Raw genomic sequence first — 144179 nt, forward strand, 5'->3', positions numbered from 1 at the left:
TTGTATTCGGCGCGTGTGATAAATACCAATGTGATTTCTTTGGTTTACAGTTCTTCCTTTTTTTAGAGTGCAAAATTCCAACCTTGCGCACTGTAATCTTTGTTATGATGTTAAAAACAAGCGCTTGTGTCATACAGTTCTGTTAAATCGCAATGTTTTCAATATCATAACAATCCTGTGTATTTTGTGCTGAAAACTCATATGAACTGGGTTGAACATGGATACCACATATTGCACCACAAAATAGTTTTTTTTTTTTTAAAGTAAAGTTGTATTTATTTCATGCTCCATCTCTCTCAGCCTGAGAATAACAACCAGCAGCGCCAGGTTCAGGAGGAGGCAGAGGAGGTGAAGGTCATCATGATGGACAACATGGAGAAGACTGAAGAACGCAAGGAGGAAGTGCAGGACCTTGATGAAAGGGCTGGGGAACTGAAGGTGAGACTGGGATTGCACATTTGTTTTAGGCATACGCTTCCAATTCAGATAAATGTTTTAGGGTGAACGTTTTCACACAAAAGCTGTTCAGACCTCACTCTGGCCTGCATGCCGCTAACCTGAGGTCCTTTTTTGCTGTTCAAGATAGACAGTGGTGTTAGATTGCATTGTAATGTACATTACATTGTACATTACATTATATTACATACATTACATTGTCATAACAGTGTATTTTGACTCTGGTACTTGATTGGGTGGTTTGTTTGTTTGTTTAGAGCAAGTCCTTCCACAAGACCGCAATGAAGGTGCAGAAGCAGATGAAATGTGACAGCGTCAAGGCCTCCTGGAAGCTCATTGCTGTTGTTGGAGCCATGGGCGCGATTATCATTATAGTTGCCATCATTATGTGGGTCAACAAAAAATCGAGCCCTGAAATCACACATGAAAGAGTCATTACCCCAATGCCCGAAAATGGCATTACACCAACAACCAATGGGCCTGGGATGTAGGCTAAACCAGGACCAATATGGCTGAAGAGGAAACAAATAGTGGACACTAATCGAAAGATACTACTATCGGTCAAAAGTCCCCCCCCCACCCCCAAGAACATTCTGGAGTCGATGCTTTACTTGGCCTCATACACCTATAGGATACTCCTACTTATGCATCAGGGAAGCGATAATGTGCTAGGTGCAAAACTCAAATAATCCCATTATTCAGAATATTTTTGTATTACTAATTTATTATGTATTACTGGACTTCTCGGGATACATTCTATTTCTTTTTCTTTTTTCTTTATTCAACAAGGCAAGTCAGTTAAAAAAAATAATCTTATTTTCAATGACGGCCTAGGAACAGTGGGTTAACTGCCTTGTTCAGGGGCAGAACGACCAATTTTGACCTTGTCAGCTCGGGGATTTGATCTAGCAGCCTTTCGGTTACTAGTCCAACTCGCTAACCGCTAGGCTACCTGCCACCCCACAATTAAGGTTAACCTGAATAACCTCACATATTCAATGGTACAATTCATTTACCAAACAGTTATGTCCAGACATAAATGTGTTTTAAGATATTGGCTATTATTTTTACTGGAGGTACACACCATTTTCTCTCGGTCATTCTTGAAGATTCCTTATCGGCTAGTTGATAGATGTCGCGTCTTGACAAAACAAACAATAATTGCCATATATTAACATGCAAAACAATTCTCTTAAAAAGAGACTAAAGTCCTCATAATAATGCATTTTTAAAAATGTTACATTTGATTTATAGTCACATTAAATAATTGACAACAGCAATAATACTTTTTTTTGCTGAAAGCTACGGAGTTGTCACCCTTTTGTCACTTTTAAAACAGTCGACAGGAACTCCCCAATAGACAGCTGTCTTGTTCTTTGAACAGATTAATGGAGTATAATAAAACACTTATTGATTTCACCTTGCATTTTAATCAAGTAAATTAAAGCTGATCAAAAAAATGTACATGAACCCTGATTGCTCAAGATTTCAGTGGAAATATGTTATTTTGACATTTTTACAAAATAATTAAAAATGAAAAGCTGAAATGTCTTGAGTCAATAAGTATTCAACACCTAATTATTTGTATTTATTATAGATCCCCATTAGTTCCTGCCAAGGCAGCAGCTACTCTTCCTGGGGTCCAGCAAAATGAAGGCAGTTCTACAATTTTAAAAACATTACAATACATTCATTACAGAATTCATAACACACTGTGTGTGCCGTCAGACCCATACTCCACCAACACATATCTACAACACAAAATGCATGTGTACGTGTGTGTATATTGTGTATGTTGTCATATGTGTGTATGCATGTGTCTGTGCCTATGTTTGTGTTGCTTCACAGTCCCCGCTGTTCCATAAGGTGTATTTTCTATCTGTTTTTTAAATCTGATTCTACTGCTTGCATCAGTTACCTGATGTGGTCATGGCTCTATGTAGTACTATAGTCTGTTCTGGACATGGGGACTGTGCATAGACCTCTGGTGGCATGTCTTGTGGGGTATGTATGGCTGTCTGAGCTGTGTGCAAGTTGTTTATACAGACAGCTCGGTGCTTTCAACACATCAATACCTCTCACAAATGCAAGTAGTGATGAAGTCAATCTCTCCTCTACTTTAATGCTCTCTGTGTACATCCAAGGGCCAGCCATGCTGCCCTGTTCTGAGCCAATTGCAATTTGGCAAAGTCCCTCTTTGTCCCTCCCAAAGTCCCTCTTTGTGGCACCTGACCACACAACTGAACAGTGGTCCAGGTGCAACAAAACTAGAGCCTGTAGGACCTGACTTGTTGACAGTGTTGTTAAGATGGTAGATCAGCGCTTTATTCATGACAGACGTTTCCCATCTTAGCTACTGTTGTATCAATATGACAGTTTACAATCCAGGGTTACTCCAAGCAGTGTAGTCTCCTCAACTTGCTCAATTACCACAATATTTATTACAAGATTCAGTTGAGGTTTAGAGTTTAGTGAAGGATTTGTCCCAAATACAATGCTTTTAGTTTTTGAAATATTTAGGATAAATTTATTCCTTGCCACCCATTCTGAAACTAACTGCAGCTCTTTGTTAAGTGTTGCAGTCATTTCAGTTGCTGTGGTAGCTGACGTGTATAGTGTTGAGCCATCCGCATACATAGACACACTGGTGTGAAGAGGGCACGCCAAAACCTATTCCCCTCAGGAGACTGAAAAGATTTGGCACGGGTCCTCAAATCCTCAAAAGGTTCTACAGCTGCACCATCGAGAGCAGTTCAGACCGCTCTAATGATATGCTTACTTGTTGTCCCACTGAGTTTGGAGATTCCTGGGTATTTCGACTAGTAATCCACACATAGTACCTATTCTGTGTCGCTGTAATGGAGGAGGTCCACTCCAACTTTGGCCCAGCTCTCTTTGGGACTGGACACTGAGACATGAGCGACTCTCGTTGGTTGTTGTTTTTGTGTTTGTTTTGGCCACAACAGAACATCGCTTGCTCGCTCCTTACATTCATTTTACAATTCCCATGTGTGCTTCGTGGATTTTTTCCATAATTTCTTCCCAAATTTTCTGAGGAGTGACAAGTTTGGAACTTTTGAACAGCAGTCTATAAGAGCATGTTAAGTTCTCTCTGAAGGTCCAGTAGTGCTGTATTATCTTTGCAACTTTCCCACTCTTGTCTGGCCATCCTTTTTTAACTGTTACTGTGACCAGTCTTAACATCTTCTGCTGTTGAAGTTTTGAATTGCTGCACTTTCTCTTCTGAAACAGGAAGTTGATGAGCGATGTAGTTTACATCCAGCACACCATCCAGCAATTTCACTCTCTGTTCCTTCAGGTATGCCCAGCTCAGCTCAGTGCAGCGATGTGTTTCTCGTTTCCTGGTTTGTATGTCACATGTAGACTATCTCTGTAGTCTCATCACCATTCTCTGCAGTCTGGCTGATGCTTTCGGGAGCAACTTCTTGAAGATCGTTTCCAAGGGCTTGTGGTCTGACGCCACCCGGATCTGTTTTCCATACAGGTATTAATGAAACTTCTCGCAGCCGTACTCTATCGCCAGTAGCTGTTTTTCAATTTGTTTTTCAAATCTCTTTTGACAGCCTGTGAGGGATCTTGGCCCGCATGCGAATGGCTGACCATCGTGCAGGATCACAGCTCCCAAGCCTTCGGAACTTGTGTCCCCAGATAGTGTCACAGTTTTCCCCCACGTCATAGTACTTTTAGCACATTGCTGACAAGTGCTTTCAAGCGTTTGAAGCTCTGTTCCTGTGAAGACTCCTAGTGCCACTGAATGACTCCTTCCAGCAGTTGTCTCAGTGGTGCGCTGATATCTGAGAGATTTGCGATGAACTTTGCGAGATACTGCAACATTTCCCATGAACCTCTGAAGCGCTGCTTTGTCCTCTGCCTTTGGCATTTATTGTATTGCTCAGACAAGAATGTCGTCCATGGTGTTGACGACACCTTCCAGACCATCCAGATGCTTGGCGAGGCACCTCCGGAATACCTCCCAAATGGCGTATTGAGCGTGCCGAGTTGGGAGCTCTCTTCATGTAGTTGGATGTGCCAGAATCCTTGGTTTGCATCAACTACTGAAAACACCTTGGCGTTGGGCATTTCAGCAACTACCTCTTCAAATGGTACATAAAGGATAATGTTCTCTCTTGATGGCTTTGTTCAGATCCTGTGGGTCCATGCATACCCATATTTTTTTGGGGCATCACTATTGTCACAAAGCTGTTTACCCATTCAGTAGGCTCGGTTTGCCTGACGATGACATCCATGGTTTCCATGCGGATCAGTTCCTTTTGAAGTTTTTCTTTTAGTGCTACAGGCACTTCTCTGGGTGAGTAAACCCCTGGTGTGACTTCTGGGTCTATTTATGCATGATGAACTCCTGGAACACATCCAAGACACTCAAAAGATCAATCTCTGTCCTTTGTTCTAGCTTGAATATTCTCTATACTAAGCCCATTTGTAGGCAAGCTGATCTTCCAAGTATTGCAGGTGCATGTTGTTCTATCACCTGAAATTCCAGTTCAAACACTCTTTGCATCAACAGTTGAGCGTTTTCTTGCTTTCTGGCTCCATCTGGTGGCCAGAATACGTCATTAGCGTGCAGTTGCATGGAATCGCCCTTCCCTTTCACTTTCAGCGTTTTCAAGTCTCTCACCGACAAGACGTTACACCCAGCTCCTGTATCCAACTTAACAGTAATTTTGGGCTGTTTATTTTCAGTGTTTCTGTCCACTGCTCTTTCTCAGCATTTTTCTCATTGACATTCACTAGCTAAACTACACATTGTCCTTCACTCTGTTTCACTTCAGTTGACATACAGCAAGTAGCTGATACGCACTAGCTCAGCACCGGGATTAAAAACTCTAGTTTAGTTTCATGGCAAGTCAAAAAGCAGTAAACTAGCCATAAACCTACTGCCATCTTTGACCTGCTGCTATGTTTTGAGAGAAAAGTTGCGCTGTTCAGTGCAGCTGCATGGATGTGCTCTCAGCCGTACCTCAGTGCCCTCAGCCAGTAGGGCAAATAGCCTTCACACCATATCTGAGCTACCTGCATGGTCCTAAAACCAGCCTGATAATCCACTAAACTGCATGAATTAATACTTTTTAGTAGCCTATTTTAGTGTTGGTGTTGAGCTAGGGTATGGTGACTGCATTTAGAGAGTTGGGCCAATGAACTAACATGACAATTCAACATTCTATGGCAGCCATGTTAGCTCTTCATTAACATTACATGGGGAATATTAAAACAGATGATATAAAACTGAATATGATATAAAATGATAAAAAATGATATAAAAATGATATAAAACTGAATGATCATTATGTTGCATTTACATGACACTAAAACATTATTTGGCAGTCTTGAGGTATTGCTCACCTGAGGTAGAGTACCTTATGATAAGCTGTAGACCACACTATCTACCAAGAGAGTTCTCATCTATATTATTCGCAACCATCTATTTACCACCACAGACCAATGCTGGCACTAAGACCGCACTCAACCAACTCTATAAGGCCATAAGCAAACAAGAAAATGCTCATCCAGAAGTGGTGCTCCTAGTGGCCGGGGACTTTAATGCAGGCAAACTTAAATCCGTTTTACCTCATTTTTACCAGCAAGCCACATGTGCAAACAGAGGGAAAAAACTCGAGACCACCTTTACTCCACACACAGAGATGCATATAAAGTTCTCCCCCACCCTCCATTGGGCAAATCTGACCATAATTCTATCTTCCTGATTCCTACTTACAAGCAAAAACTAAAGCAGGAAGTACCAGTAACTCACTCAATATGGAAGTGGTCAGATGATCCGGATGCTACGCTGCAGGACTGTTTTGCTAGCACAGACTATGTTTATAAGAAATCTTATAAGAAATCTATGACCTCAGACGAAACAATAAACAAGCAAAGCGTCAGTACAGGATTAAAATTGAATCCTACTACACCGGCTCTGACGCTCGTCAGATGTGGCATGGCTTGAAAACTATTACGGACTATAAAGGGAAATCCAGACACGAGCTGCCCATTGATGCGAGCCTACTGCTTCAAGGCAAGCAACACTGAAGCATGCACAAGAACACCAGCTGTTCTGGATGATTGTGTGATAACGCTTTCGTTAGCCGATGTGAGTAAGACCTTTAAACAGGTCAACATTCACAAAGCCACGGGGCCAGATGAATTACCAGGACGTGTACTCAAAGCATGCGCTGACCAACTGGCAAGTGTCTTCACTGACATGTTCAACCTCTCCCTGACCCAAGTATGTATTACCTACATGTTTCAAGCAGACCACCATAGTCCAAGAAAGCCAAGGGAACCTGCCTAAATGATTACCGCCCTGTAGCACTCACATCGGTAGCCATGAAGTGCTTTGAAAGGCTGGACATGGCTCACATCAACAGCATCCTCCCGGATACCCTAGACCCACTTCAATTTACATACCGCCCCAACAGATCCACAAATGACGCAATCACACTCCACACTGCCCTTTCCCACCTGGACAAAGGGAACACTGGTCTCTCTTGGAAAAGAGAAAAAACCTGTATAAATAAAGGTAAAATAAAATAAAAAAATAAAAATGTGAGCATGCTGTTCATTGACTACAGCTCAGCGTTCAACACCATAGTGCCCACAAAGCTCATTACTAAGCTAAGGACCCTGGGACTAAACACCTCCCTCTCAACACAGGGGCCCCTCAGGGGTGTGTACTTAGTCCACTCCTGTACTCCCTGTTCACCCACGACTGCGTGGCCCAACACAACTCCAACACCATCATTAAGTTTGCTGACGACGCAACAGTGGTAGGCCTGATCGCCGACAACAAGGAGACAGCCTATAGGGAGGAGGTCAGAGAACTGGCAGACAACAACCTCTCCCTCAATGTGAGCAAGACAAAGGAGCTGATCAAGGACTACAGGAAAAGGCGGGCCGAAGAGGCCCCCATTAACATCGACGGGGCTGTAGTGAAGCAGGTCGAGTTTCAAGTTCCTTGGTGTCCACATCACCAACGAACTATCATGGTACAAACACACCAAGACAGTTGTGAAGAGGGCACGACAAAACCTTTTCCCCTCAGGAGACTGAAAAGATTTGGCATGGGTCCACAGATCCTCAAAAAGTTCTACAGCTGCACCATCGAGAGCATCCTGACTGGCGGTGTCAGAGGAAAGCCTATAAAATTGTCAGAGACTCCAGTCACCCAAGTCATAGACTGTTTTCTCTGCTACCGCACGGCAAGCGATGCTGGAGCGCCAAGTCTAGGACCAAAAGGCTCCTCAACAGCTTCTACCCGAAAGCCATAAGACTGCGGAACCTTTAATCAAATGGCCACCGGACTATTTACATTGCCCCTTCTCCTCAATTTGTTTTGTACACTGCTGCTTCTCGATGTTTATTATCTATGCATAGTCACTTCACCCCTACTTCAATTACCTCAACTAACCTGTCTTTCCGCACACTGACCGGTACCCCCTGTATATAGCCTCATTATTGTTATTTTATTGTGTTGCTTTTTATAATTTTTTACTTTAGTTTATTTGCTAAATATTTTCTAAACTCTTCTTGAACTGCACTGTTGGTTCAGGGCTTGTAAGTAAGAATTTCACGGTAAGATCTACGCTTGTTGTATTTGGTGCATGTGACAAATCAAGTTTGATTTAATTTGGCAGCATTGTTAGCTATTCATTAACATTGCAGTTAGAATTAAAACATGTTTCAAGTTCTAAAAGTTGGCCTAACTCTAAGTATATGGCTCTGGAACACGGTAGCTACTTTGGTGGGCAAAAAGCGCTTTCGCAATCAAATCTGAGGTTATACTTTACACTACAGTGCCCCTCAAGCAGTGGAGGCTGGTGGGAGGAGCTATAGGAGGACAGTCTCATTGTAATGGCTGGAAGTGAATCATTGGAAGGGAGTCAAAAGTGGTTTCCATATGTTTGAGCCATTTGATACCGTTCCATTCCAGTGAGCCTATCATACTGTAGCAGCTCCCACCAGCCTCCAATGTACTCCAAGTATTGTAATTTCTGATTGTTACGCTATACTTACCATGTACTTTAGATTAGAGTCAGCGCTCCCTCAGCGGGTTCGGTAACAAGGTTTGGTAACAACCGGATGGATCCGGTTTTCAGGGGAAATGGAAAGAGAGCCTGTGACGCGACTTCCACTTCAGGACGTTATCAAGGCGACACTCAACCTTAACTCCTCCTCCACATTTACTGGATTGGTTGAACAGTGCAGAAGAGAACCTCCCGACAGTTCTTTTTTCTCTCACCAGGACCAGAAATAAATAAACGGGGCTCAGGCGTTCCGTGATTGGTCATAATATTTCACCATCTATCATTACATAATTTGTTTTTAAAACGGTCTTTAATTCATCATTTGCAACATACATTACATGTAAACATAATGGTACTTATAGAACCACGGGTGACAGTCCACTGGAATCTACGCACATGGCTGGACATTGCTACAGTCTCTCCCTGGCAGGTTGGTTTAGGACAGGATTCCTCAAATCAGTCCTGGGACCCATTACAAACAGGTCCTCATATTAATCAGCTACTCCCATTAACAAGACTCAGTAGAATGGTGACAAGGTAGGTATTTGAAATGTTCTCACTCTTTAGGATGTGTCATGTGTCAAGTGTTATTTTTTGAATATACAGTGCATTCATAAAATATTCAGACCCCTTGACTTTTTCCACATTTTGTTATGTTATAGTCTTATTCTGAAATGGATATAATTGTCCCTCCCCCCTCATCAATGTACATACAATACCCCATAATAACAAAGCAAAAAATCTGAAATATCTCACTTAAGTAAGTATTTAGACCCTTTACTGAGTACTTTGCTGAAGCACCCTTGTCTAGCAAGTTCAGTCTCAAGTCTTCTTGGGTATGACACTACAAGCTTAGCACACCTGTATTTGGGGAGTTTCTCCCATTCTCTGCAGATCCTATCAAGCTCGGTCAGGTAGGATGGGGAGCATTGCTGCACAGGTATTTTCAGGTCTCCAGAGATGTTCGATTGGAGAGAGTTTGTGCTCTGGCTGGGCCAATGAAGGACATTCATAGACTCCTGCGTTGTCTTGGCTGTGTGCTTAGGGTCGTTGTCCTGTTGGAAGGTGAACCTTCGCCCCAGTCTGAGTGCTCTGGAGCAGGTTCTCTCTCTGTACCTCACTCCGTTTATCTTTCCCTCGATCCTAACTAGTCTCCCAGTCCCTGCCGCTGAAAAACATCCCCACGCGTGGTGGTGCCACCACCATGCTTCACCGTAGGAATGGTATTGGCCAGGTGATGAATGGTGCCTGGTTTCCTCCAGACGTGACGCTTGGCATTCAGGCCAAAGAGTTTAATCTTGGTTTCATCAGACCAGAGACTCTTGTTTCTCATGGTCTGAGAGTCTTTAGGTGCCTTTTAGCAAACTCCAAGCGGGCTGTGGTGTGCATTTTGCTGAGGAGTGGCTTCGTTTGGCCAGTCGACCATAAAGGCCTGATTGGTGGAGTGCTGCAGAGATAGTTGTCCTTCTGGAAGGTTCTCCCATCTCCAGAGAGGAACTCTGGAGCTCTGTCAGAGTGACCATCGGGTTCTTGGTGACCTTGGTTTTTGCTCTGACATCCACTGTCAACAAAATAAAGTATTTCTGTTTTTTATTTTTAATAAATGTGCAAACATTTCTGAAAACCTGTTTGTGCTTTGTCAGTGTGGGGTATTGTGTGTAGATTGATGGGAGACAAATGTAATGTAATAATTCTAGAATAAGGCTGTAACGTAACAAAATGTGAAAAATACAAAAGGATCTGAATATTTTCCAAATGCACTGTAGGTGTTTTTCAATGCCTTTGAGTTAGCAGATATAGGCTCCACTCATGTGTCCCCAGGGTCAATATCAAGAAACTGGTTTATCAGACACTGCTGGATCTTAGTGGCCAAACATCCCATCAAAGTCTCCCAGCTACTTGATCTGCTCTGTCTGCATGGAGTGTCTCCTCAGCAGCATCCTCCTGGTCCTCAGGTCTCTGGGGAGGCCGGAGGGAGCTGAGGGGAGGAGGGGCCTCAGGCCTGCTACCTCCCGGCAGACAGCCCTACTGCTGGGACTGCTGCCCAGGACACAGGGGCTGGGGTTGGCGACTCCAACGATGTGAGGGATGGGGGTGTGGTGGTGAGAGTTCAGGGGAGGCAGGCACCCTGGGCGGGTCTGGGAGATGTGGCCCAGGAGGAGGGCCCCTGAGCCCTGACGCTCCAGCCCAGAGAGGGCTCTCTTGGTCAGGTTTGGGGCCACCAGTGATTCCCTGGAGGTCAGAAGGGTGGAGGAGCGGGAAGTGGCCTGTCTCCTGCTATCCAGCGGGGTTCGGCCCTCCTCGGGGAAGCCCCCGGTAGGCACAGCCAGCTGGGGGTCAGAGTTGTAGTGGTCGGCACCCAGGTGGCGTCTCTGGATGATGCTGCGCAGGCTGGACATAGGAAGGGGGAGGGGGCAGCCGCGGAGTCTGGTACCAGTGGAGAAAGATGGGTTTGGGGGACCTTGGCCTGTGCCGATGCTGTATGAGTGGAGGTTTGGGTTGGAGGCAGAGTGTGGCGAAGAGAGGCCGGCAAAGGACAACTTACGCACCAACAGCCCCTCTTCCTCCTCCCTCTGATCCCTTTTCCCTACCTCTTCCTCATTCAACCTCCCCTCAGACTTGCTAAAGCTAATGACATTAGAAGTGTTGTTATCCAGGTCAGTACTGCAGTTGTACCAGATAGGGGCGCTGTTGTCGTAGTTGTTCCAGCCCAACCTGCTGGTCATGAGGGAGAGTTCCTCCTCTGGGCTGATGTCTGGGAGGTCATCTGAGGACGAGGGAGCAGCGTCAGGATGCAGGGCCAGTAGAGAGGCAGGAATCCTCAGCCAGGGCTCTGAGTTCAGCCTCTGGAGGGGCTGCATCAGCCTTTCCACCCTGCTCTGCTCCAGAACGGGAGCATGTGACTGGGGGTCAGGCTGGGAGCTGACTGTCTCACACCCAGAACACTGGTCTTCCTTAAAGTTAAAGACTTGGTGAGGAGGATGAGAGGAGGTGCACTGAGGGGAGGTGAGGAGCTGGATCTCAGAGGGTGAGGCGCAAGGAGGAGCAGCCGTCAGGTGCAGCCCTCCCCCCTGGTCGAGGGGGGTGAGAGGGGGCACGTTGAGGTACTGTTTGGTCCTGGACGTCCCACAGGGGAGTGTGTTGGTGGTAATGATGATCACTTCCTTCCCTCGGGCCTTGCAGGTGTCCAGCAGCACCTTCAGAGCCTCCTTGTCGCCGGCCGTGACCGAGTGGACCAGCGCTGAGCTCCCAGAATGGTCCTCCAGGCCCGGGTCCGCTCCACTGGCCAGGAGCAGGGACACCACCCCGGCCCCAGCCTTCTCCAGGCAGGCATGCATCAGGGCTGATCGGCCCGCCTTGTCCTGGATGTTGGGGTCGGCTCCGCTCTCCAGCAGGTACTGGACCATGCGGGTGCGGCTGGCGCTCTGCCGGTCGGCGTGCCGCGTCTTACAGGCCACCATCAGGGCCGTCTGGCCACGCCCGTCGCTCTCGTTGATGTAGGCTCCACCCTCCAAAAGGAGACGTGTAAGGCGCAGGCGGCAGAGGTACACAGCCTGGAGAAGGGGGTTTCCCGGCTCGGGAGGGTCCCCTGTCACACCTTCCTCCCCCTCCATGATCTCTCGCTCTCTGGATTGGGGAGTCAACCTGCACAGGTAGGTCTGGATCTCAGACACTCAGACAGAGCAGTGGTCTGTGGAGATGAGAGAGAAGGAATGGTGTGTTTGGTTTCATTAGAGTTTACATCACCAACCCTTGTTCTGTGTGCAACATGATTCAACTGATTTAGGTCTTTCGGTTGATTGGTCATTAAGTGAGGTGGGAGAAAAGGGAAGAAGACAGGCATCAGATCATGTAAACAACAACAGCGCTGGAAAACATACTTACCAAACAAAAAAGTAGACAGCGTTATGAGTGCAACATGTAATCGGTGGTCTCCCACTGGGCAAAGACTGGCTGAATCAACATTGTTTCCACGTCATCTCAACAAACTAATGAAACGTGATGATGTTGAATCAACATTGAAAACCGATTGGATTTGTCAAAAGTCATAGTCTTTTTTTTTTACCCAACTTTTAACTTAAATACACAGACATTTGTTGTTGATCTCAAATTGAATTCACATTAGTTGACATCTCAACCAAAACGAATGAAAACTAGACGAAATTACATCTGTGCCCATTGCTTGTCTGGTTATGTATCCAAATCATTCAAGTCTTTAACCACAATCCAAAACCTCCCAATGTATTAGCTGCTCATGTCAGAACAGTTTACTGTTTAAAACCCCAGATGGATAAGATGCGGAGGCCTTGGGCTAATTGTCTTCCAACCTGGACAGAAAGGATCCTTTGAAGCGACAGCTTCTTTTCATGGGGAGCCTATTCAGCTCTGCGCCCGTCCTCTCCAGCCTCAGCCAGAGGCAGCTGGTTTCTATAGGCCATTGTGCTACTAGTCCTTGCCTTTCCTGAGGGTCTGAAGGATGGCAGTGAGACATGTTTTTAGAGGGAGAAAACTGTGCTTTGTGGGAGAACCTTCATTTGAACTGAAAATAAATAAGTAGATGATTCTGTTTGTTTGTTTTTTAAGTAAAAAAATACCAATTAAGTTCGGCAAGAATGAGAGGTTGATGAGGGGATAGATCTGGATAATTTAGTTATTGTTTTATGATATTGACATTCCAAAATATGTGTGTGTCTCTTGTCATTACTTCTCTCTCGCTCTCTCTGGCCATGAGTCTGTGCAGGCCATAGAGAAGTGGTAATCACTATTTCCTATGCAGAATGGATGACAAACAGCATGGAGGAGACTCAGGCACAGTGTTGTGTGTGGGCGTCAGGAGAGGGGAGGAGGGGAAGGCACCTTTGTCTCATTTCTGGGCACACAGAGATGTGATTCACACGGTGTACAAAACATTAGGAACACCTGCTCTTTCCGTTTAGATGAAGGGGAGGAGACAGACTTGAGACATGGATTGTTTATGTGTGCCATTCAGAGGGTGAATGGGCAAGACAAAATATTTAAATGCCTTTGAACGGGGTATGGTAGGTGCCAGGCGCAAGGTCTGAGTGTGTGAAGACCTGCAACACTACTGGGGTTTTCAAGCTTAACAGTTTCACATGTGTATCAAGAATGGTCCATCACCCAAAGCACATCCAGCCAACTTGACAACTGTGGGAAGCATTGGAGTCAACGTGGGCCAGACTCCCTGTGGAACGCTTTCTGCACCTTGTAGTCCGTTTACCAACAAATGTAGGCTGTTCTGAGGGCAAAAAGGGGTGCCCTCACCCCTTTTAGGATGCTGTTCCTCATGTTTTTGACACTCTGTGTACAGTGGCTGCGGAAAGTATTCAAACCCCTTGACTTTTTCCACATTTTGTTTTGTTACAGCCTTATTCTAAAATTGAGGAAATATTTTTTTCCTCAACAATCTATACACAATACCCCATCACGACAAAGCGAAATAAACAGGTTTAGGAATTGGTACCCTTCCCCAGAAATACAGAAACAGAAATACCTTATTTACGGACATTTTCAGACCCTTTGCTATTGGGTATCGAAATTGAGCTCCCGTGCATCCTGATTCCATTGACCATCCTGGAGATGTTTCTATAACTTGGAGTCCACCTGTGGTAAATTTAATTGATTGGAAAGGCACACACCTGTCTATATAAGGTCCCACAATTGACAGTGCATATCAGAGCAAAAACCAAGCCATGAGGTCGAATTGTCCGTAGAGCTCCGAGACAGGATAGTGTCGAGGCACAGATCTGGGGAAGGGTACCAAAAAATGTCTGCAGCATTGAAGGTCAAGAAGAATTTTGGAACCACCAAGACTCTTCCTAGAGCTGGCCGCCCGGCCAAACTGAGTAATCGGGGGAGAAGGTTTGAACTCTTTGGCCAGAATGCCAAGCATCATGTCTGCAGGAAAACTGGCACCATCACTAAGGTGAAGCATGGTGGTGGCAGCATCATTCTGTGGGGATGTTTTTCAGCGGCAGGAACTGGGAGACTAGTCAGGATTGAGGGAAAGATGAACGGAGCAAAGTACAGAAAGATCCTTGATGAAAACCTGCTCCAGAGACGTCAGGACCTCAGACTGGGACAAAGGTTCACCTTCCAACAGGACAACGACCCTAAGCACACAGCCAAGACAACACAGGAGTGGTTTTGGGAAAATTCTCTGAATGTCCTCGAGTGGCTCAGCCAGAGCCCGAACCTGATTGAACATCTCTGGGAGACTCCCCAAATACAGGTGTGCCAAACTTGTAGCGTTATACCCTTTAAATCAAACTTTGTCACTTTGTATTATATAGGTCCTGGATGGCAGGAAGCTTGGCCCCAGTGATGTACTGGGCAGTACGCACTACCCTCAGTTGCCATACCAGGCGGTGATGCAACCGGTCAGGATGCTCTCGATGGTGCAGCTGTAGAACTTTTTGAGGATCGGGGGACCCATGCCAAATCTTTTCAGTCTCCTGAGGGGAAAAGGTTGTGTTGTGCCCTCTTCACAACTGTCTTGTTGTGTTTGGACCATGATAGTTCATTGGTGATGTGGACACCAAGGAACTTGAAACTCTCAACCCGTTCCACTACAGATCCCCGTCGATGTTAATGGGGGCCTGTTCGGCCCGCCTTTTCCTGTAGTCCACGATCAGCTCCTTTGTCTTTCTCACGTTGAGGGAGAGGTTGTTGTTCTGGCACCACACTGACAGTTCTCTGACCTCCTCCCTATAGGTCTCATTGTTGTCGGCGATCAGGCCTTGATGCCGTAATCGCTGCCAAAGGTGCTTCAACAAAGAACTGAGTAAAGAGTCTGAATAGTTATGTAAATGTGTTATTTAATTTTTTAGATTTTTATAAATTAGCAACAATTTCTAAAAAGTTGTTTCTGATTTGTCATTTAGGGTATTGTGTGTAGATTGTAATTGAATCAGTTTTAGAAGAAGGCTGTAACGTAACAAAATGTGGAAAAAGTGAAGGGGTCAGAATACTTCCCGAAGGCCCTGCATGCAAAGCTATCCAGCAGAACTGATGTCTCATGGCCTAGAGCAACATTCAACCAAAACAACATATCGAACTTCCCCTGTTTTATTATGTAATGCTTCCTCCTGAAAACAGTCAATTCATTTATGTCATTATATTCTTGAACATTAAACAGGGAAAACACACAAAAAAATGATCATTTTACAAAGACGTAAAGGCTACTGTTACTATTTTCCAAAGGCAAGTTGAAGTCGTTGCCGAAATATATTTAGTTAAGTATTGACATAATGAGGTTCTATTTCTCCTCTGAGAAGGGTGATGGCTGCTGATGACTTTCATCTGTTGTTCTTGATATTAGCAAATAGTGTGTGTGGGTGTTCAAATCAGACACAGCGTTGCTGTGCCACATTGTTCAGCACACTCGGTTCTTACTGGAGTTGAATAGCAATATGTTTCATTAGTACATGCTGTTCAGCACACTCGGTTCTTACTGGAGTTGAATAGCAATATGTTTCATTAGAACATGCTCTTCAGCACACTGTATGTGTTTTTATAACACGTGTTGCGATTAGCAGTGCTCCGGTTTCCATGGAGTCATGCAGCTACGTGACTGTTCTGGGGAGTCCTTGGCCTGCAGGGTTGGGGTCAGTTTGATTTGAAGGCAGTCAATTCAGGAAGTGATTTTTAGTAAATATTCTAAAATGTTGAGACTTTTGAAATACATTTCTTCTACTCCACAGTTTATTGAGAAGTCATTGAAAATAGATGCTGTTTTTTATTTATTTTGAACGGTTATTTAAGTTGACTTCCAAAATTGGACTGCCTTCAATTCAAATTGACCCCAGCCCTGTTGGTGTGTGTGTGTGTGTGGGGGGGGGGGTGTTTGCAAGCCTATGAGTGTCTTCCACTCATCCGTGTGTATGTGTTTGTGTGTGACTACCTGCCCTGTCAGCAGAGTAATGTCACGCTCCACCCCTCCGTAGGGGATTCAGTGGGAAGATCCACTCTAGAGTGAAGAGGCCAGCTCTAATGTTAGAAGAACGCACCAAACAGTTTGTGTGTGTGTGTGTGTGTGTGTGGTAAAGAGGGCCCTAGAGCCCACTCATGCTGTTCTCCCTAACCAAACTCAAAAGGCATAGCATTCAGAGCCACTGAGAGAATCGCTCACTAGCCTGGTTGCTAGTCTTTTCTGCTATAGCCTACTGCTTTGTAGTTGTCATGATTGGCGCAACACAACAATTACATTGGCAACAACATGCAGATCAGCACCCAGGCTAGGGTTCCACTACATTCTCCACCAGTGGATGGTGGTCACCACCATACAGCGGTAGTTGTTTTACACGTTATGCAGTTGCCGTTTACAGCTGTAAACATATACATGTAATTGTACCGTGGTTATCCAAGGACAAAACGAGGGCAACTCAATGGGAAGCTTTGCTGGATATTTTCATCTCAAGTCGTCATCGAGATTCTAATTATTGTGTTTGACTCAAAAACAATTGCCTGAATTATTCGGAACAGTAACATTGTGCTCGTGACATGTTAAGGTTACTTACCAGTCTACCGGCAGCAGCGCTCCTTGACACTTCGTGCACACTGTAGAAATCTTGCAGGAACTATCCAGTTTGTGAGAGGAGGACAGTGCTGTGTGTATGACTGTGTACCTGGAAATGCGTGAGAAGATAGTTAGGAGGATGTGTGTGTGTGCCTCTTTCTTTCTTTGTGCGAGTGTGTGTAAGTGATTGAGTGAGTGATTGAGTGAGTGATTGAGTGAGTGTGTGCGAGAGAGAAACAGCTGTGACGTTAGTCAGGTCTGGGAAGCAATCAATCGCTTGCCTGCGAGCTGCTCAGGAGAACAGAGAGAAGGGGAGAGAGAGGGTGAAAGAGAGAGAGAAAGAGAGATTGACGTGATGAGGTAAGGGAGGAGATGAGATGATGCAGAGGAAGAATGCAGAGGAAAAAAAGAAACTGTTGCTCTGTGGCTATGGGGGATAATAACTGTGGCAACTACGTGACAGAGGTGGCTATGATGCAGAGGAAACTGTTGCTCTGTGGCTATGATGCAGAGAAACTATGATGCAGAGGAAACTGTTGCTCTGTGGCTATGATGCAGCTACTGTTGCTCTGTGGCTATGATGCAGAGGAAACTGTTGCTCTGTGGCTATGATGCGAAACTGTTGCTCTGTGGATCAATTCAGACTCTATGATATAAAATGTATTCAGAGGAAACTGTTGCTCCACACTCTATTGCACCACCAACATTACAGCGTTATCCCGGCTTGTCCTTTGGAGGTCTGCATTAAACAGCTGCGCTCACCAGGAGAGAGACCTACAGAGGGGCACTTCACTTCTGCCCTGTAAGTCCATCTCATTAAACGTGTCTGTTATGGATGGATGTCAGTGGAGGCTGCTGACTGTTGCTCTGTGGCTATGATGAGGGAAACTGGCTCTGTGGCTATGATGCAGAGGAAACTGTTGTCTGTGGGACAGAGGAAACTGTTGCTCTGTGGCTATGATGCAGAGGAAACTGTTGCTCTGTGGCTATGATGCAGAGGACTGTTGCTCTGTGGCTATGGCACCAAACACCTATGATGCAGAGGAAACCATGGAAACCATGTGCTATGATGCAGAGGAAACGGTGTGCTGATGCAGAGGAAATCTGATACCATTGATCAGAGGAAACCTATGATGCAGAGGAAACGCTCCAGCCAGTACCACAGAGGAAACCCGTCCTCCCCAATGATAAGATGCCACCAACCTCCTGTGATGATGAAACTGTTGCTCTGTGCAGAGGAAACTGTTGCTCTGTGGCTATGATGCAGAGGAAACTGTTGCCTGAGCAGAGCATCATCATGTTTTTTGATGAAATTGGAATGATGCAGAGGAAACTGTTGCTCTGTGGCTATGATGCAAACTATGATGCAGAGGAAACTGTTGCTCTGTGGCTATGATGCAGAGGAAACTGTTGCTTCTATTTACAGCTAGAATTAAGGAAACTGTTGCTCTGTGTTGCTATGATGCAGAGGAAACTGTTGCTCTGTGGCTATGATGCAGAGAAACTGTTGCTCCCTGATGCAGAGAAACTGTTGCTCCGTGGCTATGATGCAGAGGAAATGGCAGATGCAGAGAAACTGTTGCTCTGTGGGATGAAACTGTTGCTCTGTGGCTATGATGCAGAGGAAACAGGCTGCAGAGGAAAATGATGCAGAGGAAACTGTTGCTTGTTTGATGCAGAGGAAATTTCTATGATCAGAGGAAATGTTTCCTATGATGAAACAACAGAGGAAAGTCTATGATGCAAGGAAAGATGATGAAACTGTTGTTGGCTATGATGCAGAGGAAACTGTTGTCTGTGGTTCACTGATGCAGAGGAAACTGTTGCTCTGTGGCTATGATGAAACTGTGGCTATGATGCAGAGGAAACTGTTGCTCTGTGGCTATGATGCAGAGAAACTGTTGCTCTGTGGCTATGACAGAGGAAACTCTATGATGCAGAGGAAACTGTTGCTCCTATGATGCAGAGGAAACTGTTGCTCTGTGCTATGATGCAGAGGAAACTTTGCTCTGTGGCTATGATGCAGAGGAAACTGTTGCTCTGTGGCTATGATGCAGAGGAAACTGTTGGTTACCTTTGGTATGATGCAGAGAAACTGTTCTCTGTGGCTATGAGGAAACTTTGCTCTGGACAGAGGAAACTGTTGTGTGGGTAGGTCAGAGGAAATCTGTGGCTAATGCAGAGGAAAATGATGCAGAGGGTTTTCTATGATGCAGAGAAATCTGTGGCTATGATGCAATATCTATGATGCAGAGGAAACTGTTCACTGGCTATGATAGTGCTGATATGGATGAACAGACAGAGGAAACTGTTGCTCTGTGGCTATGATGCAGAGGAAACTGTTGCTCTGTGGCTATGATGCAGAGGAAACTGTTGCTCTGTGGCTATGATGCAGAGGAAACTGTTGCTCTGTGGCTATGATGCAGAGGAAACTGTTGCTCTGTGGCTATGATGCAGAGGAAACTGTTGCTCTGTGGCTATGATGCAGAGGAAACTGTTGCTCTGTGGCTATGATGCAGAGGAAACTGTTGCTCTGTGGCTATGATGCAGAGGAAACTGTTGCTCTGTGGCTATGATGCAGAGGAAACTGTTGCTCTGTGGCTATGATGCAGAGGAAACTGTTGCTGCAGAGGAAACTGTTGCTCCTGTGGCTATGATGCAGAGGAAACTGTTGCTCTGTGGCTATGATGCAGAGGAAACTGTTGCTCTGTGGCTATGATGCAGAGGAAACTGTTGCTCTGTGGCTATGATGCAGAGGAAACTGTTGCTCTGTGGCTATGATGCAGAGGAAACTGTTGCTCTGTGGCTATGATGCAGAGGAAACTGTTGCTCTGTGGCTATGATGCAGAGGAAACTGTTGCTCTGTGGCTATGATGCAGAGGAAACTGTTGCTCTGTGGCTATGATACAGAGGAAACTGTTGCTCTGTGGCTATGATGCAGAGGTGCTCTGTGGCTATGATGCAGAGGAAACTGTTGCTCTGTGGCTATGATGCAGAGGAAACTGTTGCTCTGTGGCTATGATGCAGAGGAAACTGTTGCTCCGTGGCTATGATGCAGAGGAAACTGTTGCTCTGTGGCTATGATGCAGAGGAAACTGTTGCTGTGGCTATGATGCAGAGGAAACTGTTGCTCTGTGGCTATGATGCAGAGGAAACTGTTGCTCTGTGGCTATGATGCAGAGGAAACTGTTGCTCCGTGGCTATGATGCAGAGGAAACTGTTGCTCTGTGGCTATGATGCAGAGGAAACTGTTGCTCTGTGGCTATGATGCAGAGGAAACTGTTGCTCTGTGGCTATGATGCAGAGGAAACTGTAGCTCTGTGGCTATGATGCAGAGGAAACTGTTTGATGCAGAGGAAACTGTTGCTCTGTGGCTATGATGCAGAGGAAACTGTTGCTCTGTGGCTATGATGCAGAGGAAACTGTTGCTCTGTGGCTATGATGCAGAGGAAACTGTTGCTCTGTGGCTATGATGCAGAGGAAACTGTTGCTCTGTGGCTATGATGCAGAGGAAACTGTTGCTCTGTGGCTATGATGCAGAGGAAACTGTTGCTCTGTGGCTATGATGCAGAGGAAACTGTTGCTCTGCTCTTGGCTATGATGCAGAGGAAACTGTTGCTCTGTGGCTATGATGCAGAGGAAACTGTTGCTCTGTGGCTATGATGCAGAGGAAACTGTTGCTCTGTGGCTATGATGCAGAGGAAACTGTTGCTCCACCACTGAAAGACCCTGACAGGCACAACACCTTCTTTTCACTAACTCTGAAAAGACAGCCAGCCAGCCACATAAAGCCACATGTAAATCACACATGAATGAGTAATCTGTATTATTAACAATAGCGAGTCTGAATGAAAATCACCCACCTGGCTGCCTCAGCAGATAAAGTGGAATTAGCATATTTTGGGGCTTTGGTTGATAAAAATCTGATTTAATCACAGCAGTATTAGAACAATAATCAAACCACAGAAATTTGGCCAAATAGAGAGATTTAATTCGAGGCCAAATATATGCTACACTAAAAAGTAATAATTCTGGGATTGGGGTAGATTTCATGACACACACACACACACACAGCAGTTTGCGGTACATAGCTGTGTACATCACAGGAGGCTGCAGAGGGGAGGACAGCTCATAATAATGGCTGAAGTGAATGGAATAGTATCAACCACATGGAAACCCTGTGTTTGATGAGTTGGATGATCATTCCATGTATCCCATTACGATGAGACCGTTCTCCCCAATTAAGGTGCCATCAACCTCCTGGTGTGTGTGTGTGTATGTATATATATCATTGACACACCCACTTCTTCACTGGGCTCTCCCTGTAGGAGATGCTTGAGTAGGTCTGGTCTTTGGAGGACTTGGCATTGGAGGACAGGTTATAGTACCCTCCGGTAAGAAGCCTCACACTTCTTCTGGATATGACAGAGAGAAAGAGAAAGATAGATTGATTTGAACAACCTAAACTGACCTTACGCCAGTGTTTGTCAGGGGAAACGTAATCTTCCTTAGCACACAAAACTGGACAATAGTGCCACCTGGTGGCAATATTGGGTCCTACAGCAAATGTTTCCCAATTTATCTTCTGATTCATTGATTGTTCATTGTGAAAACTTTTCTTGCGTCTTGCGAGTTTAAATAAGCACATAAGTACAAAATGATGTGTTGTAAAATAAACAAATACTGATTAAAATTGGGCATTTTGGGTCACAGCCTTGGATGTTATGGGGCTATTTTACTTATACTAGTCCTGGGGCCCTTGTTAATGTTAACTGCATTTAAAAAACTGTGGTTCGAGCCCTGAATGCTGATTAGCTGACAGCCGTATGCCATGAGTATGACAAAACATTGTTACTGCTCTAACTACGTTGGTAACTAGTTTATAATAGCAATAAGGCACCTCGGGGGTTAGTGGTAACTGGCCAATATACCACGGCTAAGAGCTGTTCTTATGTACAACACAACGCGGTGTGCCTGGATACAGCCCTTGGCCATATACCACACCCCCTCGGGCCTTATTGCTTAAATGAATTTTACCCAGTACCAGGATATTTTTTGCCAAAAACCAGGTTGCCTCTGCCAAGAAGCTGAAACTGAGCCACAAGAGGATTTTCCAGCAAGGCAATAACCCAGAGCACACATTAAATACACAAAGAAAAGGCTAATTGGCCACAAAATCTAATTTTGCAATGGCCACCTCAGTCTCTGGACTTGAAACCCATTGAAAACCAGTGGTTTGAATTGAAGAGGACTGTCCAAGGTGCAGACGAAGGATGTCAAGGACCTGGAAGGATTCTGCATGGAGGAATGTTCTGAGAGCCCTCCCTCTACATTCTCCAACCCATAAGACATTTTAGAAAAATAAACAATTATCCTCGTGAAGTATTGAAAACAGGGGTGTCAAAACATTTTGACAATACCCTTTGAGACAGTTTTTTAAAAATGAATTGTTAATTCCCACGGCTATGTATTTTGGACGGACGTGTGCAGGTAGCCTACAGGGGACTTTTGAAGGAACCTAATCTGATTTAAAGATTGTGACCGGTTGTGTTTATGTCATATATAAAAAGCTAATACGTTTTCAAAGTTAACTGACAAATATTTACGCTATATTGAATTGTTAGATTCTAGGTGCGTGAGGAATAGCCACTCGTTTTGGAGAGGAGGCAGAGCATGTGTTACTAAGCTTTCCTGAATAACTGGGCCTGCAGGGAGCATATACAGGCACATTATATAGAATGACTTGGGAGAATGAGGAGCCACAACAGGCAGTGCATCTCAGTATCAGAAGTTAAAATACAGCCAGACTTGCCTGCCTTTCTAGACCGTATAAACTACCGAGGGTAGGTCTAGACCCACAACTCAAATGGAATGAAACATTCAATTCACTGGGCTTTGGCGACGTTATTTCAATAACATTTTCACTGAAGACTATTTTCACGAGTGTGTCAAGAGATATAGGATTAAAAACCTTGAGTGTCTCCTTTGATCCTAGGTCCTGGCAGTGTTGCGCAGACTCATGACAACGGAGCTTTGTTACTGAGGAGTGGCTTCCGTCTGGTCACTCTACCATAAAGGCCTGATTGGTGGAGCGCTGCAGAGATGGTGGTCTTTCTGGAAGGTTCTCCCCATCTTCACAGAGGAACTCTGGAGCTCTGTCAGAGTGACCATCGGGTTCTTGGTCATCTCCCTGAGGCCCTTCTCCCACGATTGCTCAGTTTGGCCGGGCGGCCAAAGAGTTTTGTTGGTTCCAAACTTAAATTTAAGAATGATGGAGGCCTCTGTGTTCTTGGGGACCTTCAATGCTGTAGAAATGTTTTGGTACCCTTCCCCAGAACTGTGCCTCGATACAATCCTGTCTCAAAGCTCTACGGATTCCTTCAACCTCATTGCTTGGTTTTTGCTCTGACATGCACTGTCAACTGTGGGACCTTATATAGACAGGTATGTGCCTTTCCAAATCATGTCATTTGAATCATTTGAATTTACCACAGGTGGATTCCAATCAAGTTGTAGACACATCTCAAGGATGATCAATGGAAACAGGATGCACCTGAGCTCAATTTCGAGTTTCAGAGCAAAGGGTCTGAATAATTATGTAAATAAGGTATTTCTGTTTTCGCTTTGTCATTATGATGCATTGTGTGTAGATTGATGAGGGGAAAAATGATTTAATCCATTTTAGAAGAAGGCTGTAATGTAACAAAATGTGGAAAAAGTTCTGAACACTTCCCGAATGCACTGCATACATTGGTAAATGTGCAATTTCAATGGTCAGTCAGATTTGAACCTCTTTTTGAAAGAGTTTAAATTGGGATTTTTTTTCAAAATGTTTCCCCCATGGTAAGTTGAATCAATGTCCATGCAAGAAGTGAAATAGATTCGACATTTCACTGACTGTGTTGTCCCACATCCAAAGGTGCCATATCTCGATCACTTCTGCCCTCCTGTTTTCACCACCACGATTTAAAAGTAGCTAAATGTTTTAATAGTACATCTCTACAGGTCTGAAATGAGAAACAACCTGAGTTCAGCTAGCTAAAAGATATCGTTGACTGTCACAATCCTGTGTCTAGGTCTGAGGCAGAGAATGGAGGAGAGGACAGGCCCAGGACGCTTGCCAGTTGGAGGTCTGTTTGGGGGCACTTAGCTGTCATTGGCTCCTGAGTCAGACCTTTTAGAGAGCAGGAAGAAACCGCCGCTCATGAGGTGAGACTCATATGTCATTCCATATTATGTGTAATTATGTGAATATGTCTGCTTTAGCAAACTGGATGCACATTTTTGTTTTAGCCCAGCACTGACATACTTGATTAAACTAATCTCCAAGCCCCTGCAAGTGTCAGGAGATTAGTTTAATCAAGTGTTTAAGTCCTGGTCTAGAATAAAAATGGGCACACGCCAGGGATGTCGAAACATTGCTTTAGCCCAGGGGTGTCAAGCTCATTCCACAGAGGGCAGAAACACTGCTGTGCTTTTCTGTTTTCCTTTCAATTAAGACCTGGGGGAGTTAGTGACCTTGATTGATTGATTAATTAAGTGGAGCGAAAACGCGCAGACACTCGGCCCTCCATGGAATGACTTTGACACGTGCTTTAGTCAATGACTTTCTCATTTGTTGTAATACCATAAATGTGTGAGTTGTTTTTACTAATAAGAAACACACATTCTTTTTTATGTCCTTTTTTTGTGACCTGTTCGCAACCCTGCAGAAGCTTGGCCCGGTGTTGTGTCGACGAGCCTTGACGTTGCTCTAAAAACAACACAGTTTACCCAACCACGCTGCAGGGCACGTAACCGGCTGTCCCCATGAGAGCTGCTTGTTCCCTTTGACTTCAGTAGACCTAGTGGAAACAATATTTTACTTAAATGTCATTCAAAGTGGATGCGTCATTGAGAGTAAGGCCAAGTCAACTTGTTTTGAGCTATTCTACTGAAGTTGTCTGTCTACATCTTTGTTTTTGTACCAAGCACTTGATGTATGGTTTGCCACTGTGCTTATGTGTGTAAATCTTGTCCCCCTTTTCAGATCTAAAGCTGTGGAACAGCTTTCCCCAATGCAAACTCTAAGTGACAGTGAAACTAAGTTTGAAGGAAGGAATAAACCCCAGCCCAACCAGGTGTGTTTATACTGTACTGTATATCGGGCCATCCACACATTTTCAATTGGTCTCCACAATGTTAATATGTTTGTTCAGAATTAGCATGGTAGCTTAGTAGCGACTTGCAAAACTAGCATTGTGTTTTCAACCCTATCTCAGGTTGAGGTACTGATTACAAATTTGAGCTCACAATAGTCTTTTTGTACATAAAGGCATCCTGACCAGGTTTAACTGACAACCCTAATGATCTTTGGGTGGATGCATATATTTGACATGACCTAGTTGCACATGCACCTCAATGTCGATAGGTTTGGTCATTTGCAAAGTTAGGTTTCAGGGTGTAAAGAAAGTCATATACATTTTGATTTAAAAAAAAAAGTCATTTGTCAACATTTTCATGTATTGTCTTCTTGTAGATATTCAAGACAAATTCCCAGTACAGTGACATATTCAAATACATCAGTAAGGATACTCAGACAAAGTAAGTGGAGTAGTCCATTAAATTACAATAAAACGTTAATCAATTAATAAATCATGCCGTTTCACACACAAAAGACATAGGGTGACTATTTTCTCCAGTTTCATCTTTAAAAGAAACTGTTTTCTTATTTCACTTGATTAGCCACACGGTGTTGTTGTGTCTGCAGAATAAATTTTGCTTGACATCCTCTGCTCTGTCTCTTCTCAGGTTACACCTGTGCACCGCAGATCGACATGCTGTATCAGGGCTAAATGTTTCCCTGATAACTGTTTTTAATCCAAGGTCTTCGGCAGAGATACTAAAGGTACGGTATAACAATGGAATACTATACAGTCAATTAGGGATGTCAATCGGTTAGCCGACGAAAATACATGTGACCAGTCATGCTTATCGGTCTATAGGTTAGTTTGCATATTTTTGTGGAATCAAATTGCCGCGTGTGTATTTTCGTTAGTTCGCCCATGTCTTATCACACCATACAGAGCCTTTCAGCAGAATAATATCGCCCGTCGGACAGCGATAGATGCGCAGCAGTAGTGCAGCAGTCTGTATTGTGGTGCTAGAGGCGTCACTACAGACCCTGGTTAGTTCCCAGGCTGTGTCACAGCCGTCTGTGATCGGTAGTCCCAGTGGCTGTGGGGTAGGCCGTCATTGTAAATAAGATATTGTTCTTAACTGACTTGCCTAGTTAAATAGTTAAATAAATAATAAAAAAATTTAAGTCTAAAACTGCTATTTTGGTGCCAAATGCACTTGTTATCACAACCACAAATGAGCGGTGAGACCAGTTTTATTTGTAGATATTCAATCATCAAGTTTGCTCTTAATTAGTAACAATATTATTATTTCATTGTAATTTGTCATGTGACATCTGTCACATCAAATCAAACTTCATTGTCACATGCGCCAAATACAAGTGTAGGCCTTACTGTGAAATGCTTAGTTACAAGCCCTTAACCAACAGGGCAGTTCAAGAAGAGTTAAGAAAATATTTACCAATAAACTAAAGTAAAAAAATAACATAACAACATAACAATAACGAGGCCATATACAATAACAATATATACAGGGGGTACCGATACTGAGTCAGTGTGGAGGCTTTATACAGGGGGTACCGATTCTGAGTCAGTGTGGAGGCTTTATACAGGGGGTACCGGTACTGAGTCAGTGTGGACTACAGGGGAGTCAGTGTGGAGGCTATATACAGGGGTACCGATACTGAGTCAGTGTGGAGGCTTTATACAGGGGGTACCGACTGAGTCAGTGTGGAGGAGTCAGTGTGGAGGCTTATATGAGTCAGTGTGGGGCTTTATACAGGGGGTACCGATACTGAGTCAGTGTGGAGGCTTTATACAGGGGGTACCGATACTGAGTCAGTGTGGAGGCTTTATACAGGGGGTACCGATACTGAGTCAGTGTGGAGGCTTTATACAGGGGTACCGATACTGAGTCAGTGTGGAGGCTTTATACAGGGGGTACCGATACTGAGTCAGTGTGGAGGCTTTATACAGTCAGGGGGTACCGATACTGAGTCAGTGTGTGGACTGAGTCAGTGTGGAGGCTTTATACAGGGGGGGTACCGATACTGAGTCAGTGTGGAGGCTATATACAGGGGGATACTGAGTCCGATACTGAGTCAGTGTGGAGGCTATATACAGGGGGTACCGATACTGATGGAGGCTTTATACAGGGGTACCGATACTGAGTCAGTGTGGAGGCTATATACAGGGGGTACCGATACTGAGTCAGTGTGGAGGCGATACTGAGTCAGTGTGGAGGCTTTATACAGGGGGTACCGATACTGAGTCAGTGTGGAGGCTTTATACAGGGGGTACCGATACTGAGTCAGTGTGGAGGCTTTATACAGGGGGTACCGATACTGAGTCAGTGTGGAGGCTATATACAGGGGGGAGTCAGTGGAGGCTTTATACAGGGGTACCGATACTGAGTCAGTGTGGAGGCTATATACAGGGGGTACGATACTGAGTCAGTGTGGAGGATACTGAGTCAGTGTGGAGGCTATATACAGGGGTAATACTGAGTCACTGGAGGCTATATACAGGGGTGATACTGAGTCAGTGTGGAGGCTTTATACAGGGGGTACCGATACTGAGTCAGTGTGGAGGCTATATACAGGGGGAACCGATACTGAGTCAGTGTGGAGGAGTCACCGATACTGAGTCAGTGTGGAGGCTTTATACAGGGGGTAGTGTGGAGGCTTTATACCGATACTGAGTCAGTGTGGAGGCTTTATTCGATACTGAGTCAGTGTGGAGGGGGGTACCGATACTGAGTCAGTGTGGAGGCTTTATACAGGGGGTACCGATACTGAGTCAGTGTGGAGGCTATATACAGGGGGTACCGATACTGAGTCAGTGTGGAGGCTTTATACAGGGGGTACCGATACTGAGTCAGTGTGGGAGGCTATATAGTCAGTGTGGGGAATCGATACTGAGTCAGTGTGGAGGCTATATACTGAGTCAGTGTGGGGCTTTATACAGGGGATACTGAGTCAGTGTGGAGGCTATATACAGGGGGGGATACTGAGTCAGTGTGGAGGCTATATACAGGGGGTACCGATACTGAGTCAGTGTGGAGGCTTTATTATACTGAGTCAGTGTGGAGGCTTTATACAGGGGGTACCGATACTGAGTCAGTATACAGGGGGTACCGATACTGAGTCAGTGTGGAGGCTTTATACAGGGGGTGACCGATACTGAGTCAGTGTGGAGGCTTTATACAGGGGGTACCGATACTGAGTCAGTGTGGAGGCTTTATACAGGGGTACCGATACTGAGTCAGTGTGGAGGCTACAGGGGTTATGAGTCAGTGTGGAGGCTTTATACAGGGGTACCGATACTGAGTCAGTGTGGAGGCTTTATACAGGGGGTACCGATAGAGGGGTAGGGGGTACCGATACTGAGTCAGTGTGGAGGCTTTATACAGGGGGTACCGATACTGAGTCAGTGTGTGGAGGCTATATACAGGGGTACTGAGTCAGTGTGGAGGCTATATACAGGGGGTAATCGATACTACCGATACAGAGTCAGTGTCAGTGTGGAGGGAGGTCTTTATACAGGGTACTGAGTCAGTGTGGAGGCTATATACAGGGGTACCAGATACAGAGTCGATGTACAGAGTCAGTGTGGAGGCTATATACTACAGAGTCAGTGTGGAGGCTATATACAGGGGTTACTGGTACAGAGTCAATGTGGAGGCTATATACAGGGGTTACTGGTACAGAGTCAATGTGGAGGCTATATACAGGGGTTACTGGTACAGAGTCAATGTGGAGGCTATATACAGGGGGTACCGGTACAGAGTCAATGTGGAGGCTATATACAGGGTGTACTGGTACAGAGTCAATGTGGAGGCTATATACAGGGTGTACCGGTACAGAGTCAATGTGGAGGCTATATACAGGGGGTACCGGTACAGAGTCAATGTGGAGGCTATATACAGGGGGTACCGGTACAGAGTCAGTGTGCGGAGATACAGGTTAGAGTTCATTTGTAGGTAGGGGTGAAGTGACTGCATAGATAATAAACACACGTGTGGTAGCAGAGAGAACAGTCTATGACTTGGGTGACTGGAGTCTCTGACAATTTTATGGGCTTTCATCAGTGTGTAGTTGCCTACCCTTACCACCTGGGGGCGGCATGTCAGGAAGTCCAGGATCCAGTTGCAGAGGGATGTTTTTAGTCCCAGGGTCCTTAGCTTAGTGATGAGCTTCGTGGGCACTATGGTGCTGAACGCTGAGCTGTAGTCAATGAACAGCATTCTCACGTAGGTGTTCCTTTGTCCAGGTGGGAAAGGGCAGTGTGGAGTGCGATTGAGATCTGTTGGGGCGGTATGCGAATTGGAGTGGGTCTAGGATATCCGGGACGATGCTGTTGATGTGAGCCATGACCAACCTTTCAAAGCACTTCATGGCTACCAATGTGAGTGCTACGGGGCGGTAATCATTTAGGCAGGTTCCCTTCGCTTCCTTGAGCACAAGGACTATGGTGGTCTGCTTGAAACATGTAGGTAATACATACTTGGTCAGGGAGAGGGAGAGGTTGAACATGTCAGTGAAGACACTTGCTAGTTGGTCAGCGCATGCTTTGAGTACACATCCTGGTAATCCATCTGGCCCCGCGGCTTTGTGAATGTTGACCTGTTTTAAGGTCTTGCTCACATCGGCTACCGAGATCGTTATCACACAGTCATCCAGAACAGCTGGTGCTCTCGTGCATGCTTCAGATGCATTCATCTGGATGTAAGTTCTTCCTCCCTTTTTTAAAATTATTTCACAGTCTTTCTGTCACAGACAACAGCATTGTGAGGCTTAACATATTCTTAAACTATAGCGTTAGTATTGTGCAGTTGGCCTTTTCAAGTCTAACTCATTGGACACCATTGTAGGGGGACAATACAGGGAGCAGCCCCATAACTTCCTCTGCTGAGAACAGCTTCAGAGCCGATTGTCCCTCATCACTTCCTCTGGTCAGTACTGAGACTGTTGCCTTTCTCCCAAATCTTCCTCATATATGACCAACAGAACCTTGGCGTGATCCTGGACAACACCCTGTCGTTCTCAACCAACATCATGGCGGTGGCCCGTTCCTGTAGGTTCATGCTCTACAACATCCGCAGAGTACGACCCTGCCTCACACAGGAAGCGGCGCAGGTCCTAATCCAGGCACTTGTCATCTCCCGTCTGGATTAAACTCGCTGTTGGCTGGGCTCCCTGCCTGTGCCATTAAACCCCTACAACTCATCCAGAACGCCGCAGCCCGTCTGGTGTTCAACCTTCCCAAGTTCTTTTCCTCCTCTCCACTGGCTTCCAGTTGAAGCTCGCATCCGCTACAAGACCATGAAGATATAAAAGTATTTTCCAGGCTCTGAATACACCCAAACAAGGGCAGTTCATGGGACACAGCCCATCTGGCCCCCCAATGTGGAAAAACTCCCTGGAAGCGGAGTCAATCACATTTGAAACCCCACCTCTTCAAGGAATACCTAGGATATTTAAATCCTTCTCACCCCCCCTTAAATGATTTAACTAAATCTGGATGTCAAAAATTGAAAAATCGCTCTGGATAAGAGCGTCTGCTAAATGACTTAAATGTAATGTAAATGTAATTGTTCGCTACTATGGCCTATTTATTGCCTACCTCCTCATGCCTTTTGCACACACTGTATATTGACTTTTTTCCCCTAATGTGTCATTGACTTGTTTATTGTGTTATTGACTTGTTTATTGTTTATTCCATGTTATTCCATGTGTACCTCTGTGTTGTTATGTGTCACACTTCTATGCTTTATCTTGGCCAGGTCGCAGTTGTAAATGAGAACTAGCCTACCTGGTTAAATAAAGGTGGAATAAAAAAAATTTTAAAAGAAAAAAAAGAAGCTAAGTTGGAATCACAAGTAGTATTGAGTCATGTGTTGGACTGCCAGGTGCAATCAGACACTTTCAGTTACTTACACTTCTTTGCCCAAACACAGTTGTAGCCAAATTTTACTGTTTCAGGCTCACTTTTTCTTGTAACCTGTAGACCTAAGAGTTCAACTGTATTTAAACAGACAACATATATTTGCAAAGATAAAGTATTGATTGGTTGTAGGCGGATTGTTCTCGTACAACTATCAAGACCTGTACGTAATTTCACCTGTTCACTGCATGTGCTTATTGGAGGGCTGAGTATAACACAAAGGTGGTTAAGTTGAGCTACATTGCACGGGAAGTGTAATCTGGCCTGAGACCTAAAGACTCCCGTTTGCCCCCCAAGAGAATGCCTAGGCTTTAGCTCAGTGGGCTAACACGGTCTCAGTGCGCACAAGCGAGCCGGATCAGATACCCATTAACAAGGCTACATCTGATAATGTTAGTAGTTCGGCCTATTGAATCGAAAGGAGATGAGAAGCGACGTTAATAATGTTTACATGCTTAGCGGCCTGTAGTGTTCACAGAGAGCATTCTGTGTTTGTTTGTGCAGAGTATCCCAGCATCCCAGGCACGCTCCTGGGCTCGGTGAAGAACAGAGAGATGGTGGTGCATGCGGACATCCACCTCTAGACCCTGTACCAAAAGCACCGAGCAGCTCACCAGAATTGCATGGTGCCCCTACGCATGAGCTCGACACAATGGAAACTATCATTTTCCAGAGGGAATGGAAGCCGAAGAGTGGAACATAATGTAAATAAACATTCATAGAAAGGTTACGATCGTAAAGATGCAGTTCTGCAAGTGTCGATAAAGATTTGTTTAGCTTTTTCTATTTGAGATTTTAATCCATTCTGGAGAAGAAGAAAAAAGAAACCTTTCACAGGTGCAAATGCTTAGTAAATCTGTGTCGCTGACCTGTGCACTAATCCTGTCTCATCTGTATGGCTGTCCAAGCCTGCCCAGGGGGGTTGAATTCAAAGTGAAATCGCCACAGCCGACATCATTGAACACCCGTGAGTAACCTCTCATTGTGGGTGATAAGGTGGTGTCGAAGTCACCTGACAAGTAATTTCCCTAATCATTTCACTTGTCGCTGGGAATGTCGCAACAAGGCGAGTGACCTGGCAGTGTTGTCCCAGCCTGGGTGTTAACTTGGTTGTGTGTTTGTGTGTTTGTGTCATGTGGGAGATGATTCAACAATGGGAGTTGAATTGTAAAGACTTGTTACTTATTGAAAGCCAATGGGTTCCTGGGGATTCCAGCCCTCATGTGGGTGTGTGACGTTTTTGTGTTGTCTTTGCAGAGAAAGTGTCCTTGTCTTGTCCTCGTGTTACATGGACTTCAGGATTGTGGTTCTTGAGAAGCAGTTGAACTGGGTTCCGTAGGGGACTATGCACGCACCGAGTAAGAGCTGACCCTAGAGCTTTGTCTGAGATAACAGTACAGCAATGGGAATTAGTTAACATATTAACAACTGCAATCCAATAAGAATCCAGCCATATTAGCCCTGTTATACAGTAGATGGCGTTGTAATGCAGGGTAAATCTGGAATGTATCTTAACAAACAGTTGGAAAACCCAAAGAATGACTTGGTCAGTCAAGAATCTCTGTCATTCTATATCATGTTATGAATATGTGTAATACGTGGGTTTTGATGTCATTTTCTCAAACATTTCCCATAGAAAATTGTAAAAATCCACTTGTGTTAAAAACCCATACTATTTAAATGTTAATTGCTTTCGGTTTTAAATTTAAGCACTATTTTACAATACTTAATACGTAAATGTATCCTAATGACGGGATAAAGTAAAATGGACCTTTGCGTTTGTCGTCTTTCATTTGCATCATGCCATGGGAATGAGCTGAAACTGAATTCACCTGGATTCAGACATGAAGGCTAATTCGGAGCATATTTTGTGTCAGACACGTTGTGCAACACAGATCACAGGCCGACTTCAATGCAGAAATCTATGGGGAGTTGTCGACAAACCTTTTCAAGCTAGAAAAGGTTAGTCGCCTTGCCAACAAAAGACTGTCAACATCTCCTCACTGTTTGCTACTCCTAAAAGTAGTTTCATCCACTTCATTAAAGGTTACTCTTTGGGAGTAGCTAATAGTTACTAATCTAGCTTGTCCTGGTTTACCCAGCTCCTGTGCCATGTTTGGGTGGGTGTGTACAGCACCTTGTCTTATTCCACATTTTGTTGTGTTACAACCTAAATTTAAAATGGATTTAAAAAAATTCAATCTACAGACAATACCCCCATAATGACAAATTGAAAACATTTTTTTATACATTTTTTGCAACAAACAAACAAAAAGCAATTTCTTTGAAAATGATATACAGAAATATCATTTATATAAGTATTCACACCCCTGAGCCAATACATGTTAGAATCCCCTTTGGTAGTGAATACACCTGTGAGTGTTTCTGGGTAAGTCTGCAAGAGCTTTGCACACCTGGATTGTACAACATTATTCTATGAAAATTCGTCAAGCTCTGTCAAGTTGTTTGTTGATCATTGCTAGACAGCCATTTTTAAGTCTTGACATAGATTTTCAAGACGATTTAAGTCAAAACTTTAACTAGACCACTCAGGAACATTCAATGTCATCTTGGTAAGCAACTCCAGTGTATATTTGGCCTTGTGCTTTAGGCTATTGTCTTGCAGAAAGGTGAATTTGTCTCCCAGTGTCTGTTGGAAAGCAGACTGAACCAGGTTTTCCTATAGGATTTTGCCTGTGCTTAGCTCTATTCCATTTATTTCTATACTTATAAAACTCCCTAGTCCTTGCCGATGACAAGCATACCCATAACATGAAGCAGCCACCACTATGCTTAAAAATATGAAGTGGTACTCAGTGATGTGTTTTGTTGGATTTGCCCCAAAGTTAACACTTGTATTCAGGACATAAAGTTTTACTTCAGGGCCTTATTGCAAACAGGATGCATGTTTTGGAATAGGCTTCCTTCCTTTTCATTCTGTTATTTAGGTTAGTATTGTGGAGTAACTACAATGTTGATCCATCCTCTGTTTTCTCCTGTTAGGTTCTTATTTTCAGAGTAGATAACTCACCGACACTAGAGAAGCTTAACCAAGTTTAATTCTTCCCAAATGGTCGATACAGCTGTAATACAGACATGGCTTCCCCCATAATAGTATTCATACCCCACTTTGGGTGGAGTCTCCTCCTTTTCTCTAAACATTGCATCATTATTGCTGAGCAGGGAGCTAAGTCACATGAGCATTCAACAATTTCTTCCCTTATCAGTACTGCCACATGCAATCGTGTTCCCTGCACTCAGCCCCTCCCAAGCTTCTTTATGGCACCCCTCATGTCTCTTTTGTAACTAATGTTCCTATACTTCTCAGTATAACAATGTTCAAAGTTTCACCCAAAATCCAACACTCCTATCACAGGCATTAAATGCTAACTCTTTTTAAAGTCGCCATTGTCCTCATGGTGAAATCCCTGAGTGGTTTCCTTCCTCTCTGGCAACTGAGTTAGGAAGGATGCTTACCTTTGTAGTGACTGGGTGTATTGATACAACATACAATGTGCACTTAACAACACCATGCCGCATTTACCCATCTACCAATAGGTGCCCTTCTTTGTGAGGCATTGGAAAACCTCCCTGGTCTTTGTGGTTGAATCTGTATGAAATTCACTGCTCGACTTACGGACCTAACAGATAATTGTATGTGTGGGGTACAGAGATGATGTAGTCATAAAAAACATTATGTTAAACACTATTATTGCACACAGTGAGTCCATGCAACTTATTATGTGACTTGTTAAGCACATTTTTACTCCTGAACTGGCTTGCCATAATGAAGGCATTGAATACTTGACACAAGACATTTCAAATTTTCATTTTTAACAAATTTGTAAAAAATTAAATAAAAAAAATCCACTTTTACATGATGTGTGTAGGTCAGTGACACAATCTCAAATAAATAGATTTTAAATTCAGGCTGTAACACCAACTACTTTGCAGACAGAGTGCAGTGTGTCAAATCGGAGGGCATGCTGTCCGGTCCTCTGGCAGTCTCTATGGGAGTGCCACAGGGTTCAATTCTCGGGCCGACTCTTTTCTCTGTATATATCAATGATGTTGCTCTTGCTGCAGGCGATTCCCTGATCCACCTCTACGCAGACGACACCATTCTATAAAGTTCCGGCCCGTCCTTGGACACTATGCTATCTAACCTCCAAACAAGCTTCAATGCCATACAATACTCCTTCCGTGGCCTCCAACTGCTCTTAAACGCTAGTAAAACCAAATGCATGCTTTTCAACCATTCGCTGCCTGCACCCGCACGCCTGACTAGTATCACCACCCTGGATGGTTCCGACCTTGAATATGTGGACATCTATAAGTACCTAGGTGTCTGGCTAGACTGCAAACTCTCCTTCCAGACTCATATCAAACATCTCCAATCAAAAATCAAATCTAGAGTCGGCTTTCTATTCCGCAACAAAGCCTCCTTCACTCACGCCTCCAAACTTACCCTAGTAAAACTGACTATCCTACCGATCCTCGACGTCATCTACAAAATAGCTTCCAACACTCTACTCAGCAAACTGGATGCAGTTTATCACAGTGCCATCCGTTTTGTCACTAAAGCACCTTATACCACCCACCACTGCGACTTGTATGCTCTAGTCGGCTGGCCCTCGAGACATATTCGTCCACGCTAGGTAAAGCTCCGCCTTATCTCAGTTCACTGGTCACGATGGCAACACCCACCCGTAGCACGCGCTCCAGCAGGTGTATCTCACTGATCATCCCTAAAGCCAACACCTCATTTGGCCGCCTTTAAAAGTCTCCAACTTCAGCGATTTTTGCAATTCGTTCCAGTCACAGGTAGCAGAGAACTGGAACGAATTGCAAAAATCGCTGAAGTTGGAGACTTTTATCTCCCTCACCAACTTTAACCTCTTGAAACTCCCCATCCCGGATCCGGGATTGTGACTAAGCCTCAGGCTCATTAGCATAACGCAACGTTAACGATTTCTGAAAATCGCAAATAAAATTAAAATAATGCGTTTGCTCTCAAGCTTAGCCTTTTCTTAACAACACTGTCATCTCAGATTTTCAAAATATGCTTTTGAACCATAGAAATTGACTAATTTGTGTAAGAGTATGCAAAGCTAGCATAGCATTTTGCGTAGCATGTAGCACGCAACATTTTCACAAAAGCCAGATAACCAAATAAATAAAATCATTTACCTTTGAAGAGCTTCTGATGTTTTCAATGAGGAGACTCCCAGCCACATACCAAATGCGCAGTGTTTCCTGAAAGCGTCTGTGTGTAGGAGAAATCGTTCCGTTTTCTACATTGCACCTGGCTACCGAAACGAACCGAAAATGCAGTCACCTACAACGTGAAACTTTTCCGGATTAACTACATAATATCGACCGAAACATGGCAAACGTTGTTTGGAATCAATCCTCAAGGTGTTTTTTCACATATCTCTTCATTGACATGCAGTTCGTGGAAGCTTGCTTTCTCTCTGTGCCCCATGGAAAAATACTGGCAGGTGACTTTTGCGCACCAATTTCGGCGCAGGACACCGGGCGGACACGTGGTAAATGTGGTCTCTTATGGTCAATCTTCCAACGATCTGCCTACAAATACGTCACAATGCTGCAGACACCTTGGGGAAACGACAGAAAGGGCAGACTCATTCCTCTTGCGTTCACAGCCATATAAGGAGATCATGAAAGACAGAGCCTCAAAAATCCTTGTCATTTCCTGGATGCCAAGTCATCTTGGTTTTGCCTGAAGCTCACGTTAAAGGGCACGCACAGAGAAGATATTTGTATTTCTGGACACGTCAGTGTTTTCTTTCGAACAGTAGCAATTATATGCATAGTCGAGCATCTTTTTGTGACAAAATATCTTGTTTAAAACGGGAACGTTTTTCTTCCAAAAATGAAATAGCGCCACCATAAGTGTAAGAGGTTAAACATCTGCTATCTGAGCAGCCAACCGATTGCTGCAGCTGTACATAGTCTTATCGGTAAATAGCCCACCCAATTATACCTACCTCATCCCCATACTGTTTTTATTTATTTACTTTTCTGCTCTTTTGCACACCAATATCTCTACCTGTACATGACCATCTGATCAGTTATCACTCCAGTGTTAATCTGCAAAATTGTAATTATTTGCCTACCTCCTCATGCCTTTTGCACACAACGTATATAGACTATTTATTTTTTCTACTGTGTTATTGACTTGTTTATTGTTTACTCCATGTGTAACTCTGTTGTCTGTTCACACTGCTATGCTTTATCTTGGCCAGGTCGCAGTTGCAAATGAGAACTTGTTCTCAACTAGCCTACCTGGTTAAATAAAGGTGAAATAAAAAATGTGGGAAGTCAAGTTGTGTGAACACTATCTGAAGGCACTGTAAATATAGTCATTGTCACCTTGCCACTCTCCATGAAACTGCTCAAACATGCCACGCAGTCAGCTCTGTCACTGAGCTAACAACTTTTAATTAAGTGGGACAATAGCTCTGCTTTCACAATAGCATATTTTTTGTGTGACCATTCTCCATTTGGTTACATAATGGGTGAATAGTATAATGATCTTGTTGGGGATTGTCAAGAGTCCATTGTGGGAGTGTTCTTCGCTCATCAGCCTCTAATGCATTCTATTGTTATCAAATTATATGCATTTAACCTGTCTATAATCCAACCAAACCAGATTCAGTGAAATCTCAGGAAGCTACTTGAAGAGACCTGACTGATCGCGTCGCTGGACCGAAGCAGTTCCTTCTTAAAACTCTGGTGTAAACACTGCAGATTTGATCTGCAATCTGTTGCCAAATAACAGTCGGACACTTTGGAAAAGAGAGCATTTCTTAATTGTGCAATAGCAGTATCTTCCTTCTCTCTCTACTCAGGACCCATTATTTTGTATCTGATTGCGTGCCAGAGTAATCGAGACATTTCAGCAAATGTAGCTAATTTGGTCCGAATCTGAACTTCAAACTCATGCAGCTAATAACTCAGAATTTCGCTTAAATCATGACTGGAGGTCAATGGGAGATTGTCATTTAAATTAGCGATTAGTGTGCAGATTTGAAGTCAAGATGCAACCCTTAGTAAAGACAAGCCATAAGCTTTAGCCTATGTGTAGTACTGCATCTGAACATTTTCTATATTAATGGGATTTTTTTCAGGTATGAGTAGGTCCCAAGGACCCATCTATTTCAATGTTTTTCTAAAGACAAAATGTAAATGCCTGCTGTTCATGTTCCCTTTTGTTACAGATGCATTGCCAATACAATATTTATAGTTCTTGCTTCATTTTTCATCTCAAACGGTCATTCAACATGCCTAAATGCTGCTAATAACTCGGTGAATAGCTTGCATTTTCAATAAGCACTTAAGGATTTAACATAGTAGTGCAATGCCATGTGTCGAGGCGTAGCACCTCCAAACCAGCAGATGTAGCTAATTCTCATTTATTAATGTTTTTTGTTTTCTTTCTCTCATTACTCCTTTCCTAATTTCCTTTTTAAATCTTTGTCAGAGTGAAAGCCCAGATAGGGACCTCTGTCCTGTCAGTGACCCTACTACTCCCCTTTCTACTGGAGTGGCACAGATGCATAGGAGGATGGGGTGCATCTCATTAGTGATAGGTGGCTCCCTCACCAACAATGGTCCCCTACTTTGAGTAGCATTTGCATTCAGGCAAAGCATGGAAAGGGGGATACCTAGTCATTTGTACAACTGAATGCATTCAACTGAAATGTTTTCCGCATTTAACCCAACTCCTCTGAATCAGAGAGGTGCGGAGAGTGCTTTAATCGGCATCCACGTCATCGGCGCCCGGGGAACAGTGGGCTAACTGCTAATTAACCTTGAGTGCGGCCATTCAACCTTCCCACAGAGCAAACTATAGACTTGCTTCATATTGACTTAGTACTTTTTGACAGTGTCAAGTGAATGAAATATTTGCATCCTCTGTCAGTGTCCATATCTTTGAATACACAGAGCACTGTTGACTTACCAGGGAAATGCCTCACACAACCTTGATACAGGACACGTTTCACTTCTGAAGATAGTCCCGTTGATCTATTACTTTGAATGTTTTTCGTTTACCAGTTGTGGTAGCAGTTGCTAGGCCTACAATTTATAGCTACCTCAAATGCTGACTTGAGGAACTGTAGCTCATGAGGTATGCTTATATAGTAACTATACTGGAATTTGGTAGAAATAATAGTCAAGAGTTATAAAATGTATAACATATATAATTATGCAAATCTATATCTCTATATTTTTTTTGTATGAATGTATTTTAATTTTAGTCTAATATGAAACTTTTAGAAAATGAATACGGTTAGGAAAGCACCCCCCCCTATACAGGCTCGCGTTTGGTCTGGCTGTCAAGTCAATCCTAGTGATTTATATGTAGCCTACACTTCATTGGTCAACCCATGTTCAGGCTGCACATGACGTAACACCCACACAGCACAGTGCAATGGCGAAGTTGAACGATAACAGCCCTAGCTAGCTTTTCCGTACCATATGTATTATGTCGTTAACGTTAAAGAAAACGGAATCATTCTTCTGCAGAGTCACATGCAACATTTGTACATTTAACGCCCGCGGGGCTGGGACGAGAAGGAGCATTCTACTACCCCTGCAAGCGATGAGGGTTTAAAACGCTGGTAAATGTCATGTAATTGCCCTTCGTCCATTTTCAATAGGAAACCTTTTCGACATCAAACTGGTTTATGCACCTGCTTTTTAAAGGGGCGTGGCGGTTAGACGTGTAGGGTACCGCTTCCAGCTAAAGATGCTGATAGCTATAGCAACGACAACAGGGGAAAGCGGAGGGCGACAACAATGGATTTACGATTTGTAAGCATCATTCGATTGTCTGACTACGCCGAGCATTTTGTTTGTGCGTGACATGAAGATCAACTGTTCCCGACACGAATGTAGCTCGAGCGACATGGCGCTATGACTGATGACGCGAAATGTAAACAAAGGGAGACGGGCCTTATGCCATCTCTCTCTATAGGCCTGGCTAGCTGCATTGAAGTTGTCGTTGATAGTGTCAGTGACTGTCTTAATGCACGGTGCATGTACTAGTACACGCATACCATGTGATGGATCGTGTGTCAGTTGTACCGTAATGTTTCAATTGGGTGTTAAAATGACTTTTTTCTATATTTTCTAGTACAACAATGACAAGCTTTTTGGAATGTCAAAGGATTAGGCTAGATGCCATACCTTGCAGTTATTTGGCTATAATGCCACCATTTAAACAAGCCATATTGGCTCGCGTTTGTAACCTATCAGATCTGCCCAATTGTCTCTCTCTGACATAACTGAAGTAGTATTATATTAGTGGGTCTTTCCACGAAAAGAGTGCATTTTGCTTCCCTTTGATATTTTAAGTAGAACTTGTGCACAATTCTTGAATTTTAAAAGCATGTTATATTAAATGAAGTGCCATTTCATATCGACCTCATGAAGAATTCAATCTCAACATTTTGACATGTCTCTCCACACACCCTCTGCACCTTCTAGGAAGATTTGAATCCCATCATCTTAAAGCCCTGATTATTTTGTTGCTTTGAGTCATTTCTGAAGAGTATTATTTATCATGTGATTAATTTACTCCCGTCTAATTTTAAGGTCAACCCAGTTACGCGAACTGCTCATTATAATATGTTACAACTATTCCTTTTTAAATTGTTTTTTCAAAAAAACATTGAACATCTAATAGTCAAATCATAGTGTAAAAGCAGATTAGATGGTTCTACTCATATTGGCCATTTTCTAGTATTTTGTGGTGTTACGTTCCCCAGCAAGAAAATGAAAAATTGTCACTCAAACAGAAGGAGGAACTATCAACAGAGTCACTGACAACAACCAACACAGAAAAGGTAGGGTTTTAGGAGGAGTTCTAATAGACTCATGTGGGTATCCACTGAAGTTGACTAACAACAACATCTGGGACCTAAAAGACCTACCATGAGCACCCACAACATTTTCCCAAGAACAGGCAAACAAAATAATTACCCACACCTTAAAGACAGGAAGCAAACCAAAAAGTGGTGCAAAACAGGGACGATCAGATAAAGGATTGTTTTTCGAGAAATCAAATAGGGCACTCCAACTAAAGCTGTTAACCCTCCACATCTCTCAAGAGCACTGAGCCAGCACAGGTGGAACACCTTCCAACTAACGAGATGACAGGCGTCACCTCGTTAGTCAGTGTGCTAGCTTATCAGTGCAGCTAAAGAGCTAACGTCCAACCTCGAAATATACATGGAAAACACAATGCCTGTAGCAGTGGAAAGCTGAGCGGGTCGAGCATAACATCAACCCTGTTACCTATAGATAGGCTATAAATGTTTTAACAATCTTTTGTGAAGCTTGCATTCTATTGCCCCTCCCTGTTGCACACAACATGCTTCCGTTCCCTCTGTCACAAGGGGATTTATGTCTTATTTAGATTAATTTGTCAAACCTGTTACAGTCAACCCTGTTATTTTTTTCGGCACATAATTGTCACTTACTATAGTTTTTTTTTCTTTAACCCCTTGATGGGAAATGTTATTTTTTTACAAAACAAATGGACAAAGTTACGCTTCTGAAAAGGCACTGAATTTGTGGAATGACCCTAGTGTCATATCAAGAAAAATCAGTATGTAGTGTACCTTCTGCACCTTTATTAACCAGTATTATAGTTTGATTTCGAAAAGAGACTCAGAAGTAGATGGCAAATGGAGACCTGCGCACCCTGATCATTCTAGCTTTATCATGTCATCAACACATAGAAAAACCTGCCTTGTCATGTCAATACCTCATAGCAGTGTTTTCATATTTATTTGGACTCTGTGACATTGTTGTTGCCAGGTCTGAGGCGTACTGAGTGAAACATGGCCACGCAAGAACCATCCCCTCCATCGTCCATGGAGAGCAACAAACCCGGCTTCCCCAAGAAGATCCTGGCCAATAAGCTGGAGGATAAGCACCTGTGTAACTGCTGTCACAACCTGCTGCGGAGGCCCTTCCAAGCCCAGTGTGGACACCGCTTCTGTTCCTACTGCTTCAATATGACTATCAGGTAGGAGTTCAAAGAGTGTATCTCAATTGTATACAATCGTCTTTATTGTCTCCTTTCCCTGTAATGTGTATGTGCTGGTCTGGTAAAACTTTAGACTATTGAAATGCCCCCCAACATATGATGCTTGATGAATACACTGATTGTACAAAACATTAAGGACACCTGCTCTTTCCATGACATAGACTGACCAGGTGAATCCAGGTGAAACCTATGATGCCTTATTGATGTCACTTGTTAAATCCACTTTAATCAGTGTAGATGAAGGGGAGGAGATGGGTTAAATAAGGATTTTTAGGCCTTGAGACATGGATTGTGTATGTGTGGCATTCAGAGGATGAATGGGCAAGACAATATATTTAAGGGCCTTTGAACGGGGTATGGTAGTAGGTGCCAGGTGCACCGGTTTGTGTCAAGAACTGCAACGCTGCTGAGTTTTTCACTCATTAAAGTTTCCTGTATCAATAAGGGTCCACTACCCAAAGGATATCCAGCCAGTGGTGTAAAGTAGTTAAGTAAAAATACTTTGAAGTACTACTTAAGTATTTTTAAGGGTATCTGTACTTTACTTTACTATTTATATTTTTACTTTTACTTCACTACATTCCTAAAGACGATTATGTACTTTTTACTCCATACATGTTCCCTGACACCCAAAAGTACTAGTTACATTTTGAATGCTTAGCAGGACAGGAAAATGGTCCAATTCACACACTTCTCAAGAGAACATCTCATATCATCCCTACTGCCTCTGATCTGGCAGACTCACGAAACACAAATGCTTCGTTTGTAAATGATGTTGGAGTGTGCCCCTGGCTATCCGTACATTTAAAAAAAAATGTAATGGTGACATCTGCTTAATATAAGGAATTTTAAATTATTTTTACTTACTTTTAATGCTTAAGTATATTTTAGCAATTCAATTTACTTTTGATACTTAAGTATATGTAAAACCAAATACTTTTAGACTTTTACTCAAGTAGTATTTTACTGGGTGAGTCATTTTCTATTAAGGTATCTTTACTTTTACTCAAGTATGACAATTGGGTACTTTTTCCACCACTGCATCCAGCCAACTTGACACAATTGTGGGAAGCATTGGAGTCAACATGGGGCCAGCATCCCTGTGGAATGCTTTCGACACCTTGTAGAGTCCACGCCCCGACGAATTGATGATGTTCTGAGGGCAGAAGGGGGGGGCGGGTTGCAACTCAATGTAAGGAGTGTTTTGTACACTCAGTGTATATTACACATTTGACAATATGACACACTGTACTGTTCTTTTGTACTGTTTGTTGACAACATATTCCCATTGCAGAGATGGACCTCAGAAATGCAATGCTTGTATCAAAGAGGACATTTTTGAAGAGCCCACGTCAATTCTAAAACAAGGCTGCGTAAGTGTCTACAATGTTGGTCTTTGTGAACGTATAGGCACACTTGATCTTGAATACATACAGTGCATTAGGAAAGTATTCAGGCCCCTTGGCTTTTTCCACATTTTGTTACGTTACAACCGTATTCTACAATGGATGTTAAAAAAAAAAAAAAAAATCCTAATCAATCCACACACAACACCCAATAATTGAAAAGTGAAAGCAGGTTTTTAGAATTGTTTACCAATATATTAAAAATAAAAAACAGAAATACATTATTTTCATAAGTATTCAGACCCTTTGCTATGAGACTTGAAATTGAGCTCTGGTGCATCCTGTTTCCATTGATCATCCTTGAGATGTTTCTACAACTTGATTGGAGTCCACCTGTGGTAAATTCAATTGATTGGACATGATGTGGAAAGGCACACACACGTCTATATAAGGTCCCACAGTTGACAGTACATGTCAGAGCAAAAACCAACCCATGAGGTCGAACAAATTGTCTGTAGAGCTCAGACAGGATTGTGTCGAGGCACAGATCTGGGGAAGGGTACTAAAAAATGTCTGCAGCATTGAAGGTCCACAAGACCACAGTGGCCTCCATCATTCTTAAATGGAATAAGTTTGGAACCACCAAGACTCTTCCTAGAGCTGGCCACCCAGCCAAACTAAGCAATCGGGGGAGAAGGGCCTCAGGGAGGTGACCAAGAACCCGATGGTCACTCTGACAGAGCTCCAGAGCTCCTCTGTAGAGAAGGGGTGACCTTCCAGAAGGACAACCACCGATCAGGCCTTTGTGATAGAGTGGCCAGACAAAAGCCACTCCTCAGTAAAAGGCACATGACAACCTGCTTGGAGTTTGCCCAAAGGCACCTAAAGACTCAGACCATGAGATACAAGATTGTCTGGTCTGATGAAACAGATTGAACTCTTTGGCCTGAATGCCAAGCATCATGTCTGGAGGAAACTTGGCACCATCCCTACGGTGAAGCATAGTGGTGGCAGCATCATGTTGTGGGGATTTCTTTCAGCGGCAGGAACTGAGAGACTAAACGGGATTGAGGGAAAGATGAACGGAGCAAAGTACCAAAAGATCCTTGATGAAAACCTGCTCCAGAGAGCTCAGGACCTCAGACTGGGACAAAGGTTCACCTTCCAACAGGACAATGACCCTAAACACACAGCCAAGACAACGCAGGAGTGGCTTTGGGATAAGTCTCAGCATGTCCTTTAGTGGCCCAGCCAGAGCCCGGACTTGAACCTGATCAGACATCTATGAAGAGACCTTAAAATAGCTGTGCAGCAACACTCCCCACCCTACCTGACAGAGCTTGAGAGAATCTGCAGAGAAGAATGGGAGAACTCCCCAAATACAGGTGTGCCAAGCTTGGAGCGTCATACTCAAGAAGACTAGAGGTTGTAATCGCTGCCAAACGGTACATTACTTCAACAAAGTACTGAGTAAGGGTCTGAATACTTGTGTAAATGTGATATTTCAGTAAAAACATTTTTTTGAAATGTGCAAAAATATCTTAGTTTTTGCTTTGTCATTATGTGGTATTGTTTGTTGATCGATGAGGGGGAAAAAACAATTTAATACATTTTAGAATACGGCTATAACGTAACAAAATGTGGGAAAAAATCAAGGGGTTTTCAAATGCACTGTATTTAAAAGATGTTAATCTCGAGGAGCCTCTTCTTCAGTCTTTTATTCCAGTGACAGTTAAATACCGGTGATGTCATTCAACTTTTGAATCGGACCTTGTTTCCACTGGTTTTATAAAAGCCCTGTCATTCAGAAGTAAAGTCTAGTTGGTGATATCCATGTGTACAGTAGCTTCTCCTTGTGTTGTATAATGCAAAGGTAGTGCCAGTGCGTCCACGCTATTTGGAGCGTGTGCACTTATCTCTATCTCTCACACACACACACACACACACACACACACACACACACACACACACACACACACACACACACACACACACACACACACACCTCACAATCATAAATGATGCGTTTGGAAAACAGGACAGATTAACTGTAACAGCAAAAGCCTCCATTTTTGTTTGCTCTCACTTCTGCAGGCTTTTCCTGACAACGCAGCTCGAAGAGAGGTCGAAAACCTCTCTGCTGTCTGCATCAACGAAGGTTGCACTTGGAAAGGCAATATTAAAGAATACGAGGTTAGTGGCCTGTTTTTTTAGACTGATTATCAACCTTTTCATTTTAATCGTTCAGACGATGCATTTAGACAGACATGCATTATTGAAAAGAAGGAGCACCACCAATGTGCCAGAAATGCTTGTAAGCAATGCATCTCAGTACTGTACTACTTGCTTAGATCCTTGGTCACAGTGTTATGAACGTATACTAAAGCCAAGTGAATCCTAACTTTATTTTCGGTCTCTTACAGTTGAGCCACGAAGAGAAGTGTGAGTTCATGATCATTCCCTGCCCTTCCTGTAAAGAGCGGATCCGCTTCAACGAACAGGAACGCCACAACGAGCGAGAGTGCCCTGAGAGAACCCTCAACTGCAAGTACTGCAAGGAACCATTTCATTTCAAAAACATCAAGGTGAGAAATGATGCAGACTCTGAGAGAACACCCATCCATCCGCCTGTTGGTTGTTAAATCTCTCAAATGGCTGGTTTATGATCGCGTCAAGGAGTATTAGCATCAATTTGTGTAAGAAGCTATACAAAAACATGTCCTTTTTAGGCCCACGACGAGATCTGCCCCAAGTACCCCATGATCTGTGAAGGCTGCGCCAAGAAGAAAATCCCCAGGGAGAAGGTGAGCTCTTAAATCTTCAACACGCACAATATAGCCGATTTTATATTGTCATTGGGAACTTGTGACTGAATGCATTTGGAAAATGCATGACAGAAAAGGAAGCACAGTATTGAGAGAAAAAGAATCCACACTATTTTAAGAAGGATGATGTTTGAAATGGCTGTAAGAACTTGTCAAATCATTGTCTTTTTTTCTTCTTTGGCTTTTTCCCCAAGTATGTGGACCACATTAAGTTCTGCAGCAAGTTCAGAACGCCGTGCAGATTCCATGTTGTTGGGTGTGATATGTCAGTAAGTAGCTTTTTGATCTTTCCAGAGCTCTGGTTTTAACCAATCCTAATGAAACAAACAAGGGTGTTACTGTATAATTATCATTTGACCATGTTATTTCTTAGTTAATACCTGGTTAAGGTGCTACTGTTAAAACAGCTGTCCTCTCCCCCGCTCTCTGTGCAGGTGGAGAAGGAGAGGATCCACGACCACGAGAGGGCCTGCGCTTACGAGCACCTCAACCTGCTGCTACACTACATTATGGGCATGAAGGTGAGGGTGAGCATGGATGTAGTGGAGCGGAAATGCTGTTTGTACACCTTTTTGTTTGGTGAATAGCAGTGTACACACCTATTACGATAAATTATGGTTGGTGGCATTAGCATTTACTTAGCAGTTACGTTAGCGTTTAGCTTTAGCATTTACTTAGCTTTAGCATTTACTTGCCTCGTCAAATCAAAGTTTATTGGTCGCGTGCACAGTTTAGCAGATGTTATAGCGGGTGCAGCAGAATGTTTGTTACTAGCACCTAACAATGCAGTAAAATGTCGATGAAGTAGACAAATAATTAAAATAAAATATTGTAAATCAAGAAACATCGGAAAACAAATTGAATTAACATGAAATAGCACAGTAACAGTAATCCAGTAATCCAATCTATATGTATGTACACCGGATGTGTTCCCCCAAGACATACTAAAAATGGTATGTACGCAGTAGATATATTTGAGTGAACTATGTCGAGAATACAGTATATAAATAAATATCTGGTGTGTATAAACAGTGTAACTAAAATGCAATGTACAGTAGTAGAAGTATTAGAATGAGCTTTGTCGAGAATACAGTATTTAAATACACAGTATCTTCTGTCTCCTAGTCTACGATCAGCTCCTTTTTATTTTGTTGAGGGAGTGGTTATTTTCTCAGTGTTTACTTATGTATCCCTGAAGGTGAGCATGGAGGGCCTGCAGCCGCAGGGACTGGAGCTCGCCGGACACAAGCTCCTGGACCTCCACCGTTCCCTCAGGGAGCTGGAGGTCCGTGTCTCCCAGATCAGCACCACCTCGATCGGGCCTCCCGTGCAGGGGGTCACCTCCTCTTCCTCTTTAGGTCTCCCGGGGCCTCCTACCCCGGCTCTTCCTCTGCCTCCACCTCCCGCCCCGGTCCCAACCCTGACCGTGTCCACCTCCTTCACCCCCCTGCCTAGCTCGGTGGGGGCGGCCCTGGAGCTGCAGCTCCACAGTGAGAAGACCAAGGTGGCGGAGCTGGGACGCAGGTGCACTGACCTGGAGGTGAAGGTGGGGACGTTTGAGAATGTGGTGTGTGTGTTGAACCGAGAGGTAGAACGCTTCACCACCACCATGGAGGCAGGTAACAGACAGCATCGACTGGACCAGGATAAGATTGAGGCCCTGAGCAACAAGGTAGGAATGAGGACCCTGAAGCAGAGATTAAATTGTCATTTGCTTTATAGAGTCCCTTTCCAACATTTAAAGATGTCCTCCAGCGATTTGTTTTACTTTTATTGTTGAAAAGCGATTTCCCAAGTATAAATACAGTAAAGTACACACACTAGGGTAAAAAGTTTTTTTGAGAAAAATAGGTATTTTGTTTTTTACACAACTGCAAACCTCAAACAGTAGGGCATTCAAGGAGTTGGTCTGGTTGGAATCTGTGATGTCATCAGCCTTCTCCTTACTTGATGAACCAAAGAGGAGAAATAAAGAGCAATAGATGCCCCACCCCCTAACCTATGTCATGACTTACATGTACAGTTGAAGTCAGAAGTTTACGTACACCTTAGCCAAATACATTTAAACTCAGTTTTTCACAATTTCTGATATTTAATCCTAGTAAAAATTCCCTGTTTTAGGTCAGTTAGGATAACCACTTTATTTTAAGAATGTGAATTGTCAGAATAATAGTAGAGAGAATGTTTTATTTCTTTCAGCACATTCCCAGTGGGTCAGAAGTTTATATACACTCAATTAGTATTTGGTAGCACTGCCTTTAAATTGGGTCAAACGTTTCAGGTAGCATTCCACAAGCTTCCCACAATAAATTGGGCGAATTTTGGCCCATTCCTCCTGACAGAGCTGGTGGAACTGAGTCGGGTTTGTAGGCCTCCTTGCTCTCACACGCTTTTTCAGTTTTGCCCACAAATTTTCTATGGGATTGAGGTCAGGGCTTTGTGATGGCTATGCCAATACCTTGACTTTGTTGTCCTTAAGCCATTTTGCCACAACTTCGGAAGTATGCTTGGGGTCATTGTCCATTTGGAAGACCCATTTGGAATCAAGCTTTAACTTCCTGAACCGATGTCTTGAGATGTTACTTCATATATCCACATCATTTTCCTTCCTCATAATGCCATGTATTTTGTGAAGTGCACCAGTCCCTCCTGCAGCAAAGCACCCCCACAACATGATGCTGCCACCCCTGTGCTTCACGGTTGGGATAGTGTTCTTCGGCTTGCAAGGCTCCCCCTTTTTCCTCCAAACATAACGATGGTCATTATTGGCAAACAGTTCTATTTTTGCTTCATCAGACCAGAGGACATTTCTCCAAAAAGTATGATCAGGTGCAAACCGTAGTCTGGCTTTTTTATGGCGGTTTTGGAGCAGTGGCTTCTTCCTTGCTGAGCGGCCTTTCAGGTTATGTCGATATAGGACTCGTTTTACTGTGGCTATAGATACTTTTGTACCCGTTTCCTCCAGCATCTTCACAAGGTCCTTTGTTGTTGTTCTGGGATTGATTTGCACTTTTCGCACCAAAGTATGTTAATCTCTAGGAGACAGAACGCGTCTCCTTCCTGAGCGGTATGACGGCTGCGTGGTCCCATGGTGTTTATTCTTGCGTACTATATAAGCCGAGGGGCGTACAAACAACAGCCATGATAAAAATGTCATAACACATGGCCTTGAGTATATTATTGATTTTATACAATGGGTTACCAGCATTAAAAATCTAGATTATTTCCCAAACCATACATTTTTCAACAATACGTGATGCTATATTCACTAACACTGGTTGTCAAGTGACATTTTAGGCGTTCTCTGGTTGTTTGTTCTATTCGTATTGACTGCCATGTAAAGCAAAACTACCCAGGCACTGGTTGATAGTTCCAGAACTTTGGTTTCTACGGACGCCGTCCATGGTTCTGAAAACAGTGCACGTCTGGTCTATCCATAGGGAAATTGAATGCCAGTTTGAAACATTTTATGGGGGCGCTGTCCATGGATCTGAATACAGAGCCGAAACATTGAGGCAAAGACATTGATGAGGCAGATCAGAAAAGAAACCACAATGACATCGTTTTTCAGATGATCACAGCATCGACAGCTTTATTTCTGATGCTGAATTGCACATTTCTACGGGGGACAGAGCTCATTCCCCTAGTTTCTCATACATGCAGGCACAACGATTCTCTCTCTCTTTCCATTGGATTTTTGTGGTTCTTGGATTTTTGTGGTTCCTGGTTTCTTCATTTTTGTCTTCTTTTATTACGAATGAGTCTGGCTTCAGTTTGCGATTTCCTTCATTGCCTTTTCGGCCAAAGTGCAACTGCAAATCAAACCACACCTTATTCAGTAGGTGGCGTAGAAACTCTGGAGAATATTACCCATCTCGTGTTTTGAAACGGTTGCCAGATCGATGTTTATTCCCTTGTCTGATAGCCATTCCAGAAAGCACTACACTGCCCAGTTGTTCTGTCTTGATGTAGCTAGCTTCTTAATTTTCTCTCTTTTTCAGCTAATGTTACTGATTTCTGCATGTCTAATGTTAACGCTAGGCTCAGGTTGCTGGTCCACTTGCTCTTCTTCTTGTTTAATTTCTTTTAAAATCCTCCTCTTCTTGTTGGCACCATTCATTAACCATTAGTAGATAAAACAAATCAAAAGTAACTTTAAAATCATCCATGACGAATTACAGGTGCTAAGACTATATGTTGTCTCATATATCATGGGTGGGAGAGGCTCTAACAATGGGAATTCCAAACCACGCGTTGTATAATGGGGTATAAAGCTGGAGATTCAGTTTTTTTTTAATTCATAGAAGCTAGCACACTATTATGTGTGTGTGCGCGCGTGCGTGTGTCTCAGGTGCGGCAGCTGGAGAGGACGGTGGGACTGAAGGACCTGACGGTAGCGGAGATGGAGGGCAGGCTGAGAGAGATGTCGGCCACCACATTCGACGGCGTCTTCGTCTGGAGGATCTCTGACTTCACCAAGAAGAGACAGGACGCCATCGCTGGCCGAGCCCCCGCCATGTTCTCACCAGGTATCTCCCAGAACCAGTGCTATAGACCAGCTTAAGTGAGACCAGAGCTATTCCAGTCCGAGTCAAGACTGGAGCCAGAACAAACTGAGTCTAATTCGAGACTACATTGTTCCGTAGTAGTGCAAGTCATGAGGACAGCACACAACGTAGTCTATTGTGTTTCCGATCCCAATGTTCCTCTTTCAGCCTTCCACACCAATAAATATGGCTATAAAACATGTCTTTTTCCCCAACAGCATTCTACACCAGTAAATACGGCTATAAGATGTGTCTGCGGATCTACCTGAATGGGGACGGCACAGGGCGTGGCAGTCACCTTTCCCTTTTCTTTGTGGTGATGAGAGGACTGAGTGATGCTCTGCTAAAATGGCCCTTTAACCAGAAGGCAAGGACCGGTGAACTCATTTATAAAATGCACAGATTTTATCAGATTTTTTTACACACTGAAATTCACGGCAATCTTGTAATTTATAAATCTAAATGTATAATAAATGTAGATTTTGCATGAAGATTTCTGATAAATAAATCAGACATGCTCATGTGGAATTCACACTTTCTGTCTCTCTCTCTCTCTCTCTCTCTCTCTCTCTCTTTCTTTCTCTCCCTCTCACCAGGTGACTCTGATGCTGCTGGACCAGAGTAGCAGGGAGCACATCATCGACGCCTTCCGGCCTGACATCACTTCCTCCTCCTTCCAGAGGCCTGTGAGCGAGATGAACATCGCCAGCGGCTGCCCGCTGTTCTGCCCGCTCTCAAAGCTTGACGCCAAGAACTCCTACATCCGCGACGACATAATCTTCATCAAGGCCATTGTGGATCTCACAGGCCTTTAGATGCAACCTTTGAAGAGGAAGTGCAAGGCAACTAAGCAGCATTGTGGCAATTCAGGCAGGCTCCATTTTGGCTGCTGTTGGTCACCATTTTGGCTCCATTTGGGATCCATTTGGGATCCATTCTGGCCTATTTCAGTCCCCTCCTGTTGTAGGGAGACTGACATGCTTGCTACTGTGTGCTGCATGCGGCTCCAGTTTGCCCAGCTCCGGAGGCCCTTGCACTGTTGTACAAGGCGGTCCTTTGCAGAGCAATTCTGTTGTAGCTCTACATATTGGTTCCTCATGGTGCTTGAACCCCACTTTAGCTCTATATTATTTGAATCCATGGTAAAGGCAACTGAACAAACAAGTAACTCCAGAATATAGTCGTAATGTTGAGTAGGACAGAACCTGTGGATATGTTGCGGTTGGAGGGCATCTTTAATCTCTCTTTGTTTTTCATAAGACCTTGGGAGTGAGTGACTTGTAGCCTTTAGAGGATAGTAAAAAAGAGGGATATGAACCCTGTTTTCCCTGTCAGTGTATAAAACTGACCCACTGCTTATCGTAGAAGTCGAGCTTGGTCTTGGCGTAGCAGGCTATTAACATTTTTTTTCTTGCTTCCGATCTCAACGCGAGTGATTTTTGATTGTGGATATCGTGAGCTTCTCAATGCCATTGTTGAGTACATTTGCATAGACAAACGTGGAGTTATGTTATGAATAAGAATATGGGCATTTGTTTGCCTTTTTGCGCAAATTGCATGCCTGCTACCTTTTATTGGCCTGTTCGTGTTGAAGTCTCTCCCTTCATTGAGTTGCTGGAGGGCTCCTCCTTGTTAGTTGTTACACTTGTTCGTGAGTTAAACCACCTGTGATGGTGGACATTGCCTGCATGTCTTGTATCCAGGCATATATTTTTTACATATACTTAGTGTTGCGTTTCTTGTTTCTCTTTAGGGGTCGAGGGTTACGGGATTGGTGGTTCGGTACATCTGTGGAAGATACAGTGGAGTTATCAGGGTGTTATAAGGCAGCTTGCCAATCAAAGCCTGAGGCATACGACAAGTGTATTTCTGTCACTGGTAAATACACCAACCTGGAAGAGCTTTCCCCCCCAGGATATGCTCAGTACAGTAGCTCACATCTCAACACATAGTACTGTGCCCCACCACAGATGGAGGTTAATACAGGTTCAATGAACTGAAGGAATGGTGTGTTCCTTGTTTTCTGTCCATATTACAGTACGGTACATTTGTATGTAGTTTTGCTGCTCTCTCAGCTTTGTTTTCCGGTGTAAAACAAATGTGTGGCGATCAATGCGAATTTTAGCATAGACAGTTGAGCGTTAGTTGAAGAGGTTAAAGTGGAAGGATAATGAGGGATGTAGCCTCGAAGTGAAAACAAGTGAATGTGATGGTATAATTTTCCATTGGACCATAGTGGTTGAAAATCATTAATTGATGTTTTATGTAACTCTACATAAATCCCAGTAACCTGTGGGTGACAGTGAATCCTCTTAGCTTAGGTGGTGTTATTATTCATGAAGCCCCACAAATGACGCTGACCAAAATGCTAAATCAGAGGAAATCCTTTAGATCTGAATATAGGTAGGTTCTATGCATGTCCACCAGGGGGTGCTGATTTACCCCAATAGTCTTCCCCCTCTGGACTTGAGCCAGGGTTTTCACAGACCTGTTTTGAAACCAGTCTTGACCTGTGTTGAAACCTCTCTGTGCATGGGAGGGTTCAATTCATATTCAGTATCGCAGTTCGTTATTGTCTTACCTTGTAGACCAATGGCGAACGCATTGATTTGCATTCGTTTGGAGGAGTATAAATAAAGATAGCTTATAATTATGTCATATCTCTCACTGCTTCTGTATAACACAAGCAGATGCCTATATATATTCATAAGAATTTATGCATATAATATCATAATGTTGAGCAATTCAATATATTGATGTTACTATACAAAATATATTGTTATTAATAAACATAGTATTGTTGAATATATTATTAATGATATCTATATACCTACTTTTTGTTTTTATGAGATGGTTAAAGACAGGTCTGGAAACCCCCTTAAAGTTGAATTGCCATATTATGGTGCAACAACAAAAGCTCTGCCACATAATACCAACCATGGCACCCTATTCTTCTGGGTTAACTGGGTGGGGAAAAAACACTATTTACATTCATCAAAATGACCCTTTAAAGGTTCCTGCAGTAATTCTGTGTAATTTAACTCTGTTTCTCAACCTTTTATATGCCACTGGGACCAGAAAACAATGGACCCTCTTGTACCAAGAACTGACAAGCTGCTATGGTCCTTGAAGGCACTTCTGGCTCCGTTGTTGTGAGCTAACAACCTGAGGGACCAGTCAGCAGCATCCCAGAGACCAGTGCCGGTCCTCGGACCAGAGGTTGAGGACCACTGATATAATTTTCCTCTGAGAAAGGGTGCTTTGGTTGTTAAATTGGTAGTATTTGGCCTCAGTCAGTGAATACGTTGTTGTTTGGTCCTCTGATGGTTATAGACAGGGTTTGGTTCTGTAGATTCTGACCATGTTCATTATAGGAAGAATCGTTACTGCAGCTTTTTAGCATGAAACGAGGAGTTGATCAGTAGGTATAGTGCACATAGCGATCAGTCCTTTGCATAAATACTTATTCTTGTGTTGTGCCAAAATGCTATATTACCTCCATATTATTACAAACAATGTATTGTAAGTTGTACTTGTATTCTATGCTCAAATATGGTGCCAAATATGTTTGGAGAATAATGTGTATTTAAGGTTTATGGTTTGTATTCTTGTGTCATTCCAGTATAATGCATGGGTCACTTTTGGAACCAGCTAGATTGATGAAGACGTCAACTTAGTATGCTAAGTAAAATATCTCCTTACAGTACAATCATATATCTTTAGGTGTCTGAATGTAAAGCCTTAATGCAGTGGTCCTCTCCACTGTTTCTGTGAGAGGAAAACAGGTCGGCAGATCCATTTTAACAGTTGTTGATGCAGCTGAATTGAATTAACTTTAATTGTGCACTTTGTATAATTTAAAGGTATCCACAGGGTACAACTTTGTTCTGTGATTGGTAAACTGTGAAGTCAGATCTATATACATTCTAATGTGTTCATTGACGTTCTCTATATACGCTATAACGGCTCTTACAGAACATGCAGTATGCAATAAATTTGTCTTTGGATTTCTGGGTTTTGTTTGTCTTTTACCAACCGTCTGCCTGTGTCCCAAATGGAACCTATAGTGCACTACTTTTGATCTGACCCCTATCTGCCCTGGCGAATAGGGTGCTATTTACAGTAGGACAGCCTCTGAGTTCCATCTCTTCCTCCATGTTAGAGGGAGGTAGTTGTCATTGATTTTGCTGTTCCTGTATTCAACCAGAAGGGGGTGCTGCTCACCATTATTTGTCACTGGTCACCATCACGACAGGTATCATGCATGATCTTCAAACAGGAATTATTTCATTCCTTTTGATGAGATTTGGTCATCTGCCAGAGATTCTGAGAATCTCGGATTCACTCTGAGGCAAATATCCCCTTGACCGTATTCTGTACCTTCTAAAGGAACTAGGTGCTATGTTCAATCTGTAAAACTGAGTGAGGTGTTACAGATTATGCAATAGAAATGTAAAGGTAATTTCCGATTGAGCTGATTGATATATGCAGCATTTACCAGGAATGCAATCTCTGCAAAAGCGGGAACGTTGCTGTTAAATTACCATATTAAAGCGGAACTTCCAAGATGTGGGTTGAATAGAGCCCTTTGTCTACACGCAGCCCCTTGTGGAAGCTAGGCAAGTTGCAACAATACCTACCTGAATTCAAACAACTCTTCCACCCTCCTGGATTTACTCCCCATCCCCTCCCACACTTTTCAGTCTTACTGTCGGTTATTGAAAATATATTTCACAGCGATTTAGATGGTACAATGATTCTCTACACATTGCTTGTTTTTTCACATACACTGAAATTAGGTGAACAATATAGAATTATATAGCAGTTAGGTGAACAATATAGAATTCCTTACAATAGCGCCTCTTCAACATCAGGAGGCTGAAATAATTAGGCTTGTCACCAAAAACCCTCACAAACTTTTACAGATGCACAATCGAGAGCATCCTGTTGAGCTGTATCACTGCCTGGTATGGCAACCACTCCGCCCACAACCGCAAGGCTCTCCAGAGGGTAGTGAGGTCTGCACAACGCATCACCGGGGGCAAACTACCTGCCCTCCAGGACATCTACACCACCCAATGTCACAGGAAGGCCAAAAATATCATCAAGGACAACAACCACCCGAGCCACTGCCTGTTCACCCCGCTATCATCCAGAAGGCGAGGTCAGTACAGGTGCATCAAAGCTGGGACCGAGACACTGAAACACAGCTTCTATCAAGGCCATCAGACTGTTAACTTTTTTGGAATAGGGGTTAGTATTCGGAAGTTTGGATGACTGAGGTGCCCAACGTAAACTGCCTGTTACTGAGGCCCAGAAGCTAGGATATGCATATAATTGGTAGATGTGGATAGAAAACACTCTAACGTTTCCAAACCTGTTGAAATATTGTCTGTGAGTATAACAGAACTGATATAGCAGGTGAAAACCTGAGGAAAATCCATCCAGGAAGTGGGATATGTTTGAGCATGTAATGGGTTAGGACACAAATTGCAGTTTCTATGGCTTCCACTAGATGTCAACAGTCTTTAGACATTGTTTCAGGCTTGTATCTGAAAAATGAGGAAGAATGAGACCATTTTGTAAGTGGACTGTAGAATGAAGCAGAGCTGGTTTGCGTGCGTGACCGATTGCGCGTCCTTCGTTTTTTTCCTTTCTATTGAACACAACCTGAGGATGAATTATAAACATCGTTTGACATGTTTCGACAAACTTTACCGGTGCTATTAGGATGCATTCGTCTGCATGTTGTGACCACCTTTGAGCCAGTGGATTACTGAACAAAACGCGTCAACAAAACTGAGTTTTTGAGGGACTTTATCGAACAAAACGAACATTTATTGTGTAACAGGGACTCTTGTGACTGCAACCAGATGAAGATCATCAAAGGTAAGCGATGAATTTTATCGCTATTTCTGACTTTCGTGACTCCTCCACTTGGCTTGAAAATGTTTTTGTAAGCGGGGCACTGTCCTCAGATAATCGTATGGTATGCTTTCGCCGTAAAGCCTTTTTGAAATCTGACACTGCGGCTGGATTAACAAGAAGTTAATCTTTAAACCGATGTATACAGTGGGGCAAAAAAAGTATTTAGTCAGCCACCAATTGTGCAAGTTTTCCCACTTAAAAGATGAGAGGCCTGTAATTTTCATCATAAGTACACTTCAACTATGACAGACAAAATGAGAAAAAAAATCCAGAAAATCACATTGTAAGATTTTTTATGAATTTATTTGCAAATTATGGTGAGAAAAAAACTAACCGGAAAAAAAAAAATTGAGAGCCCATGCTCTTCCAATGAAATGTACAGTCGTGGCCAAACGTTTTGAGAATGACACAAATATTAATTTTCACAAAGTCTGCTGCCTCAGTTTGTATGATGGAAATTTCCATATACTCCAGAATGTTATGAAGAGTGATCAGATGAATTGCAATTAATTGCAAAGTCCCTCTTTGTCATGCAAATGAACTGAATACCCCAAAAAACATTTCCACTACATTTCAGCCCTGCCACAAAAGGACCAGCTGACATCATGTCAGTGATTCTCTCGTTAACACAGGTGTGAGTGTTGACGAGGACAAGGCTGGAGATCACTCTGTCATGCTGATTGAGTTCGAACAACAGACTGGAGGCTTCAAAAGGAGGGTGGTGCTTGGAATCATTGTTCTTCCTCTGTCAAACATGGTTACATGCAAGGAAACACGTGCCACCATCATTGCTTTGCACAAAAAGGGCTTCACAGGCAAGGATATTGCTGCCAGTAAGATTGCACCTAATTCAACCATTTATCGGATCATCAAGAACTTCAAGGAGAGCGGTTCAATTGTTGTGAACAAGGCTTCAGGGCGCCCAAGAAAGTCCAGCAAGCGCCAAGACCATCTCCTAAGGTTGATTCAGCTGCGGGATCGGACACCGCCAGTACAGAGCTTGCTCAGGAATGGCAGCAGGCAGGTGTGAGTGCATCTGCACGCACAGTGAGGCAAAGACTTTTGGAGGATGGCCTGGTGTCAAGAAGGGCAGCAAAGAAGCCACTTCTCTCCAGGAAGAACATCAGGGACAGACTGATATTCTGCAAAAGGTACAGCGATTGGACTGCTGAGGACTGGGGTAAAGTCATTTTCTCTGATGAATCCCTTTCTGATTGTTTGTGGCATCCGGAAAAAAAGCTTGTCCGGAGAAGACAAGGTGAGCGCCACCACCAGTCCTGTGTCATGCCAACAGTAAAACATCCTGAGACCATTCATGTGTGGGGTTGCCTCTCAGCCAAGGGAGTGGGCTCACTCACAATATTGCCCAAGAACACAGCCATGAATAAAGAGAGGAACCAACACATCCTCCGAGAGCAACTTCTCCCAACCATCCAGGAACAGTTTGGTGATGAACAATGCATTTTCCAGCATGATGGAGCATCTTAATGATGGAGTAGTGGTTTCTTTGCAGAAATTCAACCATGAAGGCCTGATTCATACAGTCTCCTCTGAACAGTTGATGTTGAGATGTGTCTGGTACTTGAACTCTGTGAAACATTTATTTGGGCTGCAATTTCTGAGGCTCGTAACTCTAATGAACTTATCCTCTGCAGCAGAGGTAACTCTTCCTTTTCTGTGGCAGTCCTCATGAGAGCGAGTTTCATCATAGCGCTTGATGGTTTTTGCAATTGCACAAAATGTCTAACTTTCCGCATTGACTGACCTTCACATCTTAAAGTAATGATGGACTGGAGCTTCTTTTTGCTTGTTTGAGCTGTTCTTGCCGTAATATGGACTTGCTCTTTTACCAAATAGGTCTTTCTGTATACCACCCCTACCTTGTCACAACACAGCTGATTGGCTCAAACACATTAGGGAAAGAAATTCCACAAATTAACTTTTAACAAGGCATACCTGTTAATTGAAATGCATTCCAGGTGACTACCTCATGAAGCTGGTTGAGAAAATGCCCAGAGTGTGCAAAGCTGTCGTCAAAGCAAAAGTTGGCTACTTTGAAGAATCTCAAACATAAAATATATTTGGATTTGTTTTACACTTATTTGGTTACGACATGATTCCATATGTGTTATTGAATAGTATTGATGTCTTCACTATCATTTTACAATGTAGAATATAGTCAAACTCAATTAAAAACCATTGAATGAGTAGGTGTGTCCAAACCTTTGACTGTTACTGTATATACTATATATTTTTTTACATAAGTTGATGTAGGGTTGGTGCTGGAGATTATGAATATGACGTTGATTTCCCTTTAAGGTATCAATAAATAAAACAATTAAGTAAAGTTCTCAAATGAGAAAAGAATAATGCTGTATCCAAACAGATTACCGAGCTCTTATCAATTTAAAAATGGCAGTGCATGGAGATCAGAGTTATTTAGGAAAAAAGAAAGTCAACGTATTTAAGGTGGTGGAATTATCAGGGAATTAAGACAAGGAATCTGTCGGTTCGAAGTGGAAAAACATTGACTTTCTTTTTTCCTAAATAACTCAACTGTACTGAGAATTCAGACGGAAACAGTTAGTATTTCTCAAATAACCATCTACGGTAAATAAAACATTTTAATTCCTTTTGGAACATAGCCGTGTATGAATAATCTACAGTGAAACCAATTTTAAAATGCTGGCAAATAAATCAACAATGTACCCTCTATAGCCCTCCTCACCTCAGTACAGTACATCTGGTGCCTGGACCTGAACACATACCCAATCATCACAGTGGGGAACTCATGCTTTATTGCCTTTGACATGTCACTTTTTTGGTCCAGGAATTGCTGATAGTTATGAGCGACTGACCCTCCTTCTCGCCTCTCTCTACTGAGGTCTAAAATGAGACCCAAAGCACTGGAAAACTCAGCCAGGTGTTTTACATTTGGGAAGAGGGCTTGTAAAAGTGGTTGCTATGGGTAACCATGTGTTATTTTCATGAGGAATGGGGTACTGTGTCAGGGCCTATCACCCCAGTGCTCCCACTCATTAATTTGAGGAGGGCCCGTAGGTCTAGTACGCAGGCCAAAAACGGAGGTTTCCCACCCGGCCCCTGGATGTGGAACCATAGATATATGGCAGTCTTATGGGATCATTATCGCACTAGGGACTTACACGCATTCTGTTTTTCCATTTTCCGACTGCCTCATTATGGTGACATACGGCACACTTCAAAGATATCCCTATTTTTGCCAGCTAACCATGTTACATAGAGATTTCATGAAACGTATGGCTTTGTACGAAGTGCTCCTATGGAACTTGAGACTATTTCATCTGTATAGCTGAAGCATTATAGATTGCACAATTTAAAGGGGAAATCTGCAGTTGCTACATACATTTATTGAAATGTAACCATTTATTCTTGAAGAATATAATTTATGAGATTTAAACTGTCGTACCCCATCAGAACCCAAAACATAAGCTTGTTTTACTCCAATTTTTGGTAAACAAAGTAAATGTAAACAAACACTATGTAGCCTAAAAACATGATAAAAACTAGAATTTTGATATCATGGATGGTCAGACTTTGCATCCAGTGCTCTGTCTATGAGTGGTTACATTTCTCCAGCCCCATCCCTCAGTTTTTTACTGAAACAGGGCGGGGAGTAAGCTTTGTCATTGTTTTAACTGCTGATTGACGCTTTAACGGTAATTTCCGATTGATCCGTCATATGCAGCTGTGAATGCAGTCTCCGTAATTTCCGATTCCGGGATCGTGACTAAAGCCTCAGGCTCATTAGCATAACGCAACAGATTTCTGCAAATAAAATGCATGCGTCTGTCTCAAGCTTAGCCTTTTCTTAACAACACTGTCATCTCAGATTTTTATGCTTTTGAACCATAGAAATTGACTAATTTGTGTAAGAGTATGCTAGCAAATAGCATTTAGCACGCAACATTTTCAGATAACCAAATAAATAAAATCATTTACCTTTGAAGAGCTTCTGATGTTTTCAATGAGGAGACTCTCAGTTACTGTCGACCGAAACATGGCAAAGGTTGTTTGTAATCAATCCTCAAGGTGTTTTTTCACATATCTCTTCATTGATATATCGTTCATGGAAGCTTGCTTTCCTCTCTGAATCGCATGGAAAAATACTGGTGGCACCAATTTCTGGTAAATGTGGTCTCTTATGGTCAATCTTCCAATGATCTGCCTTACGTCACAATGCTGCAGACACCTTGGGGAAAACAGAAAGGGTTGAACTCCTCTTGCATTCACAGCCATATAAGGAGACAATGGAAAACAGAGCCTCAAAAATCCTGCTCATTTCCTGGATGCCGTCTCATCTTGGTTTTGCCTGAAGCTCACGTTCTAGGGCAGCACAGAAAATATCTTGGTAGTTCTGGACATGTTTTCTTTCGAAAGCTACCAATTATATGCATAGTCGAGCATCTTTTTGTGACAAAATATTGCGCTTAAAACGGGCACGTTTTTTTATCCAATAATGAAATAGCGCCCCCCACAGATGTAAGAGGTTAAATTTAAATCATCCTGTAACTCTGAATGGATTTAGTAGAGCCTTTAGCTTCTGACTGCTGCAGATCAAGTTAGTCTCTCTCTCTCTCTCTCGAACAGAAAGTGAAACACAGCAAGCCATTATTGTGTTGATTAGGACATGCAATGGAACATTTAAAAAAAATATATATATACACTGTATGTTAATTATTTGGACAAATACAGTAGTCATTCTCTGTTTCAGTCTGTTTTCTTCCACCTGTCATTTTGATTTGTTATTTATTCTTTGTGTCACTTGTTTTGTATTATTTGTATTAAATTCTTTATCTTATCTTTAACTCTACATGGTTGGAAATGGACCTGTAAGTAAGTGTTTCACTGTTAGTCTACACCTGTTGTCTATGAAGCACGTGACAAATAAAATTGTATTTGATTTTATTAAAGACACCGGTCCTCTAAAACAACTAGGTATCTCTCCTATCCCAAAACCAAGGTCCCTCAACTCCAAGAAAACTGCTGACACTTTAGAAACAACTACCTCTTTTAAAACAAACGCTCAGTTGTATCCCAATTTCATGGCTGACCTGTGACCTGGAGGTAATATAGAGGGCAGTCTGTGATATCACGTTTTCTCTGAGTGCCAATCAGAGTGCTTGTTAGAGGGAACCGCGCCTCTTAATGAGCATACCTGGGGCTGGTTATTGCCCTAATAAAGATGGGGGTTGGCGAATGAGGGTGTTGCATAATTGTATTTATTTATTTTTATTTCACCTTTATTTAACCAGGTAGGCAAGTTGAGAACAAGTTCTCATTTACAACTGCGACCTGGATAATAAGGTGATTTGAGACTGAAAGTTTTGTGTTGAGCCTGAGGAAAGGACATTTTCTTAGAAAACTTTAAGCAACTGCCTAAAGTGTGATCAAATGTTAGTGTCACTACCCTATCAGCTGTGTAGTTATTGCTTCTTCAATACAGACTCATATTGTGTGCACTTTTTGTAGCTGTTTTTAAATGTCACTTTTGAAGAGGATGAGTTACTGTAGGTGTTTTGAGCTTGTTTAAACTTTACAGTGCGCAGTTTGAATCAAATAGTGTAACTAGACACATCATTTCCACACTTATTCATTTGCCTTTTCAAACAAGCACACACGCACGCATGTACACACATGCTGTTCTTTTCCCATGATCTGTATAACAGGCACAACTAGCTGAAAAGGTTCTATCATTCCAATGTGTTATCCAAACAGCATCATGTATCCCTCTGGAAAAAAAATGTATTTAAAGTTAGATTTTTATTTAGTCGTACTTCTTTAACTCAGATTTTTGATTGAGATGGAGATGTGAATCCAACATATCAATAGTTAATTTGTAGACAAATTGGAATTAAAGCTGGACTAAAACAGCTGCACAGATGGAAATATCCAAGCAAAGACACATCTCCTTCAAATGCTGATATTTGGTTGCGTTGACAACCAAACTCAATTCAATATCCAGATTTTCTACAAATTAATAATTGATACGTTGGATTCACATTTGCATCTCAAACAAAAATCTAAATCAAACTTGAAATGCACTTTAAATCAAGTTTGACTTGATTACGTCCTATTCTTTAAATGTGCTACACAGGATATTTAAAAATGTTTTAATTGTAATTTCAGAGAAAGATTTCTCCCGCCGGAGCATCATATGTTGTCAAAATGGGAATGCAGTTCTGACTTTGTGACTGTGTTATTTAGTGGAAATCATTTCCTGTTTGAAAAAATTCTACACTTCAATTTCAGTTTATGTGAGAAAACAAACACTGAATAGTGTAGGGAATCATCGTAAAGTCTAAACCGCTGTGAAATATATTTTCAACAACAAAAAATATGTTTTTCAGCTGGTGTACCAAAACGTTTTACTTTTGGTTTTGGTCAACAACAAAAAGACTTTGCAGCAGTGCTACCTGCTAGCAGTCATCTTCTCTGATTGATTGATGTCATTAAGTAACATAATAGATGCAAAGCATTCAATATTTTAATTCATGCACTTCGAAATTCATGCACTTCGAATTTTCCAACTTTGCCCCAGAAGCAACTTAAAATGTACAAGTTTATGGTTCGGATTATGGGATGCCAAGGTCAGATTTTTAATTTTCTGTTCCAGTTAATAAGACCGGATTCTAAATGGTATGCCCATACTCCAATATTTCACCATAATGCCTTGCGATCAGGAGGGTGGCCTTTTGCATCCCCCCCAATGGTCAAAATGTGAAATCCATACCCTTACCAATGTCATGGAAAGAACATTCCAAGATTTGAAAGATACATGCACATTAACAGGCAACTCCTTTTTTTCTGTATTTACATCTTAAGTCAGCTATGCTGGTCTATGGAGTCCCTTGAGAAACCAAACTCCTGAACCATCTAATGATGGGATTTATTTATCTGGGCACCCGAAAGGACTGATCTCTATAATATATAAACAACTTTTGGAAAGCTCATACTCTGAGCTAGCCATTTAAGTATGGTCCACAGATCTAGCTGAATCGGAACAACCCTTTAATAAACAAATTAGGCACATTTGGGCAGTCTCGATACAACATTTTGAACAGAAATATAATGGTTCATTGGATCAGTCTAAAACTTTGCGCATACACTGCTGCCATCTAGTGGCACAAATTTAAATTGCAGCTGGGCTTGAATTCTACATTATGGCCTTTCTCTTGCATTTCAAAGATGCTGGTACAAAAAAATAGAAAATAACAGTTGTTTTTTTCTATGAATTTCATCTCAATAACCAGAAGAGGGAGCCATGGTAAACATTGAACTAAAGAAATTCAGCCTTGGCAAGAAATACATTTTGTCAATAGGTATTATCCAGGTAAAATAAATGGGATGTTATTCAATCTACTGAGGTTGGATTTAATTGATTTGAGCTTTCTGTTATTTCTGTCAATGGTTTTATCTTAGGAAGGAAATACATCTACTCCCAAATATTTAAAATGGGAAACGATCGGGATTCCTTAAGTAGAGATGGTCCTCCAAGAGGGTCTTGAGGGGCAGTAGGACAGAATTTGTAAAATGAACTTTATCATTTGAGATGAAGCTGCATGTATCTATGATCTTCAATGTGTTTTGGAGCAATTGAGATACATTGTGTAGACAGTAAAATTTCAGAGTGTAATGAGATGAAGTGATCAGTACATTTTAGGAAATTGCTGTTAATTCCATCGATTGAAAAATTGCCTAGGCCAGGGGTTCCATGGGTAATAAGCAAATGAGAAATCGGATCACCTTGTATGCTGCTTCTAGTGATTCTGAATGGAGCAGAGCAGATTTTGCCTGTTATAACTATAGCTGAGGGATTGACATATATACACATTTTCTACCATATTAGAGAAATTGGAGCCAATTCCCATATGTTCCAAGACAGACCAGCGATATGACCATTCTAGTCTATCAAAAGCTTTTTCTGCGTCGAGAGATAATATTACAGCCCAAGGAGCTGTTGTTTCTGATGAAGCATCTAAGATAATTTATAGTCAATGGAGGTTATCTGAGGATAAACACTTTTTAACAAACCTGCTTTGGTCAGTGTGGACCAGTTTGAGTAAGTAAGTCTTGAGACAGGAGGACAACATTTTGGCAAACAGTGGACCTAACTGAATCCCAAATGGTCAATAGACCTCAGGAGGAATCCCATCTCATCCATGTGTCTTTATTTATGCTGTCCGGTGCTCTTTTGGCTTCCTCTGTTGACAGAAGAGGAGTTCTTAATTATTTTAGAAAGTCTGGCTTGGTGTGATTTACAATTAGAGGTGTACAGGTCTTTATAGAAGCGGGAGGATCTTTGATTGATTAATTAAACCCTTCTAACCCTTTTAAACCCTCCCTTTTTATTGATCATTGTGAATTAATTTAGTCCACTTTCAAAGTGATCACAGAATGTAGGATTTTGTAGAAATGAAACATTGAAATTCTGTTTTGTGGCTCTTTTAGTATATTCTAAGACTTAAGCTGGCCTTAGTAAGCGTGGTGGTCAGACAAGCTCATATGTTGAATTTCTATTTTCTTGATTAAATAACAGCATGAAGATAATAGCATGAAATCAATTCGTGAGGATGTTTTGTGCCTGTTTGAGTAGAAAGTGTACTCTTTTGCATTAGGATTATGTTCTCGCCAGGCATCAATGAGGTTGTAATTAGAGAGCATATGCTAGAGAGCCTTGGTTGCGTGTGGGTTGTAGTTTGTCTTATTAGGTTTGTCTCACATATCCAAAATGGCATTCATGTCTGTCCCTATAACCAGATGAAATTCAGTTAATTCTAACGATAGACTATAGTTTTTTTCTGATAATGATATAACGTTGAAAAACTGACATTTTTTCAATGGTACAAATTCTCTGTACAAGTTGTCTATGGTGAAAATTGGTTACCATGTTGACATAATCCTGTGTTTTAAATTTCACCCTCAAAACAACAGTTGATTACTTTTTTCAAATCCAATGTATTATCTGTGTAAATTCCACGTCACAATACATTGACAAATTACATTGAAACAATGTTTATTCATCCAGTTTGTGGACAGTGGGCAGCTCCTTCTCATGGTCTCTAATAAAACGCTGTCATATTGAAGTATACATGACAGATGGTCAGACTAACTCCTTTCAAGTTTGCCCAGAAACAAACAGTAAAACCTATTGGCCGGCATCTGGCTGCAGCTTTGAAACACTCTGCAAGATATCGGAACGTGCCTTGATATAACCCAGGTTAATTTCCTATGGCTGGTATATGGGGTTGGTGATTTACGGTATGTTGCAGTACATTGTTTTGGCAGGATGTTAAAAGATGTAAATGTGAATATGGACAATAAGTCATGGAATGGAACCATTTCACAAACAATAACCACCACAACGTACAAGGAGAATCATCCCCAGTTACATGTCTACTGAAATGAAAGCTCTATTCCTCAGTCATACTGGGCCTGTGTAATCGTCCACTAGCATGAGATGAAGAGGTTGTCGGCTGCACAGAGGAAGTGACTCACTGGTAGCCTGTTACTGAAGACGCCACGTTGTGAGTATAAGCAGGGACCCAAGTGAGATCATGTCATAATGTCTCTCTCTCTCTCTCATGCACTCACGCACACACACACACTCGCACGCACACGCGCACACACACGCACACACACACACACACACACACACACACACACACACACACACACACACACACACACACACACACACACACACACACACACACACACACACACACACACACACACACACACAGGGGATTTGCCTTTATTCATGCTATCCAATGCCCTTTGGAGTTTATTGAGAGAGATTTGGGTTCCCAGTGAGGTGGCTTCCTCTGTTGAGAGAGGTGTTCTTAATTATTTTAGAAAATTCTTTGTTTGGCTTAGTGTGATTTACTATCAGTTCCATATAGAAGCGGGAGAATCTTCGATTGATTAATTTGTAATCAGTAATTCCCCCGTTTCAGATGCAATGCTATATCATTACTATATCATTACTATATCATTACTATATCATTACTATATCATTACTATATCATTACTGCGTAGCTTGTTGGCCGGTAAATGACTCGGACTGTTACCATGGAGGTAATTGTTGATTCTAACTTGATGGATGGAAAATGCTGCTCTCTGTCTTATCAGTAAATTAAGTTCTGTCTTGACTTTGGAAAGAGTAATAGCTACCTGGTCTGAAAATAGTGTTTGTTGAGAATGCCCTAATGCAGTTAACATTTCAAATTCTTATATCTTCTTTAATTGTGATTTATTCAAGCCAGATGCAAATGTAGTTGCATTATTCTTTATTATACCTTTGGTGGCTTCCTATTGAATCTGGGGGTCATCAACTTAATTTTTATTCATCACTATGAATTAATTTAGTTTGTTTCAAATTGATCACAGAATGTAGGATTTTGTAGAAATGAAACATAATATGTTGAATTTCTATTTTCTTAATTAATGAATTGGGAAAATGTTTTATGCCGTTTGAGTAGAAAAGTGTACTCTTTTGCTTTAGAATTATATGATCGTCAGGCATCAATGAGGTTGTAATCAGAGAGTATATGCTGGAGAGCCTTGGTTGTGTGTGGATTGTCTCGCATGTCCAAAATGGCATTCATGTCTGTCCCAATAACCAGATGGAATTCATTTAATTCTAATAATGGACTACTGTTTTTTTCTGATAGTGAATATAAAGTTGAAGATCTGACGCTGTTTCAAAGGTACAAATTCAACATATTTTATAGAAGTTTTGCCTATGTTGAAAATTGGTTACCATGATCTTGAGATCACGGAACCATTTCCTCCGTGTTGCTGTTTTATGGGCTCCTAACCAATTGTGCTATTGTGTGTGTTTTTTTTTGCGTTATTTGTATCTTATTTTGTATGTAATATTTCTGCCACCATCTCTTATGACCAAAAAGAGCTTCTGGATATCAGGACAGCGATAACTCACCTTGTACTGGACAGAGATTCTTTCTTTAACGAGTCGGTCACAAAGGATTTACTTCAGACCCCGGACAAGGCCCAAAGGAGATATCGGGGACGTAGGTCGGGGTGCTTTGTAAGGATCTGGTAGCGAGTGGGTAATCTGCCTCTACTATCAGTCCTATTAGCCAGCATGCAATCATTGGATAATAAAATGGATGAGCTCCGATCAAGACTAACCTACCAACGGGACATTAAAAACTGTAATATCTGATGTTTCACTGAGTTGTGGCTGAACGACGACATGGATAACATAGAGCTAGCTGGGTTTTCCGTGTATCGGCAAGATAGGACAGATGCCTCCAGTAAGACAAGGGGTGGCGGTTTGTGTCTATTTCTAAATAACAGCTGATGGACGAAATCTAATATTAAGGAAGTCTCAAGGTTTTGCTCGCCTAAGGTAGAGTATCTCATGATAAGCTGTAGACAACACTATTTACCAAGAGAGGTTACATCTATATTTTGCATAGCTGTCTACTTACCATCACCAACCGATGCTGGCACTAAGACCACACTTGACGAGCTGTATAAGGACATAAGCAAACAAGAAAATTATCATCCAGAGGTGGCGCTCCTAGTGGCCGGGGACTAATGCAGGGAAACTTAAATCTGTTTTACCTCATTTCCACCAGCATGCTACATGTGCAAGCAGAGGAAAAAAAGGCATACAAAGCTCTCCTTGGCCCTTCATTTGGCAAATCTGACCATAACTCTATCCTACTGATTCCTGCATACGAGCAAAAACTAAAGTGGGAAGTATCAGTGACTCGCTCAATATGGTAGCGATCAGGTGACACAGATGCTAAGCTACAGGACTGTTTTGCTAGCACAGACTAGAATATGTTCCGGGATTCTTCCGATGGCATTGAGGAGTACATCACATCGGTCACTGGCTTCATCAATAAGTGCTCTGATGATGTCATCCCCACAGTGACCGTACGCATATACCACTATCAGAAGCCATGGATTACAGGCAACATCCGCACTGAGCTAAAGGGTAGAGCTGACACTTTCAAGGAGCGGGACTCAAACCCGGATGCTTATAAGAAATCGCGCTATGCCCTCCGACAAACCATCAAACAGGCAAAGTGTCAATAGAGGACTAAGATTGAATCTTACTACATCGGTTCCGACACTCGTTGGATGTGACAGGGATTGCAAAATATTACGGACTACAAAGGGAAGCACAACCGCGAGCTGCACAGTGACACAAACCTACCAGATGAGGAAAATAACTACTATGCAAGCATGCATGAGAGCACCAGCTGTTCCAGATGATTGTAACTGTATGATCACGCTTTCTGTAGCCGATGTGAGTGGGACCTTTTAAGGTCAACATTCACAAGGCCGCAGGGCCAGACGGATTACCAGAACATGTACTCCGAATATGCGCTGACCAACTAGCAAGTGTCTTCACTGACATTTTCAACCTGTCCCCTCTGTAATAGCAACATGTTTCAAGCAGCCCACGATAGTCCCTGTGCCCAAGCACACTAAGGTAACCTGCCTAAATGACTATGACCTGTAGCACTCATGTCTGTAGCCATGAAGTGTTTTGAAAGGCTGGTCATGGCTCACATCAACAGTATTATTCCAGAAACCCTCAACTCATTCCAATTTGCATACCGCCCCAACAGATCCACAGATGATGTAATCTCTATTGCACTCCACACTGAATGTCTTGGTGTGTTTGGTCGATGAGGCTGTAGTGGAGCAGGTTGCTTCATGTTCCTTGTCTACATCACCAACAAACTATCATGGTCCAAACACACCACCTTGACAGGAACTGAAAAGATTTGACATTGGTCCTCAGATCCTCAAAATGTTCCTGTACCATCGAGAGCATCCTGACATCTGACGAACCGGTGACTCTGTACCCTCCCTATATAGCCTTGCTACTCTTATTTTATTGTTACTCTTTAATTATTAGTTATTTTTTTATTTTCTCCTTTACTTTTTTCTTTTTTAACTTCGGTTTATTTTACGTAAATAGTTTCTTAACACTTAGTTTTCTTAAAACTGTTTTGGTTAAGGGCTTGTAAGTAAGCTTTTCACTGTAAGGTCTGTTGTTTTCGGCGCATGTGGCAAATACAATTTGATTTGATGATGACATAATCCTGTGGTTTAAATTTCACCCTCAAAAAAACAGTTAACGTTGTTCTCTAATAACACATTGTCATTTTGAAATATACATCGCAGATGGTCAGACTAACTCCTTTCAAGTTTGCCCAGAAACAAACAGTAAAACCTATTGGCCGGCATCTGGCTGCAGCTTTGAAACACTGCAAGATATCTGAACGCACCTTGATATAACCCAGGTTAATTTCCTATGGCTGGTATATGGGGTTGGTGATTTACGGTATGTTGCAGTACATTGTTTTGGCTGGATGTTAAAAGATGAATATGTATGTGTTAATGTGAATATGGACAATAAGTAATCCAATGGAACAATTTCACGAGCAATAACCACCACAATGCACAAGGAGGATCATCTCCACTCACATGTCTATTAAAATAAAAGCTCCATTCCACAGCCATACTGGGCCTGTATAATTGTCCGCTTGCATGAGATGAAGCGGTTATAGGCTGCACAGAGTTAGTGAAAAGGCTGGTCATGGCACACATCAACACCATTGTCACAGAAACCCCGTACGGCCCAGTACATCACTGGGGCTAAGCTTCCTGCTATCCAGGACCGCTATACCAGGCGGTGTCAGAGGAAGGCCCAGGAAATTGCCAACGACTCCAGCCACCCTAGTCATAGACTGTTCTCTTTGCTACCACACGGCAAGCGGTACCGGAGCGCCAAGTCCAGGTCAAAAAGGCTTCTTAACAGCTCCTACCCCCAAGGCGTAAGACTCTTAAACAGTTAATCAAATGACTACCCAGACTATTTGCATTGTTCCCACCCCCCATTTTTACGCTGCTGTTGTTCTCTGTTTATTATCCATGCATAGTCACTTTACCTCCACCTAGATGTACATATTACCTCAATTACCTGGAATAACCGGTGCCCCCGCACATTGACTCTGTACCAGAACCCCCTGTATATAGCCTCGCTACTGTTATTTTATTGTTGCTCCTTAATTATTTGTTATATTTCTATTTCTTTTTTTTGTTTGTTGTTTGTTAAGGGCTTGTAAGTAAGCATTTCACTGTCAATAGACCTTATTGTGACAAATAACATTTGATTTGATGTTGATTTGACTCACTGTCATAGTGGCTCTCACAGGAACACGCACACAAAACATGTATGTGCGCACACATGTACACAGACACGCACAGACATGCACACAAATATGAATGATAAAATGACATAATGGCATATGGCCTCTGCCCGCTGAGGGTGTAATCTGCTGGTAGAATACCCTCCAACCAGAGTAGGGAAACCAGATCTGCGTATCAATTATCATTAGCATAGAGCTACATACAGCTTAAGTCGGAAGTTTACATACACTTAGGTTGGAGTCATTAAAACTCGTCTTTCAACCACTCCACAAATGTCTTGTTAACAAACTATAGTTTTGGCAAGTCGGTTAGGACATTTCCTTTGTTTATCACACAAGTAATTCTGACAATTGTTTACGGACAGATTATTTCTCTTATAATTCACTGTATCACAATTCCAATGGGTCAGAAGTTTACTAAATTGACTGTGCCTTTAAACAGCTTGGAAAATTCCAGAATATGATGTTATGGCTTCAGACGCTTCTGATAGGCTAATTGACATCATTTGAGTCAATTGGAGGTGTACCTGTGGATGTATTTCAAGGCCTACCTTCAAACTCAGTGCCTCTTTTCTTGACATCATGGGAAAATTAAAAGAAATAAGCCAAGACCTCAGAAAAAAAACATTGTAGACCTCCACAAGTCTGGTTCGTCATCCTTGGGAGCAATTTCCAAACGCCTGAAGATACCACGTTAAAACAAACAATAGCACGCAAGTATAAACACCATGGGACCACACAGCCGTCATACCGCTCAGGAAGGAGACGCGTTCTGTCTCGTAGAGATGAACGTACTTTGGTGCGAAAAGTGCAAATCAATCCCAGAACAACAGCAAAGGACCTTGTGAAGATGCTGGAGGAAACAGGTACAAAAGTATCTATATCCACAGTAAAACGAGTCCTATATCAACATAACCTGAAAGGCCGCTCAGCAAGGAAGAAAACACTGCTCCAAAACCGCCATAAAAAAGCCAGACTACGGTTTGCAACTGCACATGGGGACAAAGATCGTACTTTTTGGAGAAATGTCCTCTGGTCTGATGAAACAAAAATAGAACTGTTCGACCCTAATGACCATCGTTATGTTTTGAGGAAAAAGGGGAGACTTGCAAGCCGAAGAACACCATCCCAACAGTGAAGCACGGGGGTGGCAGCACCATGTTGTGGGGGTTCTTTGCTGCAGGAGGGACTGGTGCACTTCACAAAATAGATGGCTTCATGAGGAAGGAAAGTTATGTGGATATATTGAAGCAACATCTCAAGACGTCAGGAAGTTAAAGCTTGGTCGCAAATGGGTCTTCCAAATAGACAATGACCCCAAGCATACTTCCAAAGTTGTGGCAAAATGGCTTAAGGACAACAGTCAAGGTTTTGGAGTAGCCATCACAAAGCCCTGACCTCAATCCTACAGAAAATTTGTGGGCAGAACTGAAAAAGTGTGTGCAAGCAAGTAGTCTTACAAATCTGACTCAGTTACACCAGCTCTGTCAGGAGGAATGGGACAAAATTCTCCCAACTTATTGTGGAAGGCAACCGAAACGTTTGGCCCAAGTTAAACAATTTAAAGGCAATGCTAGCAAATACTAATTGAGTGTATGTAAACTTCTGACTCACTGGGAATGTGATGAAAGAAATTAAAATTGAAAATAAATCATTCTCTCTACTATTATTCTGACATGTCACATTCTTAAAATAAGGTGGTGAAACTAACTGACCATAAACAGGGAATTGTTACTCGGATTAAATGTCAGGAATTGTGAAAAACTGAGTTTAAATGTATTTGGCTAAGGTGTATTGTAAACTTCGGACTTCAACTGTATGTCTTACTGACTCATTGCTAACCAGTTGGTGCTGTAAACCCAATAATGATGGGTACCAGGTGTGAGTTCATTGTCCCGTCCATCCACTTGTCTCTTACAGAGTTAATCAATTATCATCAGCAAACTCTTCTCTTTTTGGAACGGCAGTCCTGCAAACCTTATTATTCCCTGACTCCTACCCATCAACAAAATGCCAGAGGACTGGACTCATATCCAGGGCTTGGGTGTTGGCTCAACAGACAGGCCATGCTAGAATAGACAGAAGTGGCGCTATTAACAAGACCACCGCAGTTATGCATCATACACATACACTATATGACCAAAAGTATGTGGACACCTGCTCGTGTCATTCCAAAATCATGGACATTAATATGGAGTTGGTCCCCCTTTGCTGCTATAGCAGCCTCCACTCTTCTGGGAATGCTTTCCACTAAATGTTGGGATATTGCTGCGGGGACTTGCGTCCATTCAGATACAAGAGCATTAGTGAGGTTTGGATGTTGGGCGGCCTGGCTCTCAACCTGTGTTTCAATTCAATCCAATGGTGTTCGACGGGGTTGAGGTCAGGGCTCTGTGCAGGCCAGTCAAGTTCTTCAAACCACTCTCCACAAACCATTTCTGTATGGACCTCGCTTTGTGCACGGAGGCATTGTCATGCTGAAACAGGAAAAGGCCTTCCCCAAACTGTTGCCACAAAGTTGGAAGCACAGAATCGTCTAGAAGGTAATTGTATGCTGTTGCGTTAAGATCTCCTCAGTAAGGCCATACTACTGCCAATTTTTGTCTATGGAGATTGCATGGCTCTGTGCTCAATTTTATACACCTGTCAGCAATGGGTGTGGCTGAAATAGCAGAATCCCCTCATTTGAAGGGGTGGCCACATACTTTTGTAATATAGTGTACGTTCATCCTTTCTAGCATGTCCAGAACAAAGTTGAAAAAAACTAATCTAGAAGATTATAAAAATGTTTACACATTTTTCAAACTCATTCGTTCATTTCAATTAGGCAATAAACATACGGCTCACTGGGAGACAAAAACGTATTAGTCCAGCCTCCAAGCGCTTATAGTCCAGGGCCAATGGGGAGGTTTGCCAATATTAAAGTTACAGGAGCCTCAACATCTGTGTGGGCCAGTCCTCTTCCCTTCCCACCACTTCCTGCCTTGGCACTGCCAGTTTAGTTCCACGGTCTCATCATGAACCATGACTCATCCAACCACTACTAGGCTCGAGTATCACTCTCTGGGAGATGTTGGAGGGCAGCTGAGGTGACTTCCAGTCATAGCCCCGACGCTGTAAGACTGTCAGGGAAAGGTTGCCAAATAGACTTGCGTTGGCAAAATGTGTGTCCTTGGGTTGGAATCATAGACAGAAGGATTATGTGGGTATCAGTCTAGGGCTCAATCATGCCTTTGGAAGAAGTTAAGAAAGTTTTCAAACAGTAGAGTATGCAGTGCATTCGGAAAGTATTCAGACCCCTTGACTTTTCCCACATTTTGTTACACTACAGCCTTATTCTAAAATGGATTAAATAAACATTTTTTTCCTCATCAATCTACACACAAGAAAATCAAATAAAATTATATTGGTCAAAATACACATGGTTAGCAGATGTTATTGCGAGTGTAGCGAAATGCTTGTGCTTCTAGTTCTGACAGTGCAGCAATATCTAACATGTAATCTAACAATTCCACAACTACCTAAAAAACATAAATCTAAGTAAAGGAATGGAATATATATATAATATGGATGAGCAATGACACAGCAGCACAGGCAAGATGCAATAGAATACAGTATATACATGAGTAATGTAAGATATGTAAACATTATTAAAGTGACATTATTAAAGTGACATTATTAAAGTGACAAATGATCCATTTATTAAAGTGGCCAATGATTTCATGTCTGTATATAGGCAGCAGCCTCTCTGTGTTAGTGGTGGCTGTTTAACAGTCAGATGGCCTTGAGATAGAAGCTGTTTTTCAGTCTCTCCGTCCCAGCATTGAACACCTGTACTGACCTCGCCTTTTGGATGGTAGTGGGGTGAACAGGCAGTGACTCGGGTGGTAGTTGTCCTTGATGATCTTTTTGGCCTTCCTGTGACATCGGGTGCTGTAGGTGTCATGGAGGGCATGCGTTTGCCACCGGTGATGCGTTGTGCAGACCGCACCACCCTCTGGAGAGTCTTGCGATTGTGGGCGGAGCAGTTGCCGTACCAGGCGGTGATGCAGCCCGACAGGATGCTCTCAATTGTTCATCTGTAAAGGTTTGTGTGGGTTTTAGGTGACAAGCCTCATTTCTTCAGCCTCCTGAGGTTGAAGAGGCACTGTTGCGCCTTCTTCACCACACTGTCTGTGTGGGTGGACCATTTCAGTTTGTCTGTGATGTGTATGCCGAGAAACTTAAAACTTTACACCTTCTCCACTACTGGCCCGTTGATGTGGATAGGGGTTGCTCCCTCTGCTGTTTCCTGAAGTCCACGATCATCTCCTTTGTTTTGTTGACGTTGTGTGAGAGGTTGTTTTGCTGACACCACACGCCGAGTGCCCTCACCTCCTCCCTGTACTCTGTCTCGTCATTGTTGGTAATCAAGCCTACCACTGTTGTGTCGTCTGCAAACTTGATGATTGAGTTGGAGGCGTGCATGGCCATGCAGTCATGGGTGAACAGGGAGTACAGAAGGGGGCTGAGCACTTACCCTTGTGGGGCCCCAGTGTTGAGGATCAGCGAAGTGAAGATGCTGTTTCCTACCTTCACCACCTGGGGGCGGCCCGTCAGGAAGTCTGGGACCCAATTACACAGGGCGGGGCTGAGACCCATGGCCTCTAGCTTAATGATGAGCTTGGAGGGTACTATGGTGTTGAATGCTGAGCTATGGTCAATGAACAGCATTCTTACATAGTTATTCCTCTTGTCCAAATGGGATAGGGCATTGTGCAGTGTTGTGACGATTGCATCGTCTGTGGACCTATTGGGGCGGTAAGCAAATTGAAGTGGGTCTAGGGTGACAGATAAGGTGGAGGTGATATGATCCTTGACTCGCCTCTCAAAGCACTTCATGATGACATAAGTGAGTGTTATGGGGCAATAGTCATTTAGTTCAGTTACCTTTGACTTCTTAGGTACAGGAACAATAGTGGCCACCTTGAAGCATGTGTGGACAGCAGACTAGGATAGGGAGAGATTGAATATGTTCGTAAACACACCAGCCAGCATGCTCTGAGGACGTGGCTAGGGATGGTGTCTGGGCCGGCAGCCTTGCGAGGGTTAACACGTTTAAATGTCTTACTCACATCGGCTATGGAGAAGGAGAGCCCAAAGCGAGCAAAGAAGGTGTTTAGTTTGTCTGGAAGCAAGACGTTGGTGTCCGCGGCTGGTTTTCTTTATGTAGTCCGTGATTGTCTGTAGATCCTGCCACATACGTCTCGTGTCTGAGCCGTTGAATTGCGACTCCACTTTGTCTCTACACTGGCATTTTGCTTGTTTGAATGCCTTGCGGAGGGAATAACTACATAGTTTGTATTCAGCCATAATTCCAGTCACCTTTCCATGGTTAAATGAGGTGGTTCGCGCTTTCAATTTTGCGTGAATAGTCGCAGTGGGTACTACATCTCTTATTGTCCTTCCATATAAACTCACTCACCGAACCAGCATATACGTCAATATTATTCTCTTGATGCGTGGATTCCGATTGGTCAGACCAGCATTGAATAGTTCTTAACATGGGTACATCCTGTTTGAGTTTCTGATTATAGGAAGGGAGGAGCAAAATGGAGTCGTGGTCAGATTGGCCAAAAGGAGGGCGGGGGATGGTCTTGTATGCATCATGGAAGTTAGAGTAGCAGTGATCCAGAGTATTGCCAGCGCGAGTGCTACAGTCAATATGCTGATAGAATTTAGGTAGCCGTGTTCTCAAATTTGTTTTGTTAAAATCCCCAGCGACAATAACTGCAGCCTCAGGATATATGGTTTCCAGTTTGCATAAAGTCCAGTGAAGTTCCTTGAGAACCGTTGTGGTATCGGCTTGAGGGGGAATTTACACTGCTGTGACAATAACCGAGGAGAATTCTCTTGGGAGATAATACAGTCGGCATTTGATTGAGAAATTCTAGGTCAGGTGAACAAATGGACTTGAGTTCCGGTATGTTGTTGCTATTACACCATGAGTAGTTAATCATAAAACATACAGCCCCGCCCTTCTTCTTCCTTGAGAGATGTTTATTCCTGTCTGCACGACATACATATAATCCAGGTGACTGTATATCCTGAGAGAGCCATGTTTCTTTGAAACAGGGTATGTTACAATCCCTGATGTCTCTCTAGAAAGCAACCCATGCCCTAATATCGTCGACCTTGTTATCTAGAGACTGGACATTCCCCATAATGACAAAGCGAAAACAGTTTTTCTATTTAGAATTTTGCAAATGTATTAAAATAAGTATTCATACTCTTTGCTATCAGACTCGAAATTGAGCTCACATGCATCCTGTTTCCATTGATCATCCTTTAGATATTTCTACAACTTGATTGGAGTCCACCAATCAACTCCAGTAAATTCAATTGATTGGACATGATTTGGAAAGGCACACACCTGTCTATATACTGTAAGGTCGCATAGTTGACAGGGCATGTCAGAACAAAAACCAAGCCATGAGGTCGAAGGAATTGTCCGTAGAGCTCTGAGACAGGATTATGTCGAGGCACAGATCAGGGGAATGGTACCAAAACATTTCTGCAGCATTGAAGGTCCCTAAGAACGCAGTGGCCTCCATCATTCGTAAATGGAAGACGTTTGGAACCACCAAGACTTTTTCTAGAGCTGGCAACCCGGCCAAACTGAGCAATCAGGGGAGAAGGGCCTTGGTCAGGGAGGAAGAACTTGATTTAGACTCAGAGCTTCAGAGTTCCTCTGTGGAGGTGGGAGAACCTTCCACAAGCAAAACCATTTCTGCAGCACTCTACCAATCAGACCTTTATGGTAGAATGGCCAAACGGAAGCCACTTCTCTGTAAAAGGCACATGACAGCCTGCTTGGAGTTTGCCAAAAGGCACCTAAAGGACATGAGAATCAAGATTCTCTGGTTTGATAAAACCAAGATTGAATTGTTTGGCCTGAATGCCAAGAGTCACATCTGGAAGAAACCTGGTACCATCGCTACGGTGAAGCATGGTGGTGCCAGCATCATGCTGTAGGAATGTTTTTCAGCAGAAGAGACTTGGAGACAAGTCAGGCTTGAGGGAAAGATGAACGGAGCAATGTACAGAGAGATCCTTGATGAAAACCTGTTCCAGAGCACTCATGACCTCAGACTGGGGGTGAATGTTCACCTTCCAACAGGACAACGACCCTGAACACACAGCCAAGACAATGCAGGAGTGGCTTCGGGACAAGTTTCTGAATGTCCTTTGAGTGACACAGCCAGAGCCCGGATCAAACATCTCTGGAGAGACCTGGAAAAAGCTGTGCAGCAACGCTCACCATCCAACCTGACAGAGCTTGAGAGGATCTGCAGAGAAGAATGGGAGAAACTCCCCAAATACAGGTGTGCCAAGCTTGTAGCGTCATACCCAAGAAGACTCAAGACTGTAATTGCTGCCAAAGGTGCTTCAACAAAGTAATGAGTAAAGGGTCTGAATACTTATGTAAATGTGATGTTTCATTTTTTTTTATTTTTTTTTTATAAATGTGCATATAAACATTTCTAGAAACCTGTTTTTGCATTGTCATTAAGGGGTATTGTGTGTAGATTGAGGGGAAAAACAATGTAATCCATTTTAGAATAAGGCTGTAATGTAACAAACTGTGGAAAAAGTCAAGGCATCTGAATTGTTTCTGAATGCACTGTAGAAGGAGCCAAATTTCACCATAGAATAAAATCCATAGAATCATTTATCATTACCATTTGCTATTTTCCAATGATTGCTGTCTGTTTTATTTGTCTTGCTGAGTTGTCTGGTCAAATCTGAAGGCTGCACCCTCCTCTCTTCAATCAGCATCACTTAGAGGTGTGGTTATCTCCTCACAAGCACAATCATCAATGGCAGAAATTGCCCTACCATTACCTGGTTGTAAAAATTAAAATCAAATCAAATGTTATTGGTCACATACACATGGTTACAGATGTCAATGCGAGTGTAACAAAATGCTTATGCTTCTAGTTCTGACCATGCAGTAATATCTAACAAGTAATCTAACAATTTGACAACAACTACCTTATACGCACAAGTGTAAAGGAATGAATAAGAATATGTACATATAAATATATGGATGAGCGATGGCCGAACGGCATAGGCAAGATGCAGTAGATGGTATAGAGTACAGTATATACATACGAGATGAGTAATGTAGGGTATGTAAACATTATATAAAGTGGCATTGTTTTAAAGTGACTAGTGATACATTTATTATATCCAGTTTTTAATTATTAATTTGGGAGAGATTTCACCTTTATTTTAAGACAAGGATGCCACCCAGTGTACTCACTATCACACCCTATCTTTGATAAACACAGATAAACTGTTTTCCAAAATGTTGTTATCCTGTCTTGAAACTTATTTACCCGAATTGGTAACACTGACCAAAGCAGTTAAAAAAACGTTGTTGGACTTTGTTAACTATTACATATATTAAATGCTTCATCAGAAACAATAGCTCCTTGGGTTGTTTTATCTCTCAATGCAGAAAACACTTTTGATAGACTAGAATGGTCATATATCTGGTCTGTCTTGGAACATATAGGAATTGGCTCCAATTCAATTAATATGATTAAAATAATATATGCCAGTCTCTTAGCCATAGTTATACCAAGCAATATCGGTTCTGCTCAGTTCAGAATCACTAGAAGCAGTAGACAAGGCGATCCGATTTCTGCTTTGCTATTTTTATTATCAATGGAACCCCTGGCCCAAGCAATTTGTTAATCGAAGGAAACAACACCAATTTCCCTAAAATATACTGATCACTTCATCTCATTATACACAGACAAAATGTTACTATATCTAAACAATGTAGCTCAATGCTTCCCATGTCTCCTCTTTCTGGCTATTGGGATGAAATAGTGCAGTTTCAAAATTCATATGGCCATAAAAGTTGGTCTAATTTACACAAAACTCTACTAAAGTGAGACTTCGTCCTTGTGCTTTTTGGCCTTTCTACATTGTTTTGTTCACAGCTAGGTTGCTTTGCAATGTTTGAGTTTGCTTCCACTGCTATCAAAAATATACATCATCAGCCTCTGTTAGTGAAAGTCTCACAGGCACACATGAAGAATTGAGTGGCCCTGTTACCAAGGTAACATTAAAGGGGGAGCAGAACATTTTTGTCTCTGATATTTTGGTTAAAAGACAGGTCACAGAATATTAAATTGAAAAGAGCAATATACAACATTTATTTTGACTAGTTATGCATTTATTGTTTTAGAAACATTACTAAGCATGCCCATCCATTTGTCTGTAATTATGGCAAAAAAATTGGGGGTTGGTATAAAATCTGACTGAATGATAGATTTGTAAAAACTCTACGTGCCACAGTGGCTGGTATACAAAAAAGTTAGTGTTGGTGTCACGACTTCCACCGAAGGTGGTTCCTCTCCTTGTTCGGGCAGTCGCCGGCCTACTAGCCATCAACGATCCTTTTTCTTTTTCCGTTAGTTCTGTCTTGGGTTCTTTCACACCCGGTTTCATTTGCTTTAATTTATGTGTGTATAATTACCCCTGTTGCCTGCTTAGGTTTGTGCGGGATTATTCGTGTTATGTTGCTTGTTGAGGTTGTGCCTGTTTATTTTCATGTATTATACCGAGTGTGTATAATAGTGCTAGGAGCGTTGTTTTTTTCTCCTTCCGTGAGTAACAGGTTTCTCTTTTGTCAAGAGCGTTTATTTAGGTATTGTACCTGACCTATATGTTTTTGTGGACTTGGCTATTAAAAAACACTACTCGGACATCTCTGCTCTCCTGCGCTTGACTCCTTCACTTCATCTAGACACAATATTGTAACAGTTAGGCCTTGAATTTAGGTCAGCATGCTGGCCTATGGAGTCCCTTGGGAAATCCAACTACCGAACTATCCAAACTATCTAAATAAATTATCTTGGCTCCCAAAATGACTGATGTAAACAACATTTGGAAAGCTCATATTCTGAGCTAGCCATTAAAAAAGTATGGTCCACGGATCTAAGTGAATCTGAATAACCCTTTAACTGGAACAGAATATGGACCAATATGATGTAATCCGAACCATCAACTTTTACATTTTAAGTTCGTTCACAGTTTTACGATGAAATTGGCCCCAAGTCCCAACTGTTCACTGTGTTCCCTAAATCATCATTCATATGATGTGGGAGTACCCTGCAGTTAAATGCTTATTGGACAAAGTTAAGAAATTAATTTGCATGAATGTAAATATTCTGTCACAACCTTATCTGTTTCACCTGTCTTTGTGCTTGTCACCACCTCTCTCCAGGTGTCGCCTGTCTTCCCCATTATCCCCTGTGTATTTATACCTGTGTTCTCTGTTTGTCTGTTGCCAGTTCATTTTGTTTCGTGAAACCTACCAGCGTTTGTTTCCCTGATCCTGTCTGTTCTTACACCTGTTTTTTAGTCCTTCCCGGTTTTGACAGTTTTGCCTGCCCTGACCCTGAGCCTGCCTGCCGATCTATACCTTGCCCCACCTCACTGGATTATTGACCCCTGCCTGCCCTGACCCTGAGACTGCCTGCTGTTCTAGAACTTTTGCATCCTCTCTGGATTATTAACATCAGCCAGCCTTTGCCCTGTCGTTTGCCTGCCCCTGTAGGAGAAATAAACTTTTGTTTCTTTGACACTGTCTGCATCTGAGTCATACCTGAAATCTGATAGTATGAACTAGCCATGACTGACCCAGCAGACTCTGACCAGCTCCGCAACGCCCTCTCCTCCCAGGGAGCCATCATTGGAAGGCACGAGGAGTTGCTTAGTGGTCTCATGGAAGGGTTCCAGACCTTGGCCGAATGCCATGACCGAGCGCTTAACACATTGATGGAGCAATTCCGTCTGTCTGTCTGTTAGGCAGCCTACCACAATGGTGATCTCCCAGCCTACCCCAGTGTCCCGAGAACTCCACTTACCTTCTCCGAAGCGCTACGCTGGAGATTTTGGAACCTGCTGGACTTTTCTCTCCCAGTGCTCCCTCATTTTCGAGCTGCAGTCTTCTTCGTTTCCCTGAGCCCATTCGAGGATAGCGTACATCATAACGCTGATGTCTGGGAGGGCACTCGCCTGGGCCATGGCGGTGTGGGAGAAACAATCGGCCGTCTGCCTGAGTCTGGAGGAGTTCAGGGAGGAGGTTTGGAAGGTGTTTGTTTCCCCGTTGTCCGGGAGAGAGGCTGCTCGCAAGCTGCTCCAGCTATGTCAAGACTCCCGTAGTGTGGCAGACTACGCAATGGATTTCCGCACGTTGGCAACTGAGAGTGCTTGGAACCCGGAAGCTCTGTTTGACATGTTCCTACACGGAGTATCGGAGGAAGTAAAGGACTAGCTTGCAGCCCGGGAACTACAGACGAATCTCGACTCGCTCATCACCTTGACCATTCGGATCAATGGGCGACTACGGGAATGAAGGAAGGAGAGGAGAATCGATTCTACCTCGCCTCGGAGATATCCCGGATGTCCACAACAGCTCCGTTGCCGAGAGAACCCGAGGCTACCCAAGTTTCCACGAGAGCCTCCGAAGACTGACGATTCATCGCTTCCCAAGCCCATGCAACGAGGCAGAGCTTGGCTGTCTCCAGCTGAATGGCTATACAGGCTTCACACTAAGAGCTGCCTGTATTGCGGGACTACATTTAGTCTCCACCTTTCCACTAAAAGACCAGGCTCAACGGTAGAAGCGAGTACTCTGGTGAGAGAGACATTTTCCTCTCCCCTTACTCGCATCCCATTTCATGCCATGTTGCTTTGGGGGAACCAGTCAAAATCTCTCCGGGTACTCATCGATTCTGGGGCCGATGAGAGCTTTATGGATGCTACCCTGGCTTCCGAGCTGGATATCCCCACTCAGCCCCTATCCATTCCCATGAACGTTAGAGTACTGGACGGGCGCTCTATAGGCTGGGTCACCCACAATACCACCCCTATCAACCTACTCACGTTCCCGGGGTATTGGAATTCTCCTGGCTCCAGCGGCCCAATCCCCTCATTGGCTGTTCTGCTGGTGCCATCATGGGCTGGAGCCCGTTCTGCCACACCCATTGCCTGACGTCAGTGCAGCCTGCCCCGGGACGTCTTCCTGGGGGCTGAGAAGTTGCCCCGGAGTACCAGGACCTTCGCGAGGTGTGACGGAGAAGTCCGTCACTGGCAGTGGGAAGCGTTTGGTACACTAACACACACACATTTATCGCGCCTCCCTGCTCCGTTATCAACCACGTCAACAATGTGGGTCGACACACAAGTTAACTTCTCTATGTTAGTACAAACAATTAACTTTATTCTTACCTCCCGTCAGTAACAGTTTATGGTATATAGAATATACAGACAAGCACTCATGTTTAATTTAAGCAACGTTTATTGTACTTATCAATGTTATGGATGAGCGCGTTGTTTGTTTGGTTCTGTTCCTCTCTCTGTAGCTTCCGGGTATGCTGGGATAAGGACCAGAGCTACGATAATCAGGCTGGCTTTGTAGTGCCTGTCCCAAATGGCTCATTCATGTGAATGGGCAAATTGGAAGGCTCTATGTCAGTAGGGATAGGATTATGTAAATCTGTTATATTGGTATATTGTATCACGAGAAACGTTTTGCAATGTATACAATTCATTATGTTTAGCTGAGTGGAAAATGTAGGCTTTGAATGTGGGCTTAATTAATTAGTGCTGGGTATGTTCTAATGGCAGGGTTCTAATGGCAGTGTTCTCCAAGCTGGACCTACAGAATGCCTACCACCCGGTGCGGATACGGGAAGGGGACAAGTGGAAGAATGCCTTCTACACAGCCAGTGGTCACTACGAGTATCTGGTCATGTCATTTGTCCTTACCAACTCCCCTGCTGTGTTCCAGGCTCTGGTTAATGATGTTCGTCTTCGTCTACCTCGATGACATGCTCGTCTTTTCCCACTACACCCAAGAACATGTCCTCCACGTCCGACAGTTCTCCAACTTCTCCTGGAGAACCAGCTTTTTGTAAAAGAAGAGAAGTGTGAATTCCATCGCTCCACCATCCCCTTTCTGAGTTACATCATCGCTGCAGGGAGTGTACAGATCCCGGGAAGATGAGAGCAGTGGTGGATTGGCCCCAGCCTACATCCAGAGTACAGCTGCAACGTTTACTGGGATTTGCCAACTTTTATCGCCGCTTTATCCAGGGCTGCAGCACCTTGGCTTCTCCCCCTGTCTGCACTCACCTCTCCCAAGGTTCCGTTCATGTGGCCCCCAGCTGCTGACCGGACGTTCTGGGATCTCAAACGCTGCTTCACCAAAGCTCTCATCTTGGTTCATCCTGACCTGTCCCGCAAGTTTGTGGTTGGAGGCCGATGCTTCTGATGTTAGTGTGGGGGCTGTCCTGTTCCAGCGTTCTGCCCTGGACCTCAAGTTACATCCCTGCCCCTTCTTTTCCCACCGCCTCAACACCACGGAGAGGAACTACGATGTGGGGAATCGTGAGCTTCTCGAGGTGAATATGGAGGAGTGGAGGCACTGTCTGAAGGGAGCGGAACATCCTTTCATTGTGTGGCCCGACCCCAAGAACCTGGAATATCTTCACACTGCCAAGCGCCTCAATTCCAGGCAAGCTAGGTGGGCCCCACTGGTTCACCCAGTTCAACTTCTCCCTCTCATACCGGCCGGGATTCAAGAATGTTAAGCCGGATGCACGGTCACGCCGCCATAGCCCCACGGCTACTACCCTGGAACCTGAGATCATCCTTCCCACCTCGTGCCTGGCAACAGCACTCAGCTGGGGAATAGGGAAGCATGTTCGTGAGGTCAGCGCTCCCACCTGAACCCCAGGGGGGTGATGTTCGTTTCTGATGTGGCCCACTCCTCGGTCCTGGAGTAGGCGCACTCCTCTAGTCTTGCCTGCCACCCGGGCTCCCGTCGTATTGATCCTGATGTCCCTGCTTGGGGATGCTTGCAATCATTAAGGACTGGAGAGTTTTTCAGGATAAAACATTTTGAATTCAGCTACAGTGGTTATTCCTTTAAAGTTGTGGCGTACTGCAGCACAGCTTGGGGCGTGCTGCAGAATTCTATGGCACGATATTTAAGTGTCAGCCATTGTTGCCAGAATGAACTAATTTACCACAAATGGTCATGGCATACATGTACGCTCAAAACATTTAAAGGATGAACCACTGTAAGCACAGGTAAAATCCTAGATGAATTCACCCTTGAGCAGGACAATAACTTAAAACACAAGGCCAAATCTACATTGCAGTTGCTTACCAAGAAGACAGTGAATGTTCCTGACTGGCCGAGATACAGTTTTGACTTAAATCTGCTTGAAAATCCATGGAAAGACTTGAAAATGGTTGATTAGCAATGATCATCAACCAATTTCACAGAGCTTGAAGAATTTTTAAAAGAATAATGGGCAAATCAAATCCAATTTTATTGGACATGCAGATTGTATTGCAGGTGTAGTGAAATGATTGTGTTTCTAGCTCCAACAGTGCAGTAATATCAATGTTGGAGTCCAGAGTATAAATATATACACTGAATGAAAAATATAAACGCAACATGTAAAGTGCTGGTTCCATGTTTTATGAGCTGAAATAAAAAATCCCATACATTTTCCATACGCACAAAAAGCTTATTTGTCTCAAATTCTGTGCACAAATTTGTTTACATTCCTGTTAGTGAGCATTTCTCCTTTGCCAAGAGAATACGTCCGCCTGACAGGTGTGGCATATCAGCAAGATGATTAAACAGCATAATCATTACACATGTGCACCTGGTGCCGGGGACAATACAAGGCCACTTTTGTCACACAATGCCACAATGCCAAGTTTTGAGGGGGTGTGCAATTGACATGCTGACTGCAGTAATGTCCACCAGAGCTGTTGCCAGAGAATTGAATGTTCGTGTCTCTACCATAAGTTGCCTCCATGTTGTTTTAGAGAATTTGGAAGTACGTCTAACCGGCCTCACAACCGCAGACCATGTGTAAGTAACCACACCAGCCCAGGACTTCCACATCCGGCTTCTTTACCTGTGGGATAGTCTGGGGGCCCTTTCGTGAGGGAAAGAGTGTGCAAAGCTGTCATCAAGGCGAAGGGTTGCGACTTTAAAAAATCTCAAATATAAAACATATTTTGATTTGTTTAACACTTTTTTGGTTACTACATGATTCCATGTGTTATTTCATAGATTTGATGTCTTCACTATTATTCTACAATGTAGAAAGTAGTAAAAATCAAGAAAAACTCTGGCATGAGTAGGTGTGTCCAAACTTATGACTGGTAATGTAAATATACAGACCCTTTACTCGGTACTTTGTTGAAGCACCTTTGGCAGCAATTACAGCCTCGAGTCTTCTTGGGTATGACGTTACAGGCTTGGCACACCTGTATTTGGGTAGTTTCTCCCATTCTTCTCTGCAGATCCTATCAAGCTCTGTCAGGTTGGATGGGGAGCATCTCTGCACAGCTATTTTCAGGGTTCAAGTCTGGGCTCTGGCTGGGACACTCAAGGACATTCAGAGACTTGTCCCTAAGCCATTCCTGCATTATCTTGGCTGTGTGCTTAGGGTCGTTGTCCTGTTGGAAGGTGAACCTTCGCCCCAGTCTGAGGTCATCAAGAATCTCTCTGTACTTTGCTCCATTCATCTTTCCCTTGATCCTGACTAGTCTCCCAGTCCCTGTTGCTGAAAAACATATCCACAACATGATGCTGCCACCACCATGCTTCACCGTAGGGATTGTGGCAGGTTTCCTCCAGACTTGACACTTGGCATTCAGATTTTTTTGGTACCCTTTCCCAGATCTGTGCCTCGACACAATACTTACAATCCTGTCTCGGAGCGCTACGGAAAATTCCTTAGACCTTACGGCTTGGTTTTTGCTCTGACATGCACTGTCAACTGTGGAACCTTATATAGACAGGTGGGTGCATTCCAAATCATGTCCGATCAATTGAATTTACCACAGGGGGACTCCAAGCAAGTTGTGGAAACATCTCAAGAATGATCAACGGTAACAGGATGCACTTGAGCTCAATGTCGAGACTCACAGGGTCTGAATACTTATGTAAAGAAGGTGTTTCTGTGTTTTTATTTTTAATACATTTGCAAAAAAATATAAAAACCTGTTTTCACTTTGTCATTATGAGGTATTGTGTGTAGATTGATGAGGGAAAAAAATATTTAATCCATTTTAGTACAAGACTGTAACGTACCAAAATGTGGAAAAAGTTAAGGGGTCTGAATACTTTCCAAATGCACTGTATATTATTTTTAATGGTTTGCATAAACAGTATGGGCAGAAAATGAATAGAAAAAAGCATGTACAGCAGGAGTTATATTGGATGACCACCAGCTTTTCACAGGTAATCAGACACCTGGATCTGTCTGGTTTATGAGTTTAGGCTGTAAAATGACAATGCTGTAATGACAGTGCTTTCCATTAAGATTTACCGCCGTGCCTGTGACTTGTCAAAAGTAGAATTCAAACAATGTCGCCCAGAGGTGCTCAACTACAGAGCACAGCTGTATGTCATGTTGGAGGTTCCCTAATCATATTTCTGATGGACTAAGGCATCAGAGGGCAGTTAGGGGACTGTGAAACTGACACGAAACACTGTATGTGTGTGGTCGGGACTCTAAGCCAACGTTTTGACAAAAGAGTGAGAGACAGAGAGTGGTTCACTCGCCTAATATTCAGATTCCATTGTTCACTTTTCTTTGTCTGGCACTCTCTTTCTGTGTGTGTGTTCTCTATGTGTGTGTGTGTGTTCTCTATGTGTGTGTGTGTTCTCTATGTGTTTGTGTGTTCTCTATGTGTGTGTGTATGTTCTCTATGTGTGTGTGTGACAGACATTTGATCCCTCTATAGTTTTGCAAACATAATCCCAGCAGCGAGGCACAGAGGCAGTTTTACAAGGTCGTCAAGGTCATGTTTCTGACCATAACAAAATGTTGTTCAACTTTGGCCCTAATATCCTCAATGAGACATGTATTCACTCAGGGCTTTATTTACCCACCTGAACGTTAACAGTCCCTTGACTTACTGTACGTCTTGTGTATGTGGCAAAGTGATAACCTCCATGTATTAGATTTAGAGCAGGCTCCAACACTGTCTTAATCCTAGATTCAACACTGGTTCAGTTTCAATGGTTTGTAAGCTACTAGACGATATTATCTTGTACTCTTAGAAGCACATAACCCTTATTTGATTTCTGATATGTCATCTACTGTATCTACAAGTGCAGAAACGTTACACCACATGATCTAATGTACCCCTGCTCGACTAGACAGTGTACAGTGGTGAAGACAATAGGAGTGAGTGAGTAAGTAGGCTACAAATGAGCGGAAAGCCTAATGGATCTCACTGACTCACTACTCTCAGCCTGTGTGCGTGTGTGCACGTGTATGCACCTGTGTACATGCATGTCTTATTCACATCTGTGTGTGTGATGGATACCCCAGCCTCTCGTTTGTAGCCGGCGCCAGGAAAGGACAGACGGTGATGACAAAGCAGTGCATTCCCCTGTCCTCCTTGAAGCCCACAGTCTGAGAATGACATCACCTCACTAGCCTTGGGCTGAATTCTAAATCATCATCCCTATTCAACAATGCCAACAGTTTCCATCCAGACTAAACAGGATAATGGATGCCTTATTTTGTCTAGCAGAAGTCTACTCTGACCTCGTTAATGGGGGTAGGCTATACAGTATGTGATGCACTTAGTCTCAGCTTCAGACTTTGTTGAATACGTATGCATGGAACTCCCCAATCAGTCATTTGAAGGTGATTAATGCAAGGCCATTTTAAATGGGGGTCGTCACGGCAGAGCAGTTACTGTAGTGACTGATAAGGTCGACATTCGTCTGCACTCCAGTTTTAAGAACACTTGATACCCAACAAACCAATGAAATTGCCTTCAGGAAGTTGGGAGGCACTTGGATATAGGCCACATGTACTATATCTCACATTCATCTTTGGAACGTGGTTGTTAAAGTTGTAAAATGTTGTGTTAAACATACAGCATATCATGCGACTTTCAAAAATGTTCTAGCTAAGGTTCGTTCAAGGTTACAGCGATGATACCTCTCCTTAACTTATGGCATACAACATATAGCATTGTCTATGAGATTCATTTGCATTTACATCTAATGTGGACAGCATCTATTTACCCCAACAGTGAATCTATAGCCTCAGATAATACCTCTAAATGCTCTCGTTTAGAAGGAGCAGCTTTGTGGTTAAATGCCGCATTCCCATATGGTAAATATCAGAGGCGGACATTCAAAACCTCTGTATGCCTTTGAACCCTTGATTGCTCCCACCAGCGTCTTGGACTATTTAATTGCAAGCCACAATGTTAGACATTCATCATGCCCATGGCCTATGCTCTAGCAGTTCCGAAAAACTCTTTACATTATGTGTTGGGTTGTGACCCACCCGTCATGCACACAGTAGCAGCAGTAGGTGGTGTACTGTAGGCTACATGTGTCTTTACTTCTTCCCTAACAAGAGACGTGTCAACCTGTTAGTGGTCTCAGCGCTTGGTTTGGCAGTTAGGATAACATGCTAATGCTGATGTCATGTTTTTCCTGGATTCTGGAGCTTTGGACTTACTTTGACCAGGCAGGAGGTTGTTTCGGCTCTCTTCCCAGACATTTCCTGGGTGTTTGGTAGATTGTGACTGGTGAGGGCTTGTGACAATTGTTTGCAAAGAGCATTTAATGAAAATAAAATGTGATTTGTCAAAGTGACACACAGCCTCTCTAGGTTACGAGGAATGTTGGTGAGCAAAACCTTTCAGATAAATAGGTGATGCAGCTGATACAGCTGTTCAATCAAAACCCTCCATGTCAATGTCTTACGCCACATCTTTGATGACTGCTGCTCATACGCATGTTTATTCTGAAAACGTACAGTTTTTATTTGTGAGGTGAATCAAGAAGAGTAGGAGTTCTATTTTCCGTGTGTGTTACTACACGATGGCATGATGTGGGTGCTGCTAGTGGTATTAATAGAAGTAGGTTTTTACTGTGCCCAGATCCATTCTCGGAATTCACTTTTGACATTTGAAAAATAACTACTGTGTAAATACTACAGGTTCAATTGAATTGAGCCCTATCATTATCTTTACCTAAGAAAAAGCACCAGAGGGAATTTTCCAACGAAACTCTGGTGTAGACAGGAAAAGCCACGTGAACGTTTAACCATTTATTTGAAAATATTACAATACATGCAATATGTTAGTCTTGACATTAGACTCCAACGGGGTAGCAAACTGCCAGAGCATGCATAATGTTAAGATAGTAATAATTACAGGCAGAGTGCAAGGTTTGCTAGGGGAGACTGGGATAAGTTGAGCTATTTGTTTTTTTACATTCAGACATTCACTCTGTCAAGGGAAATATAATATTATTCCTAACAAATCTTTTGTATCTCTGGAAATAATCAGAATTCATGTAAACATGACAGTTTTGAATACAAAGCTTGTCCCCCCAAAAAGTGGTCTCCAGGCACAACTAAACCTGGGTTTGGGGTAAGTTGAGCCGTGATACAGGGTAAGTTAAGCCGTCTACAAATGTCTTTACTGAGTGAAATATTACCACTACCTTTTTAAAACCATGTCTATATTTATTTCCCAAATATAATTCAACACGGTCACAATCGCTTTTTTGATATTTTAACCATTTTAAGCATCTTTTAACCTTTTACTGTAGTGGGCTAAATCAGGGTAACAGAGTGTTTGTTGATTGTCTTAAACAATTGTACTTTGAAACAAAGTATACACCGCACACACGTCAGATACAGAGTTGAAATGTATTCATTCTGCTACGGCCCGGCAAGCGGTACCGGAGCGCCAAGTCTAGGTCCAAGAGGTTCCTAAATAGCCTCTACTACCCCTTGTTGTCACGTTCTGACCTTAGTTCCTTTGTTTTGTCTTTTGTTTTAGTATGGTCAGGGCGTGAGTTGGGTGGGTTGTCTATGTTAGTTTGTCTATGATTTTCTATTTCTGTGTTTGGCCTGGTATGGTTCTCAATCAGAGGGCAGCTGTCAATCGTTGTCCCTGATTGAGAACCATAGTTAGGTAGCCTGTTTTCCATTGTGTTTTTGTGGGTGGTTATTTTCTGTTTAGTGTTGTGTTGCACCTTACAGGACTGTTCGTTGGTTGTTTATTGTTTTGTTTTCAGTGTTCATTAAAATATTTAAAATATGAACACCACGCTGCACCTTGGTCCTCCTCTCCTTCCCCAGACGACAAGCGTTACACTTGTTTATAGCCCTGCCATTGTTATTTACTGCTGCTCTTTAATCTTTTGTTATTTTTCTCTTTTACTTTTTTGGGGGTATTTTCTTAAAACTGCATTGTTGGTTAAAGTGCCTGTAAGTAAGCATTTCACTGTATGGGCAATACCTGTTGAATTCGGCGCACGTGATTTTGAGTTTGCATCCCAATATTACACTTTATATACGTCACAGAAGAAATATAACAAAACCGTTTGACATGGAAATAACAGATTTTCAGCCTAAAAAATTCTGTTTATTAATTATGAAATGATGACAAATATGAATAACATTCCACCCATGAGGCCACTAGAGGGCGATTTGATCATTTCACTGCAGGAGCTACCACAGGTTTACTACCTAACAAACACTTTGTACTTTTTTAAACACATTTAACAGGCCCTGTTGTTTCATCCCAATCCTTTCCTGACGCCCCATCCAGCCCATGGTTGTTACCTTGAAACAGAGATGGTAGTTGCTATGCAATAAGGCTGAATAAGTGCTGTAAAATGCAAGATGACCTATTTTTCTTTAGTTAAACTGTTATACCCCTTTAAATATCCTAACCAGTCCCTGGTTGCTACCTGGAAACATACAGTAGTTTCTATATCCCTTCCCATAACATAACAGTGACATATGTTCTTGTAAACTGACACTAAATTGCAATGACATGACAAACAAAGCCCAGTCCACAAACAGGTGAAATTGCCCATATGACAAGTGACATCCCCCCCCAATAAACACTAAATTAATACATTCACAAATGTACAAAGAGTTCAAACCAAAAATGCAGAAAGAGTTAAAGTGGCAATCAGCAGTTCAAATCAAATAAAATTGACCATGAAAAGTCTTACAATAAATAGAGGAAATATATACATGTAGGTAGTGGTAAATGTGACTAGGCAATCGGGATAGATAATTAACAGAGTAGCAGCAGCAAATGTGAACAGTGTGAAAGTGTGTCTGTGTGTGAGTTTTTTTTGTGTGGTGTCAATATGCACATGTGTGTGTGTGTGTGTGTGTGTGTGTGTTTTGTGTGTGTGAGCATATATACTGTATTGTGTGTGTGTGTGTGTGTGTGTTTTGTGGGTGTGAGCACATATACTGTATTGTGTGTGTGTGTGTGTGTGTGTTGGAGTGTCAGTGTAGTATGTGTGAGTGTGTGGGTAGTGCAAGAGACTCACTGCATTAAAAAAACAGGGTCAATGCAAATTGTCTGGGTAGCCATTTGATTAACGGTTCGGCAGTCTTATTTATGGCTTACAGGTAGAAGCTGTTTGGGAGCCTTTTGTTCTCAGAATTTGTCCTCCGGTACCGCTTGCCGTGCGATGACTTGGGTGGGTGGAGTTTGAAAAAATGACTTGGGTGGCTGGAGTTGAAAAAATGACTTGGGTGGCTGGAGTTTGAAAAAATGACTTGGGTGGCTGGAGTTGAAAAAATGATTTGGGTGGCTTGAGTTGAAAAAATGACTTGGGTGGCTGGAGTTGAAAAAATGACTTGGGTTGGAGTTTGGACTGGAGTTGAAAAAATGACTTGGGTGGCTGGAGTTGGAGTGGCTGAGTTTGAAAAAATGACTTGGGTGGCTGGAGTTTGAAAAAATGACTTGGGTGGCTGGAGTTGAAAAAATGACTTGGGTGGCTGGAGTTGAAAAAATGACTTGGGTGGCTGGAGTTGAAAAAATGACTTGGGTGGCTGGAGTTTGACTTGGTGGCTGGAGTTGAAAAAATGACTTGGGTGGCTGGAGTTGAAAAAATGACTTGGGTGGCTGGAGTTGAAAAAATGACTTGAGTGGCTGGAGGTGAAAAAATGACTTGGGTGGCTGGAGTTGAAAAAATGACTTGGGTGGCTGGAGTTGAAAAAATGACTTGGGTGGCTGGAGTTGAAAAAATGACTTGGGTGGCTGGAGTTGAAAAAAATAACAAAGCGTTTTCCCCACCCGTTTCGTCAAAAAGCTGAGGGAGGGGCTGGAGAATGTAACCACACTCAAATTCATAGAGAGGGCTATGGATGCAAGGACTGACCATACATTATATCAACATTATAATTTAAACCATGTTTTGAGGCAATATAGTATTTGTTTACATTTATTTTGTTTACAAACAGTGGAGTAAAAAAAGCTTATATTTGGGTACAAAAGTTGAACAAAAGTTGAACTATGCTCATGTGGCATTTACAAGTTATATTCTAAAGGATTCATATGGGTATATATAATTCATTTATAAGCCTAAAACATGGTTGTAGCAACTGCAGAGTGCCCCTTTAAGCAAGCTACTTTTTTGTGTAGGCCATTTACATTAACACCCTATAACCTAGATAAATGTGAGGATGTAATTGGGACCTCAAATTATTTCAGAATCAAACACTGTCAATTAGGCTAACTATGTTAGCTAAACTTTTTCAATTTCATTTGGGGCTGTAACTTGTTTAAAAAATGCAAAATACATCTCCAGCTTGAGCTTCCCCTTTCTCTAGCAACATCAGCACCACCCACCTTGTCAGAAAATTCAGGAAAGACCCTGGAAAAAAGTGTGGCTCACTAACGTTAGCTAGCTAGCAGGGTTAGCTGCAGACAGTATACAGACACCGACCTCAGTCATTTTTTCTAATTAGCAAATTACATATACAATACATTTAAAACACCTTTATAATATTGAGTTGCACCACCTTTGTCCATCAGAACAACCTCAATTCTTCAGGGCATGGGCTCTACAAGGTGTCGAAAGCATTTCACAGGGATGCTGCAGTATGCCTATAGCATAATAGGCGTACGACTATGTGGTACAGCTATTTGTAGGCTATTGTAAATATAAATACACATGCAGTGCCATCGGGAAAGTATTCAGACTTTTCCACATTTTGTTACCATACAGCCTTGTTCTAAAATGATTTTCCCCTCATCAACCTACACACAATACCCCATAATGACAGTTTTTTTTGCTAATATGATAAACTGAAATGTTAAATTTACATAATATTCAGACCCTTTAATCAATACTTTGTTGAAGCACCTTTAGCAGCGATTACAGCATCAAGTCTTCTTGGGTATGACGCTACAAACTTGGCACACCTGTATTTATGGAGTTTCTCCCATTCTTCTCTGCAGATCCTCTCAAGCTCTGTCAGGTTGGATGGGGAGCGTTGCTGAACAGCTTTTTTTTTTAGATCTCTCCAGAGATGTTCGATTGGGTTCAAGTCCGGGCTCTGGCTGGGCCACTCAAGGACATTCAGAGACTTGTCCCGAAGCCACTCCTGCGTTGTCTTGGTTGTGTGCTCAGGATCGTTGTCCTGTTGGAAGGTGAACCTTTGTCCAGTCTGAGGACCTGAGCACTCTGGAGCAGGTTTTCATCAAGGATCTCTCTGTACTTTGCTCTGTTCATCTTTGCCTCAAGCCTAACTAGTCTCTCAGTTCCTACCGCTGAAAAACATCCCCACAGCATGATGGTGCCATGATGGTGCCTCTCCCTAGAGCTGGGCGGCCAGCTCTAGGGAGAGTCTTGGTGGTTCCAAACTTATTCCATTTAAGAATGATGGAGGCCACTGTGTTCTCGGGGATATTCAATGCTGCAGAAATGTTTTGGTACCCTTCCCCAGATCTGTGCCTTGACACAATCCTGTCTCTGAGTTATATCAACAATTCCTTCAACCTCATGGCTTGGTTTTTGCTCTGACATGCTCTGTCAACTGTGGGACCTTATATCGACGGCTGTGTGCCTTTCCAAATCATGTCCAATTAATTGAATTTACTACAGGTGGACTCCAATCAAGTTGTAGAAACATCTCAAGGACAATCAATGGAAACAGGATGCACCTGAGCTCAAAATATTTTAAATTAATGTGCTTTGTCATTATAGGGTATTTTGTGTAGATTGCTGAGGATGTTTTTTTATTGAATACATTATAGAATAAGGCTGTTGTCACGCCCTGATCTTAGTTATCTTTGTTTTCTTTATTATTTGGTTAGGTCAGGGTGTGACAAGGGTGGCTTGTGTAGTTTTTGTATTGTCTAGGGTTTTTTGTATGTTTATGGTGTTTTTATGTCTATGGTTGCCTAGATTGGTTCTCAATCAGAGGCAGCTGTTTATCGTTGTCTCTGATTTGGGACCATATTTAGGTAGCCATACTCTTATCACGCTGCGCCTTGGTCTCCTCATTATGACGACCGTGACAGAACAACCCACCATAAAAGGACCAAGCAGCGTTAAAAGGAGGAGCAGCATTTGAGGGAGCAGACAGCATGGACATGGGACGAAATACTGGACAATAAAGGATCCTGGATGTGGGAGGAAATACTGGCAGGAGAGGATCGCCTACCGTGGAGGCAGGTGGAGCTACTGGCAGGAGAGGATCACCTACCGTGGAGGCAGGTGGAGATGATTACCTACCGTGGAGGCAGGTGGAGCTACTGGCAGGAGAGGATCACCTACCGTGGAGGCAGGTGGAGGTTATCTTTCTTTATATTTGGTTAGGAGAGGATACCGTGGTTTTTGGAGGCAGGTGGAGATGCTGGCAGGAGAGGATCACCTACCGTGGAGGCAGGTGGAGCTACTGGCAGGAGAGGATCACCTACCGTGGAGGCAGGTGGAGATGATTACCTACCGTGGAGGCAGGTGGAGATACTGGCAGGAGAGGATCACATACCGTGGAGGCAGGTGGAGATACTGGCAGGAGAGGATCACCTACCGTGGAGGCAGGTGGAGATACTGGCAGGAGAGGATCACCTACCGTGGAGGCAGGTGGAGATGATTACCTACCGTGGAGGCAGGTGGAGATGCTGGCAGGAGAGGATCACCTACCGTGGAGGCAGGTGGAGATACTGGCAGGAGAGGATCACCTACCGTGGAGGCAGGTGGAGATGATTACCTACCGTGGAGGCAGGTGGAGATGCTGCATAACCGTGGAGGCAGGTGGAGATACTGGCAGGAGAGGATCACCTACCGTGGAGGCAGGTGGAGATACTGGCAGGAGAGGATCACCTACCGTGGAGGCAGGTGGAGATACTGGCAGGAGAGGATCACCTACCGTGGAGGCAGGTGGAGATACTGGCAGGAGAGATCACCTACCGTGGAGGCAGGTGGAGATGATTCCACCTACCGTGGAGGCAGGTGGGATACTGGCCCAGGTGGAGATACTGGCAGGAGAGGATCACCTACCGTGGAGGCAGGTGGAGATACTGGCAGGAGAGGATCACCTACCGTGGAGGCAGGTGGAGATACTGGCAGGCTCTGGATCACCTACCCAGGTGGAGATACTGCACCTACCGTGGAGATGATTACCTACCGTGGAGGCAGGTGGAGATACTGGCAGGAGAGGATCACCTACCGTGGAGGCAGGTGGAGATGATTACCTACCGTGGAGGCAGGTGGAGATACTGGCAGGAGAGGATCACCTACCGTGGAGGCAGGTGGAGATGATTACCTACCGTGGAGGCAGGTGGAGATACTGGCAGGAGAGGATCACATACCGTGGAGGCAGGTGGAGAGGATCACCTACCGTGGAGGCAGGTGGAGATACTGGCAGGAGAGGATCACCTACCGTGGAGGCAGGTGGAGATAGCACGGGAGGAACGGCGACGATATGGGGGTTCACGGCTAGCACGGAAGCCCGAGAGGCAGCCCCAAGAAAGTTTTTTTGAGGGGGCGGGGCACACGAGGAGATTGCATGAGTCAGGTCGGAGACCTGAGCCAAGTCCTCGTGCTTACTGTGGGGAGCGTGTTACTGGTCAGGCACCGTGTTATGCGGTGGAGCGCACGGAGTCTCCAGTGCGCTATTCTAGCCCTGTGCGCTCTATTCCAGCTCCTCGCATTGGCTGGGCTAGGATGGGCATCCAGCCAGGAAGGAGGGTGCCGGCTCAGCGCTCCTGGTCTCCAAGTGTACCTCCTTGGACCAGGATATCCTGCGCAGGCTTTGCATACTGTGTCTCCAGTGAGTCTACACAGCCCAGTATGTCCTGTGCCAGCGCCCTGCATTTGCAGGGCAAAAATAAAAAGAAACAACAGCCAGGACGGGTTGTGTCAGCTCTACACTCCAAACCTCCAGTACGCCTCCACAGTCCAGTACGTCCTGTTCCTCATCCCCGCACCAGCCCGGTACCACCAGTTCCGGCACTACGCACCAGGCCTCCAGTGCGCCTCCAGGGTCCAGTACGCCCTGTTCCTGCTCCTCGCACTCGCCCTGAGGTGTGTGTCCCCAGTGTTCAGTGTTCGATAAGCGTTATGTACTCTTATCACGCTGTGCCTTGATCTCCTCATTATGACGACCGTGACAGCTGTAACATAACAAAATGTTGAAAAAGTCAAAGGGGTCTGAATACTTTCCGAAGAAACTGTAGCTTAATATAATTGCGCTGTTTGCGAGGAAAGCTTTATCGCACATAGATGTTTCATTGTATTATGTAGCTTATGTATCATAAATAACCAACATAGTTTTTTGGGGCGTCAGGTAGCCTAGCCAGTGACCAAAAGGTTGCTAGATCAAATCCCTGAGCTGACAAGGTATGAATCTGTCCTTCTGCCCCTGAACAAGGCAGTTAACCCACTGTTCCCTGGTAGGCTGGCATTGTAAATTAGAATTTGTATAAGGAAATTAATTTTAAAATCAACATTTTCGTGTGCATCTCAATAAACTATAACCGAAATGCATTATTACCTCCAACTTGGCCCAATTCACATTTCCAATTGCCCACCCTGACATAACAAGCTAGAACGGGCCCTGCATCTCAACCAATAGCCAATGTAGGCTAAATATCCCAAGCAGAGCTAGAGTAACCTCCAGAGAGTGTCAGGCTCCTTGGGCTTCATGGTGACTTCTCTGGCTCTGATTTGGTTCTCCCCGGCAGAGCGGTGTCGGCGTAACCAAGTTTTATGAACATCAATGAAGACACAGTGGAGTCTTATGTTTTTTCAACGTTTTGATTGGTCAAGGTGGTAAAGCTTCCGACAGCCCTTCGACGGGCTTCATCATTCTCACTAGAGAGAAGACAGGGAAGAAACCAACATTTACCTACCTCTAGGCTGCTATACATATTTATTTGATTTGTCATTCTAATGTTTTTTCATGGAATTTTTGTGGTAATATAATTTATTTAGAATTCATCAGAATACATTTTCCAAAAATAGTTTTACCATCTCTGTGTATTCTCAAATTGTAAAAAGTGAGGGAGCACCGCTACTCCGTGCTCTGGCTGCACTACACCCCTGGATGTTAGACTCATTGCGATTGGGAGATAGATTAGAGGAAAGACAGTGAGTTAGTAGCTAAAGTTGCAGGGAGAGACTCGTACCTTAGCCCAAAGTCTGCAGGGCTACCCAAGACCAGACTCTGGCAGTTTCGCAATATTCATTGTGTAACAACAGTCCTTATACATAATTTATTCACAGTCACATCAGCAGGATTGCAGAGTACAAATTATCACTGTTGTGACTTTTCTCTTAGAGAGGAACATTGGGGTTTGGAAACTGCTTCTGGTGCCCCAGCCAAATTCCCATGCTCCGTTTCAGAATCTTATCGCTCACATCCAAGCGTTGCCAGCTCTCCTGTCCCCCACCTCCATAAAACACTGGCTTCCTGTACGTGTACGCTAGGCACGGCTAGCAGGGAAGCAGTTAGTCACATTTAGGAGAAGTATGCACTTATGAAACTTCACACAGGGGAGTAGGAATAGAGCTATGTGGTGACTTCATGGCCAAGGGGGAAAAGCAGTTAACAGTGTCATGCTTCCAACGTAGCAACGCATCGACCCCATGGATTTTACAGGAGCTGTGATTTCCCAGGGCTGACCTAATTTAAAGGCCCCTGGTTTCCAGCCTTGGGCCCAGGGGCCTTGAGAGCCTGTTTTACTACCGGTGGAGCAGTCAAACAGAAGATTAGTTGCTAGGCATATTTTGAAAGATGTTATTGTTCTGATCAGGGTAGAAAAATGCTTGGACTGAAGAGATGCCAGTTTAAAAAGAAGGGTTGTATTTCTCTTCTGCTGTCTCTCAGGACCTTTGTCATTTAACCTGTAAAAACAAGGTCAGGGATTACGACATACCTTTATGTTCTTTTACCTGTTTGTTATTTCATAATATTGTTTCTAAGCAATAGATGATTTCATCTAATGGTATGATTCAATTTGATGTGCGACAGAATGTAGTGATGTCCACAAATGCTGGTAATAGAGGAAAAAATAAGCAGGAAATAATCACACATTTGAATCCAGCTAATAATGAGATAATAAAAAAACTGTCCCCGAACTCCTAAGCCCAGGGAAAAGTATTTATTTTTTGTAATATCTAGTTAATATTAAACTATACATTTGAAACGTACATCATATTGTTCAATTAACTCAAGTCTAAGCCTTAGATGGCGATATCTACCAAGCTAACATATGGCATTCTTTTACGGAAGTCATACTATGGACTATTTAGCTATTTGATTTTGAATGTTAGGACCCCTGTAGGTATAAACAAATACATGTATACGTGGCAAAAGAGATATTCCCAAAAATATATCAAAATAAAGTATGTTAAAGCATGTTTCCTGTATCTGACAGATATAGGGAAGTTCAGGAAATGTATATATATGTTGATGGGAATAACCCATATTCTATTGACATGGAATGACCCTATTCACTTCCATTCATTTTTACTGCATAATCACGGGATGACCTTCGACGAGTCCTGTGAAGTTTGTAGAGCAAATGGTTGACACATTCGTGTTCATGAGAGTCTCTAGCTCACACCGTTCGGACTTTACAGACGTTTTCACGAGAAGACCTGTGCTTATCTGGCTGACGCTTGACCCACGTGGCCACTCTACACGGCAAGCTTTGACTTACTGGTCTGGTGTCTCGGGCTTGTAAAAGGGGGGGTTAGCAAAAATGTTGAGCGACTTTGAGAGACTTTTCGATTGGTTCTCATATGCACTCTATCTGTATGTGCAACGCCCCCCCCCTCACACACACACGGTTTCTTCTCAAATAGCTACACCCCTACTTGAGAGGTAAACAAGCCAAGTTAAATTAAGAGCTAACTAAAACTGTGGAGAGAAAAACTCTTTGATCTTTCCACATAATAATAATAATACTATTTATTCAACTTATATAGCGTATTCAATGACGTGTTCAATGAATCACAAAGTGCTTTGACATAGTAACAACCAGCTTAGGGATTTAAGGAAATAGGAGTCAGTTGAAGCATTTTGATCCTTTGTGCAAGAGGAGGATGTATTGGCGGTTTTTCCAACAGGCTTTGGGGAAAAGTCTCATTTACCAGCTAGCTAGTTCTAGTCTTCAAGAAGCTAGGAAAACAGCCTCCAATTCTGACAGTCCCCGCTAAAGGCTGTGGTGGACGGAGGTCCAAATCCACGAGGCAACAGACCGGGAAAGATGTGTTAGCCTCAGTCATATACAGCTCCAAAATCATCTGAATTGTTGTGGGTGAAGTCCATACGACCTACATAAGCATGTACAATGACCTAGAACTGTACTTCAACGGTATAGAATGGCACTATAAAGGATACATGTAATGTCACCAGGGTACAGAGGGATAAAAGACACCTTCTCTCGACATCTTCACTGAGTCAACACCTTCATATTTCACAAAGCCATTCCATGTTTGCTTCCTGCATTATATCATCCTGTAAAATAAAGTGACTTTTTTTACATGCTCTGTTTTCTTTATCTTTACATTAGTAAATGTTGCATTAGAAAGACATTTTAGGTTGACTTGATGAAAGATGACTAATATCACTTTAGTTTTTTTTTGGTCACACTTCCTGTAGTCTTTTGGGGCCAGACTATGATCTATTCATGTTTAGGGTACTTCATGTTCATGCATTGCCAAAATTAGGGGGCAGGGAGGAAACTTGCCAGAAGTGAACATATGTAGTATAGTAGCTAGCTTGCGAGAATGCATGGATGATTCACATCATTGCATTATTATGTAAACAGAGGACATCCAATAAGGACAATCAATAACTTCAGTGGGGTAAGGAAATGTTCAGCCTATAATTAGCTAACTACTTCATTTCTAAATAAAACATACATTTAATTAGCTAGTCAATTCCGAGTTGATAGCAAGCAAACTACAGTTATTAGCTGGCTAGCTTTCTTTGGGCTGAACAATACTAGCTAATATGACTTGCTAGCCACAATAATGTATCGTTTAACAGGTTGCCGTGTTAAGCGCTTTGAGATTGTATGAAAAGCTCCATAGAAAGGTAATAAATTCTTAGTATTGTTATTAGTTGTCTAATACGTCTCTCGTTTTAGTGTAGAGGGGTTGTTATAACATTTAGAAAATGTGTGTGATGATTTATGCGCCCTATTCATGATGTTAGTGGCAAACAATGTCAAAACTCCAAAGGTTTGTGTTTTTTGTCCAAATCAAATTGAAAACATTTTATAACAGAAGTCCTCCAAAACCTTAATTTCGTATTACCTTTCATGGTAAACACTGCCGTGTTGTTTTTCCTTTGACACACAATGTCACGGTGGGCATTCTGAAGAGGATCGTCAGGACATTTGCCACACAGCAGAATAAGGTCATTCCCTGAGGTCCTGTCGATACGTAATTAAACAGACAGGATACAGATACTCCCCTTGTTTGCCCTTTCTCTTCTTCTTCTTAGTTGACTGCAGTCCCTAAACAGTAAGCTACAGTGGTAATTGGTAACACATCATTTAGATAGTTCCCCTATCTTTACAGTATAGCAACAAACTATCAGTGACATTTTCACTCTCACAGATCCTTTTTGAATAGTAAGGAATAAGGAAAAAGCACCAGCCATGATTCATCAGTTGCTCTTTAGCCTCTGTGTACCATGACCCAGACACACACGTTATGGCCATTTGTGGGGTCCTTTGTACACGAGTATTTATCCAGTCCAGAGTGTGTGTGTCAGCTTAATGTGTATCAAGCTGTATTTGACTTCAGTCGGGAGTTGAGGAGGACATATTGCATGTCTATTCATTTAGTTCAACAAAGCGGAAAAATGATTTTGTAGAAACACATCCCTCATTGGCAGTCCTACTTTTAACCTGCTCGTAAACAGTGTACTCCAGACCTATCAAATTCGTAGAACAAAAATGTCTGTTCCTTCTCTCCAATAACTGATTGCAACCATCCAGTAGTTCATGTGCTGATGGCTGTCCTGGCTTAGACATGCCTCCGTTCTGGCCTGCTAGAACTGTGTGAGGTCTGCTGGAAGTCACATTATGCTACCAATGACTCTTCCACACACAGAAACAGTTTCAGATCACATTTTTGATATGGGAAGGAGTTTCTGTTAAATATGTGAAAGGGCTTCGACATTTTATACATAATGTTCATGGGTATGTACAGTATATTGATTTCAAAGTGAGATTACCATACAGTAGCTGTTGTGTAATGATCGGGGAAATGCTGAGAAAGCCAAAGCACTGACAAAGGCATCGATGGTAGGTTTACATTAGGTCTCAAAGTACTTCATATTGTAAGGGGAGAAATCGTCTGTCTACCATCATGCACATCGGCCAGTGTTGAAGCTTACTTGTCATAATCCATATATATATAGTATGGAATGTAAAATAGTAGATGAGGCATTCAACCCCATAGAGACCTTTCCATAATCTGAGGACTGACAGAATGGGCTATCAACTGGGATCAATCTGATTGTTGTAGCGATATCCTGCTCTTGTGAGTTTGTTATCTCAACAATACGCCTTGTCTGAAAAAAAATGGGTGGATTCAGTGTACGCTTGTGTATACTGGACGTCCAACAGATTCCACAAGCAACGTCTTCTTGGATGAGGCCCTGTTCGGAGAGTCACATTAAATATACTCAATGATCCAGCACATTCCCAGTCATTCTAATCCATTAATCCATCTTTAACCGAGGATGAATGGACATCATCATGATGGTAATCCTTTAATTTAACCTATCTTAAAATGTTTAGAATTATGCCTCAGTATTTCAAAGAAGAGCTCAATCCTTGGTGCACATTGTTAAAGGTACTGTACAAACCCCAGAGGCTTTAACTGTCATGTAATTAGCTAATACCTCAAACAGGATATGAGAACAGCATTGTTATGATCTGTGACTCTGATATCAAGCCTGTCGCCACATCTTATTGCTTTACCACTGTTTAAGACACACTGCTAAAAATACAACTCTACACGGCCTCATACTCCATGAATGGGAAGTCAATAATTGTCCGGAAATCACCTCTATGCCCGCAGTCTCAACAGTCCCGATGCATCCCAAACACAGGTACAGTAAATGATGGATCAGCAGGATTGCTTAGAAGAAGAAGTAAAGGTTCACCTTACCTAAGGCTCACTTCCGGGAGAGCATGGTGTGTTTATGGGGGATCTTGGAACAGGGAACTGTGTTCAACAACTTCCTGACAGGAAACGAGGACATCCAGGGGCCCCGGGAGTAGTTCTTGGCATAACAAAGACAGAGGAATTCTTTTACTCTGAGGTTTTATATCAGTTGACCTCTTAACGAGATTATCATCTGATTTAAGGAGTGGGAAATGGTTTGGGTCTTATAAGAGGATGTCAATTCAGAAGAACTGTTATCTTTAATTGAGAACGGGGATCAATGAATTAAATCAAAGTGTAAAGCCTGCAGGTTTGAATCCTAACTTGACAGCAACTCAAATATCTACGGAAGCCACCCATAGTGATCAATGGATGATTCACACAAAAGTCTGCATTTATGCATGTGTAAAGTCAAGTTAGGATTTTCCCAAGAATATAAAAAATGCACAAAAATAGGTATAATGAATACATGAATACATATATACATAATTTGATGTTTAAACTGTACAGATAAATGGAATCAAAGGCATACTGCAGAATGAGAGAGAACTTCTGGGAATATCCCAGCCAGTGTACACCCCGGGACATACTGAGGATGTGATATGTGCACTGAGCTGTGACCATTTGATCATATTTAGACAGATGTTGGGGAGCTGATGTGAATGAATGTAGCATGTTGTGATGACTTGACAAGCTTTCATCAGATCATGCATGGTGGTGATCGCTTTAATCTCAGCTCTCACTGGATACATTTGGATTTGGGGACTGCCTCCCGTCAAGTTAAAACAATCTGGAATTCGCAAACCATGTCTACAAATGTGGTGATACATGTAATAACACAATTTGTTATGTTAATACTACATAACGTAGTATAGTTTTGTGAACACATTTAAATGTATTTTCCTGTCAGTAACCATATTCTAAAAACACTGTATAAAAAAAATCACAATAGTTGTGATAGAAACAGGAAGTTTTGGGAAAATTGTATAAATGCCGACAGATCATTTGTTCGTTCGACATGGTGGGATCTTTTTGTGTCTGTGAAATGTATTATGCAGTGGAAATGTCTTTTATGTACAAGTATTAATATAATAACCATCAAATCGAAGTTAACTTGGAGTCACACGATGTTTTGTTACTAAAGCACCTTATACCACCCACCACTGCGACTTGTATGCTCTAGTCGGCTGGCCCTCGCTACATATTCGTCGCCAGACCCACTGGCTCCAGGTCATCTACAAGTCCATGCTAGGTAAAGCTCCGCTTCACTGGTCACGATGGCAACACCCACCCGTAGCACGCGCTCCAGCAGGTGTATCTCACTGATCATCCCTAAAGCCAACACCTCATTTGGCCACCTTTCGTTCCAGTTCTCTGCTGCCTGTGACTGGAACGAATTGAAAAAATCGCTGGAGTTGGAGACTTTTATCTCCCCCACCAACTTCAAACATCTGCTGTCTGAGCAGCTAACCGATCGCTGCAGCTGTTCATAGTCTATCGGTAAATAGCCCACCCAATTTTACCTACCTCATCCCCATACTGTTTTTATTTATTTACTTTTCTGCTCTTTTGCACACCAATATCTCTACCTGTACATGACCATCTGATCATTTATCACTCCAGTGTTAATCTGCAAAATTGTAATTATTCGCCTACCTCCTCATGCCTTTTGCACACAATGTATATAGACTCTTTTTTTTCTACTGTGTTATTGACTTGTTAATTGTTTACTCCATGTGTAACTCTGTGTTGTCTGTTCACACTGCTATGCTTTATCTTGGCCAGGTCGCATTTGCATTTGAGAACTTGTTCTCATCTAGCCTACCTGGTTAAATAAAGGTGAAATAAAAGAAAATTAAAAATTAAAAAATAAATATGGTGTGTAGTCCTCCCACTATGACTCGGGAAACCATGCAGTTTATTAGGTTACAAATTAAATAATTTATCATATAAATTATACCTTCACAGGGTGGTGAAAGTGTTTTTTCAATAAATATCGAGGTTCTTATTCTGGCAACATGATGATCGATGCTTTACTGCCATTTGACAAATGTAAATATTCTCACTATTATCCATGATAATCTCATATCCTACCCGCACAGCCTACCCGCACTGTATCTGCAAGCTGTTGGCTGGAGCACACGTGCCAAAAGCAGAGTAGGCACATTTGCTATTTAAACAGTTTTTGTGACAAAACTATTGGTAGAGTTGAAAATGCTATGGAAAAACACTGAACTTAAGTTTTCATGTATTTAGTTAATTTAGTACATTTTGCACTACAGCATCACACACACATTTTTATCCACACAAGTTCATTAGGTGCTCTCAAACGCTAGTAAGACTAAATGCATACTCTTCAACGCACCCGACCGCTCGACAAGCATCACTACTCTGGACGGTTCTGACTTAGAATATGTAGACAACAATTAATACCTACAGTTGAATTCGGAAGTTTACATACACCTCGGTTGTAGTCATTAAAACTCATTTTTCAACCACTCAACCACTCAAGTCGGTTAGGACATCTACTTTGTGCATGACACAAGTAATTTTCACAACAATTGTTTACAGACAGATTATTAAAGCTTGGTCGCAAATGGGTCTTCCAAATGGACAATGACCCAAGGATACTCCCAAAGTTGTGGCAAAATGGCTTAAGGACAACAAAGTCAAGTTATTGGAGTGGCCATCACAAAGCCCTGACCTCAATCCCATAGACAATTTGTGGGCAGAACTGAAAAAGTGTGTGTGAGCAAGGAGGCCTACAAACCTGACTCAGTTACACCAGCTCTGTCAGGATAAATGGGCCAAAATTCACCCAACTTGTTGTGGGAAGCTTGTGGAAGGCTACCCGAAATGTCTGACCCAAGTTAAACAATTTAAAGTCAAGGCTACCAAATTTTAATTGAATTTATGTAAACTTCTGACCCACTGGGAATGTCATGAAAGAAATAAAAGATGAAATAAATCATTTTCACTGCAAATCCAAATTAATTACTTAAAAATCATACAATGTGATTTTCTGGATTTTAGTTTTAGATTCCGTCTCTCACAGTTGAAGTGTACCTATGATAAAAATTACAGACCTCTACATGCTTTGTATGTGGGAAACCCTGCAAAATCGGCAGTGTATCAAATACTTGTTCTCCCCACTGTATTTGGCTAATGTGTATGTAAACTTCCGACTTCAACTGTACACTCTGTTCTGGGCACATTTAACTGGATCTTCCTTTGCAGCACTTGACCATATGACTGGACAATGATCAAGGTAAGATAAAACTAGAGCCTGCAGACTTGCTTTGTAGAGTGTGGTGTCAAAAAAGCAGAGCATCTCTTTATTACAGACAGCCCTCTCCCCATCTTTACAACTTTTGAATCTATATGTTTTGACCATGACAGTTTACAATCTAAAGTAACACCAAGTAATGTAGTCTTCTCAACTTGTTCAACAGCCACACAATTAATTACCAGATTCAGCTGAGTTCAGGACCAGTTTATTACTGGCCATCAATTCCAAAAACAGACTGCAACTCTTTGTTAAGGGTTTCATTGACTTCATTAGCTGAGGTTGCTGATGCGTATATGGTTGAATCAGCATACATGGACACACATGCTTTGTTTAATACCAGTGGCAGATAGAAAAGAGTAGAGTGCCTAGAGAGCTGCCGTACGGTAAACCACACTTTACATGTTTGACATTAGAGAAGCTTCCATTAAAGAAAACCCTCTGTTATATTAAATAGATTGCTCCAAATCCAGGTGGAAAAGCCATAACACATACAGTAGCAGTCAAAAGTTTGTACACATCTACTCATTCAAGTTTTTTAAAACTATTTTCTACATTGTAGAATAATAGTGAAGACATAAACTATGAAATAACACATATGGAATCATGTAGTAACCAAAAAATGTGTTAAACAAGTCAAAATATATTTTAGATTTTAGATTCTTCAAAGTAGCTATCCTTTGCCTTGATAACAGCTTTGCACACGCTTAACATTCTCTCAACCAGCTTCACCTGGAATGCTTTTCCAACCGTCTTGAAGGAGTTCCCACATATGTCGAGCATGTGTTGGCTGCTTTTCCTTCACTCTTCACTCAACTCATCCCAAACCATCTCAGTAGGGTTGAGGTTGGCTGATTGTGGAGGCCAGGCCATCTGATGCAGCACTCTATCGCTCTCCAAATAACCCTTACACAGCCTGGAGGTGTTGGGTGTACACAGCCTGGAGGTGTTGGGTCATTATAATATTGAAAAACAAATGATAGTCCCACTTAGCGCAAACCAGATAGGATGGCGTATCTCTGCAGAATGTTGTGGTAGCCATGCTGGTTAAGTGTGCCTTGAATTCTAAATAGATCACCGATAGTGTGACCATCAAAGCACCCACACACCATCACACCTCCTCCATGCTTCGTGGTGGGAACCATACATGTGGAGATCATCCGTTCACCTACTCTGCGTCTCATAAAGACACAGAGGTTGGAATCAACAATCTCAAATTTGGACTCATCTCACCAAAAGGACAGATTTCCACCGGTCTAATGTCCATTGCTTGTGCTTCTTGGCATAAGAAAGTCTCTTCTTCTTATTGGTGTCTTATAGTAGTGGTTTCTTTGCAGCAATTTGACCATGAAGGCCTAATTCTCACAGTCTCCTCTGAAAAGTTGATGTTGAGATGTGTCTGTTACTTGAACTCTGAAGCATTTATTTGGGCTGCAATTTCTGAGGCTGGTAACTCTAATGAATTTATCCTCTGCAGCAGAGGTACCTCTGGTTCTTCCTTTCCTGTGGCAGTCCTCTTGAGAGCTAGGGTCATCATAGCACTTTATATTTTAAACAACTACACTTTCAAAGTTCTAGAAAGTTTCCGCGTTGACTGACCTTCATGTCTTAAAGTAATGGACTGTCGATTCTCTTTGCTTATTTGAGCTGTTGTTGCCATAATATGGACTTGGTCTTTTACCAAATAGGGCTATCTTCTGTATACCACCACTACCTTGTCACAACACAAATGATTGGCTCAAACGCATTAAGGAAAGAAATTCCACAAATTAACTTTTTACAAGGCACACCTATTAAGTGTGCAAAGCTGTCATCAAGGCAAAGGGGGCTACTTTGAAGAATCTCAAATATATAAAAGATTTGGATAAATTGAACATTTTTTTGGTTATTACATACTACATACTACAATGTAGAAAATAGTACAAAATAAAGCAAAACCCTTGAATGAGTAGGTGTGTCCAAACTTTTGACTGGTGCTGTATATTGTCAACGTCAGTTTATGGTCAATAATATCAAAGGCTGCAATGAAATCTGACAGTACTCCACAATCTCCTTATCAATTTGTTTAAACCAATCACCAGTCATTTGTATCAGTGCAGTACTATAACCATGCTAAAAGTCTCTTGTTAATTTGTTTAGCATTGTATTTGGTTTTTACAATAGTTTTCAAATAGTCCAATAGTTTGCTAAGAGCTAGATGATACAGTAGGTCTGCTGTTAGAACCAGTACATTTTTACCACTCTTGCGTAGGGGAAAGACTTGAGCTTTCCCCCAGGCCTGAGGACAAAGGGCTCAGATTAAATATATGACAGGAGGCTATAGAGTCCTATCCTCAGTAGCTTTCCATCTAAGTTGTAAACGCCAAGAGGTTTGTCATTATTGATCGATAACAATCATTTTTCCACCTTCCACACTAACTTTACAAAATGTAGTTGCTTTATTTCATTATTTGATTTTTTTTAATGCACGAGTACGATGGCTCACTGTTCATTGTTGGCATTTCGTGCCTAAGTTTGCCTACTTTGCCAATAAAGCAATCATTAAAATAATTCTCCACATCAAATGTTTTTGTGATTAATAAGTTGAATTTGCCTTTCTGCCCATAATTGATGGAGCCTTATGGATTGTCTTTATGGGTGTAAGAGGTGCAATCAAAGAGTGAACTTCGTCTTTAAATAATAGTCTTATTGTTGCTATTGAAAAAGGAAGTGGAGCCAGCTAATCACCAGGCTGCACAGATGTTGAGTACCAGCAATACTCAAGTCTGTGTGTCCAGACATGGTCAGGCACTGTGAATAGAACATTAGTCAAGGTAGTGACCGTTGAGTAAAGCGGATGACATAATCAGCATCCACTCATTTAGAAGTAGAATACACACATCCGTTACTTGCAGGTGCAGGGTACAAAAAGAAAAGTCATGAAAGAAAGACAGATGTCTGCACACTGTTGAATTTTCCACAGTTTTATTGAGAGCAATGTGTTTGACCCAGAGGTCCTCATCAGGCTTTAATCAGCATTTGATGCTGATTGGGTCCAAATTTTTTATTAGAAAAATCAGGAATTAATTTCAGTGCTGCATAGCCCACAGGGGTAACTTTAATTAAAGTAGTATAATCATACTAATGGTTCTGTTCCAGTTTCTCGTTCCGGTCATTTCTTGATGTCTAACTCTGCCACTGACTCTTTTCCTCCTCATCCATTGCTGCCATATGTTCATAACGCTGACGTCTTTTCAGGGCACAATATTATCTAAGTCTAATGTTTTAACAGTGTTTTCTCCTGTGTGTCTCATCCTGTCTTCGACTACTCTGGAACAGGCAACACTGCCACCACTGAGAGTAGAAGTAGCAGCAGGTAGCCTAGCAGTTAAGAGCATTGAGCCATTAACCGAAAGGTCGCTGTTTCGAATCCCTGAGCCTATTAGGCGAACAATTGGTTTATGTGCCCTTGAGCAAGGCATTTAACCCTAATTGCTCATGTAGCTGCGATTCCTCACCACAGATTGGCAGAATCCTTTTTTTTTCCTTTAACGAGTCTGACGCGAACGATATACTGCTTTCTCGGGAGCAGGCCCAGATCCCTGCGATTTGCATGAAGAGGAGGTGGATAAAAAGGAGCCAAAGGGCGGGCTGCCTTCTGAAATTTTGTAGGCGATCGAATAAACCCCCACTTCCTTCCATTCTGCTAGCAAACGTGTAATCTTTCGACAATTAAAATCGATGACCTACACGCATAATTAAACTACCAACGGGAACATTCAAAACTGTAATATCTTATGCTTCACGGAGTCATGGTTGAACAACGACACTATCAACATACAGCTGGTTGGTTATACGCTGTACCGACAGAATAGAACCGTGGCGTCTGGTAAGACAATTTAAGGACAATTTATTTTTGTAAGTAACAGCTGGAACAAGATATCTAAGGAAGTCTTGGGCTATTGCTCAGGGTAGGTAGGGTATCTCATGATAAGCTGTAGACCACGCTATCTACTTAGAGTGTTTTCATCTGTATTTTTCATAGTTGTTTACATACCACCACAGAGGCTGGCACTAAGACAACATTGAATGAGCTGTATTCCGCCATACGCAAACAAGAAAACGCTCACCCAGAGGCAGCGCTCCCAGTAGCCGGGGACTTAAACACAGGGAACTTAAATCCGTTTTCTATCAGCATGTTAAATGTGCAACCATAGGAAAAGAAACTCTGGACCACCTTTACTCCACACACAGAGACGCATACAAAGCTATCCGTCGCCCTCCATTTGGCAGATGTCAAATAATTAAATAATTCTAATATAATAATAATAATAATTCAATCCTCCTAATTCCTGCTTACAAGCAAAAATTAAAGCAGGAAGCACCATTGAAAAAAGTCGTCCGATGAAGCAGATGCTAAGCTACAGGACTGTTTTGCTAGCACATACTGGAATATGTTCCTGGGATTCTTCCGATGGCAATGAGGAGTACACCACATCATTCATTGGCTTCATCAATAAGTCATACTCACGGTAACCGTACGTACATACCCCAACCAGAAGCCATGGATTACAGGAAACATCCGCGCTGAGCTAAAGGGTAGAGCTGCCGCTTTCAAGGAGCAGGACTCTAACCCGGAATCTTACAGGAAATCCCGCTATGCATTCCGACAAACCATCAAACAGGCAAAGCGCCAACACAGGACTAAGATCAAATTGTACTACAGCGGCTCTGACGCTCGTCGGATGCGGCAGAGCCTGCAAACCATTACAGACTACAAAGGGAAGCACAGCCGAGAGCTGCCCAGTGACACGAGCTGACCAGATGAGCTAATCTCCTTCTATGCTCGCTTCGAGGCAAATAACACTGAAACATGCATAAGAGCACCAGCTGTTCTGGAAGACTATGTGATCACGCTCTCGAAAGCAGATGTGAGTAAAACTATCAGGACGTGTACTGCGAGCCAACTGGCAAGTGTCTTCACTGACATTTTTAACAGCTCCCTGTCCGAGTCTGTAATACTAACATGTTTTAAGCAGACCACCAGAGTGCCTGTGCCCAAGAACATGTAACCTGCCTAAATTACTACTGACCCGTAGCACTCACGTCTGTAGCCATGAAGTGGTTTGAAAGGCTGATCATGGCTCACATCAACACTATTATCCCAGAAACACTAGACCCACTCCAATTTGCACACCGCCCCAAAAGATCCACAGATGATGCAATATTGCACTCCACACTGCACTTTCCCACCTGGACAAAAGGAACACCTATGTGAGAGTGCTATCCCACCCTCCCCCCACACACACTTTAATAACTCTACCTACATGTACATATTACCTCAACTAAGCGGTGCCTCCGCACATTGACTCTGTACCGGTACCACCCCGTATATAGTCTCGCTATTGTTATTATTACTTGTTACTTTATTTCTTATTCTTATCCATATTTTTTAAAACTGTATTGTTGGTTAGGGCCTCATAAGTAAGCATTTCACTGTAAGGTCTACACCTGTTGTATTCCGCGCATGTGACCAATACAATTTCATTTGATTTGAGTTTGAACTCACTCTGGATAAGAGTATCTGCTAAAATGACTAGGCAAGTCAGTTAAGAACAAATTCTTATTTTCAATGATGGCCTAGGCGGCCTTGTTCAGGGGTAGAACGATAGATTTTTACCTTGTCAGCTCGGGGATTTGATCTTGCAACCTTTCGGTTACTAGTCCAATGCTCTAACCACTAGGCTACCTGCCACCCCATTTGTGTCTCAACAAGTTGGAGAAGTAACTTCTGATTATAGGATTTGCTGAAGTAGGGAATAAAATGTATCTAGTTATCTATGATTTTAGGGCGCGATTCAATTAGTATCGTGGAAATTCAGCACTATATCACAATAACAATTTGAAGGTAATTTCCGAGAAGAGCCGACATATGCAGTGTTTACCGTGAATGCAGTCTCCACGAACGGCCTTTAAATTTCAACTGCGCTATACTGTAGCGCTGAACTTCAGCGGTACAGATATAGTCGAGCCCTTAGAAAATCATTGGGCCTTTGTCTTATGATCAACAGCTTAGAGGGATAGCGACTAGAGATGATAATGCATAATAATAATGCAATACTCTATCAACATTCATGATAGAAATCATCAATGAGTTTGTTTAGCAACAAATACATTCGGCTGTTCGATAATTGGAATATTGGGATTCTGATCAAAATGCTAAGTGACACTGGTTTCACTACGGCGATATGACCTGTCAGATGTTGATGTTCTGTATGGTGTGAAACAGGAAGCATGTGAGACAGTCTGTGTTGGATAGACCCAAAAGTCTTGAATTAATTATCTCTTTTACAGTTCACGTCAATGGTAGAGGGAGCAGCTGCTAACAAGTCCTAATATTTATTTCATTTAAACCCTCCCTTCCAGACGTATTTGTTCTCAAAAGCCCTGAGGAGAGGCTGATATGTTCTCACACATGAAACAGTTTTATATATAGAGAGAGAAATCCTTGTTTTCAGTTTAGGCTTGGATAGGTGTTAGTGTTGGCACTAGTTCTGGATTGCCCAATAGCTTTCCTCTTTCATGCAGTCGTAAATCAGCGAGCCAATGATTAGCTTTCTCCGGATGCCTCCAAGGCAGCTCTGTTAGAAACAGGATCAAAGAACCCCAGGAAGCTGTTCATTTCAACTCTATTTCGATCTGGGAACTGTTTAAAAAACAACCAATATTTATGACAGTTTTTACACAGGCTATACTTGATATATATTTTAAACTCGCTCCTTCCTACAGTGGCATGTATTCATGGATGCCAAGGGAAGCCAGGCTTCCACAAAAAAATTACCAGGAAAAAAGAAAAATACAGAAAATGTTTTGAATTGTTACATCTCGTTGTGTTGTTGTTGTCACGTTCTGACCTTAGTTCCTTTGTTTTGTCTTTGTTTTAGTATGGTCAGGGCAGTCTGTTTGTTTTTCGATGTTGGTTTCTGTGTTCGGCCTAGTATGGTTCTCAATCAGAGGCAGTTGTCGTTAGTTGTTTCTGATTGAGAATCATACTTAGGTAGCCTTTTTCCACCTGTGTTGCGTGGGTGTTGATTTTCTGTTCTGTGTTTTGTTCCACCGTTCAGGACTGTTCGTTTGTCGTGTATTGTTTTTGCTTCAGTATTCATTCTTTATTAAATTACAATGAAAACTTACCACTCTGCACTTTGGTCCTCTCTTTCTCCCGACGACAACCGTTACAGAAACACCCACCACCAAAGGACCAAGCAGTGACGTGAGGCAGCGATACTTGGAGAACTGGATTTGGGAGGAGATTCTGGACGGCAAAGGGACCCTGGGCACAGGCTGGGGAATATCGCTGCCCCAAGGCTGAGCTGGAGGCAGCGAAAGCGGAATGCGGCGGTATGAGGAGGAAGCACGGCAGCGTGGCTGGAAGCCCGAGACGCAGCCCCAAAAATGTATTGGGGGGGCACACGGCGAGTGTGGCTAAGTCAGGTAGGAGACCTTAGCCAACTCCCCGTGATTACCGTGGCGGGCATCGTACTGGTCAGGCACTGTGTTATGCGGTGGAGCGCACGGTGTCCCCAGTACGCGTGCTTAGCCCGGTGCGCTACATCCCAGCTCCCCGTATCGGCCGGGCTAGAGTAGGCATCGAGCCAGATGCCATGAAGCTGGCTCTGCGCATCTGGTCTCCAGTGCATCTCCTCGGGCCGGGGTACATGGCACCAGCCTTACGCATGGTGTCCCCGGTTCTCCAGCACAGCCCAGTGCGGGCTATTCCACCTCGCCGCACTGTCCTGGCTACGGGGAACATTCAACCAAGTAAGGTTGGGCAGGCTCGGTGCTCAAGAGCTCCAGTGCGCCTTCACGGTCCGGTCTATCCGGTGCCACCTCCACGCACCAGCCCTCAGGTGGCAGCCCCCCGCATCAAGCTGTCTCTCTATCTCCTCCCTACAGGTGCTCCCGCCTGTCTGGCGCTGCCAGATTCGTCCTTCACTCCGGCGCTGCCAGAATCTCCCGTCCGTCCGGCGCTGCCGGAATCTCCCGTCCATTCGGGACCCATTGCTAGGATCCCCAGTCCAAGGTCGGTGGAGAGGGTCGCCGCTCGAAAGAGGCCACGGAGGCGGTTGATGAGGTGGCCAAAGACTATGGTGGGGTCCACGTCCCGCGCCAGAGCCGCCACCGTGGACAGACGCCCACCCAGACCCTCCCCTATAGGTTCAGGTTTTGCGGCCGGAGTCCGCACCTTTTGGGGGAGAGGTACTGTCACGTTCTGACCTTAGTTCCTTTGTTTTAGTATGGTCAGGGTGTGAGGAGGTGGTCAGTCTTTGTTTGTTTTTCTATGTTGGTTTCTGTGTTCGGCCTAGTATGGTTCGCAATCAGAGGCAGTTGTCGTTAGTTGTCTCTGATTGAGAATCATACTTAGGTAGCCTTTTTCCACCTGTGTTGCGTGGGTGTTTATTTTCTGTTCTGTGTTTTCTTGCGCCGTTCAGGACTGTTCGTTTGTCGTGTATTGTTTTTGCTTCAGTATTCTTTCTTTATTAAATTACAATGAAAACTTACCACGCTGCACCTTGGTCCTCTCTTTCTCCCGACGACAACCGATACAGTTGTCCTCCGGTGGCTAGCTGGCTAAATTGGCCCTTTCCTAAATTAGCCATGAATGGAGATAGGGATTTGGACATGTGTTTTTACTTAATTACCGTGCTTGACCATGCTGTATGTCATGTAACTGTTTGTTACATGCAATATGTTTTGTGGACTTCACTGGACAGATGTTGCTCTCTGGTCTTATAATGAAACAAATGTGTGGTTGATTTTATTCTGCCACTGTGTCTTCTTATTGTCTCGGCTTGAGGCCTATATATCACGGTGGCAAGGCATATGAACTAACAGGTTATAGAGCAGACAACCCAATTATCACAACACTTAGGTTGTAATATGGCTTCCTGGATTGGCTTCCCCGGTAGTTTTACCCACGCACCTCTACTGCCTTCCTATCATAAAAATGAATTTCTTTCTTCATTTTGGGTTGTGTTAGGGTTTTGATTGAACTGTTATGCAACCTTGAAATAAGTTGGGTCTGGACGATGAAGTAAATTCTCGCGATCATTTTGATGGTCCGTGTGTGAAAGGGAGCATGACTATTATGGCTATTCGATCTCAAACGATCCTCCTGCAAACAGAAAGCAGATAAGGTAGTAGGAGGTGGCCAGAACAATCCAATGTGTCTTTCTCTGGACAGGTCATGAACAATTGATGTGACTGCTGTTTAATTGGTTCCATGCCTTTGAGGATATACTCTATTGTACGCTACTTTAAAGACATGCAGCACACAGTCAATTAACTGTACATTTCCTTTTTTACTTGGATGTTTTCAGACTGTTTTCGTGTTCCAGGTTAGAACACAACTCACTCCAAGGACACAGGGGGAAAGATGAGCTCATGCCACATCGCTGCATTACCGGAAGTTACAAGAACAGGCTCCTCTTTTTAACAGTAGAACCTATTGTCAATCCAACCCATACTCTTATCATATTTCCCCAGAGAGCGTGGTCTCACCATGCTGTCAGTCAGTCCTCTTCAATTGCTGTCTGGAAACTCTGAGAGAGGGGGGGGAGAGAGAGAGAGAGAGACTAATTCTGACAGATATTTCCCCCGTAGACTTCACACCCAGGCTTTTATCTCTGTGATGGACGCAGGCCTGAGGGGGATTAGTCACTGTCTGGTTGGCTGTAGTGAGCCTAGGCAGGGCGGCACTCAGCACTCACAAGCCCTGTTAAACTCAAACACTGCCATAACCAAGATAGAAGAGATGGAGACGCAATGTGATGGAAGGAAACCGGGAGAATGTGTGCCAAAACAGGAATCACCACGACTATTATGAATACAACGTTTTGGTTCCTAAATAGAGACAGGCTGTTTGGCGGGGACTGGTTTTGTATTACAAATTACTGCACTGTACAAGTATCCCTCTTGGATACTGTGCTGCTAAAATCACAGTAACGTAGCTAGAAATGGCTTAGTCGAGGATTTCAGTCTGCCCCATCCCTATTACGGGGCCTTTGCTAGAATTTGCACATATTATCCAATCACAAATGTTACTTTTGTTCTACAATTTGACAATACACATGACTATTTTTCACGACACAATTGTTCAAACAGAAGGGTAGCTTTCAACCCTGACATCTATACAGTATGTCTGGAGGCACTGACCTCTTTCGTGCCACTGATTTGTGCGACCGACGTCTGATTGTCTGTATTGATTTTGGCACCTTTGTTGGGGACTCCCTGCAGAGAGACAGATTGCCATTACAATAAGCCATTGAAATCATCCATTGCTGAATTGCATTGTCTGCAGAAGGATAAGTATTAGCTATGCAGTCAGACATATGGGTTTGAGTTGACTCAGCCCATCGTCAAGCCTCTGAAAGTGTTGGATTCAAAACTCTGTGAACTCTCATCTATGGCTGACAACGTTACGGTTTACAACATGGCTGCCGGACGTTTCATGAAGTGAAACCAGGATACAGGAGGATTTTTGGACTTTAGGGTAAACTTGTGACATGAGAGGGGCATTCCCTGCATCCCACTGGGAAGGAAGAAGGATGCTGTGACCTCAAGAGGTATGCCGTGTCTGTCTGGTCACGCTGGGGCTCTGCGGTGTAGACAGCTGTAGTGGCTCACTGGAGCTGAACGAGTTGAACTGCTTAGAGGTTTGTTTCAACATTTTTCATTACTGTACATATTGTTGTAAGCATGTTGTATGTGACTATCTATGTGAGCAAGCAATGCAAATATGTATTCAACATGCCAATGGGACAATCTACTGTTTTAGTCAGGATTAACATAACTGATTGATTGAAGGCCATATTTAAAGCGTTGAAGCTTTATATGTCTTTATTTTTGCTGAATAGAAAAGCACATTATGTCTAAATCAGCTAGCCACAAATTGGGACAAAGTGCAAATCTGGTTCATGCTTATGACAAGAAGTAAGCACCTTGTTTCTAATTTACGATGGGGGAATTTTTTTTCCAGGCGTGATATAGATCCATATAGATATAGATCCAGGTAATAATGGATAGCCAGGGAGGCCGGAAATACCCGGCACAGTTATTTTTGATAGGATACTCCTCCCAGACTTAGCGCATTTACATTAACTTCAGGCTCAAAGATTTTGACTTTATTCCAGTGTTGTGGCATAGATCTTTACAGATTTGACATCCAATCTGTAGTGTTATTGACACCGGACCATTTTCCCCTTGAGGCACCCATTATTAGCCAGATAAAGATAATTGAACACAAAAAATACAAGTTAGACACGCCCACTAGGCTACAAATGGACCAGCCCATCTGGCATTTGCCCGAAATGACAGATGGCCAGTCCGCCCATGATTGACACAATGATCATGGTGGATGTGGAAACATGGCTACTGAAAAGGTTATTTGTGACCCACTTTACAGGGACTGGAACAGTATTCAATATTAAAATACTTCAGATCAGTAATTAAAGGGCCAGAGGTTTTTACTGACCGTGTCATCTGACTATGAAAAATGCTGGGTCCTATAGAGTAGTTACTGTTTTTCTACTCTGGTCACTTGGCCAGGAAAAACGTATGTCCCTATTACTGCCTTTTTAGTGAATTATTCGTGGAGCTAGGCAGGCTGGACTAAAATTGTACAATCACAAAGACACAGTGAATTCACATGTAATATTTCAAATGAAGACCTCATGTGGCAGCCAAATTCATGTTACTGTCAGTGTACAAGCAAAACCTTGTTGTTCTGGCAGAATACTATGAAATATGTCTGTGATTCAGATTACAAATAGCTTATTTCATCATTCATAATTATATTTCCCTTATCGGACATTGAATGTGTTGTTCTCACTATATTTTTAGTGTAAATAATAATTTATCAACAACAAGGTGAAAAGTAGGTGATCCAGTCAAGTGTTTCCCCAGCTTTTGTCAGACAGGATTGTTGAGGTAAAGCCAGAACGGCAGCTGGCAGGTTTGTGAAGTCGTCCGCCTGGCCATCTGTCTGGCTGGCTGGCTGGGGGACAAAATGATAAAGACAGGAGCCACTTGCTCTAGACAAAGATGGACGCTAACTACCACCAGAGAAGTGGGTCTTCGACAAAGACTGACACGGGTTAGAGGTCACTGGACGGTTGCCTACAGACCTATCAGTAGTCTAGACTAATACACATCTTTAACTCAGTGATGGAGAAAAATACAAGTAGGTAAAACGTTACTTTTAGGTACAGTACCATCTATAAAGGATTTATAACCAAGTATACTTCTGGAAAGCACTCAATGGAGTTGGCTTGATATAGCCTGCCAGATTTGACTCATCTCTGTAAGAGAGGGAAACCATTTGGAGGTAATAGAATACACCAAAATTCTCTGCACATTTGCTGTGCGTGTTCACACCGAGGGCATATAAGTGAGGAGGATAAACCATGAGCTAGACCTTCATAAATGTTCCACCTCCCTCTGGTCTCCACATCTAAGGGGCGATGGTGCAGTTACCATAGAGACACCAGATTGTTTTGGTTGGTTTTGGTTTTAGGCTTCCTGCTTTGTCATCAGATTTTTCCCTCTCCCTCCTAAAGCAACAAGAGGACCCATTTCTATTGTCCATTCAGCGTCTTGGTTATTGCAATGGAAAGTGCTTCATTGCAATTAAACAGTACTTACACCCATTGGAATAATTGCCTCTTATCAAATCCATTATGTTCAACTGCCTCAATAACCATACCAGAACAGTGAATATGTATGTTCAGAAAAAATGGGTTACGTTTATTGGTTTGAAACCCTGTGGACTCCAATAATTCTGTCTGAAATCTCAGTTTAACTGTCCGTTTAGTTGGATGTAGTGGAGAATGTCTCACCTTGAAACAACGTACTGAGAGGGATGAGTCACTTCATGAACTAAAGATAGGTTCCTCTGTTATCCAATCAAATCCTTGTTTTGGCATGATTTCACTCTGCATGACGTAATAACACCAGAATCGGTTCCAGCTGTCTTTCCTCGGAATGACCCACAGTATAGCAGCCTTTTAGCTACAATTTGGAATAATCTAACTTGTCAGTATACTTATTCTTGGACTCAGCCTTTCACGCAGGCTACATCTTGCATTGATGTCAGTTTGAGTTCTCAAATAGGATTCAGCCTAATCTTTTGTAACTCAAACCATCTTCTGACCATATTACATTCATTGTCTCTTGCCCTGGTGTGTACGCTTAAGAGCATTCTGCTGGCAAGATTTCAATAAAGCGTGCACCGTGCCAGCGGACAATGACCCCTGTGTCTTTTCTTTTGAACCCTTTACACACATGGCAATTGGCCTATATGAAATGTTTCTTACAGAAGAAATATGAAACGCATATGCATAAGCATGGTATCAATTGAAAGGAAACAGATTGGTTTATAGCATGTTACTGTACAGCCACGGCATTCCAATTGTGCCGTACACAGGATATCACTATGGCTGCAGCCTCCCAGAACAATGGATGATAAGATAAGATATGATATGATGGATTTGATTGATTTGATAGATCGATAGATAGTATTATTGTGTTTTAAATGATCTGTCACGCCTTGGTCTTTGTATTTTCGTTATATATTTGGTTAGGCCAGGGTGTGACATGGGTTTATTATGTATTGTATTTTTGTATCGGGGTTTGTAGTATTTGGGATTATAGCTGAGTAGGGGTGTGTGTTAAATAGGTTTGGCTGCCTGAGGCGGTTCTCAATCAGAGTCAGGTGATTCTCGTTGTCTCTGATTGGGAACCGTATTTAGGTAGCCTGGTTTTCGCTTTGTATTTCGTGGGTGATTGTTCCTGTCTCTGTGTTAGTTTCACCAGTCAGGCTGTAATAGGTTTCACGTTCCGTTTGTTGTTTTGTATTTATTAGTTATTTCATGTATAGTTCGTTTTGTTTGTTTCACTATTAAACATGAGTAACCTACACGCTGCATTTCGGTCCGACTCTCTTTCGACAAAAGAAGAACGTCGTTACAAATCACCCACCAAACACGGACCACAGCTTTTAAAATCAGGAGGATGCAAAAAGCATAGGAGTTACAGATTAAGGATTTCTGGACATGGGAGGAAATAACCCTTTTAAACCTGGGAGTGTAGCCGCCCAAAGGTGCAGCAGGCGATGAGGAAACAGGAGCTACACGAGAGGCAACAGAAGCAGCTTCAGTGGGAGAGGCTACACCATTTGGAGAATTGGACATGGGAGGAGGAACTGGACGGAAAAGGACCCTGGGCTCAGCCTGGTGAATATCGCCGTGAGGTAAAAGCGGCTAAAGCGGGGGCGCTGGTATGAGGAGGCAGCACGGTGACGTGGATGGTCTGGGTTGGAAAGTATCAGGGTGTATGGCTTCAGGTGGAGACCTGGCAAACTCCCTGTGCTTACCGGGGACTAGAGAGACCGGGCAGGCACCGTGTTAACAACGGTGATAATCTGCAAGCCCGGTGCGGTATATTTCAGCTCCACGTATCGGGCTAGATTACCAGCCAAACCTGAAGCCGGTTCTCTGAATGGCCGGCTTACATGGCACCAGCCTTTGTGAGCCTACATAGCCCAGTGCGGGCTATTTCACCTCACAGCACTGGCAGGGCAACCGAGAGTATTCAACCAGGTAAGGTTGGGCAGGCTCGGTGCTCAAGAGCTCCAGTGTGCCTGCACGGTCCGGTCTATCCAGTAAACACCCCAGCCCTGAAAAGCCACCACAGGCTTCTTGAGTGTCCTCGGCCCAATACCACCAGTGCCAGCACCACGCATCAGTCCTTCAGTGCGCCTCGCCTGTTCAGCGCAGCCAGCGCTTTATGATGATAAGATAAGATATGATTTGATTGATTTGATTGATAGATCGATAGATCATTTAAAACACAACAATACAGCCACACTTTTAAAATCATTGAGGATGACAAAAAAGCATACTTCGGGTTACAGAACTAATAATACTTTTTAACCTGTAGAGTGCTTTTTAAAGAATCTCACATAAAAAAGTAAAACAACAAACAAACAAAAATGTAAATGATGGAGATTGAAAGTCACGGTGGGTCGGTGATGAAGTTGAGGCAGTCTGGGTTGGAAAGTCAGTGTGGGTTCAGTGGAGAGGGCATTGACGGGACAGCTAAAGAGAAACAAAGACAATCTGAAAAAAAACAGCTCTTTACCACAACCTGGTTCTCTGAATGGCCAGTCGCTCCTTTGGAGCCTCGTCTCTGGTACTGGTCCTCCATTGCCAGGAATGTCGTACCCACCTGGGTGATGCCACGGTTCTGGAAAACGTGCATGAAAAGCCACCACATCTTGGCAGTAGTTAGGAGCATTCCCTGAACTGTCTCCGCAACCTCTGGACACAGGAAAACATATAAACGATAAAGGGCTACCTTATCATTTCTGCTTTTAACTTCTCTGGGATTGTTGAAATTTAAATGTCAGGAAAATGGACATTGTATATTGTAACAATGGCAACCATTAATGGCGAATACCCTAATGTAATACTTAAAAAAAAAAAAAAATGAACAGATCGTTGGCATGTGTGTACTTCCGAGTGACATGAACTTGATTATGGTTTGGTGAAAGAAAAGCATCAATATGGAGAACAATATCTCTCCCCACACCACAGATAAAGTTACTAGAAATAGTGATTAGGTCTCACTTCTCAAGCCACAGCCCAGGAATGCTCCTGCATGTCTGCTTTTGTCTCAGAGGCCTTACTGTCTACTGTGATTTCTTCCATAATCCCCTCTCCTCATGATTAAGTGACTAAGGTTGTCTGATTGACATAATGATGTATTCATCTCCTCCTCAGAGACAGGTGAATAGGCAGCCATTTCCCCAACTAGCATAGGCTTCCCTCAGAAATACAAAAAAACATTTTTTGGGGGGAGGCACATGAGGAGATTGGCTGAGTCAGGTTGGAGACCTGAGCCAACTCCCCGTGCTCACCGGAGGGAGCGTCGTACTGGTCAGGCACCGTGTTATGGGGTGGAGCGAACGGTGTCTCCAGCTCCCCGCATTGGCCGGACTAGAGTGGGCATCCAGCCAGGACGGATGGTGCCGGCTCAGCGCATCTGGCTTCAAGTGTATCTGGCCTCTTCGGTCCAGTATATCCTGTGCCGGCTCTACGCACAGTGTCTCCGGTGCGCTCTCACAGCCCAGTGCGTCCTGTGCCAACCCCCTGCAGTTGCCGGGCTAGGGTGATCATCCAGCCAGGATGGGTTGTGCCAGCTCTGCTCTCCATACCTCCAGTGTGTCTCCACGGTCCAGTGAGGATCCATGGCATGAAGCCTCCAGTGATGATCCATGGCACGAAGCCTCCAGTGATGATCCATGGCACGAAGCCTCCAGTAATGATCCATGGCAATAAGCCTCCAGTGATGATCCATGGCACGAAGCCTCCGGTGAGGAGTCATGGCATGAAGCCTCCAGCGACGGCCTGCAGTCTGGAGCCTCCAGCGACGGCCTCCAGGCCGGGGCCCGCAGTGGGGGTGCCCAGTCCGGGGCCCAGCAACGAGGGTGCCCAGTCCAAGGCCCGCAACGAGGGTCCCCAGTCCGGGGCCCGCAACAAGGGTCCTCAGTCCGGGGCCCGCAACAAGGGTCCTAAGTCCGGGGCCCACTCTGTCCCCAGTCCGAGGTCGGCGACGAGGGGTCTCACACCAGAGGCGCCACCAAAGAGGTGTGAGCCAGAGGTGGAGCGGGGTCTACATCCTGCACCAGATCTGCCACCGCAGATAGATGCCCACCCAGACCCTCCCCTATAGGTTCAGGTCAGGGTGTGATGTGGGGTGGGCATTCTATGTTTTGTATTCTATGTTTCTTTATTTCTATGTATTGGCCGGGGAAGGTTCTCAATCAGGGACAGCTGTCTATCGTTGTCTCTGATTGGGAATCATACTTAGGTAGCCCTTTTTCCCTCCTTTCAGTGTGGGTAGTTAACTTTGTTAGAGGCATCATAGCCCTGTTAAGCTTCACGGTCGTTTTGTATTGTTTTTGTTGGCGACATTCTAATAAAAAGGAATATGTACGCTGACCACGCTGCACCTTTGTCCCTTTCTTACAATGCCCGTGACACCTTTCTATTTTTTTTCAGTTATGTTCAATTGCATTCTTCATACTATAAAATAATGCCACATAATTCTAAGCAAACCTTGTCTGCTAAATGATCTAGTGTAGCCCACAGCCATATGGCATAGCCAGATTATGGCCTAACTTAAGGACAACTGAGAGTATTCTGTTCTTCTGAAATAGATGACATTGTTTTCATATCATGTTTCTTTAGAGCTGTCTAAAATAAATAATGGATTTATTCTGATGGTGTTGGCTATATTGCATGGTTTTATTAGACTTCTTAAAATGTAGATGTTCTAAAGGTCTTACATCAGTGGCTTGTTGACTACGCGTGGCAGCCAGGAGATGCTAAATGTGACATGACTGCCACAGCCCTAGTCAAGACATCTCCACTTGACAACCCACGATTGGACCTGATCTGGGTTCTGAAGGTAAAGCAGAAATCAAGTGCTTTCTGGCATCTCTCAAAAATATGTGTTACTGATAGAGGGGGGAGAGGAAATGTGAGGATATAGGTTCTTCTGACAGAGACTGGATAGAGAGGCGGAGGGAGCTTAGTCGTCTTGGAAACAGGTCTGCTCTACCTCACTATATCTGTCTCAAGGATATAATGTACAGATGCATATAGATAGCAATATATAAGATCTTTGAATTTAGCATGTACAGTATATCAATCCAAATAGTAGGCTACCTCATAGAAAGAGATTCATGGCAATGGTTTATTTTGCAGGGTAAAGGTTCCATGGCACAACTTTCATTGGCTTGTTTTGCATAGCCACTATTCACATCTACTCTGCTGACTCCACAGATAAGACCCACCTCCTAGGATGCTCTGTTTTGTACAGACTACACTTATGACCTGTGGCCTATTCAGAAGACTGATCAGATATAAATGTATTATTTAGAACAGATATGATTGTCCGTCAGGTATCACTTTATCAGTATTCGTAGAATTTATATTTACAAAGTGTGTGTTCCACTGCGATGACTGGTGCCTGTATCTTTTTCTCTCCTCACCAGCCTGCTCCGCTCTGCTCTCAGTCACTTGGAGAATTCAGTGAGGAGGGAATACTGCCATGGGCACCCTGTGCCAGCAGGAGAGTGTGTGATGTGCCAGCTGTTTTTAATGTCACCGTTTGAGCTAGTTGGCCATGGTGAAGCTGAGGCACACCACGAGGACTGCAGGGCTGGTTACTCAGCAGGCTGACATCATCTCTGGAAAAGCCTCACTCGTGTTCGAGAGAGTGAAATGTGGAAAAGTGGGTTTGGTGCTCGCCGCAACGCATGATACGCAGTATCCTGGTTCAGCTGCATTTCCTTCCTTTCAAAGCGGCATGGTTTGGCTCAGAGAAGTGTTAGCATTGAAAATTGTCAAGGTTCTTTTAGGTTTAGCTGCTCATTCGAGAGTTATGGAAAAAGTAGGGGGACATTGAAATAGATACAGTGCCTTGCGAATAATTTTGCACGCCCAATTTTTCAGTTTTTGATCTGTTAAAAAAGTTTGAAATATCCAATAAATGTCGTTCCACTTCATGATTGTGTCCCACTTGTTGTTGATTCTTCACAAAAAAAATACAGTTTGAAGCCTGAAATGTGGCAAAAGGTCGCAAAGTTCAAGGGGGCCGAATACTTTCGTAAGGCACTGTACATTGAAAGTGGTATGTCTATCTCATTCCAACTCTGACCAACCTCTTGAGATACAGTAGCTTAACAATGATGACATCACCATCCTCTCCGATGTATGGAGTGGTGCTGTTTTAGACAATGGAGCAGCTATGGAGCGTGCGTTGTTGACAGGCCCCTGGATTTTGGACAGCTCTGTCAGAAAGAGCCTACTTTCTCCTGTCTCTCTAAAACAAAAGCCATGTCCTCTCCATAGTCCGTGCATCCGCAGAAGCTGGGAGAACCTAAGTGACCTAGGAGGATTGAGTAGTAAAGTATTTGTAACACTGCGGACCCTGGTGCTCTTATGGCAATGGTTTAGAGGTTGACTATCTTGGAACAGATCTAATATCTTGGATCAGGTCTTTCTTGCAAAATTTGTAATCTCAAAGAGACTAACCTGGATAAATAAAAGTTAAATAGATATTAGAAAGAGTCAGAAGGGATTTGAGGAGAAGCTACCTTCCCCTGGACCGTTTTTTAAGATCCCATCCATCCCATCCAAGTAATTTTCCAATGGGGATACTGGACTGTTCATCATAGAACTGACAAAGCCAAATATTTCTAGTGCAAACCATATGTGACTTACCACCTGGATTTGGTTTTGTGAAATGTGAAAGTGTTTTTTACATTCGATAAAAGTGGAGACCCAGAGCTACAAAATGGTATATCATACACTGCATTTGAGGAACAATGGGAAAGTAATTCTGCTTTGAAAGTTTATCAACTAACTTTTAAAAATCTCCTTACAGCCATTCAGTATCGTTCACACTCCCTTAAACTTTAGCCCCAGCCAACTCGTTTCGCTCTCGGAGTGCACACTTGACGCTCTGGCAGATGATTTGTTTACCTCTGGATAACATGAAAATAACTTAACCAGCTCTGCTGGCAACAATTTCATTACTCTTTTTTTGCAGACGCTTACTGACACCGGTCATATTCAATGGGTGTTGTACACACGTTAACGAATGAGGCAGTCAGGTAACGTTAGCTAGTTAAACAACAATGAACAAAATGCCAACAATGCCACAGTGCTGGGAGCTAACCAACTAGGTTCAGTGCTAGCTAGCTAACATGAGCCTCTAACTAGAAAAGCAAACTGCTCAGGGAAACAAATAATAAAGTCCTCTAGGGAGCCAGTCAGCTAACGTTAGCTAGCAAGGTAAACAATGAACCTAGCTAGGTAAATAACATTTCACATTTAGTTAAACAACAATGAACAAAATGCCAACAATGCTCTGACTAGAAAAGCAAACAGCTATGGGAAACAAATAATAATGTCAGCTAGGGAGCCAGCCAGCTAATGTCAGCTAGATTCCCTTAGGGCCCAGACATGGATCTAAGGCTGGTTTCTGTTTGTCTACCTAATGGTTACATTTAGAAACTGGCAGGGTAAACTGATCCTAAACCTCTGCTTAAGGACAACCGTAGCCAGAAAACCAAGCGTGCCACTAATTCAAATCTATTCCCAGGGGCAACATTTAATTACAAACCAAAAGGGGAGAAGAGATAAATTAGCCTTCATATGGTCTCTCAGACACCATATCAACAGACAGGCAGGCAGGCGAATGAGTGTTAGTGGGGTTGGGAATATTGCTTTTTAGGGGTACAAGCAGCAATGCTCGGAGAAACCCTATTGTATTTGTTTGTGTTCATTATTTTCCTTCTTCCCACAATTCAGGGAAAATGCTAATTGCTGTGAGATAATAATGCCAAAGAGGATGCAACCTTGCATGATGCTAAAGTGACAGGGGCCAAAGCCTCTCATGCAATGCCATGTCAATTAGCCATATGGTGGCTCGAACTGTCAAACCTGCTCCCGTTTCCCCTCTCTGGCGCTCGAGGGCGCCAGGATGCCCTTCATTACGAACACCTGTCACCTGTCATCATTATGCGCATCTGCGCTCATTGTACTCACCTGGACTCCTTCATGCTGTTGATTGCTCCCTCTATATCTGTTACCTCAGTTATGTTCTCCTTGTCATCATGCCGCTTTTTTCCCCTTGTCCAGATGCTGTTCTTGTTTGGTTTGATGTCTGTTTTCCATTACATGTTTTTATTTTACCAGGCAAGTCAGTTAAGAACAAATTCTTATTTTCAATGATGGCCTAGGAACAGTGGGTTGACTGCCGTGTTCAGGGGCAGAATGACAGATTTGTACCTTGTCAGCTCGGGAATTTGATCTCGCAACCTTTTGGTTACTAGTCCAATGCTCTAACCACTAGGCTATGCTGCCGTCACTAGGCTAAGCTCACTCCCTGTACTTACTTCTCGTCTCCAGCGTTGGTCCTGAGAGAATGCTGACACCACTATTTGAAGCATCATGGAGTTCTTGTTTTTTGTTTTTGGTGGTGATGTTGGGTCCAGGTGTCGCTGCCGATGGAACAGGGGGTTCTTTACCTGGCTCAAGAGGTTTCCCCGGTTGGTTTGGTAGGCTCCCATCCCACGTCATGCCTCAGCTGGCTCGTCAGGCTCCCACGCCTCAGTGGGATCATCAGGCTTTCACATCTCAGACGGCTCGTTGGGCTCCCACGCTTCAGACGGCTCGTCGGGCTCCCACCGTCACGCCTGCTCCTGCTTCCCCTCTCTGGCGCTCAAGGGCTCTAGGCTGCCCTTCATTACGCACACCTGTCACCATCATTACATGCATTAGCGCTCATTGAACTCACCTGGACTCCTTCACGTTGTTGATTGCTCCCTCTATCTGTCTGTTCCTCACTTATGTTCCCCGTGTCAGCATTATTGTCATCACTCTGTTGTTTTGTTTGATGTCAGTTTTCCATTAAATGTTCCTTGTACTTGCTTCCCATCTCCAGCGTCGGTCCTTACAATAACAAATAATTGAAGATGGAAACTTTGAAAGGTCTCGCCCCGTGAGACTTAAAGTCATGATATTTGATGCACTTCTCTTCACTTGGAACAAATTTGCCTCAAGGACCCAGAAGGTCCGCCAAGATAGATTTTCCACTATTTTTAATATGCTACTCTTAAAACTCAGAAAGACTGATGTGCACGCAACTTGATAACATTTATTGGCCAAGGTCTCTCAACTCAATATTTTCCAGCTTAGTATCTCAAACAATAGGGCCACTATGGACCAATGAACATTCACGTAGGCTGGCAAAAAAAGTAATATAAATCAAAGTGACTTTTTACAAAACTTGATACACGTTTAAAAAAAAAACTGTCAAGACTCAATATATACAAACACATTCAGATTGACCATATGGGGGCACTATAACGGGCACATATTTATTTTCTCCTGATTTCTTTGACTCAGAGTCATGGAATTTGGCACACTTTCTCTGGGAGGTGCACAGCCCCATGGTGGTGCTGTTGGACAATAAAAAACATTAATACAAGATCATTGGTGGCCATATTGTTTGAGCTAGAATTTGGGAAAATAGGCCTACCACCATCTTGTCATCAGCAAACTTGATGGTGTTGGAGTTGTGCGTGGCCATGCAGTCATGGGTGAACACGGAGTACAGGAGGGGACTGAGCACACACCCATGTGGGGCCCACATGTTGAGGGTCAGCATGGGGGAGGTGATGTTGCCTGCCCTCACCACCTGGGGTCGGCCCATCAGGAAGTCCAGGAACCAGTTGCCGAGGGAGGTGTTCAGTCCCAGGGTCCCAAGCTTGGTGACTAGCTTGAAGGGGACTATGGTGTAGAACGCAGAACTGTAGTCATCGAACAGCATTCTTACATAGTTATTCCTCTTATCTCGGTGGGTGAGGGCAGTGTGGAGTGCAATTGAGATTGCATCGTCTATTTAGAAAACAAACATGTATTTAACCTTTATTTAAATAGGCAAGTCAGTTTAAGAGCAAACTCTTATTTACAATGACGGCCTACCTCGGCCAAACCCTAACCCGACGGCGCTGGGTCAATTGTGCGCCACCTATGGATCTGTTCGGGAAGTATGCAAATTGGAGTGGTTCTAGAAAGTTAAGATAAATGCCCAAAAAGTCACAAATATACAAAAGTTAGGTCGGAGCTCACAAGACGGCAGCCATACGGTAATGCCCTGAAGACAAAGAATGAATAACATTCAACACAGTCACATTCAAGTGTGATCCCTATTGAAATGTCCAGTTTCTTGACTATTGGTCATTGTTATGGATTCCCTTTTGATGCCTTGTAGCTGACAAGCAGAATCCAAGCTTACCCAAAGCACGTGGGGTTTTCCTCTGAGGAATCTTTTAGCTTTGGGCTCTGAACAAGACAAAGGATGGGTATTGTCCCCTTGAAAGTGTTGGAACGCTCCATCCACGTGGTTATATCCCACTAATTCCCCCAAGACAGGAAACTGTCAGCATGATCATAAGAAGAATGTGTCAACATGGTTGTCTTGTGGTACGCTTTCAAGACTATTTGTTTTTAAATCGATGCACGGGACCATAATCCATCAATTGGGTGTCGATGACATTCATGTCCACTTGAATCTTACTATGACTTTATCTTTAATCTTTGTGGTATGCTCTGCCACAATGCAGTTCCCCACATTTAATAGCATCAGCAGTGTTTTGTGGGTGACCTCACTGTATCCACATCTGCTTGTAAGAAAACGCATCTGGAATGAATGGTACAACACTGATATGTTACATTGCGGAAAAGTGGTACAATGACTAAATTTGAATGAACTTAAAACAAAACATACTGTATTGATCCATGGTGGCCGGAACATGCGTTCATCAGCTATTTTATTGTATATTCTGCATTGACTAACATCTGATCTACACATGAACCCATGCTGTGATGTCGGGTTTAAAGAAAATGACGATTCGGATTTATCCATTAACAATGCGAATTTAAAACTCCATTCAGCTTTTGAAGTATGGAAATGGTGAAGTTATTTTTCCATGGGTCATATTAATGATATCAGAAAATACTATATACTACCGGTCAAAAGTTTTAAAACACCTACTCATTCAAGGTTATTTTGTGTTTAAAAAAAACATTTTCTACATTGTAGAATAATAATGAAGACATGGAATCTATGAAATAACACATATGGAATCATATAGTAACCAAAAAAGTGTTAAACAAATCAAAATATATTTTACATTTGAGATTGTCACCCTTTGCATTGATGACAGCTGTGCACGCTGTTGGCATTCTCTCATCCAGCTCCACCTGGAATGCGTTTCCAACAATCTTGAATGAGTTCCCACATATACTGAGCACTTTTACATGAAGGTCTGAATTATGGTGGTTTACAGCAGTGCTTCCCAAACAGTGGGTCGGGACCAGGTCTTGAAGGTCTTCAAGAAGCTTCAGGGTGGGTTGTGGCACCATACAGTTTGGTTGTAACCACAAGTCTATGCAGCTCTCCAGTATGCTCTGTTGTATAGGCAGGCCTCTCTGTATTCCATCCCAGGTTGCTCCAGGCCTACTTAGTTAATACCATCCATCTGACATTTCCCTACACTGAGAGATGGCCGGCCTTCAGAGAAGGCTCCACAACATGGCTGTGGTTAGCAACTACTCAGCACTTTTACGCTCGCAGCTGCAGAAACACTACTCGGAGACCTGGACATATGGATGGAAAATGTGTGGGAGTGAAAGACGGGACCTTCTCACTGAAGTGAGGTCTTTTACAAGGAGTTCCCAATCTTGCAGAGTACTGTACCACAGCAGCTAGGAGAAACTGTGGAGGTCTGCTGGAACGCTATGAAACACTGTCGGAAGTCTAATTGCACAAGACTCATGCATACTGTATGTGGAGAATTACGGTACACAGAGTTAGGCCTATCCTCATGCCCCAAGCCGAGGACATTTGTCTAACTTCTTAAATTTAAGATCACAATGGAACGAAGAGGAATATTATTACTGCACCATAAACATCCAGAGAAGCTAGTATGTTAGAACTGCAGAGGTTGTGAAAGGGCTAACCTCTGTGAAACAGGGCTTTTCATGTTATGGTAACAGGGTTATTTAGGTAGCATGTAAGATTGATTTGGGTGAATTTAATGGCGTTTAAGATGTAATACAACCGGGGAGAGGGTAAACATACTGTACACAAAGCGTGGGTAAAGGTTGTGCGCTTGTGTCTGTGGGAAAGGCCACTGCTAAATCATTTTATTCCAAACAATATTGTGTTAGCTGATTTGTATATGGCAAAGCTCCCTTGAATGCAAAATATGTAAATAGGACATATATCAAGTTAAGATAAACACAGAGTGCAGATGTATTTCTAGCTGTCGAAAGATGGCGAGGGAGCATTGTTTCCGTAGAGGATAGACATACAGTAGACTCCTGGGAATCATGATGATCTTGTCTGGGTCTATGATGTTCAACACAAGAAGGTGCATGATTGTACAGCACAGCGAATAATAAGAAGAGGAGATGAACACTTTAACATATGAACACTTAATATACTTCACTTATACTTAAAAGTCTTTGTTCACAAGGGTGCTTGATTAGCAAATTCAGAGAGAAGTAAATGTGGTAGGAAACAGCACAGCTTGTGTGCTAGTAGGGGACCGAGGGAGGCATCACTCAACACAATCTATCACCTGCAAGATGTCTAACACCCGCAATTGCATGCAAAAAACTTCCTAGAAAAATGAAGCATTCTATGGCCAGATTTCTTTCTCTTGTTAACGGTCCCACACACAAATGTGATGCACTGTAACCATGACTACAGCCAACTACTTCTGCTCATACCTTAAAAAGCACATTGTCACAGCGACGCCACGCCACATGTCACTGCAGCAGACAATCCAATTAAATCAATTTGTCACACATGACACTGAGACAGTTCTTTACTTTGCCCCAAGTAAGTCTCTGCCCTCTGGCCATGTCTTAACACACTATCACATAACTAGGGTTATAGAATTCATCCGTGTATTTTTGCACATCAGTCAAATTGAATCCAACTTATAACAGTTTCCTAACAGAACTTTGCTTCTCAAACAACAAAGATAATTTAGATAAGCAGTGAATACAGCTAAAATTGTTACATTTCTTCAGTTATACCCTCTCTGATTATGGCAATAAAATACGGTTGCAGAGTTTTATAGTATTGTGTACTTGTTTTTTCATTTTTTTTCCATTTAACCTTTATTTAACCAGGTAGGCTAGTTGAGAACAAGTTCTCATTTACAACTGCGACCTGGCCAAGATAAAGCATAGCAGTGTAAACAGACACCACACAGAGTTACTCATGGAGTAAACAATTAACAAGTCAATAACACAGTAGAAAAAAAGAGAGTCTATATACATTGTGTGCAAAAGACATGAGGAGGTAGGCGAATAATTACAATTTTGCAGATTAACACAGGAGTGATAAATGATCAGATGGTCATGTACATGTAGAGATATTGGTGTGCAAAAGAGCAGAAAAGTAAATAAATAAAAACAGTATGGGGATGAGGTAGGTAAAAATGGGTGGGCTATTTACCGATAGACTATGTACAGCTGCAGCGATCGGTTAGCTGCTCAGATGTTTGAAGTTGGTGAGGGAGATAAAAGTCTCCAACTTCAGCGATTTTTGCAATTCGTTCCAGTCGCAGGCAGCAGAGAACTGGAACGAAAGGCGGCCAAATGAGGTGTTGGCTTTAGGGATGATCAGTGAGATACACCTGCTGGAGCGCGTGCTACGGGTGGGTGTTGCCATCGTGACCAGTGAACTGAGATAAGGCGGAGCTTTACCTAGCATGGACTTGTAGATGACCTGGAGCCAGTGGGTCTGGCGACAAATATGTAGCGAGGGCCAGCCGACTAGAGCATACAGGTCGCAGTGGTGGGTGGTATAAGGTGCTTTAGTAACAAAACATCGTGTGACTCCAAGTTAACTTCGATATGATGGTTATTATATCAATACTTGTACATAAAAGACATTTCCACTGCACTGGCTGGGATATTCCCAGAAGTTCTCTCTCATTCTGCAGTATGCCTTTGATTCCATTTATCTGTACAGTTTAAACATCAAATTATGTATATATGTATTCATGTATTCATTATACCTATTTTTGTGCATTTTTTATATTCTTGGGAAAATCCTAACTTGACTTTACACATGCATAAATGCAGACTTTTGTGTGAATCATCCATTGATCACTATGGGTGGCTTCCGTGGATATTTGAGTTGCTGTCAAGTTAGGATTCAAACCTGCAGGCTTTACACTTTGATTTAATTCATTGATCCCCGTTCTCAATTAAAGATAACAGTTGTTCTGAATTGACATCCTCTTATAAGACCCAAACCATTTCCCACTCCTTATATCAGATGATAATCTCGTTAAGAGCTCAACTGATATAAAACCTCAGAGTAAAAGAATTCCTCTGTCTTTGTTATGCCAAGAACTACTCCCGGGGCCCCTGGATGTCCTCGTTTCCTGTCAGGAAGTTGTTGAACACAGTTCCCTGTTCCAAGATCCCCCATAAACACACCATGCTCTCCCGGAAGTGAGCCTTAGGTAAGGTGAACCTTTACTTCTTCTTCTAAGCAATCCTGCTGATCCATCATTTACTGTACCTGTGTTTGGGATGCATCGGGACTGTTGAGACTGTGGGCATAGAGGTGATTTCCGGACAATTATTGACTTCCCATTCATGGAGTATGAGGCCGTGTAGAGTTGTATTTTTAGCAGTGTGTCTTAAACAGTGGTAAAGCAATAAGATGTGGCGACAGGCTTGATATCAGAGTCACAGATCATAACAATGCTGTTCTCATATCCTGTTTGAGGTATTAGCTAATTACATGACAGTTGAAGCCTCTGGGGTTTGTACAGTACCTTTAACAATGTGCACCAAGGATTGAGCTCTTCTTTGAAATACTGAGGCATAATTCCATAAAAGACATTTCCACCGCATAATACATTTCACGGACACAAAAAGATCCCACCATGTCGAACAAAAAAATGATCTGTCGGCATTTATACAATTTTCTGAAACTTCCTGTTTCTATCACAGCTATTATGCTTTTTTTATACAGTGTTTTTAGAATATGATTACCGAATATGGTTACTGGTTACTTAATATGGTCGCCAAAGTCGAGGATCTGTAGGATAGTCAGTTTTACTAGGGTAAGTTTGGCGGCGTGAGTGAAGGAGGCTTTGTTGCGGATTAGAAAGCCGACTCTAGATTTGATTTTAGATTGGAGATGTTTGATATGAGTCTGGAAGGAGAGTTTACAGTCTAGCCAGACACCTAGGTACTTATAGATGTCCACATATTCTAGGTCGGAACCATCCAGGGTGGTGATGCTAGTCGGGCGTGCGGGTGCAGGCAGCGAATGGTTGAAAAGCATGCATTTGGTTTTACTAGCGTTTAAGAGCAGTTGGAGGCCACGGAAGGAGTGTTGTATGGCGTTGAAGCTCGTTTGGAGGTTAGATAGCACAGTGTCCAAGAACGGGCCGGAAGTATACAGAATGGTGTCGTCTGCGTAGAGGTGGATCAGGGAATTGCCCGCAGCAAGAGCAATATCATTGATATATACAGAGAAAAGAGTCGGCCCGAAGAATTGAACCCTGTGGCACCCCCATAGAGACTGCCAGAGGACCGGACAGCATGCCCTCCGATTTGACACACTGAACTCTGTCTGCAAAGTATTTGGTGAACCAGGCAAGGCAGTCATCAGAAAAACCGAGGCTACTGAGTCTGCCGATAAGAATATGGTGATTGACAGAGTCGAAAGCCTTGGCAAGGATGATGAAGACGGCTGCACAGTATTGTCTTTTATCGATGGCGGTTATGATATCGTTTAGTACCTTGAGCGTGGCTGAGGTGCACCCATGACCGGCTCGGAAACCAGATTGCACAATGGAGAAGGTACGGTGGGATTTGAGATGGTCAGTGACCTGTTTGTTGACTTGGCTTTCGAAGACCTTAGATAGGCAGGGCAGGATGGATATAGGTCTGTAACAGTTTGGGTCCAGGGTGTCTCCCCCTTTGAAGAGGGGGATGACTGCGGCAGCTTTCCAATCTTTGGGGTTCTCAGACAATATGAAAGAGAGGTTGAACAGGCTGGTAATAGGGGTTGCGACAATGGTGGCGGATAGTTTCAGAAATATTGGGACCAGATTGTCAAGCCCAGCTGATTTGTACGGGTCCAGGTTTTGCAGCTCTTTCAGAACATCTACTATCTGGATTTGGGTAAAGGAGAACCTGGAGAGGCTTGGGCGAGTAGCTGCGGGGTGGGGTCGGAGCTGTTGGCCGAGGTTGGAGTAGCCAGGAGGAAGGCATGGCCAGCCATTGAGAAATGCTTGTTGAAGTTTTCGATAATCATGGATTTATCGGTGGTGACCGTGTTACCTAGCCTCAGTGCAGTGGGCAGCTGGGAGGAGGTGCTATTGTTCTCCATGGACTTCACAGTGTCCCAGAACTTTTTGGAGTGAGAGCTACAGGATGCACATTTCTGCCTGAAGAAGCTGGCCTTTGCTTTCCTGACTGACTGTGTGTATTGGTTCCTGACTTCCCTGAACAGTTGCATATCGCGGGGACTATTCGATGCTATTGCAGTCTGCCACAGGATGTTTTTGTGCTGGTCGAGGGCAGTCAGGGCTGGAGTGAACAGAGCATGCTTATCTAAAATGGTGAGAAAGTTACTTTTAAAAGAAGGACCAGGCATCCTCAACTGACGGGATGAGGTCAATATCCTTCCAGGATACCCGGGCCAGGTCGATTAGAAAGGCCTGCTCACAGAAGTGTTTTAGGGAGCGTTTGACAGTGATGAGGGGTGGTCGTTTGACTGCGGATCCGTAGCCGATACAGGCAATGAGGCAGTGATTGCTGAGATCCTGGTTGAAGACAGCGGAGGTGTATTTGGAGGGCCAGTTGGTCAGGATGACATCTATGAGGGTGCCCTTGTTTACAGATTTAGGGTTGTACCTGGTGGGTTCCTTGATGATTTGTGTGAGATTGAGGGCATCTAGCTTAGATTGTAGGACTACCGGGGTGTTAAGCATATCCCAGTTTAGGTCACCTAACAGAACAAACTCTGAAGCTAGATGGGGGGGCGATCATTTCACAAATGGTGTCCAGGGCACAGCTGGGAGCTGAGGGAGGTCGGTAGCAAGCGGCAACAGTGAGAGACTTATTTCTGGAGAGAGTAATTTTAAAATTAGTAGTTCGAAGTGTTTGGGTATGGACCTGGAAAGTATGACGTTACTTTGCAGGCTATCTCTGCAGTAGACTGCAACTCCTCCCCCTTTGGCAGTTCTATCTTGACGGAAAATGTTATAGTTGGGTATGGAAATCTCCGAATTTTTGGTGGCCTTCCTGAGCCAGGATTCAGACACGGCAAGGTCATCAGGGTTAGCGGAGTGTGCTAAAGCAGTGAGTAAAACAAACTTAGGGAGGAGGCTTCTGATGTTGACATGCATGAAACCAAGTATTTTTCGATCACAGAAGTCAACAAATGAGGGTGCCTGGGGACATGCAGGGCCTGGGTTTACCTCCACATCACCCGCGGAACAGAGGAGGAGTAGTATGAGGGTGCGGCTAAAGGCTATCAAAACTGGTCGCCTAGAGCGTTGGGGACAAAGAATAAAAGGAGCAGATTTCTGGGCATGGTAGAATATATTCAGGGCATAATGCGCAGACAGGGGTATGGTGGGGTGTGGGTACAGCAGAGGTAAGCCCAGGCACTGGGTGATGATAAGAGAGGTTGTATCTCTGGACATGCTGGTTGTAATGGGTGAGGTCACCACATGTGTGGGAGGTGGGACAAAGGAGGTATCAGGGGTATGAAGAGTGGAACTAGGGGCTCCATTTTAAACTAAAACAATGATAACTAACCTGAACAACAGTATACAAGGCATATTGACATTTGAGAGAGACATACAGCGAGGCATACAGTAATCACAGGTGTTGATTGGGAGAGCTAGCTAAAACAGTAGGTGAGACAACAACAGCAGGTAAAATGGCGTTGACTAAGCAGAGAGGGTCGGATTAACTACACACAGAGCCTGAGTGCGGCTGGGGCCGACAGATAAAACATAAACAAACAGAATGGAGTACCGTGATTAATGGACAGTCCAGGCATCAGCTATGTAGCCAAGTGATCACAGTGTCCAGGGGGCAGCGGTGGATGGGACAGGGAAGCTAGACTGGCGAGTATTATCCAGGCTAAAGAAAACTGGCTGGCTGTGCATAAGGTAAAAGCCGCTAGCAGTGGCTAACAATGACTAAATAGCTTGTAGCTGGTTAGCTTCTGGAGGTTCTTGAATGTGTTCTAAAAAGGCAGGTTACCGGAAGGTATAATCAAATTAAAAATCGAAAAAGAGATTGAAAGTAAATATGGGTCCAGTGAGTGGTTGGGCTGGCTGGGGACACGGCGATTCAGACAGTTAGCAGGCCTGTGCTAACAAGCTAACAGTTAGTAGGCCGGGGCTAAACAAGCTAGCAGTTAGCAGACCAGGGCTAAAACTTTAGCCTTTGGGGGACGTTGCGATGGGGTTAAGTCTGTTTATGCCTCTTCATGCGGTAACATCGATAGACCGGTCGTGGGTCTGGATATTGTAGCCCAGGAGTATGCTTCGGTGGTAGCACAGGAGCTCTGGCCGGGCTAGCTTCAAGCTAAGTGGATGGAAACACTAGCCAGGAGTAGTCATCCGGGAATGCGGTTAGCTAGTTAGCTAGTTGTGAAGATCCAGATGAAAATGTTCCGTTTGCGGTGGGAATCCGGGATAAAAATAATAGGTCCGTAATGCTCTGGTTAGAGTCGCGTTGTTCGAACTGGCGAGAGCTTTCCGAGCTAAAGGTTAGCTGATGACCGCTAGCAATGGTTTGCTGACTGGTAGCTGGTAGTTAGCAGGCTCGCTTCAGTTGAGGGGTTCCGGATCCGAAGTAAATATAAACACTTTAGAAAAAGAAAAAAAAGCAGATCCATGCTACATTGGGTGAGGCGGGTTGCAGGAGAGTATTTAGATGTTGAGGGTTAGCAAAATGTTTTAAAAGATATGCAAAGAAAAATGTGTAAAAAAACAATATATACAAGGGACACGACACGACAAGACGTCTGACTGCTACGCCATCTTGGACTATGTGATGAGATGTCACCAAGCCAATGGATGGCACTACTGTTGTGGTACTTTCTGTATCAATGAGCCAACTTAGGCATTACCTACTATGCACTTAAGGGAGCTGTATGCATGCTAACCAATGATGCTGAAGTAAATACAGTCTTATGAACATTACCTGTATCTGTATTGAATAATCAGTCCATAAAACATGTCAGAACCAAATAGGTATGTCCTTGAATCAAAAGAATACACAGAGAAGAGCACTCTCTAGGAACAGACTTGCCCACTACCTAGCCAGCTACGACGAAAGCAAAAAATATGGCTTACCTGTTAATTCCCGTACCAGAGCATACCCACTAGGCTAAAACTGTTTGAATGCAATGACTTTCAATGAAAGTGAAAAAACTGATTGGATTTGCAAAAAGTCATCAACGTAAGGGAATTCCATATCTTTTTCATCTTCTTTCATCTTTTTAACCTAAATCCAATGACATTTTTGGTTGATTTCATGTGGAATTCACATTTGGTTGACAACTCAACCAAATGCATATGTCACGAACCGGCTCGAAGTCCATAACAAAAGGGTGACAACGTGGAGATAAGGAATAACAAAAATATATTTATTAACTGAATTAGCCTAAATACAATTAACAATGGTGTGTGTAGTCAGTAATCAGTAGTGTAAGTGAGTGGTTGCATGCATATACAGTGCCTTGCGAAAGTATTCGGCCCCCTTGAACTTTGCGACCTTTTCCACATTTCAGGCAGAATAATTTTGCACGCCAAATTTTTCAGTTTTTGATTTGTTAAAAAAGTTTGAAATATCCAATAAATGTCGTTCCACTTCATGATTGTGTCCCACTTGTTGTTGATTCTTCACAAAAAAATACAGTTTTATATCTTTATGTTTGAAGCCTGAAATGTGGCAAAAGGTCGCAAAGTTCAAGGGGGCCGAATACTTTCGCAAGGCACTGTATGTGATAATGAGGGTTGTTGAAAGGTGCCAAAGCAAGCAAACAAACAAAATCTAACAGTGTGTCTGCATGGAGAGAGCCTCCTCAATGAATGGGGAAGAGCCCAGGTGTGTCCCGAGCCCAGGTGTGTCCCATTTCGCTGACGACCCTCCCGGCTCATTCCACCGACATCCTATTAAGGAAAACAAGAGCAAAGAGAGAGAATTCGGCAGACAGAGTGAGAGGGTCGTCACACATATCAAAACTAGATGTTGATCTGATGTCTGTGCCCAGAGGGTATGGACGTGAAAGGTGACACATACAGTAACCACTGGGAAACAATTTAAGCACAAGGAGAAAACTATGAGATCGGTACCGGTCGCGACAACAAGGAGGCAGTAGTGCGCTTAGCAACTCTGCTAACAGTGATTGGAAAGGAATGCCACCTGTTAATGAGCATGCTCAGAGAACCGAACCTCACTCTGAACTAAGCCATAGACATGTTGTTCAAGTGAACAACCACAAATGCAAATCAAGAAAATTGGTGGAGGTGAACCAGAGAATGTACATTTTAACTACCGTGAGCAACTTTCAGAATCAAAAAGCCAAACATATGGTTGTAAACAGACAGAGTTTGCAGGGGATACTAATACAAATAGAATGCCAAAAAAACCTACCCCGTCATTTCTGTGGTTCAGTCCATGCCAAAGCCAAATGCACAGTATCACCTATAAAACATGCGGCAAACAAAACCATTTTGCCAGACTTTGTAAAGAAGCAAAGCACAAACCTCAACTCAATCTAGTCATGGAAGACAATGAGTCAGATAACTAAACAACAGAGGCAATGTGGTATTTGGTTTTTGAGTAGGATCCCCATTAGCTGTTGCAAAAGCAGCAGATACTCTTCCTGGGATCCACACAAAACATGAAACATAATACAAAATGGCATAATACAGAACATCAATAGACGAGAAAAGCTCAAGGACACTACTACATACATTTTTTGTAGCCTACATATCAATGCATACACAAACTATCTAGGTCCAATAGGGGAGAGGCGTTGTGCCGTGAGGTGTTGCTTTATCTGTTTTTTGAAACCAAGTTTGCTGTTTATTTGAGCAATATGAGATGGAAGGAAGTTCCATGCAATAAGGGCTCTATATAATACTGTACGCTTTCTTGAATTTGTTCTGGATTTGGGGACTGTGAAAAGACCCCTGGTGGCATGTCTGGTGGGATAAGTGTGTGTGTCAAAGCTGTGTGTAAGTTGACTATGCAAACAATTTGGGATTTTCAACACATTAATGTTTCTTATAAAAAGAAGTGATGCAGTCAGTCTCTCCTCAACTCTTGGCCAAGAGAGACTGGCAGCATAGTATTTATATCAGCCCTCTGATTACAATTAAGAGCAAAACGTGTCGCTCTGTTCTGGGCCAGCTGCAGCTTAACTAGGTCTTTCCTTGCAGCACTGGACCACACGACTGGATAATAATCAAGATTAGACAAAACTAGAGCCTGCAGAACTTGCTTTTTGGGGTGTGGTGTCAAAAAAGCAGAGCATCTCTTCATTACGGCTAGACCTGTCCCCATCTTTACAATGTTTTGATCATGACAGTTTACAATCTAAGATAACGCCAAGTAATTTAGTCTCCTCAACTTGGTCAACAGCCACACCATTCATTACCAGATTCAGCTGAGGTCTAGCAGTTAAGGAATGATTTGTACCAAATACAATGCTCTTAGTTTTAGAGATGTTCAAGACCAGTTTATTACTGGCCACCCATTCCAAAACAGACTGCAACTCTTTGTTAAGGTTTCAGTGACTGCATTAGTAGTGGTTGCTGATGCGTATATGGTTGAATCATCAGCATACATGGACACACATACTTTGTTTAATGCCAGTGGCAGGTCATTGGTCAAAAATAGAAAAGAGTAGAGGGCCGAGAGAGTTTCCCTGCGGTACACCACACTTTACATGTTTGACATTAGAGAAGCTTCCATTTAAGAAAACCCTTTGAGTTCTATTAGATAGATAGCTCTGAATTCACATTATGGCAGAGGTTGAAAAGCCATAGCACATACGTTTTTTCAACAACAGGTTATGGTCAATAATATCAAAGAATGCACTGAAATTTAAAAGGGCAGCTCCCACAATCTTTCAACCAATCATTAGTAATTTGTGTCAGTGCAGTACATGTTGAGTGCCCTTCTCCATAAGCATGTTGAAAGTCAGTTGTTAATATGTTTACAGAGAAATAGCATTGTATTTGGTCAAACACAATTTTTTCCAACAGTTTGCTTAGAGCTGGCAGCAAACTTATAGGTATGCTGTTAGAACCTGTAAAGACCGCTTTACCACTCTTGGGTAGCAGAATTACTTTAGCTTCCCTCCAGGCCTGAGGACAAAGACTTTTCTCTAGGCTCAGATTAAAAATATGACAGATAGGAGTGGCTATAGAGTCAGATACCATCCTCAGTAGCTTTCCATCTAAGTTGTCCATGCCAGGTTTGTCGTTGTTGATCGATTACAATACATTTTCCACCTCTCCCACACTAACTTTACAAAATTCAACTTGCAATGCTTTCCTTTCATAATTTTTTTAAATGCATGAATACAATTGCTCACTGTTCGTTGTTGGCATTTCCTGCCTAAGTTTGCCCACTTTGCCAATGAAATAATAATTAAAATAATTGGCAACATCAAATGGTTTTGTGATGTATAAGCCATCTGATTCGATGAAAGATGAATTTGACTTTCTGCCCATCATTTCATTTAAAGTACTCCAAAGTTTCTTCCCATCATTCTTTGTATCATTGATCATGGCTTCATAGTAACGTTTCGTCTTCTTTTTGTTGAATTTAGTCACATAATTTCTCAATTTGCAGTCAGTAAGCCAGTCAGATGTGGAGCCGGAGTTATTAGCCACTCCTTTTGACCCATCTCTTTCAACCATACAGTTTTTCAATTCCTCATCAATCCATGGTGCCTTAAGAGTTCGAACAGTCAGTTTCTTAACAGGTACATGTTTAGCAATAATTGGAAGAAGCAATTTCAGAAATTCATCAAGTGCAGCGTCTGGATGATCCTCGTTAATCACACCAGACCAACAAATATTTTTAACATCATCCACATAAGAGTCACAACAAAATATTTTGCATGATCTCTTATACACTATTTTAGGCCCAGCTGTTGGAACTTTGGCTTTCCTGGATATAGCCACTATATTGTGATCACTGCATCCAATGGGTACGGATACAGCTTAGAACAAAGTTCTACAGCATTAGTAAAAATAAGAGTTGACATATGTGGATGACCTTGTTCCTGTTTGTAAACACCCTGGTAGGTTGATTAATAATCTGAACCAGATTGGCACTGGTTACAGTAGGAAGCTTCGTCTTGAGTGGGCAGCTTGATGAAAACCAGTCAATATTCAGAGGTCTACCCCAAGAAGGTACACCTCTCTGTTTACATCACATACACTATCAAGCATTTCACACATATAATTTTATGTGGCGCATCTCAAATGTTAATTCTATGGAAGACAAGGCAAACTAATGGTTCATTAACCTTAAGCAAGCTCCACACAGTGATGAGCCATTGACATATCGCCCCTGCCATACAATTAAATGTCAACTAGACAGGATCAACAGTGTCATAAGCTATGGAGACCTACAGTGTGTCATGTAAGACGACAATCCAGCTCTCCTATTGATCAAATCTATACTCAAGCTATATGATTGCATTCTCCTGTTGGCTTTATCAGTTTGCCATCTCAAAGCAGATCATGATGGAAAAAAATGTAATCTCAAGTTTCAGGTCATGGAGACATCCCATATTCCTCTGTGAGTTGACACGTGTAAGAGACCCAGCCTACTACACGTAAACTACAGCCATATCCAAGTACAGTGACAGGTTAGACAGGCTTGGCTGCCTTCCTGGAGAGCTACACCTAGAAGTAGACACCGCAGCCCGGCCTGTGCAGTAGCCACCAAGACTGATACCTATTCCACTGAAGAAAAGGATCACAAAGGCCATACATTCGATGGACAATGCAGACATCATCACAAAAGTCACAGAGCCAACCCTGTGGATCAGCAACATGGTCGTCATTGAGTATGCATGGACCCCAGCGCACTCAACAAAGCCTTACTGAGATCGCACTTCCAGATTCCCACCTAAGAAGAAACTCGGGATAAAGCTATCTAGCGTGACGTACATGGGTCATCTTCTCACCACACCAACCAAAGACGATAACAGCCGTTCAGAAAGTGGGGACACCGACCGACATCAAGTCACTACAGCGGATGTTGGGGTTTGTGAACTATCTTGCAAAATTCATGCCCCACCTATGTGATGTGTGCGAGCTAATAACAAGGCTGACAGACAAAGACATTGAATGTATTTGTATGGACATGGCTACCACAGCATAAAGCAGAAGTTGAGACTATAAAACAGTTAGTCACAGAACAACCAGTGCTCAAATATTACGACCTGAATGATGAACTCACACTGCAAGTGAGGCAGATCTGGACACAGCCCTTCTACAGAAAGGACAACCTGTGGCATTTGCCTCCAAAACATTGACCCAGACAGAACA

General features: G+C 43.0%; 1 protein-coding gene, 1 long non-coding RNA gene and 1 pseudogene across 3 annotated transcripts; 2 read left to right on the plus strand and 1 right to left on the minus strand.

Annotated features, from left to right (window-relative positions):
• Positions 1–10381: 10381 nt before the first annotated feature.
• On the minus strand, positions 10382–12133 carry LOC135543818 (ankyrin repeat domain-containing protein 34A-like; annotated as a pseudogene).
• Positions 12134–25851: 13718 nt separating this feature from the next.
• On the plus strand, positions 25852–32287 carry LOC135544653 (uncharacterized). The gene is made up of 3 exons (XR_010456356.1): positions 25852–25942; positions 29445–29579; positions 31623–32287. It is a non-coding gene; the product is annotated as an uncharacterized LOC135544653 (long non-coding RNA).
• A 7283-nt stretch (positions 32288–39570) lies between these two features.
• LOC135544652 (TNF receptor-associated factor 2-like) lies at positions 39571–54926 on the plus strand. Of its 2 annotated transcripts, none has more exons than XM_064972431.1 (12): positions 39571–39766; positions 41970–42180; positions 43496–43574; positions 45642–45740; positions 45971–46132; positions 46277–46351; positions 46567–46641; positions 46807–46893; positions 47571–48044; positions 50724–50901; positions 51138–51286; positions 51516–54926. In XM_064972431.1, exons 2-12 carry the CDS (start codon positions 41993–41995, stop codon positions 51732–51734), a joined length of 1785 nt encoding a protein of 594 aa, XP_064828503.1. In that variant the 5' UTR covers positions 39571–39766; positions 41970–41992; the 3' UTR covers positions 51735–54926. The 2 variants fall into 2 exon arrangements, with proteins under 2 accessions (XP_064828503.1, XP_064828504.1); XM_064972432.1 differs by lacking the exon at positions 39571–39766 and adding an exon at positions 39824–39959.
• Positions 54927–144179: the final 89253 nt, after the last annotated feature.

The sequence above is a fragment of the Oncorhynchus masou genome, chromosome 8, assembly GCF_036934945.1.
Source record: "Oncorhynchus masou masou isolate Uvic2021 chromosome 8, UVic_Omas_1.1, whole genome shotgun sequence".
NCBI classification, from domain to species: domain Eukaryota; kingdom Metazoa; phylum Chordata; class Actinopteri; order Salmoniformes; family Salmonidae; genus Oncorhynchus; species Oncorhynchus masou.

Coding starts and splice junctions, on each gene's coding strand:
- LOC135544652 (XM_064972431.1), top strand. CDS start 41,993: ATGGCCACGCAAGAACCATCCCCTCCATCGTCCATGGAGAGCAACAAA. Junction 46,133..46,276: donor TTCATTTCAAAAACATCAAG/GTGAGAAATGAT, acceptor TGTCCTTTTTAG/GCCCACGACGAGATCTGCCC. Junction 46,352..46,566: donor AGAAAATCCCCAGGGAGAAG/GTGAGCTCTTAA, acceptor TTTTTCCCCAAG/TATGTGGACCACATTAAGTT.